This window comes from Eriocheir sinensis, chromosome 45, assembly GCF_024679095.1.
Source record: "Eriocheir sinensis breed Jianghai 21 chromosome 45, ASM2467909v1, whole genome shotgun sequence".
NCBI lineage: Eukaryota > Metazoa > Arthropoda > Malacostraca > Decapoda > Varunidae > Eriocheir > Eriocheir sinensis.
This window is the reverse complement of record NC_066553.1, coordinates 10,532,841-10,648,412: the sequence shown is the minus strand read 5'-3', so window position 1 is coordinate 10,648,412 and position 115,572 is coordinate 10,532,841. Positions and strand designations below refer to the sequence as shown.

Here is a 115,572-nt window from a genome sequence, read left to right as displayed (position 1 = left end):
TGATATTAGGAGACTTTAACCTTCCCCATATCGACTGGGCGACACTCAGGTACAGAAGGCGAGTCACATAGAATGATCGAATTTCTAGAAGAAAATTATCTAAGCCAAATGGTTTCTGAGCCAACTCGACAAAATAATATACTCGACCTTGTTATAACGACCCAAGATAACCTAGTCAGTAATGTCACGGTAGGAGAACACCTCGGTTCTTGCGATCATAAATTAGTGCGCGTCGACATTAGAGCTCAATCATCAGTGACTGAAAATAAAGTAAAGGTGCCCAATTTCAGAAGAGCTAACTTCGTAGAAACCGACAAAACTAACAGAAATACAACTATCAGATGACGGCAACGTAGATGAAGCCTGGCTGCTTTAAAATCACTTACTCACTCAGCAGAACACATTCGTCCCTTGTGCGTAGAAGCTTAATTAACACTAATAAAAGCCCACCGTGGTTTAATAGCGAAATTAAACAGTCAGTCAATGAGAGAAAATTGTTTTACAGGTTAAAAAAAGAACAAAGCACGCCCGAAAACATTAGACTTTATAGTGATGCCAGGCGACGAGTAAAAAGACTATTAGGTCAGGCAAAGCGTAGATATGGTGAAAATATTGCAGCCAACTGTAAAAATAATCCGAAATCTTTCTTCAGTTACATAAACAACAGAAAGGCGATCAAAAGTGATATTGGACCTTTAACAAACAGCGACGGTGCACTAGTGACTGACAGCCAACACACTGCAAACCTCTTAAACAATTACTTTTCCTCGGTGTTTAATACTAACAGTCTTCCTCTCGCTACCACCAACACCAGTACTACTATAAATCTCGAGCATGCATTGCCTTATTTTGAAATAACAACCGACGAAGTCCTTAAAGCTCTCCATTCACTTAAAACAAATAAAAGTCCCGGACCCGACAAAGTATATCCTATACTGCTTAAAAAGAAACAAAGTGCGAAATACTCTCCTCCCTCACTACCGTATTCAATATGTCCTTGCGACAAGGCATCGTCCCTTCGGATTGGAAAAAGGTTAACGTGACACCGATTTTTAAGAAAGGAGACAAAAAAATACCAGGTAACTACCGACCCATTAGTCTAACTTCAATTGTAGGTAAGCTACTCGAGAGCATAATCAGAGACAAAATTGTGAGTTACCTCAAAGCCACTCATTAATTGAGATTCACAACATGGCTTCCGTAATAAAAGATCCTGCCTATCAAACCTACTGACCTTTATAACGATCTCTTCTCAATTTATGACGAAACCAAATCAGTGGACGTAGTCTATCTTGATTTCAGAAAGCGTTTGATAAAGTCCCACATCATAAATTACTTTATAAATTAAAGCAAATAGGCATTGACGGTCATAAACCAATGGATCGCGAATTGGTTGAGCAACAGACAACAAAGAGTTGTGATTGACGGATTTAACTCAGAGTGGGCGTCACTAGTGGCGCCCCTCAGGGCTCGGTTCTTGGCCCAGTGCTCTTCATTATTTACATCAACGACGTGATTTTGGACTCAATAATCGCATTAGTAAATTTGCAGATGACACAAAGATTGGTAACTCGGTTCTCACTGATTTAAGACAGGCAAAGCCTCCAAGAGGATTTGCACAAAATTTCAGCTTTGGTCGGATAAATGGGAGATGCCCTTTAAAGTAGACAAGTGCCAGGTCCTTCAAGTTGGAACAAAAATAAGAAGTTCGATTACGAAATCGGCGTTAAACTCACAAGCGCTCAATGCGTTAAGGACCTGGGGATTAAAATCGCACAAACCTCAAATTCTCACATCAATGCATCGATGCAGCAAATAAAGCTTAACAGAATGTTGGGCTTCATTAAAAGAAACTTTATTCAAGAATAAAGATGTAATACTTCCACTTACAATAGCTTAGTCAGACCCCACTTGGATATGCGGTACAGTTTTGGTCTCCCCACCATGCAAAGGACATTGCTAAACTAGAAGGTGTTCAGCGTCGAGCAACAAAATGATCCCTTCCTTGCGCAACAAATCCTACGAAGAAAGGCTTTCCACCCTTAACATGTTCTCTTGAGAAACGCCGCCCGAGGAAAACTGATCGAATGTTTTAAAATACTTAATGGTTTGACTAATGTAGACAGAACAAAACTGTTTATGATCGATGACACTTTGCTAACTAGGAACAATGGCACAAAACTCAAATGTAGACAAGTAAATTCAGACTGCACCAAATTTTTTCTTCACCAACGCTAGAAAAGTAGAATGGAATAAGCTCCCACCATCAGTGGTCCAGTGTAACACGATTGACTCCTTTAAAACAAGCTCGACTCGCTACTCTTCAACTTATATTAACTAGAGTAGAAAAGCAACGTTTTGGAGCCATCTGATTAATGTAAATCACTTAGGTTTAAGGACAGACTCCCCTTCCTCACTCACTACCTCGTCAAATTACTGACATTGATGACACAGATGAATAACGAAGACAAAAACAACGAGAGAAAGTATACACAAAGAAAAAAATATACTACTAATACATTATGCTGATTAACGATGCAAGCCATTTTTTTCTTAACATTTTCTCTTATTTTAATTTATCTTTTTTTTCTGCGATTAATTGATTACGTGAAATTACCGAATCAACTCTTGATTATCCGATCGCTTGTTTGATGCAGATCTTGAGGCGATGATCTGATTGGCTGAGCCGGGGGGGGGGGGGGAGAGAAAGGGAGGGGGAAAAAGGGGAAGGGAGAGGAGGTGGTAGTAGGAAGAGCAACAGGGAGGAGGGAAGAAGGAAGGGATAGAGAGGAAGAGGGGAGGGAGGAGGTGAAAGGGAGAGGATGGGAAGGAGGAAGGAAAAGGGAGACGAAAAGGGGAGGAGGCCGTAACGTCAGAAGAGAAGGGGGAGAAATGAAGCAAGAGAGACCAGGGTAAGGGAGGGGAAAGAAGAAAAAGGACAAAGCGGACAGACAACAGTATGGGAAGAGTTGAAAGGAAAAGAAGACAGGAATTGATGGTGAGAGGAGGAAGAGGGGAAGGGAGAGCAGCTGGAGAGAGAGAAATGGGGAGGGGAGTGTGATAGAGAAGGGCGTGGGAAGGGGAGGAAAGGGAGAGGAAAGGGACGGTGTGTGTGTGTGTGTGTGTGTGTGTGTGTGTGTGTGTGTGTGTGTGTGTGTGTGTGTGTGTGTGTGTGTGTGTGTGTGTGTGTGTGTGTGTGTGTAAATCTGATCTCCCATGAAATCAATAACAGCAAAAAAATCGCACCGCTTGAAACATTTTCAGGTTCACTTAAATTAATGAAAACTTTATAATTTTGCAAAAAATAAAATGCTCGCCTTGAATTTCAGATGGAGAAGAATAGACATGTGGGGGGCTGGGTGGGTGGGAGAGAGGGAGAGGGAGGAAGGGAGGAAGGAAAAGAGGCAGGGAGAAAGGGAGAAGGGTAGAGTCTGTTGTTTTGGATAGTTAGGGCGAGAGGGATTGGAGGGAGAGGAGGGAGACTTAGTGTGTATTTTGTTTCTGAATTTGGGTTTGGAGGAGGAAGAGGAGGAGGAGGAAAAGGAGGAGGAACAGAAGCCGTAGCATGAGGAGGAGGAGAAAGAGGTAGAGAAGAGGGATAAGAAGAGGAGGAAGATATATATAGTAGCAGTAGTAGTAGCTGAAATCTCCATCTTGGGAGATTTATAATGTTCACCACCAGCTTTGGCTTTCATCCTCTTCACTGACCATCCTATATATGTTTACATCTTTGCTCTCCTCAACGACCTAGAGCAGTTGGTTCAGCACCTGACACGTATTCCTGACTGTCTTGGAGACAGGCCCAGCATTCTAGATCTCTTCCTTACCTCTAATCCTTCTGCTTACTCTGTCAAACTGTTCTCTCCGTTGGGCTCCTCCGATCATAACCTTATTTTTGTATCCTGTCCTATCGCTCCCTGTACATCCTCTGGACCCACCGAAGAGGCGATGCTTCTGGCATTTTGCTTCAGCTCGGTGGACGACCTGAGGATGTATTTCTTCTGATTTCCGTGGAATGATTACTCTTCCAGGATAGAGACCTCTGTGTGTGCCCAGCGCATCACAGAGGTGATTGTCTCCGAAATGGAGGCACACTTTCCACGTTCTTTCTCTACTCTTTTCATGCTAAAAAGCCTTGGTTTAATCATGCGTGTTCTCGTGCCATCAAAGATAGAGAGGCAGCTCACAAAAGGTTCCAGAGCCTTCGAACTCCTGCTAACTATGACCTTTACATTTCAGCCCGAATCGTGCCAAATCTATTCTCCGACTTACTAAAACTTTTTATATCAATAGAAAATGTCAACACCTATTGCTCTTTCAAATGATATGGCACTAAATTCAATGACTTCTGGCATCTAGCCAAAAACATCTCCTCCAACTTCACTTCTTCATCTTTCCCTCCACTCCTCAGTCCTGACGGCAACACTGCCGTCTCATCTATCTCTAAGGCTGAACTCTTCTCTCAAACTTTTCTAAAACTCCACTCTGACGATTCTGGGCATATTCCTCCCACCATCCCCTCTGACTCCTTTATGCCTGTTATAAAGATTCTTCAAATGATGTTCTCTATGCGCTCTGGCCTCAATCCTCAGAAGGCTTATGGACCTGATGGAGTGCCTCCTATTGTCCTTAAAAACTGTACCGTGCTGTCACCCTGCCTGGTCAAACTCTTTTCGCCTCTGTCTGTCAACATCTACCTTCCTTCTTGCTGGAAGTATGCCTTCATACAGCCTGTACCTAAGAAGGGTGACTGCCCAATCCTCAAACTACCGTCCTATTGCTTTACTTTCTTGTTTATTCAAAGCTTTTGAATCAATCCCAACTGGAAGATTCAAAAGCACCTTCCACTTCTGACCTTCTATCTGATCGCCAGGGTTCCGCAAGGCGTTCTACTGGTGATCTCCTAGCCTTCTTAACTGACTCTTGGTCATCCTCTTATACGTTTCGGTGAACTTTTGCTATTGGCGCTGACATATCAAAAGCTTTTGATAGGGTCTGCACAAATCTTGTTTTCTAAACTACCCTCCCATTGGTTTCTATCCTTCTCTGTACCTTTATCTCCAGTTTCCTTTCTGACCGTTCTATTTCTGCCGTGGTAGATGGTCAATTCTTCCCCTAAATCTATTAACAGTGGTGTCCCACAGGGTTCTGTCCTATCTCCTACTCTTTTTCTGTTGTTCATTGATGATCTTCTTTCCAAAACGAACTGTCCTATCCATTCCTACGCCGATGATTCCACTCTGCATTATTCAACTTCTTTTAATAGAAGACCCACCCTTCAGGAACTTAACGACTCAAGGCTGGAGGCTGCAGAACGCTTAGCCTCAGACCTTACTATTATTTCCGATTGGGGCAAGAAGAACCTGGTGTCCTTCAACGCCTCAAAAACACAGTTTCTCCACCTATCCACAATCTTCCAAACAACTATCCCCTATTCTTTGACAACACCCAGCTATCACCTTCCTCAACACTAAACATCCTCGGTCTATCCTTAACTCAAAATCTCAACTGGAAACTTCATATCTCATCTCTTACTATATCAGCTTCTTCGAGGCTGGGCGTTCTGTACCGTCTCCGCCAGTTCTTCTCCCCTGCACAGTTGCTGTCCATATACAGGGGCCTTGTCCGCCCTCGTATGGAGTATGCATCTCATGTGGGGGGCTCCACCACAGCTCTTCTGGACAGAGGAGGCTAAGACTCTTCGTCTCACCAACTTTCGTCCTCTTACTGACAGTCTTCTATCTCTTAAATTCCGCCGCAATGTTGCATCGTTGTATATCTTTTTTCGATATTTTCATGCTAGCTGCTTTAATGAACTTGCTAACTTCATGCCTCCCCACCCCTCCCCCAGTCCCGCGGCCCTGCTGCACACGACTTTATACTCTAGCTAATCCTTACACTGTCCGAATCCCTTATGCAAGAGTTAACCAGCATCCTCACTCTATCATCCCTCACGCTGGTAAACTCTGGAACAATCTTCCTTCATCTGTATTTCCTCCTGCCTACGACTTGAACTCTTTCAAGAGGAGGGTATCAGGACACCTCTCCTCCCGAAATTAACCTCTGATTTTGGACACTCCTTTAACCTCTGTTCGGGAGCAGTGAGTAGCGGGCCTTTTTTTTCTTTTTTTTTTCTTTGCGCCCTTGAGCTGTCTCCTTAGCTGTAAAAAAAAAAAAAAAATAGCGTTTATAATTTAGGATGTGAAGTAGCTGAAAGCAGAGAATCCACTTACGAAGATATTAGCTGGGGATTTTTTTCCAGTCTTCTGTGTTGTGCCACTCGTAACTGTTTGACTGGCATTAGCTTGCTGCGCGCTACCCTTTACTGAGTGAGAAAGGTGTGTGTGTGTGTGTGTGTGTGTGTGTGTGTGTGTGTGTGTGTGTGTGTAATAATAATAATAATAATAATAATAATAATAATAATAATAATAATAATAATAATAATAATAATAATAATAATAATAATAGCAATAAAAATAATAATATTAATAATAATAAATGGTTTATTCATTTGTAGGCAACCATAAGGCTGAAAATACACAAAAAATACAATACAATGAGTTTCATGTGATGAGTAGTGGGGGAAGTGGGGAAGGGTGATGTGTGTGTGTGTGTGTGTGTGTGTGTGTGTGTGTGTGTGTGTGTGTGTGTGTGTGTGTAGTTACCTAGTTGTATTTACCTGCTTGTGATATTCAGTAAGTGGGCTACGCTTGTGTGGTCCCGTCTCTGAGTCTCAATTGGTCAAACTTTGTTTTTAACTTGTTTATGTTTCTGGATTGAACAACATTTTTGTCTAGGCTGTTACACTGGCCGATGCATCTATTAGGGAAGCTGCTTTTCTTTACATATTTCGAGCATCTTTTCTTTCTCAGCTTCCTTCCATGTCCTCTGGTTGCTCTTCCATCCCATATAGACAGATCCTCTCTATCAAATATATCTATTCTCTTCATCAACCTGATAACTGCAATCATATCACCTCTCTCTTCTTTCTTTTAGGGATGGTAGCCCCATCTTTTCCAATCTTTCTTGGTACGTTAAGTCCGCCCACCAAAGGACCATCTTGGTGGCTGCTTTCTGGATTCTTTCAATCTTGTGTATGTGCTTCTTTTTGTGTGGGGACCAGATTACTGCTGCATACTCCAGTCTTGGACAAATCATAGTTACTATCAGTTTCTTCACCATCTCTTCATCCATGAAATGAAATGTTATTTTTATATTCGTCAACAACGTATATGTTTCTCCAGCGAACTTGTTAATATAATTTTCTCGTGACAGATTTTCCTGGATCAATACTCCCAGGTCTTTTTCTCCTTTTGCCATTTGGACATTTTCCTTTCCCATCGAGTAGTCCCATGTCGGCCTTTTAGTACTGGTGTCCATTTCAAATACCCTGCATTTCTTTGCATTGAATTTCATTTCCCACTCCTGGCTCCATTCATAAATTCTGTCGAGATCTTCCTGCACCAATCTCTTGTCCTTCTACAATAAAGTATTTTAGGCGGTAGACAGAGATGAAAATTATGATGTAATCTATCTTGATTTTGGTAAAGCGTTTGATAAAGTTCCTCACCAACGACTGTTGCTTAAATTACAGGCTCACGAAGTAGAGGATAAAGTTTTGAACTGGGTCAAGGCGTGGGTTAGCAATAGGAAGCAAAGAGTGCAAATCAATGGTAAAAGATCTGACTGGGGATAAGTTACGAGTGGGGTCCCACAAGGTTCGGTATTAGGTCCACTTTATTTTATTATTTATATCAGTGACTTAGATACAGGAATTAGTAGTGATGTCAGTAAGTTTGCAGATGATACCAAGATCGGTAGAGTAATTGAGTCGGATCAGAACGCTAGTATTCTCCAGGATGAACTAAGCAGATTGTATGACTGGGCGGATAAATGGCAAATGGAGTTCAATGTAGGGAAGTGCAGTATTCTGAGTGTAGGTAGGAACAACCCCTCTCATAACTATTGTTTAAATGACACTCCCATAAGCAGGTCTGGGTGCGAGAGGGATTTAGGGGTCTTAGTGAGCTCTGATCTCCGTCCAAGGGCACAATGCATTCAAGCTAGAAATCGAGCTAATAGGGTACTGGGATTTATTTCAAGGAGCGTAGGCAACAGAAGCGCCGAAGTCTTCCTCAAACTATATTTAGCATAGGTTAGACCTCATCTTGACTATGCGGTTCAGTTCCGGTCACCTTACTATAGAATGGATATCAAAATGTTAGAATCAGTGCAGAGGAGGATGACTAAGATGATTCAGGGGTTGAGAAACTTGCCATACGAGGAAAGACTCAAACAGTTAAACTTGCATTCTCTAGAAAGGCGAAGGGTGCGTGGAGAGGCGTGGATCGTGGTTTATAAATGGATGAAGGGCTTTAATAAGGGAGATATTCACAAGGTTTTGTTGGTAAGAGAACCGGGCAGGACACGAAGTAATGGGTTTAAACTGGATAAATTCAGATTCAACAGGGACATAGGCAAAAATTGGTTTACTAACAGGGTTGTGGATGAGTGGAATAGGCTTAGCAGTCACGTGGTGAGTACCAAAACAATTGTCACATTCAAAAATAGATTAGATAAATTCATGGACAGCGATATTAGGTGGGGTTAGATACACGGGAGCTTAGGCTCAAAGGTTCGTACAGGCCTACCGGCCTCTTGCAGACTCCTACGTTCTTATGTTCTTATGTCCTTATGTTTGTGATCCCCCTCTGTTTTTATTTCTTTCATGATTTTTGCATCATCAGCAAATAGGATGGCATAACTGTTTGTCCCTTCCACCATGTCGTTGATGTAAATCAGAAGCATTACTGGTGCCTGTACTGAGCCTTGTGGAACTCCACTTGTTACTGATCTCCACGCTGACATGCTGTTTTATTATTGTCCTCATCTGTTGGTCTTTTAGGAAGTCTCTCGCTCACTCCAGGGGGCTCCTACGTGCTCTAACTTCCATAACAGCCGCTTATGAGATACCTTGTCGAAGGATTTTTCTAGATCTAGGTATATACACAGCCTGCCCAGCTGTCTCTTTCTTGTGTCACATCAATTGCCATTGAGTAGAAGCTCAACAACTTAGTGACACATGACTTTCCACTTCTGAATCCAAAGTGGCTATCACTCAGAGTACCTACCGTTTCCAGATATTGTGTCCTTCTGTCTTTCAGTATTATCTCGCACAGTTTAGCGATGACACTCGTCAGTAACACTGATCTATAGTTGAGGGATTCTTCCTTCTTCCGTCCTTTGAATATAGGTACCACGTTGGCCCTCTTCAACTCCCGTGGCACTTTCCCTTCTCTCAACGAACCTACTATTATACATTGGATCATCTCTGCCAGTTGATTTCTGCATTCCTTTAATATCCAATTAGATATACTGTCTGGTCCTGGGGCCTTTCTTGCATCTAGGGCAAGGGGGGGGGGAGGGGGGGGCAACCGCCGGCCCATGAAGGCTAGCGTCCGGCTCGCAACCCTGCTAGGTATAAACATTGCAATCCGGCCCGCGAAACCCCAGAAGAAATGCCAAACAGCATATGCTGGCAAATACAATTTGGCAAGCTTGCGCTCCTCACTTCATTGTGAGAGCTGCAAAGTCTGTCCTTCTAAAGACAATCTGTTCTTTTTTTGAGAGCTGGTTAAACAAAAAGTGACAGACTGAAACTTGACACTGTCTTGTCGTAGGGCCATGCTGTCCCGTGTGTGCGACCCGCAGCAGGAGATCGCCACTTTCCTCCGTCAGAGGAATCTTCCCCACGTTGATCAGTTTGACCCGCACTGGCTCGCTCGCCTGGCCCTACTCATGGACATCACTGCACATCTGAACGCCCTCATTGTGCAGTTGCAAGGCAAAGACATTCTTCTGACAGACAGACATGCACGCACATATCAACGCCTTCAAGGTTAAGGTTTAGATGTGCTCACTTGTCTGTTGTTAAGTTTGCGTATATTTCTTGCCTTGCTGCATGTACTGTTGTGAGCTGCTCTTCTCCAAAATGAAGGACACGAAGTCTCAACTTTGCTCCCAACTCTCGGACCTCCACCTCGTGACATTATTCAATTGTCTACCTCATCGACCAAGTCGGACACATAAACACTTCTTCATGGCAAGCAGCATCAATTGTCTCACTGATCTGTTATGTTTTCACTTTTCACTTTTTTTTTTTACTTTGGGGTTCTCGTTTCTCACTCTGGCCTGCGGCCTGCTCCCGAAAGTCTCATCTGTCCCTTCCTTCGAAAAGATTGCCTGCCCCTGATCTAGGGGTTCTAGTAGGTTCAGCATCTCTTGCACTTCTGCTTCTATGTCCTCCAGCACAGAGTTTCTGTATACTCCCTCTTGTTCAGTGAAGTCACTTTCTGTTGTGAAGACCGATTGGAATCGTTCGTTCATTATTTCAGTCTGCATTGCGACAACCTCACGGACCCTTCCCTCCACTTTTAGTTTGTTGAGTCCCTCCTTGCTTGTCAGTTTGCCATTGAAGTACCTATAGAACAGTTTAGGTTCCTCCTTTCATTTGTCTACTATTCCTTTTTCAAAATATTGTTCTTCCTCTCGGCGGATCCTGACATATCATATTTCTTTTGTTTTGTTCTTTTGTTCTGCTGTTCCTTCTCTTTCTTCATTTGGTCCAAGCTGTGTCGTGTTCTTTTTTTACCATCTCGCACCTTCTGTTATAAATGTCCTTTCTACAGTTCTGTTTATTTCCTACTTTTGGCACATGGTTATCTACTCCCGAACTGCGTTTAAAAAGATTTCCCACGTCTTCTGTGTGTCGGTAGTTTCTTCGAATTTTCCCCAATTTGCTTCCTCAAAATATTTTTTCAATCCTGGAAAATCTGCTTTTCTGTATTTCTGCCTTGACTGTAGGACTCGGCAACAATTTCCCCTCCGTCGTTTGAAATTCTAACAACACATGATCTTTTTCCCTATTGGACACATATATTTTAAAGATTCGATTACATCCGGTTCTTTAGTTAGTATCAGATCTAGCCTTGTTGGGGAGTCTTCCTCTATGTATCGTGTCTCCTCTTTGACCCACTGTTCATTGCTATGTTCATTAGTTTGTTGCCCCAGGAGTCTTCATTTCGCCCTTCGTCCCATTCTTCCCACTGCACCTCTTTAAAATTAAAGTCCCATACTAGTATTATGTTGTCCCTTTTGTCGATCACCATTTGTAGGTATTCGGCTATATCAGTCAGCATGACGCGGTGTTCGTCTTGCTTCCATGCCCTCGTCTTTGGGGGGACATACGCCACTGTGATATCTCTCGTGCTTCATCCTTTGTCTGTATTTTCATGGTTATTGCCTCTGCCCTCCCCTACCCTAACTCTAAATTCTCCACACTAATTACTGTTGTTTCTTACTGCCATCATTACTCCTCCTTGTTTGTCCTGTCTCTCTCTTCTCCACAGTCTATATATTCTTGGACATTGATGTCCTCACTTAACTTAGTCTCCACCGTGCACATCAAGTCTGGCTCTTTTTCTCTTAGGTATAGTCATTAATTTTATCTCCAGCCTTTTCGAGATTAGACCGTCTACATTGGCATATGTCACTTTCAGACATTTGGCGCTGTTATTTAGTGCCGCCTTCTCACTTCCTCTCTCCCTAGGTGTGTGTGTGTGTGTGTGTGTGTGTGTGTGTGTGTGTGTGTGTGTGTGTGTGTAATAATAATAATAATAATAATAATAATAATAATAATAATAATAATAATAATAATAATAATAATAATAATAATCGGTTTATTAAGAGATAGCAGCTATTAATCTGAAAATATACACGTTACAAATATAATATTGAAGTACAATATGAAAGAGGTATCGGGGGTCTGTGGTAAACACTGGGAAAGTTGTGATGAAAATGTTTAGGGCGGGGTGGAGGGGAGGGGAGGAGGAGGTGCGGTGGTGGAATGCAGTGCATTTGTGCGGTAGTCTTCCGGGTGGCGGGTCAGGTGTTAAGCCCCAGGTCAAACCCCGGTCAGAAAGGGTCAGGTAGCAGCTGATGGGGGGCAGGGTGCAAGTAGAGGCGGTTTCGACCGTCACTCAGTTTATGGGCTTAGCGTAGATCTTCTAATGTGAATCCAGCCGGCGAGACAAGAAGGGAAGAGGATGACAAGCGAGAGAGTAGGCGTGGGAACGTCTGTCGTCATGCACCTGGTCTGCACAGCCTTTTATGTTGAGGGGAGTCCTGATTGCCTCACCCATGCCTCCACCTGAGTGACGGGCCTCAACACTGCACTGCATCTGAACCGACTTAACCCAGCCGGATGATGGTCGGGCTGGTGTAACTGGGAGGACCTGGGGAGTCGGCCGGATGGTAAGGCCGTGGCGGCGTCACACTGGTCATTACCTCTTCAGTGTCTTAACGGCACCACAAATGCACTGCACTCACTGTCTGTCAACGCGATGAAGCTTGATGGCACAAAAGTTTCTTACGGAGTTGGGATTTTGATGAAATGGGAGAGGGGGACGTAAGGGATGGGGGAGGGGGGGCCAACAGGCTGGCCCCTGGCTGCTCCTTTCGGAGCGCCGCGGCCCACGTCTGACCTCGGTCAGATCTGGGCCAAGTGTGTGTGTGTGTGTGTGTGTGTGTGTGTGTGTGTGTGTGTGTGTGTGTGTGTGTGTGTAATACCTAGTTGTATTTACCTAGTTGTAGTTTTACAGGGCCTGGGCTTACGCTCGTGTGGTCCCGTCTCCATACTTGTATCTGTCCAGCTTTTCCCTTTAAAGTTGTGCACACTCTTCACCGATACTACATCCTCACTTAGTCTGTTCCAAACCTCTATGTTTCTTTGCGGGAAGCTATATTTTTTATGTCTCTCAAGCATCTTCCTTTTCTCAGTTTTTTACTGTGTCCTCGTGTGTTTCTGGTGTTTGCTCCTTCTCTTAGTAGTAACTCCTCATTATCTACTTCTTCCATTTTATTCCACAAAATTATGAATTTGTATTAGGTCTCCCCTTACTCTTCTTTGTTCCAGTGTTGGCAGGTCCATTTCCTTTAATCTTTCTTCATACGACAATCCCTCCAGCTCTGGAACCATTTTCGTTGCCATCCTTTGTATTCTTTCTAGTTTTTTTAGGTGTTTCTTCTTATGGGGAGACCACACAGTTTCCGCATATTCCAATTTTGGTCTAATCATAGTGGTTATCATCTTTTTCAGTCTTTATCCGTGTAATGGTATGTCATTCCTATACTTCTCACCATTTTACACGTATCTCCGAATATTCTATTTACATGACTCTGACTTTTGATTATCTTGTATTATCACTCCCAGATCTCTCTCTTCTTGAGCTTTTAATATTTCTCCATCTCCAATTATATTTGTCCATTTTGGTCTTCCTTCACTGTTTCTCATTTCCATTACATGGCATTTCTTCACATTAAACTCCATCTCCTATTTCTTACTCCAATCCCAAATCTTATTTAGGTCCTCTTGCAGAATTTCATAGTCTTTGCTATTTCTTATATGTCTCAGCAATTTCGCATCGTCTGCAAACAGGCTCATGTAATTGCTGACTTTCTCCACCCTATCATTTATATATACTATATATACTATATATATATATATATATATATATATATATATATATATATATATATATATATATATATATATATATATATATATATATATATATATATATATATATATATATATATATATATATATATATATATATATATATATATATATATATATATATATATATATATATATATATATATATATATATATATATATATATATATATATATATATATATATATATATATATATATATATATATATATATATATATATATATATATATATATATATATATATATATATATATATATATATATATATATACTATATTGTTAATACCGATCCTTGAGGCACTCCACTATCTACAATTCTCCATTCCGATTTCATGTCTTTTACCACTGTTTTCATCTCTCTTCCCCTTAATAACTTTCCATCCAGTTCTTCATTTGCCCTTTCAGTCCTCCTCTATTTTCCAGCTTCCATAGTAGTCTTGCATGTGGAACTTTGTCGAAAGCCTTCTTCAGGTTCAAATACACGCAATTTAAATCCATCCCTCTCCTGTGTTATGTCGGTCACTCTTGAGTAAAAGCTTAGTAAGTTTGTTACACATGAGCGACCTCTTTCAAAGCCAAACTGTTTTTCTGCAATAATATTGTGTGCTTCCAGAAATTTTGTCCATTATTTCTTTATCACTTTTTCGCATATTTTACAAACTATACTGGTCAGTGATACTGGTTTGTAGTTCAGAGGGTCTTCCTTTTTCCCGCTTTTATATATTTGGACCACCTCAGCCCTCCGCCATTCCTTTGGTACTTTGCCAGTTGATATTGAGCATTTTATGATATCATATACCGGTCAGGCTCTGAGGTCTGGTCTGTTGATGCACAACTAAAAAACAACTGACTGAATTCTCAACCATCTGCCTGCCTACTGAAGTCGCTCCTTGTTCATAATATAATTTTGGTATGGGAGGGACTGAAATTGTTCGCAAATGACCCCCGGGTGTTCTCTGCAGCAGAAGAATACATATCTTTGCAAACACTCTCCCCGCCACACCTGAGGGTTTATTTACACCTAGTTGTGGCGGTGTGGCGTCCCTGTGGTTCCTCCGTCCCTACAGGTCTCATGTCATCACGGCGCGTGTGCGGCCAACCCACCAGTCTAGACTCCGCCCACATAAGCATGTGGATCGACTAACACACACACACACACACACACACACACACACACACACACACACACACACACACACACACACACACAATTACACAGACACACAGGCACGCATGGTCTTGAACACTGCTCTTCTTTCCATTAGGTATGTTTGATAAGTGTGAATAACTCACCAAATAATTTTATACAGATTCTAGGAAATGGTGAAATCGTTTCTGTTTGACAGAACCATCTGTCATGGGAACCTGGCGTGTGCGTGCATGTGTGTGTTTGTTGTTAGTCGATCAACGTGCTTATGTGGGCGGAATCTAGACTGGTAGGTTAGCCGCTCACCCCCTGTATTGACATGAGAACTGTAGGGACAGAGGAACCACAGGGACGCCACAGCGGTATGTGCATTGGTGCCACACTTCCAGTTTTCAACAAAATATATTTATTGCCAAACGAAATAGATGTACATAATGCAAATGTATCAATATTATTATTATATTGAAATGTATGTATATGCTATTTTGTATATAAGCACTACCATTTCATATTTTCATGATATGTAGAATATTCAAAATCACTGGACGGACCACCACTGCCGCCGACCCGGACCCAAATGTTAAATTGGATTCATCTCTGGATGGGCCAACGATGCTCCGGGCGCGGGGACCGGTTCCCACTGTCGTCGCCGTAGATGACATCATTGACGGTCGACGGGACCGTCAAAACGGAATAGTGGGAGCCCGGCCTTATTCAACTTCTTTCAGCAAAATATCCTCTCAACAGGAATTACATGACTCCAGACTGAAGGCTGCAGAACGCCCCTCTTCTTTTTCCTCCTCCCACTCATCATCACCCCCTCCATCTCCTCCTCCTCCTCCCCTGTTGCCGCCCCTCCCTTTTCTTCTGTAGCAGCTCCCCTTCCTTCAACTGGCGCCGTTTCTAAGAGGAAAGTCCTGGTGGTGGGAGACAGTCAAGTCAGGCTCATTGACAGGTGCTTTTGTTCAAGGGATAAGGAGAATAGCCTTAGAGTGTGCTTTCCCGGGGCAGGCATACAGCACGTATCTGACAGGATGGAGGAAATTTTAGCAGGGGAGCGGTAGAGTGGGAAGGGAAGAGATATTTAGGCGCTTTAGGGAGTTGTTTTGGAAAGTGAGAGATTTCGGTGGACTTCCGGTCGTGTGTGGTGTTTTGCCGCGGAGGGGGGTAGGTGAAGGATGGATTTCCAGAGCCCTAGCAGTGAAGAGTAGGCTGGCGGCTCATAGATAACTGGAATCTCTTCTACGATGGGGCACCTTGTATGCCAAGGATGGAGTACACCTGTCACTCCAGGGGGTTGAGATTCTCGCAGACTCCCTCGAGCGATCACTTAGCACTCTGCAGGATTTTCTGGGATAGGCGAGGGTGGGGGGGGCCATCGTCCGTGGATGTGCTTCGCAGACGGCGGCTAGGAAGCTTAAGATAAATCAAAAGGCTGCAACAAAGGGTGGTCTAACGGCTTATTATACCAACAATCGGAGTCTCAGGAACAAGATAGATCTTCTGAGGGTGTAAGCATGTGTCGAGAAATTAGACATCATAGCAATCACGGAAATATGGTCGGATATTGCAAACAAAATCTTCATGTCGGAATAGAAAATAGATGGTTATCAGATGTTTCACAAGGATAGAAAGGGAAAAAGGGGAGGGGGGTGGCTCTCTATGTTAAGGACACACTTAAATGAAAGGGGACACTGTTTAAGGGGAGAGGAAGAGGAAAGTTTTGAGGGAGATGTATGGTATGGCCGAAAGGCTCTTTGCCTCATCAACTCCTCTCCTCTTACTGACAGTCTTCTATCTCTTAAATTCCGCCGCAGTGTTGCATCTCTTTCTATTTTCTACCGATATTTTCATGTTGACTGCTCTTCTGAACTTGTTAACTGCATGCCTCACCCTCTCCCGCGGCCCCGCTGCACTCGACTTTTTATTCTTGCTCAACCTTTTATTGTCTAAATCCCTTATTCAAGAGTTAACCAGCACTTTCATTCCTTTATCCCTTCTGGTGGTAAAAACTCTGGACAGTCTTCCTTTGTCTGTATTTCCTACTGACTATGACTTGACCTCTTTCAAGAGAAGAGTGTCAAGACACCTCTGCTTCAGAAAGGGACTTCTGTTTCTGCTTCTTATTCTGTTTCTATTGTTGTAGCAGCGCTTAGCGGGCTTTTTTGCTGAATTTTTGTTTTGCGCCCTTGAGCAGTCTCCCTTGCTTTAAAAAATGTAGGCAGGAGGACATACAGACGAAGGATAGTTGCTCAAGAATTTACCAGTGGAATAGATGCAAGAATGAAGATGCTGTTTTCCCTAACATAAGGTATTTCAATGCAAAAGGTACGAACTTTAGTATAAAGTCGTGTAGCTAGCAGCGGAAGGGGAAGAGATATGCAGTTTTCAAGTTCAAAAGAGCAGTCAGCATAGAAATATCGATAAAAGATAGAAAGAACACGAAATATTGCGACGGAATTTTAGAAACAGAAAAGAGTCAATAAGAGGTGAGGAGGGAATGAGACGAAAAATCGGTAGTCGCTCGAAAAGGGCTGTGTGTGTGAAACCCTTCTACATATGAGAGATGTCTACTCCATGCACTGGTTTACAAGGCCTTTGTATATGGATAGCATCTGTGAGGTATTAAAAGAGACCTTACGGAGACGATAAAATATAATAACGCCTTATCTTGATTTACATAGATTTACATAGAATATCAGACCACACAGACCCCATGGTCCAGACTTGGTGGTCTGTCCTTAAACCTAAGTGATTTTACATCAATCAGAAGACTCCAAAACGTTGCATTTCTACTCTAGTTGATATTAAGTTGAAGGAAGTGACGGTCGAGCTTATTTTTGAAGGAGTCAATCGTGTTACACTGGACCACTGATGATGGGAGCTTATTCCATTCTCGCACTACAACGTTGGTGAAGAAAAATTTGTCTGAATTTACTTGTCTACATCTGAGTTTTACGCCATTGTTCCTCGTGCGCAAAGTGTCATCGATCATAAACAATGTTGATCTGTCTACATTCGTGAAACCATTAAGTATTTTAAAACATTCGATCAGTTTTCCTCGGAGGCGACGTTTCTCAAGAGAGAACATGTTAAGGGTAGAAAGCCTTTCTTCGTAGGATTTGTTGCGCAAGGAAGGGATCATTTTCGTTGCCCGACGCTGAACACCTTCTAATTTAGCAATATCCTTTGCATGGTGGGGAGACCAAAACTGTACCGCATATTCCAAGACTAAACTGTTGTAGAGCGGGAGTATTACATCTTTATTCTTAAATAAAAAGTTTATTTTAATGAAGCCCAACATTCTGTTCGCTTTATTTGCTGCATCGATGCATTGCTGTGAGAATTTGAGGTTTGACGCGATTTTGACCCCCAAGTCCTTGACGCATTGAACGCTTTTGAGTTTAACGCCGCGCATTTCGTAATCAAACTTCTTATTCCTCGTTCCAACTTGAAGGACCTGGCACTTGTCTACGTTAAAGGGCATCTCCCATCTATCCGACCAAGCTGAAATTTTGTGCAAATCCTCTTGGAGGCTTTGCCTGTCTTCGTCAGTGAGAACCGAGTTACCAATCTTTGTGTCGTCTGCAAATTTACTAATGCGGTTATTGAGTCCAACATCCACGTCGTTGATGTAAATAATGAAGAGCACTGGGCCAAGAACTGAGCCCTGAGGGACGCCACTAGTGACCGGCGCCCACTCTGAGTTAAATCCGTCAATCACTACTCTTTGTTGTCTGTTGCTCAACCAATTCGCGATCCATTGGTTTACCTGACCGTCAATACCTATTTGCTTTAATTTGTAAAGTAATTTATGATGCGGGACTTTATCAAACGCTTTCTGGAAATCAAGATAGACTACGTCCAGTGATTTGGTTACGTCATAAACAGTGAAGAGGTCGTTATAAAAGGTTAATAGATTTGATAGGCAGGATCTTTTGTTTCGGAAGCCATGTTGTGAGTCCCCAATTAATGAGTGGCTTTCAAGGTAACTCACAATTTTGTCTCTAATTATGCCCTCGAGTAGCTTACCTACAACCGAAGTTAGACTAATGGGCCTGTAATTACCTGGTACTTTTTTTGTCTCCTTTCTTAAAAATCGGTGTCACGTTAGCCTTTTTCCAATCTGAAGGGACAATGCCTTGTCGCAAGGACATATTGAATACGGTTGTGAGGGAGGAGAGTATTTCGCTCTTTGTTTCTTTCAGCAGAGTTGGATATACTTTATCAGGTCCAGGACTTTTATTTGTTTTAAGTGATTTGAGGGCTTTAAGGACTTCATCGGGTTTTATTTCAAAGTTAGACAATGCATGCTCGGGATTTACATTAGTACTGGTGTTGGTGGTGGTGGCGGGAGGACTGTTATTATTAAACACCGAGGAAAAGTAATTATTTAATAGGTTTGCAACGTGTTGGCTGTTAGTCACTAGTGCACCGTCGCTGTTTGTTAAAGGTCCAATTCCACTTCTGATCGCCTTTCTGTTGTTTATGTAACTGAAGAAGGATTTTGGATTATTTTTACAGTTGGCTGCAATATTTTCTTCATATCTACGCTGTGCCTGACGCACTAATCTGTTTACTCGTCGCCTTGCATCATTGTAAAGTCTAATGTTTTCGGGCGTGCTTTGGTCTTTCTTTAACCTGTAAGACAATCTTCTCTCCTTGACTGAGTGTTTAATTTCGCTATTAAACCAAGGTGGACTTTTATTAGTGTTAATTCGCTTCTCGCACAAGGGGACAAATGTGTCCTGCTGAGTGAGTACCTAAGTGATTTTTAAAGTTTAGCCAGGCGTCCTCTACATTGCCGTCATCTGATAGTTGCATATCTATTAGTTTTCGTCGGATTTCTACGAAGTTGGCTCTTTTGAAATTGGGCACCTTTACTTTATTTTCAGTCACCGATGTTTGAGCTCTAATGTCAACGCGCACTAGTTTATGATCGCAGGAACCGAGGTGTTCTCCTACCGTGACATTACTGACTAGGTTATCTTGGGTCGCTATAACAAGGTCAAGTATGTTATTTTGTCGAGTTGGTTCAGAAACCATTTGGCTTAGATAATTTTCCTCTAGAAATTCGATCATTCTATGGGACTCACCTTCTGTACCCGACAGTGTCGCCCAGTCGATATGGGGGAGGTTAAAGTCTCCTAGTATCAGTGAGTCGCTGTTATTAAGTGACTGCCTTAAGACGCTGTACATTTCAAGATCGCCATCAAGTGATTGCCCCGGAGGCCTGTAAGTGACAGATATATTTAAATTGACTTTTGCAATGTTTACTCGCACGCACAAATGTTCAACGTTACTGTTTCTTGGTGTTTTGTCAGTAGGTTGCAAATAGCTTTTAACAAAAAGGGCGACACCACCCCCTCTACGGTTTACACGATCATTGTTGAAGAATCTGTAGCCATCTATGTTGTATTCGGAACTTAAATCAATATTAGTGGTGTCGATAAATGTTTCGGTTATAGCAATTACGTCAAAGTTTTCTGTCAGAGCAAGACATCGCAGTTCATCAAATTTGTTTCTTAGGCTACGCGCATTGAAACTAAGGACTCTTAGGTTATCTTGAAGCTTGGTAATAGAGGTACTGGAGGGTTCAATGTTACGAGTCTGTTGCGGTGTATGGTGTCTATTTACACGGGCGGGATGGAAGGACGTGGCTGAGAGTCGTTTTTTGTTGTTCGGGCGTTACGTACGGCGTTGTTGAGGAGCCTTCCGAATCTGGCTGCCCCGATGGGGACAGGTATGCCGTCCCTTTGGAAAAGTTTACTCTGGCCGTAGAAATGGTTCCAGGCGTTAAAGAACTCGACGTCAAGCTCTCCGCAGAGAGTCTGTAGGCGGTTGTTGAGGCTGAAGGCCTTACTGTAGAAGTCGCCCTCGTCCCATGTCCGTGGTAGAATTCCTGAAATCAAAATATTAGGGGATTTAGACTTATACTGCTGGATGAGCCTACGGTACTTGTCCAGCAGTTCCTCAGACCGGGTCGTGGTGATGTCGTTTGTACCTGTGTGGAGAACAAAGAGTGAGTCATTAGAGGCCACAGCGGAGACCTCGTCCAGTGCAGCTGTGATGTCGTCAACACCAGCTCCAGGATAACAGTAGTTACGCCTACTAATTTAGCACGAGATGAGATGAGATGTTTCAAATTGAGAAGACTTCACAATGTCATCGAAGAATAACTTCTGACCAAGCTTTCGAACCCTGAAGAAGCTCCACTCCAAGTCTTCCTTTCAGGTTACCCTTATCCGATCAGATGATGGATGTCTCGTGTCAAACATGAATGGCCAGAGAGCTCGTTAATCTACTTTGAACGATTGTAAATGGCTGACCCTAAGAGAGGACATCTATCAACTGTTGAGTTACAAATGGTTGATTCTAATCCACGCATTGATCTTCCCTTCATATGATCAGAGATACTGTGACAAGGTTGGGGGTGAAAAAAAAGTTTGACTTTGTAGCCTCAGTGTTGGGAGGCTTAAAATTGTAGGGCAGGCCATGTTCGACAGGTTCCATATGGTCGTGTCTGCAGTAATGCATCCTACCTGGGAGATGGGGCTAGTCGTGACCAGTCAAGGTGCTTCCCATTGCTGCTTACGTGGAGTGATAGCAAGCTGCTGAAGCTGCAGAGAGCTGATCAGTCCGGTTTAAGCCTCTGAAGTTCACAACTGAACGTATCCAATCAATTGCTATCAAAGATAGAGATGCGGCTCACAAGGTACCATAGCCTTCGCACTTCTTTTAATTATGATCTTTACATTTCTGCCAGGAATCGTTCCAAGTCTATTTGTCAACTTACCAAAAACTTTTTAATCCATAGTAAATGTGAAAACTTTGCATTATTATAATTCTTCCAGACACTTTTAGCTCCTAGCCAAAAATGTATCCTCCATTTTCACGTCTTCATCTTTCCCACCTCTCCTTAACCCTGACGGCAGCACCGTCGTCATATATGTCTCTAAGGCTGAACTCTTCTCTCAGACTTTCCCTAAAAACTCCACTCTGGACGATTCTGGGCATATTCCTCCTACTCATCCCCTGTCTGACTCCTTTATGCCTGTTACTAAGATTCTTATGAATAATGTTTCTTTGCCCTCTCTGGACTCAATCCTTAGAAGGCTTATGGACTTGATGGAGTGCCTCCTATTGTCTTAAAAAGTGTGCTTCCGTTCTGACACCCTGCCTGGCCAAAAACTCTTTCGTCCCTGCCTTTCAACTTCTACCTTTCTTTTCTGCTGGAAGTACACCTACAAACAGCCTGTGCCTAAGAAGGGTGACCGTTCCAATCCCTCAAACTACCGTCCTTTAGCTTTACTTTCCTGTCTTTCTAAAGCTTTTAACTCAATCCGAAACCAAAAACTTGGATAGGGGCAGGTTCTTCTGGATGAGGAATGCAGCGTCCTCAACCTCCCAGAGTTGTCTTTCCCTCTCTCTCTCTCTCTCTCTCTCTCTCTCTCTCTCTCTCTCTCTCTCTCTCTCTCTCTCTCTCTCTCTCTCTCTCTCTCTCTCTCTCTCTCTCTCTCTCTCTCTCTCTCTCTCTCTCTCTCTCTCTCTCTCTCTCTCTCTCTCTCTTTATTTATTTGTTTTTTTATAATCAAGGGTATAGTACGAAGAGGAAGTGGGTGCGTGGTGAAGGTGCAGGTGGGGAATAGGAAAGACAGTAGGAGTGTACAGTTGTATGGTGTAGGTTCGTTATAGTTGTTCTGGTGTAGTTATTGTTTATCGGGCACCTTATTTGTATACCCCCGGCGTGCGGGGTGTATGTGTGTGTTTGAATTGTTTGTGTGTAGAGAGCTAAGCTAAGCTATGGCGTCACTTGTGTGAAGTGGTGTGTGGGCGGTTGTTCTCGTAGTGACTTCAAGCTGCGCGGAAACCAGGGGTGGACCAAGTTCGTGCTGCCGTCAAACTCCTTGACGTGGGTGTAGTTCACGTCGTCTTGCTGGTCTAGTTTCTCCCATATCTTTCCGGCGGTCTCCCGTAGCCTTGTGCTGACTAGTTGTACTCCGAGTCTGCGGTGTTGCGCTGCTGTGTTTTCCGTGTACGGGTATTTCTGTCCCATGGCAAATCTCAGCGCTTTGTTCTGCAGCCTCTGAAGCTGTAACATCTTGGTGTGGGAAGCCATGTGTATCGGGGTGGGTGAGTAGTCTAGTATATGGAGTATCTTAGTCTTTATCAGATACAGTTTGAGCCGCTCTGTGAAGTGCCAGAATCTATTTAGAGATGTGAGGGCTGTTTTAACTTTCATGGTTTTGTCGTTGACATGTTTAACGATCAGGCCGGTGGATGTCACTGTGTGGCCTAATATCTGGCATTGTTTTTGGTGGGAGATGGTGTTGCCCTGTATTTGTATGTCATTTATTTTTTTCCTGCCGAGTGCGACCACAGCGAGCTTGTCTATATTTGTTTTGATCTTCCACTTTTTTTCGAATGTGTTGAGTCTGTTCGCCTCCCGCACGACCAGGGCGTCATGGTGGTCTAGGTACCGTTGGAGTTCACTATTTGTGTCGCGTCGTCAGCATAATATATATCCATACAGCTTCTATTAGCAGGCCGGGGCATGTCAGAGGTGTAGGTGATGAAGAGCGTTGGTGATAACACGCTGCCCTGTGGCACGCCGCTGTGCAGGGGGAACGGGGAGGATATTGCTGACTTGACTCGAATGGAAGCTGAGCGCTGGTCAAGGAAGCTACATAACAGTTTTTCCGTTAGCTCTGGCAGTCCGAGTTGAAGAATTTTGTATTGCAGGCCCTGTAGCCAGACTTTATCAAACGCTTTGCTGATGTCGCGTTGGATAATAGTGCAGTTTATTCCTTGTCCTTTAGTGAGAGCTACTTTTTCGCTGGCGATGGAGATAGCTGACGTAGTGCTCCTCCCTGCCCTGAAGCCATACTGGGACGGGTTTTAAAGGTTATTTTCCTCCAGGTGACACCTGAGTCGAAGGTTGATTATTCTTTCGAAGATTTTTCCAGGGACTTCTAGGAGTGAGATTGGTCTGTAGTTCTTGGGATCCGTGGATGGCTTGCCTGGTTTAGGTATCATGGTGAGAGTGCATGCCCTAGCTGGCTCGCCCAACTCAGCATATGTGGGTACAGGAAGCTTTTTTGTAGCGATATGCTTAATTCAACTCAGCATGGCTTGATCAACATAGCTTTATATGGCCTTTTCTGAGCTCAGCATACTACTACTACTATTACTAGGGGTTTAATTATGAACAAGTCAGCAATGTTGATTAAGATTCTCACTCAGGATGGCCTAGCTGTTTCTAAATGCTGATCCTATTTTGAACTCAGCATGCATTAAAGAGTTACTGATTTCAGTCTGTATAGCCACTCAGCATGACCGATTTGTATGATATGCTGACCATTTATTCTGAGCTCAGCATGGTGGTCTATATATGACAGCATGACCGTTTTCTTGATATGCTGACTTCAGAGTTCAACATGGATTTAAGTTAAGATTAGCATATGAGTCAGCATGGCCATAAGTTTAAATCAGCTTGCATAAGATCGAGTCAGCATGGCTATCTCTTTTAATGCTGACTTTCTATAGGCTCAGCATAGGAGTTACAAGTGAACACTGCCGTCATTGAACTCAACTTCCTGCATATCGTGACCTTTATTTCAAGTCAGCATGCATCATGAAGTCAGCATGTGGCCGTAAATTCAAATCAGCTTGATAGCATAAGATATAGCATTTCAGCATATGCCCGGGAAAGGTTGGAACAATTAGTTTTGAGGTACAGCAATGAGTTTTCCTGTTCCAAAGTCAATCTTCCCTTATTAAACATTTCAAAGCCATTATTTACACGGTTTTAGGTTTAATTAAAGAGAAAAAGCGATATAATTACCAGTTTATACAGAAAGAAACGTTGCAACCTATGGCTTTAAGATCTAGTTAATACGTGATTCATTCCCCTTCCTCCCTCCCTCCCTCTATCTCTCTCTCCCTCCCTCCATGCTTCACTTAAGGGAGACTACTAAGTGTATTAAGAACTCCCTGAAGCCATTATTCCCACATATAAGCGCATTATATCTTATTGTAAACCCGTCCTGAAGGGTGATAGAATTTTACACTTTCTGCAGTTTCGTTCGCAATATGTGTCAAGACCCAGACCCAGATAGGTAGGTGAACTATAGGCCAATCTCTCTGGTAAACTCAATAGGAAAAATCTTTAGTGCTGTGTTGAATGAAAGGTTGTGTAAATGGATTGAGAGTGCCAGGGTGCTAGGTGAGGAGCAGAACGGGTTCCGAGTGGACAGGCGAGCGGAAGTTAATATGTTTGTTGTAAATGAGCTGATTGAAAGGAAAAAGAGAGAGGGAGAGAAACTGTACTTAGGCTTCCTAGATATAGAGAAAGCTTATGACAGGGTGAATAGAGATGTGTTGTGTAGAGTGCTTGAAAAAGTTGGGCTGAGTGATAAGATTGTTAACATAATTAGAAGTATGTATGTAGGTACAATAGCAAAGTATAGACTAGGTGATCTAGAGACAGGTTGGGTGAAGAGTGAAAGAGGAGTGAGACAAGGCTGTATATTATCACCAACCTTATTTAGTCTTTTCACAGAGGAGTTAGCAGTCAGAATGAGGAGAATGAATGCAGGAGTGAGAATTGGAGAGGATAAAGTATGTGTGTTGTTGTATGCGGATGATGTGGTGGTTATGAGTGAGTCTGCTGAAGAACTACAGAGTCTCCTAGATGTGGTAGGGGGTTATGGAAGGGATTTTGGGGTTAGGTTCAGTAGTGAGAAGAGCAAAGTAATGATAGTAAATAGGTCAGAGGATGAGAGAGAAACAACTTGGAGTCTGGAAGGGGATGAGTTGGAACAGACGGAAGAATACAAGTATCTAGGGGTGTGGATGGAGGTAAATGGATGCGGCAGGGCCAAGAATGTAAAGATAAGTATGGCAAACCAGTGGGTAGGCCGTTTAGGGAGTGCAGCGAGGATGAGAGCGAGCAAGTATGATGTCATCCGTGAGGTTTGGAAGAGTGTGGCTGTCCCGAGCATTATGTATGGAATGGATGTGATGACATGGAACGACAGTGAGATAGAAAAATTGGAAGTGGGGCAGAATAGGGTAGCAAGAATGGCACTGAATGCACCAAGGTTTGCAGCAGTAGAGGCTCTTAGGGGGGACATGGGATGGAGCACGTTTAGGGAAAGATTAGTAAAGGCAACCTTGAGATATAAAGTGAGACTGGAACAAATGGAGGATGCAAGATTAGCAAGGAAAGTATACTTGTGGACTATAAGAGATGGCAAATGGGCGAATAAATGTGGGCGAATGATAGACAGGAATGTTATGCTAAGTAGGTGGGTGTACCGACCCTTTGAAGATAGGCAGAATGTGTTTGAATGGAGAATAACAAACAGAAATGGAGAGGGGTTTGAGTGGGATGTAAGAAAGTGGAAGAATGTGATAGATATGGCAGTTAAAGATGAAGGATTGAGCAAGTGGAAGAATGAGATGGAAAGAAAGGAAACTCTCGACTGGTACAGGGAGAAAGAGGCCCCAAAGTGTGAGGTGTGGTATGAGGGAAGCCTGGGAGGTGATCTTTTCCGTGCTAGAGCGCAGTGTCTGGATGTGAATGCAAGGAACTATAGATGGTCTGAGTCCCGCAGCAAAGTGTGCCAGATGTGTGACAGGGGTGTGGACGAGACTGTGCAGCATGTAGTGCTGGAATGTAAGAAGTATGACAGGGAGAGAACGAAGATGATGCATGTTTCTGAGCGAGATGGGACGTGGAGTAAATGGGAGAACTGGAAGGGAGTGGATGGTGCTGCTGCTGGGGCTCAGTGGAGAGACGAGTGGACGAGTGATTGAAGCAGTGAAAGAGTTCTTGGAAGGCATATGGCGTGCGAGATGTAGGGAATGATATCTTGCCCCGAGAACATAGACTTTCCGCATGTTTTGTTTTCTTTTCACAGGAGCTGCCGATACAAAGGCTTGGCTGGGGAGAAATCCCGAGCCACCTGTGACATCAAGATCAAGACCTACGGTAGAGCAAGAGCAAGAGCAGCAGTGTCGTTTTTCGTGCGAAATAACTCGTTGAAAGATGCTTCACTACACACCAGAAAAAAAACTTATTGCTTTGCCTTATTTTGATGTTATTTGTCCACCTGTGATCTTTATAAGGGTTAATATTGCCTGTAAGGTAATAATACACCAGACACACGAACCATAGATGCAAGAAATGAGGGAAAATAGCGTCTGCCATAATTCTGTCAATAATCAACCATATTCGTTTGTTATTAAGCCTTCCAGTGGTAAAAAATGTTTCTCTGATGTTTGTGCCTTGTATTGAAGACGAAACAGGGTCATAGAACGATAGAAATGACACTGAAATATGGAAAAAAAGGAGAGTTAGACGTGTGAGAGTTATTTCTTAGAGGTTGGCGAAGTTATTCCCTTATTATGACGTCACTCGCCTTCCTATTCCGCCGCGGTGAATTTGCTCCGTCTTGACGCCATTAAGAGTCCTGTCTATTTTATGTGATTTCGTGGGGTTTATCCGCTGTACAGGCACGCCATGCAGATCAAAGAGGTGAGGAATGCCTTGTGGTTGTTTTGACAAGGGTGATAGCGGCGAAAAGTGTGATGAACGTGATCAAAGGGGATTTAAAAGTGTGGGTTGACCGCGGGGCCTTGTGTGAAGATGGCGGCGCGAGTTGGAGTGAGGAAAATATTTGTATATGTATTTTTCTCGTAAACTACAAGGTATACCGAGACGGGGCTTGACGTCATGGTAGATAAGGTCACTATACTTATTGAGGTCAAGCGGTGATGTGGAGAAAAGGCGGAAAATGGCTGATATATGCAAGATAAAGAAACGGCCATCAGCTTAACATGTGAACTTTTATTATCGATACCTAGTAAGCCCTTTGACCTTTACAGAGTGAAGAATTAAGGGGGATTGACCTTATATATTATGAGGTCAGATGAGGCGTGAGTGTCGTAAACAATGAATTAGGTTTAGGGGTGAGCTCTCAAAGGCGACCATGTGACCTTATTTCTGACCTTACCGACACCTATGATATGAAGAATAAGATGCATTGACCTATTACATAAGGTCAAATGAGGCGTGGCTGTCTTAAGTACGTAATAATGGGCATTTAGCGGTCAGGTCCAGCAGGTCAGAAATGGCTCGTCGCTGCTACACGGTAAAGCCACAAATTTTGCCCCTCGGTGCTACTACCGGGTTAAAAAAAAAAAAAGACAACGGGAGGTAATTTTATACAGAAATTTCCAACATCTAACCTATTTTATTGCTATTCCAGAAGTACACCCGATGGCCGGCCCGACCCCATCTCCTTCGGGGGCCAAGTTGTGATTTGCTTGGCAGGAGCCGTGGTGGTGGTGAGTAAACTTCTCTGTTACATTTCCTCAGTGAACATTAAGGTAAATAAAAAAAATAAAAAACTATGGTTGCTAGATTAGGTTAGGGTATTATTCTACTTTCTTCCCAGTCTCACAGCGGTACTTCTCACACTTCCCATTGGTTAGATTACATTATTCTACGCATTTTGAACCCCATTTATGTGCGTCGCAAACTGCTAGAAATGCCGCTAGCGATTTTTGAAAAGTCAGTGGGTATTTGGCGGCCGCCTCGGGGTGTCACGGGGGGGACTGGATTATTATTATTATTATTATTATTATTATTATTATTATTATTATTATTATTATTATTATTATTATTTTTTTTTTTTTTTTTTTTTTTTTTTTTTTTTTTACAACAAAGAACTCACTCTCATTGCACTTGAATCTTTGCCAGGAGCAGGTGACCAGTTGAGGACAAACTTGTGAAACCGAAGCTAATGAAATGTGGTCAGTTTTAGGAACACCGCTCTCCTGTAGTAGCCTGGTGAGGTCTGTCTTCTGGTAGGAAATATACAGTCAAGGGGTTAACAGTCTATCTTTCCTCCAGGGCAACCCGTCGGTACCAACCCCAGCAAGTAGAATTGAAGTGGCAGATGACCTCAAGGCTGACACTCAATGGCTAGGAACTCTCGGCCGATCACAAGCTAGCCAAGGAGGTGGAGGGAGGCTGAATGTCCCACTGTAGCCAATCACAATGCTCGCCATTTTAAGGTTAGTATTCAAGTATCTTATTATTATTTGTATTATTTGTATTATCATTTTCATTATTGTGTTATGTTAGCCAGATTGCAAGGGGCTGTATGTATGTTTATTATCTAAATCACTAGTTCTCAATGTATTGCACTCGTGACCCCTTTACCCAAAAGCTTCAAACTCACTCACGCAAACCATTTCATGTTATATATCAAAGCATTTGTGATCTGTTTATGCAGCATCTATTTTGGGGGGGGTTATATCATGGCAAAAATTTGGCCCGTCGCTGGTACACGGTAAAGCCACAAATTTGCCCCATCACTGGTACACGGTAAAGCCACAAATTTGGCCCGTCGCTGGTACACGATAAAGCCACAAATTTGGCCCCTCGCTGCTCCTGGGTTAAGTTAGGTCTTGTTAGGATAGCCTAGAAAGTTTGAGCAGGTTAGAATAGCTTAGAATTAATTCTTTAAATATATGGTCTTGGCGGAACACTCCTGAGGACATATTCACGATTTTATTGCGTTTTGACGGAGCGCAGGTTTGCCAAACCCCCGGCCACACAGGGAGCGAGCGAGAGCGGCAAGGCGAGATTCTGCGAGCACAGGAAAAGCGAGGCGAGGCGAGAGTTGTCATGGCAGTGTTGATGAGGCTTGAGGCGCTCCACAGGGCGGCCAGCGTTATAACAGTGACATTTGACCCGCAGTCCACAGACAGACCAACAGATGATATTCTGTACGTCATGGCATACACGTGTTAAAATGGCTTTTACAACAGAATAGTATGATGAAGTGCCAAGTGTTCGCATGCATAAGAGGCTCAGTACAACAGTCTGGCAACGTTGGCACTGCCTCAAAGTATAGGCCTGGCTGTATGTATATAGTTATCCACTGAGGAGAGAGAGAGAGAGAGAGAGAGAGAGAGAGAGAGGGTAGAGGAAGAAAAATATGTAAAAAAACAAATATGAGAGAGATTATCTATTAATCATCTTTTATTATACAGCCCTTGATAGAGAGAGAGAGATTTTATAATATTTTACCCCATGCCGTCTTTCCCGGTACAAGACTTTGACAGTGGAAACATAATTGCAAGTTGGTGTTTTTTTTTTCACTGTAAAAACAAAAAGTATGTTGATGTTTACACAGTTAATTGACACCAAACTTGATTTGCAGACACTACCAAACGAAGAAGAGGAGAAGGAGGAGGACTGGGAAGAAGACAAGGAACACAGGAGGAACCCATTGGTGAGTGTTAATTTATTTTTTCTAAAATGGTTAACGAGCAATCAAGCATGTAGGGAATTTTGATAATAAGGAGGGAAAGTGTGCTGCTTTTTTGTTGTTTTGTTAAGTTGTCGAGGGGGAGAAGGCCCCCATTAGATAGCTTACATTATAGCTGGTCTGTTTCGTTAGGGGGGTCCATGGGCACAAGTCCTCTATTAGGGGGTTGAATGGGCGCAGGAGCCCATTAGGTAGCTTACGATATTGTTGGGCTGGTTTAGTTAGGGGGGTCCATGGCTGCAAAGGGGGTTATATACATCCATTTAGACTTTGTGTATCAGATTTAGAGGAAGTAATTCTCTCTCTCTCTCTCTCTCTCTCTCTCTCTCTCTCTCTCTCTCTCTCTCTCTCTCTCTCTCTCTCTCTCTCTCTCTCTCTCTCTCTCTCTCATTGTGTCTGTGTGTGTGTGGGGGGGTTATATACATTTTTTAGACTGTGTATCATTTAGAGAGTAATTCTCTCTCTCTCTCTCTCTCTCTCTCTCTCTCTCTCTCTCTCTCTCTCTCTCTCTCTCTCTCTCTCTCTCTCTCTCTCTCTCTCTCTCTCTCTCTCTCTCTCTCTCGTTGTATGTGTGGGGGGGTGGATATTATATACATTTTTTTAGACTGTGTATTAGATTTAGAGAGGTAATTTCTCTCTCTCTCTCTCTCTCTCTCTCTCTCTCTCTCTCTCTCTCTCTCTCTCTCTCTCTCTCTCTCTCTCTCTCTCTCTCTCTCTCGCTCTCTCTCTCTCTCTCTCTCTCTCTCTCTCTCTCTCTCTCTCTCTCTCTCTCTCTCTCTCTCTCTCTCTCTCTCTCTCTCTCTCTCTCTCTCTCTCTCTCTCTCTCTCTCTATCACATTCTTTTTTTTCTCTGTTTCTCTCTTTCTCCTTCTTTTCCTCTTATTTTTCTTACTTTCTTTTTCTCATTTTATTCTTTTTTTCTCATTGTTTCTTTCTTTCTTTTTCTCTTTCTTTCTTTCTTTCTTTCTTTTATTTTTCTCTTCCTTTTCTTTCTCTTTCTTTTATCATTCTCTTTCTTTCTTTCTCTCTTTCCTTCTTCTGTTTCTTTTTGTGTTTGTCTCTCACTTTCTTTGTGTCTACATATTTTTTTATTCTCTTTTTTTCTCATTATTTCTTTCTCTTTCTCGTTTTCTCTTTCTTTCTATCTTTCCCTCTCTTTCTTTTTCTCTTCCTTTCTCTGTCTCTTTCTGTCTATAATTTTTTCATTTTAATTCTCTCTCTTTCATTTTCTTTCTTTCTCTCTTCTTTCTTTCTTTCTTTCATTATTTCTTTCTTTCATTATTTCTTTCTTTATATGTTTTTTCTTTATCTTTCTTTCTTACTTTGTTTCTCTTTATTTCTTTTGACTGAGCTCAGATTTAGTAATAAATAGTATTAGATGATAAGTTCATTCTTGTATAAAGACATTTAACAGGTACTATACTGATTGTAGAAAGGAAACAAGTGAGGGGCACAAACTATGGGAAAATTATGTTTCTCTAAGAATTGAAACAAACAAACAAATTGGAGGTTACTACTGCTGGCAAATGAGGCGGAGCAGTGAAGGTGTGAACCCTCATTAGGCGGGGATAGGAAGGGGAGGAGGAGGAGGAGGGAACAGATGGAAGGCATGGAAGGAAAGAAAAAAGAGAGAGAGAGAGAGAGAGAGAGAGAGAGAGAGAGAGAGAGAGAGAGAGAGAGAGAGAGAGAGAGAGAGAGAGAGAGAGAGTCACCTGTCCTCAGGGGGTGACCTCACTATCTCATCAGAAGAAATTTTTGTGCTGTTAACACGAGGAGGGGCGGGTAAGGCAGGCAGGTGAGGTGGCTATGGACGATGAATTGGTAAAAATTTGAAAAGATTATAAAAACCCAGAGAGGCCAGCTCAGGTAAAGGCATGTAAAGTGTGTGCAAGGCTTGCAGAAGAAGGTGTGCCTACTCCTGCACCCTCACGTGGAGTCGTCAGACTTGCAGAGAAAAAGAAGAATGAAGTAAAACCACTTCTGAAGGAAGAGAAGGACTTTTGTCTTCTCTTTGATGGCAAATGTCTGTTAAAACAGGAATACCAAGTGCTCTGGGGGCTTCGTGGTGCAGTGGTTAGCACACTCGGCTCAATCGAGAGAGCCTGTGTTCAATTCCCAGATGGAGTGGAAAAATTTGGGCGGCTTTTCCGATACCCTACGTAGCCCCTGTCCACCCAGCAGTGTACCAGGTATTAATCGGGGGTTGTGTCCTGTCTCCTGGGGTCTGTTCCCTTCTCCTATAATTCCTTCCCCTTCTGTCTCTCTCCGGCATATGACCACAGATGTTGTGTCCCGTCTCCTGGGGTCTGTTCCCTTCTCCTATAATTTCTTCCCCTCCTGTCTCTCTCCGGCATATGACCACAGATGTTGTGTCCCGTCTCCTAGGGTCTGTTCCCTTCTCTTTTAATTCCTTCCCCTTCTGTCTCTCTCCAGCATATGACCACAGATGTTGTGTCCCGTCTCCTAGGGTCTGTTCCCTTCTCCTATAATTCCTTCCCCTTCTGTCTCTCTCCGGCATATGATCACAGATGTTGTGTCCCATCTCCTGAGGTCTGTTCCCTTCTCCTTTAATTCCTTCCCCTCCTGTCTCTCTCCGGCATATGATCACAGATGTTGTGTCCTGTCTCCTGGGGTCTGTTCCCTTCTTTAATTCCTTCCCCTCCTGTCTCTCTCCAGCATATGACCACAGATGTTGTGTCCCGTCTCCTAGGGTCTGTTCCCTTCTCCTATAGCTCCTTCCCCTTCTGTCTCTCTCCGGCATATGACCACAGATGTTGTGTCCCGTCTCCTAGGGTCTGTTCCCTTCTCCTATAATTCCTTCCCCTCCTGTCTCTCTCCAGCATATGACCACAGATGTTGTGTCCAGTCTCCTGGGGTCTGTTCCCTTCTCCTTTAATTCCTTCCCCTCCTGTCTCTCTCCAGCATATGACCACAGATGTTGTGTCCCGTCTCCTAGGGTCTGTTCCCTTCTATAATTCCTTCCCCTTCTGTCTCTCTCCGGCATATGATCACAGATGTTGTGTCCCGTCTCCTGGGGTCTGTTCCCTTCTCCTTTAATTCCTTCCCCTCCTGTCTCTCTCCAGCATATGACCACAGATGTTGTGTCCTGTCTCCTAGGGTCTGTTCCCTTCTCCTATAATTCCTTCCCCTTCTGTCTCTCTCCGGCATATGACTACAGATGTTGTGTCCCTTCTCCTATAATTCCTTCCCTTCCTGTCTCTCTCCAGCATATGACCACAGATGTTGTGTCCTGTCTCCTGGGGTCTGTTCCCTTCTCCTTTAATTCCTTTCCCTCCTGTCTCTCTCCAGCATATGACCACAGATGTTGTGTCCCGTCTCCTAGGGTCTGTTCCCTTCTCCTATAATTCCTTCCCCTTCTGTCTCTCTCCGGCATATGATCACAGATGTTGTGTCCCATCTCCTGGGGTCTGTTCCCTTCTCCTTTAATTCCTTCCCCTCCTGTCTCTCTCCAGCATATGACCACAGATGTTTTGTCCCGTCTCCTAGGGTCTGTTCCCTTCTCCTATAATTCCTTCCCCTTCTGTCTCTCTCCGGCATATGACTACAGATGTTGTATCCCATCTCCTAGGGTCTGTTCCCTTCTCCTATAATTCCTTCCCCTCCTGTCTCTCTCCAGCATATGACCACAGATGTTGTGTCCCGTCTCCTGGGGTCTGTTCCCTTCTCCTTTAATTCCTTCCCCTCCTGTCTCTCTCCGGCATATGACCACAGATGTTGCGCTGCCCACTTAACAAAACTTTCCAACCAAGTGCTCTGCCTCAAAAGTGCATCTTGAGAAATTAGACTTGGAGTTGCAAGGTGCAAAAGTGGATCTTCTGAAGATGTATTGTGTCATCATGCACATGAGAAAATTACTGAAGAAGATAATGAATGCCTGGTCAAGATGATAATGTGTGACATGGTTGCCGCAAACACTGGACGATGAGTTGTTGTCGTTGTGAGAATACAGAGAAGGATGGTTGGAAAGGGTTTACAATGGGTGTCAGCATATTGGACAGAATATTGAGGCACAGTCTGGGCTTTTACGATTCTAAGACGACCGACCACTAAACCAAGTCTTAACTACAAGTTCATGAACTGTTGCAAAACTACAAAGAAGAACTACAAACTGAGTAGTACAAGGCAGAGACAGCAATGGAGGGAGGACTTCAAGTGTATGCAAGGCAACATTACAAGAAGCATTCCTGGTTATCAAGTGGAGGAAGCTGCCTTCAGTGCCCCTCCAGTAGGGCTCCCCACTTTTTGCTACCATCATGGCGCACTATTGTGGAGGCTCCAGCATGCCACAACTAGCCTGGGGCACTGAGCAAGGACTGTGACCACCTCCTCCTCAGCATAACCAAGTTGGTTTGCTGACTGGCCTGTATTCTGGGACAGAGAGTGCTGGGGGGGAAGAAGGGATTATGAAAGAGCAGAGAGAGAATGGAGGAAGGGAGAGAGGAGGGAGGAAGAGAAGAAAGGGATTATGAAAGAGGAGAGAGAGAAGGGAAGGGAAAAAGGATAAGCAGAGAAAGGAAAACAGGGAGGAAGGGAAAAAGAAGAAGGGACTGTGAACGAGGGGAGAGGAAAACAGGGAGGAAGGGAGAGAAGGGAGTGAAAAAAAGGGAAAACCAGAGAAAGTAAAAACAGGAGGGAAGAAGAGAGAAAGAAAAGGGAAAAGAAGGCATTGTAAAGGAAGAAAAGGGAAAATGTTTACTACTACTACTACTACTACTACTACCACCACCACTACAACTACTACTACTGCTACTACTACTACCACTTCATTATAATGGTCACTATTGCTATCCACACCATGCCTTGTTCCATTGGTCTGTCTTGCCCCGTACAGAGACTCATATTCTGGGGTTATTAACATGCTGACAGATGTGTGTGTGTGTGTGTGTGTGTGTGTGTGTGTGTATGTGTGACTGGCAGAGCGGTGATTTTTTATTAAAGAAAATTCTCCTGAAGACAGTGATTATCAAGAGGTTAGAAAGGAAAGGAGGGAGGGAGGGAGGCAAACAACTAGACTGATAAAAAGGGAGAGAAAAAATGGAGGAAACACTGAGTAGAGGAAAAGGAAGGAGGGAAAGGAAAGAGAAGGTTAAGGAAGGGAAGAAAAGAAGATGAACGGAAGGGAAAGGAAGAGAAAGAAAGGAGATGAAGGGAAGGGAAGCAAAGGGATTGGAAGGGAAACAAAGGAGATGAAGGGAAGGGAAGGGAAACAAAGGAGATGAAGGGAAGGGAAACAAAGGAGATGAAGGGAAGGGAAGGGAGTGAAGGGAAATAAAGGAAATGAAGGGAAGGGATTGGAAGGGAAACAAAGGAGATGAAGGGAAGGGAAGAGAAGCGAAGAGAAGAAAAAATATATAAGATGAAAAACTGTGAGGTATTAAAGTGTCTGGCCATGAAGGGGAGGAAGTTTTGATACAGAGTTTGCAGCCAGGAACACTTTGTACTGCAAACACACACACACACACACACACACACACACACACACACACACACACACACACACACATCAACTGGAATGTTTTCAAGATGCCCAAATACCACAATGTTGTTTTAAATTTGTAAGTTTGGCCAGGAAAATGTTTAAAAATATGACCCTGTGTCTTGGGAAGCATCTGACCCCGACCCCTGAAGTGACCCTCCGGTGGTAGTGGCTGTGTGGAAGGAAGGAAGGAAGGAAGGAAAGAAGGAGAGTTGAAAGGAATTTATTATTATATGTAAAATGTATCTTAAGGTTTACACAGAGCAGTGACTCCTTACTTGAATTACAGAGAGAACAACAAGAAGAAGAGGAAGAGGAGGAGGAGGAGGAAGAGGAAGAAGAGGAGAACACAGGAATTCCTTGGTACGTGTTAATATATTTTCCTCTATTTCTTTTCCATTTATCAATATTTTCCTTGTGTCTTTGTTTTCCTGTCTTCATTTTCTTTCTGTAATGGACTGTTCTGAGGGAAGGAAGGAGGGAGGGAGGGAGAGGAAAGGAAGGAAGGAAGGAAGGAGCAATGGGAAGGGAAAGAAGGGAGGAAGGGAAAGAATGGAAGGAAGGAGGGAGAGAAAGAAGGAATGAAGGAGGGAGGGAGGAAGAAATGATGGAGGGAAGGAAGGAAGGAAAAGGATAGGAAGGAAAGGGAAGGAGAGAAGGAAGGAACAGAGAGAGAAAAGAACATTGAATAATGGGAAGAGCAGTAATGAATGAATGAAGGAAGGAAGGAAGGAAGCTCAGTAAGAATGTATCAATTTGTAACGTCACTAACATGGCATCATTTTTTTTTTTTACTTAACACAGAAGTAGCAATTAACAGGGGAAGGAGAGGTCACCTTCCTTCCTTCCTTCCTTCCTCTCTTCCTCCAGTATGTATGTATGTAGGAGGGTAAGGGAAGGGAAGGAGGGAAAGAGAAGGGAGAGAGAGGAAGGGAGGAAGGAAGGGAAGGAGAGAGAGAGGTCACCTTCCTTCCTTCCTTCAGTATGTATGTATGTATGTAGGAGGGGAAGGGAAGGGAAGGGAAGGAAAGGGGGAATGGAGGGAGAGGAAGGAAGGAAGGGAAGCAGGGAGGAAAGGATGGAATGAAGGAAGAAAGGAAAGGAAAGGCTTCTTAAAAATGAGTTTCTCAGGTATTTGGTACAGAATTAGGGTCAAACTACAACCAGGGCCATTAAAACTACCCCTGGAAATGCACAAAGCTCTCATGAAAGGCTTCTTAAAAATGTGTTTCTCAAGTATATGATACAGAATTAGGGTCAAACTATCACCAGGGCCATTAAAACTACCCCTGGAAATGCCCACAACTCTCATGTAAGCCTCCTTAAATATGTGTTTCTCAAGGATGTGGTACAGAATTAGGGTCAAACTATCACCAGGGCCATTGAAACTAGCCCTGGAAATGCCCACAACTCTCATGAAAGGCTTCTTAAATATATGTTTCTCAGGTTTGTGGTACAGAATTAAGGTCAAACTATCACCAGGGCCATTAAAACTACCCCTGGAAATGCCCACAACTCTCATGAAAGGCTTCTTAAATATATGTTTCTCAGGTTTGTGGCACAGAATTAGGGTCAAACTACAACCAGGGCCATTAAAACTACCCCTGGAAATGCTCACAGCTCTCATGAAAGCCTTCTTAAATATGTGTTTCTCAAGGATGTGGTACAGAATTAGGGTCGAACTACAACCAGGGCCATTAAAACTACCCCTGGAAATGCTCACAGCTCTCATGAAAGCCTTCTTAAATATGTGTTTCTCAAGGATGTAGTACAGAATTAGGGTCAAACTATCACCAGGGCCATAGCCATAAAACTACCCCTGGAAATGCACAAAGCTCTCATGAAAGCCTTCTTATAAATGTTTTTCTCAGCTATGTGGTACAGAATTAGGGTCAAACTATCACCAGGGCCATAAAGCTAGCCCTGGAAATGCCCACAACTCTCAAGAAAGTCTTCTTAAATATATGTTTCTCAGTTATGTGGTACAGAATTAGGGTCAGCCTATCACCAGGGCCATAAAACTACCCCTGGAAATGCCCACAACTCTCATGAAAGGCTTCTTACATATGCATTTCTCAGGTATATGGTACAGAATTAGGGTCAGACTACCACCAGGGCCATAAAACTACCCCTGGAAATGCACAAAGCTCTCATGAAAGCCTTCTTAAAAATGTTTTTCTCAGCTATGTGGTACAGAATTAGGGTCAAAGTATCACCAGCGCCATAAAGCTAGCCCTGGAAATGCCTATGAGAGCCTTGTCCCCTATGTAAAGTTGTGTGGTGAAGTGTTTAGTAGTATGAGGCAGCAACACTGAGGCAGCCTTGTGTGTGGGCAGGGTTTGGCTCAACACCCACCAGCTCTTGTTCTTATCAGTCCGCCTGTTTGAAAAGCCTCCCGGCCTGGGGGACTGTTTTGTGACCCCAGTGATGGTCACTACAACCATGCCTAAATGTTGTGGTGTTGTAAGTGATGTAATGTTGGGGTAAGGAATTTTATTAGAAGCACGATAATGAGGGACAATTACTGTCCATTACAACTTGTCTAAATCTGAATAACTTATCGCAAGACTTGGCCATAAAGTTCACTGAACATTACAAATTAAAACCAAAATTATATACTTGTATTTAATTACTCACTTATTTTTAAATGATCTTTTGGCATCAAAGAATGTAAAGTTACAAAAGGTCGTTTTAGACTTACAATGGAGGAAGAAATAATAGTGTATGTGTGTGTGATGAATGACCTAAAAGTTCTCTGTACTGACACTTGAAATGGATTAATTTCCTTAAAATGGTCGTCATGAATCTTGGAATTAGTTTAATTATTACATTTTCTTGATTTTCCCTCTCATGGTACTTTTTTCAACACTATTACTGAACTTACTTCAAAGGTTAATCAATTAATTTGCTATAGCCGGAATTAAAAAAGATTAATAATGAGGGAAGGACAGTGTGTGGACAGACTCCTGGGCCATCTCAGCACTCAGGCAGAACACATTGGACAAGGCTTTCCCAGGAGCTGTGGGAGGCATTTCCAGGGGTAGTTTTATGACCCTGTTGGTAGCGTGACCCTTCTGCTGTACCATGAACCTCTATAGAACACACTTGACAAGCCTTTCCCAGGAGCTATGGGAGGCATTTCCAGGAGTAGTTTTATGACCCTGTTGGTAGTGTGACCCTTCTTCTGTACCAGGAACCTCTATAGGACACATTTGACAAGCCTTTCCCAGGAGTTGTGGGCCTTTCCAGGGATAGTTTTTTGACCCTGGTGGTAGTGTGACCCTTCCTCTGTACCTTGAACCTAAGAAACACACATTTGACAAGGCTTTCCTAGGAATTTGGGGCATTTCCAGGGGTAGTTTTGTGACCCTGTGGTAGTGTGACCCTTCCTCTGTACCATGAACCTAAAGAAACACACATTTGACCAGTCTCTCATAGGGGTTGTGAGCGTTTCCATGGCTAGTTTTGTGACCCTGGTGGTAGTGTGACCCTTCTTCTGTATCGTGAACCTGAAGAAACACACATTTGACCAGTCTCTCATAGGAGTTGTGGGCATTTCCAGGGGTAGTTTTGTGACCCTGGTGGTAGTGTGACCCTTCTTCTGTACCATGAACCTAAGAAACACACATTTGACATGGCTTTTGAGGGAGTTGTGGGAGGCATTTCCTGTGCAATTTTCTGTATTCTGGTGTTGTCAGCGTAAGGCAGCGGGGCTAGTCAGGCAGAGAGAGCAGTGTGAGGTGGTAGTGTGCTGGTTGGCTGTGTTCTGTGGATGGTAGCGTATGGTACAATGATGACTGGTGCCTGAGAAACTGAGCAGATGTAGCCACAGGTCGGATTCAAACTGGGCTGCCCACAACTCCTATGGAAGCCTTGGCAAATGTGTGTTTCTCCAGGTTCACGGTACAGGGGAATGGTCACACTACCACCAGGGTCATAAAACTACCCCTGGAAATGCCCTAAACTCCCTTGAAAGCCTTCTCAAATGTGTGTTTCTTTAGGTTCATAGTACAGAGGAAGGGTCACACTACCACCAGGATCATAAAACTACCCCTGGAAATACCCAAAACTCCCTTGAAAGCCTTGTCAAATGTGTGTTTCTTTAGGTTCACGGTACAGAGGAATGGTCACACTACCACCAGTGCCATAAAACTACCCCTGGAAATGCCCAAAACTCCTATGAAAGCTTTGCCAAATGTGTGTTTCTCTAGGTTCATAGTACAGAGGAAGGGTCAAACTACCACCAGGGCCATAAAACTACCCCTGGAAATACCCAAAACTCCCTTGAAAGCTTTGCCAAATGTGTGTTTCTTTAGGTTAATGGTACAGAGGAAGGGTCACACTACCACAAGTGTCTTATAACTACCCCAGGACATACCCTACACACACTCGCCGCTCCATTCACTCACCAAGAGGGTACTTTCACGAGTCCAAAGTACCTTGATCCACTTCCCATTGTCCAACACTTTATAGTTCTTATCAAAAGTCACCCTGTTCTCACGCCAAGCATCTGCTAGTTAAGTCTTTCTCTTCGGGTGCACCTCCTGAAAGCCCCGGTCCAAGCTCAGACGTTTCCGTACAGTGCCACTATTCATATCAAAAGTTGCCCTGTTCTCACGCCAAGCATCTTTCTTTCTCCTTAAACATCATGTCATTGTACCGTGTGGGGACCCAGCCTCCTGGTACTGAAGGGAAGTGTGCTGTATAGGTTACGTATGTGCGGTTATGGGTATGTGGTACGTAACACAGGGACCTGTTTGGGTGAGCTACGAGTGCGGATCTTTGCTCTCTATCTCCAGAGTCTGTGTAGTCCACTGTAAGTCAGATTATACTGCTTACTGTACCAGGAATTACCTTCTGAATAAAGCCTTGAACGTAATGACGCCGCAGTTTGCTTGTTTGAAAAGCTGTTATGAATGTTTCCCAAGGCCACAGAGAAGGCTAACCGGGTTTTCATGGGTGGTTTAACCGTTCATGGTGCAGAGGGAGTGTAAAACTATCACCAGGGTCACAAAACAGTCCATGAAACCACTAGGATCTATGACGAGAGGCTTTCCAGCTCCTATTATGACTTTTGCAGGGCCGTAGAGAAGATAAATAGGGATTTCATGGGTAATTTTCCCATTCATGGTGCAGAGGGAGTGTATAGCTATCACCAGGGTCACAACACAGTCTATTGAAAGCCCAGGAACTACTTACTATGAGAGGCTTTTTAGCACTCATTAATGACTATTCCCAAGGCCTCAGAGAAGATAATCTGGGTATTTATTGGTAATTTTCCCATTCATAGTACAGAGGGAATGTAAAACTATCACCAGGGTCACAAAACAGTCCATGAAACCACTGTAGGATCTATGACGAGAGGCTTTCCAGCTCCTATTATGACTTTTGCAGGGCCGTAGAGAAGATTAACCAGGTTTTCATGGGTAATTTTCCAGTTGAAGATGCGAGACCATGTTAAACTATCACCAGGGTCACAAAACAGTCCATTGAAAGCCCTGTAACTCCTACCATGAGAGAATTTTCAAGGCGGTGAACTGAGGCGGTTATGTTTAAAAATACTACCAGCTTAATCCCTAAAGGGCGGGAACGTACCATGCAATCGGTTGTCCCTGTACGGAAATGTTGTGACGTCTTCCTGAAAATTGCTCACTTAACATTATCAGTATCACGGCTCTCTCTAACCCAGAAGCTTTGAATATACGAGCATTTGTTTATCCATCCTTCCTCTTCAATCTGCCGCAAACTTGGTGTCTCTACGTCATGTGGTGTGTGTGTTATGACGTTACTGTGACGTTAGGCTGTCAGTAGGTCGTTCTGAGTGCTTAGCTTGGTGTGGCTAATGTCTCTCCCTCTCCATCCACTCTATTTGGTAATTTTTTGTCAAATTTGATCATTTTTTGCAAACCACAAAATTACGTAGGAAATGGGCAGACTGAAAAATGTCACCCGCCCAAGCGAACACATTTGACAGGGCTTTCATAGGAGTTGTGGGCATTTCCAGGGGTAGTTTGATGACCCTGGTGGTAGTTTAACCCTTCTACAGGGGACTTTGTGGTGCAGTGGTTAGCACACTCGGCTCACAACCGAGAGAGCTTGGGTTCGATTCCTGGGCGGAGTTGAAAAATTTGGGCAGCTTTTCCGATACCCTACATAGCCCCTGTCCACCCAGCAGTGTACCAGGCATTAATCGGGGGTTGTGTCCTGTCCCCTGGGGTCTGTTCCCTTCTATAATTCCTTCCCCTCCTGTCTCTCTCTGGCATATGACCACAGATGTTGCGCTGACTGAACAAAACTTTTTAACTTAAATCTTCTACTGTACCAAGAACCTAAAAAAACTCATTCAAACATTGTATTGGTTGTATTAGTGTCATATTCTTAACCCATTTAAGCCGGGAATTAATGATAAACATTTTGTTCCCTGAGTGTGGTTAACTGACATGGCTTTCATAGGAGTTGTGGGCATTTCCAGGGGTAATTTTATGACCCTGGTAGTAGTCCAACCCTTCCTCTGTATCATGAACCTACAAAACACCACAGTTAGAACCTGATTGATCTCCACTTTGTCCTTTGGAAGGAGTTGAAAAGAGAGTCGGAAGCATCTAACGGTCACATTTAAAAAAAATATTGTCCACAGATTTCATAGGAGTTGTGAGCATTTCCAGGGGTAGTTTGATGACCCAGGTGCTAGTTTTAACTTTCTCTTTACCATGAATCTTAAAAAAAGACTCGTGAGAACTTGATTTTTCTCCTTATTGACCTTAGCAAGTAGCTGACATGAGGGGCGGAAGGGTCTGCCTCATAGATCTCAGGAAAGGAAGTTTGAGACGTACCTTGAATCAGCTCCTTGACGACAGTAGACTCCGTGGCTGGCGTTCCTTCCTCCTTGTCTTCCTCAAATTCCAGACTTTCCTCCTCTGTGATGTACCTTTCTCTCTCTCTCAGTTCTAATCATTCCTTTTTTATTTAGTTGTTTTATTTATATATATCCTCATCGTCTGTTTTACTTCCCTTTACTTACCTGAATCTCTCTCTTCTCCGCCTCCTCCTCACTTTCCTCCTCTCATACGTACATCCTTCACGGTAAATCCTTTTCACTGTATAGTATATATAGTTCCATTATTTTCTTGTTTCCTTTCCTCCTCATCAGAGAAATCCTAAGGCACGGTGACCTATTGTTACGTATACTAGAGTACGGTAACACACTGAGAACAGATTACGAGACTTCCAGCCCTCCACTCATCCTATGCAAGGTCTATTTTCCCTTGCTAGTAACTATATCTTGTTCTTCCTTTTCCCCATTGCTAACTAGAACATAATTATTGCTATATTGCTGTTGTCGTGATGACGTACGTTATGAGGGAAAGTGACCCTCCGTCTGCCCCATAAAAGTTTCGTTTCCATTTTGATTCATCCCTTGTTCATCCTTGGAGGAGTAGTCTGTCTTTCCCAGTGCAAATTAGAGTTAAATTGCTATGTTATGATACTAATTGCAAGAGACCCTTCGTACAATTCACACAAGGGTCGCCGTTCCTAATGTCACCTCACTTCTCTGCCGTACGCCTCAAATGTTAGTCTGTGATATGTTATCTGCTTTCTCTTTGTCTAAGGTATTTATGTCCTAGTAATAATCTCATGTCTGTCTTATTTTCTTCTTGGTTGTATATCTAAGGTCTCGTCTTCCTTCGTCTTTGAGTTCTCATTTTTTAGACTACTTGTTGTCACGTCTTTTATTTCATATGTTATTATTGTCTCTTAATTTCCATTGCTTTTTCAATGACTTTTGAGCTCTATATGTATGCAATCTCTCTTCATTTTCTCCTCTTGTAAGTTCCCTTCATCTCTCGTATCTTATATCTCATGTTTATTGCCTTGTTTCCAATCTATATATAATTCTTTTTATATTGTAAGTTGTTTTTTCTGTATGAAAATTAGATTCTCCCTTTAATATATATAGAATTAGCTTTTAAAAAAGATCAAAGCAACTAGATACATCAGCTTACATGGAAACATGGAAACATGGACTAGCAGGCAGCAGAAAGCCTGTTGGCTCATTACTAGGCTGCCTGCGTTCAGTGATTTAATAAATCCGTTTGCCATAGGAGTGGCTTGCAGGGAAGGATTAAAGCACTTGTGTACCTACTCTTGGGGACGTTCAGTTCACACCCGTTGCAGCAAAGTGGCGATCAATGCGTTTCTTGAAGGAGGTGATGGTCTCTGCGCTAACCACTTCTGCAGGAAGGCTGTTCCAGTGGCGAACAATTCTATTCGAGAAATAACTCCTGCCGATGTCGGTATTGCATCGCTTTGCTTGAATTGTTTTTCCGTTGTTTCTTGTTCTCAGGTTAGTTTGTAGCGTGAAGAGTTTGGAGTGATCAACGTTGCTGAGCTTGTTCAGGTACTTAAAGACTTATATCATGTCTCCCCGCAGTCGTCTCTTTTCCAACGTGAAGAGGTTGAGTCGCTCCAGTCGTTCTTCATAGGGTTTCGTCCTCAGTGATGGTATCATCTTCGTGGCGCGGCGCTGTACTCTCTCAAGTAATTCAATGTCTTTCCTGTAATTAGGAGACCAGAATTGCACGGCGTATTCCAGGTGGGGCCTTACCAGCGAATTATACAAGGATAATATAACTCCCGGCGTCTTGTATTCGAAGTTCCTCGATATGAGCCCAAGCATTGTATTGGCTTTCTTACAGGCGGACTTGCAGTGTTTTGTTTGTTTCAAGTCACTGCTGATGGTGACCCCGAGGTCTCTTTCCTCTTGCACAACATGTAGTGGTTCGCCACCCATGTGGTATATGTGGTTGCTGTTTCTGGATCCGATATGCATTACTTTACATTTGGTAGTGTTGAAGGACATCTGCCATTTTTCTGACCAACAAGTGATCTGGTCCAGGTCTCTCTGGATAATTTCGCAGTCTGCCGTCGTGAGGGCCTTCCCACCCACCTTTGTGTCGTCGGCAAATTTTGAAAGATTGGATTTTAACCCTAGTTCTAGGTCGTTGATATATATGATGAAAAGTATGGGTCCCAGCACTGACCCCTGTGGCACTCCACTTGTGACCGGGAGCCACTCGGAGGCCTGTCCGTTGAGTACAACTCGTTGTTTTCTTTCAGTGAGCCAGTCTTTGATCCACGCTGTCAGATCGTCGCCTAATCCCGCCGACTTAAGTTTCTTGAGGAGTCTTTCATGTGGCACTTTGTCAAAGGCTTTCTGAAAGTCTAGATATATAACATCACTGGGGATATGATTATCCCAGTTTTCATAGATACCTTGGTAGAAGTCCAATAAATTGGTTAAGCATGAGCGCTTGTTCCTGAAACCGCGCTGAGCATCGGAAATTATGTTGTTGTCTTCAAGGAACCTAACGAGTTTGTCTCTGATGATCTTCTCGAGGATTTTTCCCGCCACTGAGGTCAAGCTGATTGGTCTGTAGTTAAGGGCCACACTTTTGTCTCCCTTTTTGTAGATCGGTGTTACATTCGCTTGTTTCCAGTCTTTCGGGACTTTGTTTTGTTGTAGTGACAGATTGTAGATGGCGGTGAGTGGCTTGAGGATTTGCTGCTTGAGTTCCTTGAGCAGCCTGGGTGACAAGTCGTCGGGTCCGGTAGACTTGTTTGTCTAGGTACTTTTTCACATCCCGTTCGTCGATTGTATCAATTTCTAGGGGAGTGATTCCCATCGGTGGGGAAGGGCTCTCGGGTACGAACTGGGCATTCTCGACCGTGAACACAGACGCGAAGTTCCTGTTTAGGATTTCGACCATTTGTCTACTGTCCTGTGTTAGTACGTCCCTTTCATCTTTTAGGGGACCGATATTGTTTTTTGTCTTCTTTTTGGTTCTTATATATGTGAAGAACTTTTTCGGGTTGGACTTGGCTTCGCGTGCAATTTGCTTTTCATAGTCGCGTTTACTCTGGCGAATGAGTGTTCTGCAAGCTCTGAGGCTTTGATGGTACTGTTCGCGTGCCTCGTCAGTGCTGTTTTCCTTTAGCAAGTTGTATTTTCTCTTCTTCAAATTAATCGCCTATCGAACTTGGGTACTCATCCATGGTGTGCTTGTGGCATTATTTGTTCTCCTTGTCTTCATGGGAACAGTCGTTCTCTCTACCTCCAGGAGTTTGTTCTTAAAGCCGTTCCACGCGCCGTCCACCGGAGTGAGGTTCATGGGTTCCCAAGTTGTCTGGGTTAGCAGCTCACGAGCGAAGTTAAAATTGGCTTTTTTGTAGTCTGGAATCTTGGACGTGTTTTCGGTGAGTTCATGGTCTGTTCTGATTTTTAGGCGAATTAGGTGATGGTCGCAACTAGGGTTTCCTGTTTTCGGGATTTTATGGCATCCCGGGATTCCGGGAAAAATCCAGACTTTTCCCGGGATCCCGGGATTTCCCGTAGCAGATAATGTGCTCTATTATAATTCGTAAGTGAACCTCAGTTGGACTTTTTTTTTTTTTTTAACGAGCGACTCTTAGAGTATAAAAAACATTTAAGTTTTTCAAAATATTTCCAAGCATAAGACTCAGTACTGGTTGTTGCTTCTGCCTCGTCTGCCATTTTAATGGTTATGTAGAGTCAGATACGTAATTCAGTAAATCACCTGAAGAAGAAAAAAAAAAAACATTCTCTATAATCACTATAAGGATGATGTTCATGTCACATAATCATATCCATGATACAGACCCCATATTTGTAGTCTGTAACACGAAAACTCAATAAAGAACTCACATTCAAAGACACAGATATGACGAATAGGCGACTTATTTTTTGTTTTGTTTTGTTTTTACACTATTATTTATTTACTGGCTCAGCCACCGAAGTAGAATTATGGTTAGAACAAAGAAATTATTATGATAGCAATTAGCATGAAGCAGGCCACACCAACTCCTTTCACATTACAAAATTAACACACGTTACACAGTACACACCTTTACACAGGGATGGAACAGAATAGACTAAGCTCACTCACTGCCAGAAGTGTACGAGAACAGTACGTGTCGGGCCGACAGTCCGACACGTACTGTTCTCGTACAGCTGATTTAGCCCATCGCTGTCTCGCTCCCAAGTCCTAACCCAGGCATCTCTCTCTCTCTCTCTCTCTCTCTCTCTCTCTCTCTCTCTCTCTCTCTCTCTCTCTCTCTCTCTCTCTCTCTCTCTCTCTCTCTCTCTCTCATACATTTTCGTATTTTGTAGCCGACATAAGAGAAAAAAAAGTATCCGGATTTCCAGGATTTTCGTAAATTCAGGAAGGAAAAAAGCCCATTTATGGCCGGGATCCCGGGAAGGAAACCCTAGTCGCAACCATCCAGTTTTTCGCCGACTTGACATTCACGTGTGAGATCTGAATCACTCACGAGTACTAGGTCTAATAAGTTATTTTCCCTCGTCGGTTGGGTAACAATCTGAGTAAGAAAAGTGTCCTCTAACATTTCGAGCAATCTGTTACCCTCCCGATCTCCAATCATCGTGGTACAGTCAATGTTGGAACAGTTAAAGTCCCTGATAATGACTGACTATTTGTTTTGTGTTATGGTGTGAATTTCCTCGTACAGCGCTTCGTCGTCCGCTGCTTGTTGCTTTGGAGGTCTGTAAACGGTTCCAATCGTTATTTTATTGTGCTTGCTTGTCTCCAGTTCAACATATACAGTGTCATATTTCTCTGAGTCTTCTTTGGTTATTTCCACGGCAGGGTATTTGTTCTTGACGTAACAGATAACACCTCCTCCTTTCTTGTGAAGTCTGTTTTTGTAGAAGCTCTCGTATCCGGGAACTGAGAATTCGGTCACTAGGTGGTCAGAGGTGGCCCACGTTTCGGTGATGGCAATCACGTCCGGACTTTCTACGTCAACATAGGCAAGTAACTCATCCCGTTTGGGTATTAAGCTCCGCGCGTTCGTGTATAGGACAGAAATGTCCTTCTTGACTTCAACGCTTCGAGGCACAGTAGTCTGTTGTCTGCTTGTGTTCTCTGTTGGGTGCCTTGGTGTGTAATGAGCGGTCCCTACTGGTTGGTTGTTTACGATACTTTGGTGTCCCTCCCGCGCTCGGAGTTTTTTTAGTACAAAAGTACCTCCTCGTTCAGCAACCTACCAAGCCGTGCTGAGCCAATCGCATTGAGGTGAAGACCGTCAGGACGGAAAAGGTCGGGGATATCATAGAAATGATCCCACTGACTTGCGAACGAATATTATATCTCATGTTTATTGCCTTGTTTCCAATCCATATATAATTCTTTTTATATTGTAAGTTGTTTTTTCTGTATGAAAATTAGATTCTCCCTTTAATATATATAGAATTAGCTTTTAAAAAAGATCAAAGCAACAAGATACATCAGCTTACGGCTGAAAAATATCTTGAAAACGATAAAAAAAAAAATGCTGTAATCTGCATTAAAAGTAGCCTGAAAATGTACCGATAAAAAAATGCTGTAATCTGCATTAAAAGTAGCCTGAAAATGTACCTGCTGTAATTTGCATTAAAAGTAGCCTGAAATTGTACCGTAGCCTGAAAATGCAGTAATCTGCATTAAAAGTAGCCTGAAAATGTACCAAAATGCTGTAATCTGCATTAAAAGTATCCCAAAAAATGTACCTAAGTCAATTACACCTAAAAAAGTGTCCGGAGATTAGCTAAATGGTTTTGGGGCAAGATAAAGTCATAGGTGTGGCCCTTAACTTTATTTATAAGACTTCATAGTACAGATACAGTTCACATCTGTGATTGGCTTACAGAGCAGTCCCTAGCAGAGACCATAGAGAGAAGTACAGGTCATCAGAGTTGACTAACATGACTTCTTTCCCTCGGCAGAATTGAATGGCTGAACGGACATCTCTGGCGTCTTGTCTTGGTCAAGCGGCACACCGCACACTCTGGAAGAAGAACAAGATGTCAAATTCCTGCAGAATCAGCCTCTTAGTGAAGGAAATGTTCTCTATTTATTTAATAAATAACTGACCACAAAAAATAATTTCGTGTTTATTTTAGAAAAAACATATGGCTCACTTTTTGCATATATACAGATATTGCGATATTATGCAATAAGTATATATATATATATATATATATATATATATATATATATATATATATATATATATATATATATATATATATATATATATATATATATATATATATATATATATATATATATATATATATATATATATATATATATATATATATATATATATATATATATATATATATATATATATATATATATATATATATATATATATATATATATATATATATATATATATATATATATATATATATATATATATATATATATATATATATATATATAATATATATATATATATATATATATATATATATATATATATATATATATATATATATATATATATATATATATATATATTTTTTTTTTTTTTTTTTTTACAGCAAAGGAGACAGCTCAAGGGCACAAAAAATTAAAAATTAATAAAAAAAAAAAGCCCGCTACTCGCTGCTCCTAAAAAGAATCCAAAGAGGTGGCCGAAAGATAAGTCAGTTTCGGGAGGAGAGGTGTCCCGATACCCTCCTCTTGAAAGAGTTCAAGTCGTAGGCAGGAGGAAATACAGATGAAGGAAGATTGTTCCAGAGTTTACCAGCGTGAGGGATGAAAGAGTGAAGATGCTGGTTAACTCTTGCATAAGGGGTTTGGACAGTATAGGGATGAGCATGAGTAGAAAGTCGAGTGCAGCGGGGCCGCGGGAGGGGGGGAGGCATGCAGTTAGCAAGTTCAGAAGAGCAGTCAGCGTGGAAATATCGATAGAAGATAGAAAGAGAGGCAACATTGCGGCGGAATTTAAGAGGTAGAAGACTATCAGTATGAGGAGGAGAGCTGATGAGACGAAGAGCCTTTGCCTCCACTCTGTCCAGAAGAGCTGTGTGAGTGGAGCCCCCCCACACATGAGATGCATACTCCATACGAGGGCGGACAAGGCTCCTGTATATGGACAGCAACTGTGCAGGGGAGAAGAACTGGCGGAGACGGTACAGAACGCCCAGCCTCGAGGAAGCTGATTTAGTAAGAGATGAGATATGAAGTTTCCAGTTGAGATTTTGAGTTAAGGATAGACCGAGGATGTTTAGTGTTGAGGAAGGTGATAGCTGGGTGTTGTATATACAATAACCTATCAATATAATAGTAAGTAAAATGTTTAAAGTTCTTAACAAAAGCTATTAGAAGAGGAATGTAAAGAGAAGTGGATAGTAAATGATGAGTCATAATGAAGAATTGAGATGATGAGTAAAAAATATAAAAAGGGAGAGTAAAAGATGAGTCAAAATGAAGGAGAAAATGAGTTAAAAGAAGGAAAAGTTGAGAGGAGGAGAAGAAGAGCTTGGAGAGAGAGCATAAGAGAGGAGTGGTAATGAGAGCGTAGACGTATAACAGAGGTCTAAATAATTACCAAAACACAAATGAAATAAAATAAATATATCAACAAGAGAAGCCTGAACAACACACAGAGAGATTTACATAGAAAATCAGACCACACAGACCCCATGGTCCAGACTAGGTGGTCTGTCCTTAAACCTGAGTGATTTTACATTAATCAGATGGCTCCAAAACGTTGCTTTTCTACTCTAGTTAATATTAAGTTCAAGGAAGTGACGGTCGAGCTTGTTTTTAAGGGAGTCAATCGTGTTACACTGGACCACTGATGGTGGGAGCTTATTCCATTCTCGCACTACAACGTTGGTGAAGAAAAATTTGGGGCAGTCTGAATTTACTTGTCTACATTTGAGTTTTGTGCCATTGTTCCTCGTTCGCAAAGTGTCATCGATCATAAGCAATTTTGTTTTGTCTACATTCGTGAAACCATTAAGTATTTTAAAACATTCGGTCAGTTTTCCTCGGAGGCGACGTTTCTCAAGAGAGAACACGTTAAGGGTGGAAAGCCTTTCTTCGTAGGATTTGTTGCGCAAGGAAGGGATCATTTTTGTTGCTCGACGCTGAACACCTTCTAGTTTAGCAATGTCCTTTGCATGGTGGGGAGACCAAAACTGTACCGCATATTCCAAGTGGGGTCTGACTAAACTATTGTAGAGCGGAAGTATTACATCTTTATTCTTGAATAAAAAGTTTCTTTTAATGAAGCCCAACATTCTGTTCGCTTTATTTGCTGCATCGATGCATTGATGTGAGAATTTGAGGTTTGACGCGATTTTAATCCCCACATCCTTCAGAGAAAAGTTTTTAAACTGTGAAAACGCTGCCAACACTGCTAACATGCCCTACAACTGCGCCTACAGAATTAGCATGTTCCTGACAGTACTTGCTCACACTTTTTCACACACCCTCTCATACTGTGGTGTATGTCAGTTAACCTCTGCTCAGGTAATTGACGGTTCGCCTGTGAGTGAAAAACCTCATCATTTACGTTACTACACAAACAAGAGGGAAAACTCCATAGCGAGGCGCCAGTACCTTTTAGAGCGGGCTTGGCGAACTTCGCCACATTTATTCACAATATGTAAGTGGTGTTATGTAGGTATACATAGTGTAGGTGGGACAGATGTGGAGAAGCGGTAGGTAGGTGTAAACATGATGTAACTTATTGTATAAATTCCTGGCTAACTGCCTAATTTTTCTTACATTATCACACCATGCACCATACCATGCAACTTAAATTTTAAGCATGCCGCAAAACTCTCCCACATCTACGGTCTAAGGCTGAGAATAGTGAGTTTGGCTGATCGCACCATGGGGGGTGGCGACGCCTGAACCCATCTAATCTGTTCACTTTCATCATCTTAATCTGCTACCAGACGCTCTAGCAACGATACTAATTGTTCCCTCTCCTCTGGGGTTAACTTTCCTCCCAGCGTCACGTCATGCACTGACTCAGTCTGTCTAGAGAAGATCGTGAGAGGAGTCTCGCCGTCCTCATCATCTTGTATTACTACTACCGCTCCCACATCTACGGTCTGAGGTTGAGAATAGTGAGCTTTAACTAACTCTAGACACCTCACCTTCTCATCATACTCACTTTCTCGCAAGCAACCTGCGGCTGCATCTGGCCGGTAGTATTGTTTCAACATGTTGACAGGTATTTTTGCTCCAAGGATAAGAACAGGACGAGGGTGTGTTTCCCAGGGGCAGGGGTGGGCCATATATCAGACAGGATTGAGGCGTGTATGGCAAGCGAGGGATCGAACCCCATTGTCTTTCTCAGCTGTGGCGGAAACGACGTTTCTCGTGTTCCAAGCGAGGACCTTCTCAGGCGTTTTAGAGAATTGTTAGGCAGGATACGTGACGCTGGTGGGTCGCCAGTAGTGTGTGGCGTCCTGCCAAGGAGGGGCGTTGGCGATGGATGGCTGTCCAGGGCAATAGCAGTGAACAGCAGACTTGCTGAGCACTGCGGGCGCAATGGGTGGCTGTTCGTCGACAATTGGAACCTCTTCTTTGGCAACGACGCCCTCTACGCCCGTGACGGGATACACTTGACATTCAAGGGTGTTGAGGCTCTCTCAGACTCCCTTGAGCGAGCACTTGGTACCCTGAGGGATTTTTTAGTACAGGCGAGGGGGGGAAGGAGTAATGGGAGCAATGGGAGGGGACATCTAGCTCATAATATAACCAGGCAGCTTAGAAGTAATTCTAGAGGAGTAACAGAGGACGGGCTAAGAATCTTCTATACTAACAGCAGGAGCCTCAGAAACAAGACAGACTTACTAAGGGGTGAAGCTTGTTCAGAAAATTTTGACATAATAGCGATCACTGAGACATGGATAGACACTGCTAATAGAAATTTTAGATCAGAATTTGAAATAACGGGTTATCAGATGTTTCACAAAGACAGAAGGGGCAGAAAGGGAGGTGGAGTTGCGCTATATGTTAAAGACTCACTTAAATGTTTAGTTAACAATTCAGTCGAAACTAACATGGATTCAGAATCAGTTTGGGTGGACGTTTACAAAGGGAAAGAAAAACTAACTCTAGGAGTTCTGTACAGGCCACCCAACCTTAACAGGCAGGACACGAGTATATTACTACAGGAGATTGGCAGGGCGAGTATGAGTAGAAATGTCTGCGTAATGGGGGACTTTAATAATAGGAATATAGACTGGGAAGACCTAGTGGGTGACCTGGAAGCCGAGGACTTTCTTGAAGTTATACAAGATAATTTCCTTAAGCAGGTAGTTACTGAGCCTACCAGAGGAGATAACATATTAGACTTAGTCCTAACCAATCATGGGAACTTGCTACGTGAGTTGGAGGTGGGCGGAGAGTTAGGAAATAGTGACCACAGAACGGTTCGTTTTAGCTTAGACTGGGTGGTAACCTGCGAACCAAACCCAGTGTTAGTGCCAGATTTCAGAATAGCAGATTACGAGGGGCATCGAAGACATCTTGAAGGGGTAAACTGGGATAATTTAGGGATTCATGAGGGCCAGAACTGCGGATTGGAGAGCCAGGAGAACCAGGTAGAAATGTCTTACAATAACTTAGTTAGAGTAATAGTAGAGGGGCAAGGACAGCATATACTACAGCGAACACTTAGAAAAGAAAACAATGATCCTAAGTGGATGACTCGTGGACTAAAACACAAGATTGGGTTAAAGAAGGGAATTTATCAGAAAATAAAGAATGGTGAAACACATCTCAGGGGCCGGTACGTCAAACTATCTAGATTAGTTAAGAAAAACACCAGGATAGCAAAAAGGAACTATGAGATCAAAGTAGCAAATGAGGCGAAAAATAATCCTAAGGGCTTCTTTCAGATGTAAAGAACAAAAACACGGGAGAAAATTGGACCGCTGAAAACAAACGCAGGGGAGCTAGTAGAAAATCACGAAAATATGAGCACATTGTTGAACGACTATTTCCTTTCAGTATTCACACAGGAGGATCGAACGACTATACCGGAAAGAGTTCAGGTGTATAAGGGCGGGGATGGCGACAAATTGAGGGATATAATCATTACCAGGCAAGTAGTTCAGGATGAGATAGATAAGCTTAAGAAGAACAAGTCACCAGGTCGTGACAGGATATTTCCGAGGGTATTAAAGGAATTAGGTGATGTACTCAGTGACCCACTAACCGACATCTTTAAGATGTCGGTTCATACTGGCTATGTGCCAAGCCTAAGGAAAGTAGCTAATGTGACGCCGATTTTTAAAAAGGGGGACAGGTCAGCTGCTTCAAACTATCGCCCAGTTAGCTTAACATCGGTTATAGGCAAGATGCTGCTTGTCCATAATAGCCAGGAACATTCGGGAGCATTTAGAGAAACATAGCTTAATTCACGACTCGCAGCATGGGTTCACAAAAGGTAGGTCATGCCTCACCAATCTCTTGTCCTTCTACAATAAAGTATTTGAGGCGGTTGACAGAGATGAAAATTATGATGTAATCTATCTTGATTTTAGTAAAGCGTTTGACAAAGTTCCTCACCAACAACTGTTGCTTAAATTACAGGCTCATGGAGTAGAGGGTAAAGTTTTGAACTGGGTCAAGGCGTGGCTTAGCACTAGGAAGCAAAGAGTGCAAATCAATGGTAAAAGATCTGACTGGGGATGTGTTACGAGTGGGGTCCCACAAGGTTCGGTATTAGGTCCACTTTTGTTTATTATTTATATCAATGACTTAGATACAGGAATTAGTAGTGATGTTAGTAAATTTGCAGATGATACCAAGATCGGTAGAGTAAATGAGTCGGATCGGGACGCTAGTATTCTCCAAGGTGAACTCAACAGATTGTATGACCGGGGAGATAAATGGCAGATGGAGTTCAATGTATGGAAGTGCAGTATTCTGAGTGTAGGTAGGAACAACCCCTCACATAACTATTGCTTAAATGACACTCTCATAAGCAGGTCTGGGTGCGAGAGGGATTTAGGGGTCTTAGTGAGCTCTTGTCTACGTTAAAGGGCATCTATCCGACCAAGCTGAAATTTTGTGCAAATCCTCTTGGAGGCTTTGCCTGTCTTCGTCAGTGAGAACCGAGTTACCAATCTTTGTGTCGTCTGCAAATTTACTAATGCGATTATTGAGTCCAACATCCACGTCGTTGATGTAAATAATGAAGAGCACTGGGCCAAGAACCGAGCCCTGAAGGACGCCACTAGTGACCGCGCCACTCTGAGTTAAATCCGTCAATCACAACTCTTTGTTGTCTGTTGCTCAACCAACTCGCGATCCATTGGTTTACTTGACCGTCAATGCCTATTTGCCTTAATTTATAAAGTAATTTATGATGTGGGACTTTATCAAACGCTTTCTGGAAATCAAGATAGACTACGTCCACTGATTTGGTTACATCATAAATTGAGAAGAGATCGTTATAAAAGGTCAGTAGGTTTGACAGGCAGGATCTTTTGTTACGGAAGCCATGTTGTGAATCCCCAATTAATGAGTGGTTTTCGAGGTAACTCACAATTTTGTCTCTAATTATGCTCTCGAGTAGCTTACCTACAATTGAAGTTAGACTAATGGGTCGGTAGTTACCTGGTATTTTTTTGTCTCCTTTCTTAAAAATCAGTGTCACGTTAGCCTTTTTCCAATCCGAAGGGACGATGCCTTGTCGCAAGGACATATTGAATACGGTAGTGAGGGAGGAGAGTATTTCGCTCTTTGTTTCTTTAAGCAGTATAGGATATACTTTGTCGGGTCCGGGACTTTTATTTGTTTTAAGTGAATGGAGAGCTTTAAGGACTTCATCGGTTGTTATTTCAAAACTAGGCAATGCATGTTTGAGATTTACAATAGTACTGGTGTTGGTGTTAGCGAGAGGAAGACTTAGTATTAAACAACGAGGAAAAGTAATTGTTTAAGAGGTTTGCAATGTGTTGGCTGTCAGTCACTAGTGCACCGTCGCTGTTTGCTAAAGGTCCAATACCACTTTTGATCGCCTTTCTGTTGTTTATGTAACTGAAGAAAGATTTCGGATTATTTTTACAGTTGGCTGCAATATTTTCTTCATACCTACGCTTTGCCTGACCTACTAGTCTTTTTACTCGTCGCCTGGTATCATTATAAAGTCTAATGTTTTCGGGCGTGCTTTGTTCTTTCTTTACCCCGTAAAACAATTTTATCTCATTGACTGATTGTTTAATTTCGCTATTAAACCACGGTGGGCTTTTTTTAGTGTTAATTCGCTTCTCACACAAGGGGACGAATGTGTTCTGCTGAGCGAGTAAGTGATTTTTAAAGCTTAGCCAGGCTTCCTCTACATTGCCGTCATCTGATAGTTGTATTTCTGTTAGTTTTTGTCGGATTTCTACGAAGTTAGCTCTTTTGAAATTGGGCACCTTTACTTTATTTTCAGTCACTGATGATTAAGCTCTAATGTCGACGCGCACTAATTTATGATCGCAAGAACCGAGGTGTTCTCCTACCGTGACACTACTGACTAGGTTATCTTGGGTCGTTATAACAAGGTCGAGTATATTATTTTGTCGAGTTGGCTCAGAAACCATTTGGTTTAGATAATTTTCTTCTAGAAATTCGATCATTCTATGGGACTCGCCTTCTGTACCTGACAGTGTCGCCCAGTCGATATGGGGGAGGTTAAAGTCTCCTAATATCAGTGAGTCGTTGTTATTAAGTGACTGCCTTAAGACGCTGTACATTTCAAGGTTGTCGTTGAGTGATTGCCCGGGAGGTCTGTAAGTGACAGATATATTTAAATTGACTTTTGCAGTGTTTATTCGCACGCACAAATGTTCAACGTTACTGTTTCTTGGCGTTTTGTCAGTGGGTTGCAAATAGCTTTTGACATAAAGGGCGACGCCACCGCCTCTACGGTTTACACGATATTTGTTGAAGAGTCTGTAGCCATCTATGTTGTATTCGGAACTTAAATCAATATTTGTGGTGTCGATAAATGTTTCGGTTATAGCAATTATGTCAAAATTTTCTGTTAGAGCAAGACATCTCAGTTCATCAAATTTGTTTCTTAGGCTACGCGCATTGAAACTAAGGATTTTTAAGTTATCTAGAGGCTTGGTAATAGAGGTGGTGGTACTTGCGGGATCACGGTTACGGGTTTGTTGCGATGCACGGCATCTATTTACACGGGCGGGGTGGAGGGAGTCTTTAGTCACTCCTTTAGAAAAACACACACACACACACACACACACACACACACACTTACTTGGCCAGACTTGAAGGCAGGGGGAGGAGGTCTGTCAAAGTTCCATGCTGTAGAGTCACTCCCATGCTCCTTCTTGCCTCCTGGAACACTTGCCGATGGGTGGGTCTAGCGGCTGTAATGAAGTGTTGTGTATCTTATAACAGCATAAAGAACTTTAGTAAGGGGGATATTAATAAGATTGTGATGGTTAGAGAGCTGGGCAGGACATGTAGTAATGGGTTTAAACTGGATATATTCAGATTCAACAAGGACACAGGCAAGAATTGGTTTACTAACAGAGTGGTGGATGAGTGGAACAGGCCTGGCAGTCATGTGGTGAGTGAGTGCCAATACAAACAGACTGGTGGATGAGTGGAACAGGCCTGGCAGTCATGTGGTGAGTGAGTGCCAATACTAACAGACTGGTGGGTGAGTGGAACAGGCCTGGCAGTCATGTGGTGAGTGAGTGCCAATACAAACAGACTGGTGGATGAGTGGAACAGGCCTGGCAGTCATGTGGTGAGTGAGTGCCAATACTAACAGACTGGTGGGTGAGTGGAACAGGCCTGGCAGTCATGTGGTGAGTGAGTGCCAATACTAACAGAGTGGTGGGTGAGTGGAACAGGCCCGGCAGTCATGTGGTGAGTGAGTGCCAATACTAACAGATTAGCTGTCTGACTATAAAGCAAGATACTGTAATAATAACAACAGGATGTAGTCACTCTGAAACACACCCACACATTAAAATAAAACACACACACACCTTGTCTCAGTGAGGGGGGCAGCAAAACATCGGATCATTCCCTGGTCCTCTCTCCCCTTCTCTCTCGTGGCCTTCACTTGCATTATCCTGGAAACACACAGTGACATTGAAAGACCATGGGCGGATAAATGGCAGATGGAGTTCAATGTAGGGAAGTGCAGTATTCTGAGTGTAGGTAGGAACAACCCCTCACATAACTATTGCTTAAATGACACTCTCATAAGTAGGTCTGGGTGCGAGAGGGATTTAGGGGTCTTAGTGAGCTCTGATCTTCGTCCAAGGGCACAATGCATTCAAGCTAGAAATCGAGCTAATAGGGTACTGGGATTTATTTCAAGGAGCGTAAGCAACAGAAGCCCCGAAGTCTTCCTCAAACTATATTTAGCATTAGTTAGACCTCATCTTGACTATGCGGTTCAGTTCTGGTCACCCTACTATAGAATGGATATCAAAATGTTAGAATCGGTGCAGAGGAGGATGACTAAGATGATTCAGGGGTTGAGAAACTTGCCATACGAGGAAAGACTCAAACAGTTAAAACTGCATTCTCTAGAAAGGCGAAGGGTGCGTGGAAACATGATCGAGGTTTATAAATGGATGAAGGGCTTTAATAAGGGAGACATTCATAAGGTTTTGTTGGTAAGTGAACCGGGTAGGACACGAAGTAACGGGTTTAAACTGGATAAATTCAGATTCAACAGGGACATAGGCAAAAATTGGTTTACTAACAGGGTGGTGGATGAGTGGAATAGGCTTAGCAGTCATGAGGTGAGTGCCAATACAATTGTCACATTCAAAAATAGACTAGATAAATTCATGGACAGCGATATTAGGTGGGGTTAGATACACGGGAGCTTAGGGTCAAAGGAGCTGCCTCGTACAGGCCTACCGGCCTCTTGCAGACTCCTGCGTTCTTATGTTCTTATGTTCTAAAGTTTCAGTTACAGCAATAACCGCAAAGATTTATTCCCTCGCTGGCTCTGATAAAAAGGCACCTTGGTCTGCTTCATTGATTCAGGGGACAGACCTTTGGAGATTGCCTAACAGTTCTTTGTGGTAGGATTTGGTGTGTTTTGTAATGATGGGTTGTTATTGCAGGTCGTTAGTTTCCCAGACTGAATAGATGGGGGTAAAAGAAAAAAGGCCCTGTTTTGCTACACACTGAAATCTGTGAGGACGAAACTATTTTGTTCCGGTAGATTTTGGATATTTGTGATGCTATATAAGAAAAGATCTTGATATTTTAGGGCGAGCCGAGATATGACAATGTGACTATGAAAATGTCAAGGTTATTGAGATGACACACACACACACACACACATACACACACATACACACCAGTGACCTTCAGGAAAGTAATCAAAGCTCACTCATTCACTACCACATTATCAACAACTGCATCCCTTGAGCAATCTCCTTTGTTGTAAAAAAAAAAAAAAAAAAATCATTATTATTATTATTTGTTTTTTGTTTTTGTTTTTTTGGCTGACATCATATATTGTTGATGGGCCTGAAACCTCATCAACAGTAAATGGAAATGATAATTCCAGAAAAAAATATTATATACATGTCAAGTGACCCAAAACTTGAGTGATTATTATCAGATTTAAATTATCATAACTCACTAATAAACAAGATGCTGGCAGACAGTTTCCTTGACAGTGTTAATATGCGCTGAAAACATGTAGTGGACCAAAAGGGTTACCAGTGTGAACAGCAACCCTTACCAGTCTGTTGTGGCGTTGTCCTCCCCATGACTCAGAGGACTGCTTCCACAATGTTTGCCGTCCACCACCACCTGTAACAAGGGAAACACTAAGCTCCACACAACACACAGCCCGGCACAACACACACCCAGAAAGACATTTGAAACTTTTGTAGAACACTGTGTTATAGCAATCAAGAGGAGGGTATCATGACACCTCTCCTCTTGAAATTGACCTATCTTTCAGCCTCTTGACTCTTTTGTGGGAGCAGTGTGTAGCAGGCTTTTTTTTTATTATTGTTTCCTTTTTGTTGCCCTTGAACTGTTTCCTCTACTGTAAAAAAAAATACAAAAGAGGACATGGAGGAACTGTGATCAAACTTAAAATTGTATGTGGCGTGCATGAGAGTAACTGCTCACACTTAGCAATGGGGTTACTCTCTTTACGGCAAGCTCTGGAGGACCAATGAGCCTCACCGTTAATACCCAAAGACACATTTTTTGCCCAACTGCCATCCTTCTGTGTCATGCTGGGGTGCGGAAATTACTGTGACAAGTTCCCCGATAAGTCACCCTCAGGCTACCAGCTGTGGACAGGGTACATCGGCTGAAAGGACTGAAAATATCACCAAAGCGCTGAGGGCAGTAAAAACTGAGTAGTGGGATAACCCAGCACCATTATGACAGCAAGGGGTGGCCGGTCAGGTTGGGTCAGGTTACATTAGTTCATTTTTATTTTCAGCCATTGTGTTATATTTCTGTTCTATATATTACATTTTATTTCTACCTCCTATTTTACTGTGTGTTTGGTTGGGGTCTCATTACAACCTTGCTGCACTGGACTGTAGGACTGGCCCAGCGTTTCCACAAAGCATGAGCTGCACACTTTGATTTATGGGGAGTTTTCATTTATTTGATGTTAATCGGATTTCTTCTTTCTTCTTTTTTTGGCGGCAATCACTAATTTTTTTAAGAGTAAGAGGCCGAGGGGATGCCCACAGAGTTCATGGCTTGAGCATGTCAACAGATCCTGCCGTGAGGTGCTGGGGATGGGGAGGAAGGGGGCCTGCATGGGGGACTTGCCTGGAGGGACCCCTGGGGTGAGCGTCATGGGGTGGGTGAGGCAACGCACCCCCAGTGTATGCCCCCCATTGATTGAAAGGGGAGGGGGAAGCGGGACAAAAAATATTGATTTGCGAGAAAAACAAACGTCCGATGAACTTGCCGAAATATTTCTCACAGTAATTTAAAAAACATCAAGAGATAACAAAAAAATAAATAGTACGTAAAACCCCGATTATCCGAAAGCGGATTATCCGAAAAACCGGATTATCCGAAATTGATCTGGATAATGCAATTAAAAAAAATGTTCTATACTAAAACGTTATAAAACATCAAAAATAAATAAAAGTAACTACATATGTACTATATTAACACATTTAAAATTGATAAGAACAGTTAAAATGAATATGCTTTCTAATACGTATTGCCGAAATAGCTTGTAACGAATAGATCAATGTATTAGACAAAAAACATTAAACAAACTCTCAACAACACCACGTCCGCACCTTCGCCCCAGCAAGGACGTAGGTGCACGACTACTCTCACACCGTACTCTCAAGACAACGACACAAACACGACTCCCCTCTCCACTCCATGCCACATTCCCCTTCCAACATACGAGTTGCGCGATAATATGAGTCATCATACTGTGTCTCCACCTGCACGATGCATCAAGGTCACACTTGCAAGCTTGCACAACCATTCACAATCGCACTCTGCAACATTCACAATTCAGATCTGCAACGCTCACAAGTATCAACATACACTGGTCCAGACAAGGAGACACACAGACAAACATACAATAAAACATTTACATCACATGTTTTAAGCGTACTACTTTGTTTAGCGTAGCGTGTGTTTGTTTGGTTTCAAAATCAAAATGGCGGCGATCAAAATGGCGGCCATAAATCCGGGTTATCCGAAAAATCGGCTTATCCGAAAGAGGCTTCCCCCCTTCCATTTCGGATAATCGGGGTTTTACTGTAATTAAAAAACTGTTTTGTCACCAGAATTGGAGGAAAGAGATGGAAAGAAAGGGAGGGAGAGAACATTGGAGGAAAGAAATAGGGAGAGAAAGTTGGGGATAAATTTTAAAAGCATCAAAAGCTAACATAAAACAAGGGAATTATTAACAAGAGGGTCGCCTACCAATGTCAAGGCAGTGACTGATTATTTTTGGACTAAATATAATGTTGTTTATTATGGAGACACTATTTTGTTCTGAAAATCACTAAATGATCAACTTCCGCTTCATCCCGTCCCACGCTGCATATTTCCGCTGCCCCAAACTGCGTGCTGAATAAATTTACACTAACCTGACATAACCTATCTAACGGGGAGGCTTCGTTCCCCTCAACCCCCCTTGTTACTGCACTGCACTCAGGGACCTAAAAATAATTAATATTGTAGGTATTAACATATCTGGCTGCCCTCGCTTCAATATTATAAAAAAAAAAGAATAAATAAAAATCATGGGCCGGGGCCAGCCGAAAATTTAGCAGGCAGAGTACGGGGCCATCCAGTCCCCATTAAAGCTAACGATACGTTAATGGTAAAAATCAGCATATATATACATTGTGAGTTATCACCTTCATATTACAGGTAAAACTCCAGAAATACACCCACCAACTACCAGTGACAACGGAACAGCCTGCCCCATTTTTACCAAGGCAACCTGACCAAATCTAACCTAACCATTGAGTAAACAGAACGTCTAATGGTAAAAAGGTGAATAAAAAAGACCAATTAATCTTACCTAACCAAATCTGATTTCTGGAATAACACCCAAATAGTTAGGAATAAATGTCAAAATAATTAGGCTACCCTTTCTTCAATAATCCCTTAATGATAACAGAAATACTCTAACCTATCACCGTCACTGTTGTTGTCAATGGAGGTGGAATTGGTGGAGTGGACATGGCGGCTGACCCCAATCACTGCTGAGGGTCTACCACCATCATCACCACCACCACCATCAACACTGCCATCACCATCACCACCACCACCACTCACCACCACCATCATCACTGCCATCACCACCATCAACACTCACCACCACCGCCGTCATCACCACAAACACCTGTCACCACCGCCGTCATCACCACAAACACCTGTCACCACCGCCGTCATCACCACAAACACCTGTCACCACCGCCGTCATCACCACCAACACCTGTCACCACCGCCGTCATCACCACCAACACCTGTCACCACCGCCGTCATCACCACCAACACCTGTCACCACTGCCGTCATCACCACCAACACCTGTCACCACCGCCGTCATCACCACCAACACCTGTCACCACTGCCGTCATCACCACAAACACCTGTCACCACCGCCGTCATCACCACAAACACCTGTCACCACCGCCGTCATCACCACCAACACCTGTCACCACCGCCGTCATCACCACCAACACCTGTCACCACTGCCGTCATCACCACAAACACCTGTCACCACCGCCGTCATCACCACAAACACCAGTCACCACCGCCGTCATCACCACAAACACCTGTCACCACCGCCGTCATCACCACAAACACCTGTCACCACCGCCGTCATCACCACAAACACCTGTCACCACCGCCGTCATCACCACAAACACCAGTCACCACCGCCGTCATCACCACAAACACCTGTCACCACCGCCGTCATCACCACCAACACCTGTCACCACCGCCGTCATCACCACAAACACCTGTCACCACCGCCGTCATCACCACAAACACCTGTCACCACCGCCGTCATCACCACAAACACCTGTCACCACCGCCGTCATCACCACAAACACCTGTCACCACCGCCGTCATCACCACAAACACCTGTCACCACCGCCGTCATCACCACCACCACCTGTCACCACCGCCGTCATCACCACAAACACCTGTCACCACCACCGCCGTCATCACCACAAACACCTGTCACCACCGCCGTCATCACCACAAACACCAGTCACCACCGCCGTCATCACCACAAACACCTGTCACCACCGCCGTCATCACCACAAACACCTGTCACCACCGCCGTCATCACCACAAACACCTGTCACCACCGCCGTCATCACCACAAACACCAGTCACCACCGCCGTCATTACCACAAACACCTGTCACCACCGCCGTCATCACCACCAACACCTGTCACCACCGCCGTCATCACCACAAACACCTGTCACCACCGCCGTCATCACCACAAACACCTGTCACCACCGCCGTCATCACCACAAACACCTGTCACCACCGCCGTCATCACCACCACCACCTGTCACCACCGCCGTCATCACCACAAACACCTGTCACCACCACCGCTGTCATCACCACAAACACCTGTCACCACCGCCGTCATCACCACAAACACCTGTCACCACCACCGCCGTCATCACCACCAACACCTGTCACCACCGCCGTCATCACCACAAACACCTGTCACCACCGCCGTCATCACCACAAACACCTGTCACCACCGCCGTCATCACCACCAACACCTGTCACCACCGCCGTCATCACCACAAACACCTGTCACCACCGCCGTCATCACCACCACCACCTGTCACCACCGCCGTCATCACCACAAACACCTGTCACCACTGCCGTCATCACCACCAACACCTGTCACCACCGCCGTCATCACCACCACCACCTGTTACCACCGCCGTCATCACCACAAACACCTGTCACCACCACCGCCGTCATCACCACAAACACCTGTCACCACCGCCGTCATCACCACCAACACCTGTCACCACCGCCGTCATCACCACCAACACCTGTCACCACCACCGCCGTCATCACCACAAACACCTGTCACCACCGCCGTCATCACCACCAACACCTGTCACCACCACCGCCGTCATCACCACCAACACCTGTCACCACCGCCGTCATCACCACAAACACCTGTCACCACCGCCGTCATCACCACAAACACCTGTCACCACCGCCGTCATCACCACAAACACCTGTCACCACCGCCGTCATCACCACCAACACCTGTCACCACCGCCGTCATCACCACAAACACCTGTCACCACCGCCGTCATCACCACAAACACCTGTCACCACCGCCGTCATCACCACCAACACCTGTCACCACCGCCGTCATCACCACAAACACCTGTCACCACCGCCGTCATCACCACAAACACCTGTCACCACCACCGCCGTCATCACCACCAACACCTGTCACCACCACCACCATCACCACCGCCGTTATCCCCACCACCACCATCACCACCATTGTCACCACTGCCATCACCATCAACACTCACCACCACCACCACCATCACCACCAATGTCACCACTCCCATCACCATCACCATCACATGAAACGGATTTTCCAATTTTCACCTCTTTCCACGCCCCGATTTCCTGTCCCTGCACACCAAAATAAGGACAAAGAATCCACCTACCTTCCCACAGCATGGCGATTCCTGGCACTGTATAATAACCTAAAAAACAAGGAAAATAGAGCGGTGTATCGGCGGCCATGGGCAGATGGAGGAGGAGGAGGAGGAGGAAGCAGTGACGTCATCATAGTGTTGGAACTTTAATAAACTACTAGCTTAGAACTTAACGACGGATAAATAGAGCAAGTTCACTGGTAAAAACACGCTCAAAATAACGGATAAGGGGAGACAAATAAGATCAGGGTTATGCTATTAAGTATTAACGAAAGACAAAGAAGATACACGAGGGGGGAAAGTTTGGATCAGTTAAGTCTTCAGAACACTTGAACTCGGGGCATAATAACGTGTCTAAGTGTGCAGGGTGATGTGGATAAGTGTGAAGAAGTGTACAAAAGTGTGCAGAAGGACATGCGAAGCGAGACAAAGCGGGGAAGGGCAAAATATTAATATTTTTTTGTTCTCTCTCTCTCTCTCTCTCTCTCTCTCTCTCTCTCTCTCTCTCTCTCTCTCTCTCTCTCTCTCTCTCTCTCTCTCTCTCTCTTGTCTATTTCTAGTGTATTTACCCGTCTGTCTGTCTATCTATCTATCTATCTATCCGTTTATCTGTTTATCTGTCTCTATCTCTCTGCCTATCTATCTATCTATCTATCCATCTATCCCTGTGCAATAACCTCAGTATCTATCGGTTTATTAATATCTGTTATCATGCACTAGCCTGTGTCTATCTATCCGTCTATCTAGCTATTTATCTATCCACTTCATTCTGGCCTCTCCTCCTCTCGTCTTTCTTAATTCTCTTTCTCTTTTCAATTTCACTCTTCTTTTCCTCCTCCTCCTCCTCCTCCTCCTCCTCCAAGCGCATATATACTTGTCTTTTGTTCAATATATATAATTTCTCCTTCTATGTGGGTATATGTTAGTTGTACTACTACTACTACTACTATATTACTACTACCCCCCCCCCCCCCACACACACACACTATCTCCGTTCATCCTCCTATTCTATATATAATAGCAACAAATGACCTTCCCTCATCTCATAAGTGATTGTTCTCTCAACACATACAAATATGATTTCTTTTATTAATTTTCATCACCATTCCTTCCTTGAAGTCACTGTTCATTAATTAAGCGTGGTTCTCCATAACAATTATCATGCACATTCTCTCTCTCTCTCTCTTTCTCGCAGTAGTAGTAGTAGTAGTACCTTGTAGTAGTAGTAGTAGACTGCACCAGTTTTTTCTTCATCAACGTTGTAGTGCGAGGATGGACTAAGCTTAATTAAGGCATCTTCCATTTGACACAAAACCCGGAACCAGGTTCGGTTTTAAACCCAGACCCAGGTCCGGGTTTTCGCGCCGTAAATGGAACGCATTTAGGCGGATATGTAAACTAACATTCTTTTATTTCTTCTTTTGACTTGTATCGCTCCTTAGGTCCTCCTCCTCTCGGGCGTCTCTTCTGTTTATTCACACACTTTTCCTTTCAATTATGCTGTGTAGCTTATTTTTTCTTCACTGCAATACACTATCACACTTTACTTTTCAGTTTGTTGCTGGAATAACTTACTGACATTGCTTATCCGTGCACTTATTCAAGCATCTGTGCCTTTTCTCCCAGTACTGTATCTCCATACAGCCCGAACACGTACCGTGCGATTGCCCCGTTATCCTCCTCCAGCCTCTTAGCCCACTCCTCCCTGGTGCTACTAATAACTCCCCTCTCTGCCTCTCATAATTGCTGCATTCTTCTTTTAGGTGTTCCACTGATTCTTTCTCCCCTGTCCTACAGCTACAGTTCTGGTTTCCCCCATTCCTGTTCCTGCCATTTAGCTGCGGGTTTCTCGTTCTTGCTTTAAACAACAGCAATTGCTCCCCCAGTCTCCTACATGCCAGTCTACTCCCTCTAGCTTCTGTGTCTTGCTGTACCATCTTAATGTCGACTCTTTTACTTTAAAATTCATAGGCCCAGCCTAGGCAGATGGCACACCACCTGTTCATCTTCCCTATCAGGCTGATGGATAAATGGGTTTTCCGGGAAAGCAAACTCTTTTAGCTTATATAGACATTAGATACTTGCCCGTGTCCCAGGGTAATAGGTTCTCACTTGATGCAGGCTTAAGGGCCAGAGACAAATAAGCGCTGATGAACAACACACTTGTGAGACCAACACTAGCATGCTGTTCCACGGTGTGGGATCCTTACACACACACACACACACACACACACACACACACACACACACACACACACACACAAACATTTATAAGTCAGCACTAATCAACACCAACGTGGCTCGGTTCATTATAAACAATGAACTTGAACACCAGGCATCATAACACAGATCAAACAACAGATTAATATGTAACCTCTTCACATGTGCAGACAAGCACACACTTAAAATTCTGTACAAGATCACATACACTTACATTGACATTGACCCACACACATACTTACAGGACGCAAACAGTCAGCGTACTTGTAACACACTCAGCCAAAAATACCAAACATATCACACTAACACTGACGCATGTACAGACTCATACTTTCCACGCACCACACATGACTGGAACAGCCTCCCCCTACAGACTTTAGACTGTGGTACAATAGAGTCATTCAGAAAACAAATACACGCTCACTTGTCACAACACACCAAGACTAAGTAGTAGTACACCTATTCACTTCCCTTCCCTACGTACTCGGCACCCCAGTCCCCCTAGCAGCCAACACAAATATCCGTGTTATGCACCTGTACTGGTGCCCTGTGCATTACTTGTCAAGATCAAGACAACACACAGCTTATCAAATGCCTCCAACTTTACCTAATGATAACACTGCTGAACTATAACTCTCTCATTCACTCAGCACAAATAGGGTCATGAAAATCAAGATCAATTTTATCCTCCGGCATATGAAAATAAAGCAAAACAACTGTACAAATGCATTTATTTAACTAATAAAAACATTGAGCACAATTAACAACAGTGTAACGGGCTTGTCGGGGGGCGTTTAAAGGGTGTTGATTAAGACTTCAGCTTCCTTAAGGCGAATTATATTCGTAGCCTTTATGTACAAGAAGCGACGGAGCGAGAGCGACTGTCGTTGTGTGTCAGTCGGACTCTCGTGAAGGAGTGGCGAGTTACAGGTTGGAAAATAATGGTTACAATTGGTCACGTATGTCAAGGTGACCTCCACGCACCATCGGAGTGCTAAGTATACAAAACTGAGACGGTAAACACTGACGGACGACATTCCTATAAGGTGGCGTGATCTATCTGTCGTGGGGTTTTTCCATTGACAATTGTATGCCTAATTCGTGGTGATATTAAATAATAATAATACATTGATATCCTACTATAACACTGCTCGGTCACCTACCAGTGATCGCGACCTCGCGATATATAAAAATCGAAATAGCAGTCTAGGTACCATGAACATACATAGAGGGAGGCTGTCAAGCAGACTGCCTATGATACAATTATATTAAAACACTGGCTATGTAAGAACAGATGTGGAATTATAATATAAATAGGGAGAGGGAAACCACAACGTGTGTGACATGAAACATAAGAAACCTCTCAAAAGATAAATATAAGGACACATGTATAAGAAACTATCAACTGGCATAGTTACAGACAATGAAACGTTGATCTAGCTCCTAAAAAAAAATACAGTAGTGAAACACAGTACAATGTTAAGTATAGGAGCAGCCAGGTTTCTGTCCCCTGACTTGTCTGAGAAAAGGAAAAACTACCTTGCCAGTGGCCTCCCGGCATCCAGTCGCCGTGTCTGCACAACCAAATAATCGTGCAGGACAGAGTTTCTCCTAATAAGGTAGCACATGACGACGAGACTGACGAACATCAGAAACATTGGTACAAAAAATCCAGGGTACAGGTAGGGGAGATGCAAATAATCAGGCAGCGTTTCCTCCAGGGTTTCCGCAAACTCTGTTTTGTTCGCGAAAGACAATGAATTAAGGGAATTAGTCACATACGAGATGCTGGAGAAATGAATGTCATCGAGAGACCGTAGAGGAAACACTCGATGGGAAATATTGGCCGTGAAAACCAGACGAATCCGGGACGGGTACGTTGTTATGTTAGTGGAGCGGATATAGCATGCTTCCGCTATGGCATAGTGACCAGTAACCCGTTGATAAGTGGTACCCTCCGGGCCGATGACCGATACATAGAAGGACTGAGGGAAATAAAAATAATGCAGACCCTGAAAGTTCTTATGGAAAACAGGCGTTGGTGTTAGCTGCTTGTAAGGGCACAGGGAAAGAGCGTCAGACGCGTTCACGCGGGTGAGGGCGATCTCGCATACCCCTCCCCGAACTGGAAGGAAGGCAAAGAGAGACGCAGAGCAATAGAATCGCCCGAAGACCGTCTCCTTGCAATACTGCAAGAGTGAGTAGCTACCCGTTGAATACAGAGCGAAATCCTTCGCGATTAGAACAAGAGACGGGGACGTGTCCAGGGCTAACACACTGTCCCTTGCTGAAAAAGGGAACGGGACAATTTCGTGCGCCTCAAACACGTCCGCCGTCTGAAATGGAACATGAATGATTATGGCATCAGGGGTGAGGCTGGACTCAAGGGGTAAAAATATTGACTCATGTCCGGGGTGAATAAAGGCGTCAGGCTATAATTTTGATACCCGATCTGGACAGTCGTTCTCAAATCGTGTAGAGGGAACAAGGCAGGTGTGACTCTACCGTGCGCTGCGTCAACCACGTTGCTAATAACCAGCTGATTTGCCGTTGCGACGGAGTTAATGACGTTTTCCAATACATGCAAGGCCTGATCTAGGAGGAGAAACTGATTCACCTGGTCGATCTGTTTGACAACTATGTTGATAACCTCTACCATCTTATTTGTCTGCTCTAGCAGTACCGCAATGTTAGTATGCAATTGCGCAAGTTTCCTACAATTGGCGTTGATCACCCTGCGATTTCGAGCAGCAAAGGAAAGTACATGAGCGTAGTGGTCCCGCAAATCGCGAACGTCCCCGTCGGTTGCCGTACCGAAGAGGAACTTTGAGGCGGACCCAACGATGTTGAGCAACCCCCTCTTTACCCGAGAGTGAACTGAGTGAGAACTATAATTTATGTTTACCTCATCAACCTTTCCCCGTAAGAACAGAATCCTATCCTCCAGTAGTTGAAAAAGAGTCAGAGAGTTGGTACTAGAAGGAGCCTTTGATTCCCTAGTCTTGGTAGCCCGGATAGCGTCTGCCATGCCGAGTAGTTTTTCTGAGACTATCCTGATTGTGTCCGTGGTGTTGGTCAAGGAAGTATATGGATATTTTACGAGGAGCACATCTTCTATGAGGAAGACCTCTCCTATGTGTGCCGTGAGGGCACCAGGCTTCAGGTGGATGGGTGTTGTTGCAAGCAGGGAGCCGAGGGACAACAAGATGGTCAGAAAACGCAACATCATGATCTGAAAGTGGTGGGAATGAAGTATTTAAACCCGTGGTCTCAAGTTATAGCTATGGGTGTTGGGATTATCTTGTTGAACATTTGACTCTGAGGGGGAAGTACCAATATCAAGGTCCAAAGGTGAGGGAATTACTTTCAGACGATCACTGTGAACTTCTAGACTGACTCCACTATTCGACTCGAGAACCTCGAACCGATTTCCCCTGACATTCCGAACAACTCGGTAAGGACCCACAAATTTAGCCCCCAGTTTCGAACTCCTTTCCGCTTGCTTAATCATGACTGTGTCACCCTCTTTGAAATTCACCAAGACGGCCTGTTTGTGTTGTTTTGACATCATTTCAACCTTCGTAGCTTTTAACGTACACCTAACTTCTGAGTGTATCTTGGAAAACATATGCATCTGCTGTTGTGCGTATCTATCAATGTTGTAGAGAGGTTGCTGTGGGGTTGTTAGGAAGTCGTACGGAAGACGTTTCTCCACCCCATACAAGATGTAGTAGGGAGACTTCCCCGTAGAGTCGTTTACCGACGTATTTATGGAAGCGGCTATATGCGATAGCCAATCCTCCCAATTATCGTGGAGATCGTTCACGATAGGCCTGAGGACCTGTAAGATTTTCCTATTAGCCCTCTCCGCCAACCCATTAGCAGCTGGGTGGTAAGCTGTGATGAAGGATTGCGTGATGTTAAACTGAGCGCATATTTCGCTCAATACTGAGTTCCTAAACTCGGTGCCATTGTCACTCAGAAGAATTCGAGGAGACGAATGTGGACACAACACGTGAGTCACGAGGGCATGGGCCACGCGTGTGGCTGTCTTGTCCTTGAGAGGCGCTAGAACTAGAAACCTAGAGAACTGGTCGACGCACACCAATAAGTAGCGCGAGCCATGTTGGCTCTGGGGTAGCTGTAGTAAGTCTATATTAACAACATCCCATGGCGCCTCTGGTACTGGGTATTGCAACATAGGTGCTGGCCCTTTGACGGACCCCTTGTGCTTAGCACAAACGACGCAATGTGCGACATGTTTTCTACATCAACCCGTAATGTGGGCCAGTAGAATTTTCGTCTGGTGACAGATAGCGTCTTGTCTCTTCCTGGGTGACCCGCAATGGGTGTGTTATGGACCAGCTTAAGCGTCACGGGGACGTATATGTCTGGGATGACCAGTTGGTCTATAGGTACCGGTTTGGTTGGCCATGACCTACAAAGGAGGTTGTCCTCTGATAGGAAGAATTGTGAAAAGGTAACTGGCAATTCAGGAAGGTTTGATTCGTCTAACGAAACGATGGCATAAATTAACCTCTTCCAAACAGCGTTGTCACGCAGAGCAGTGTGTAGCTCAGGTGAAGTGAAGTTGTGGATGACCTCTGGGTGGTAATCGCGCCTATCGGAACATTCCGAGATAAGGCATCTGCGACCACATTTGTTTTCCCGGTGATGTATTTTATCTCCGGATTGTATGCTTGGATCGTTAAGAACCATCTTGCCAGACGACCGTGTAGGTTTTCCTTGAAAAGATCAGTTATGGCCGCGTGGTCCGTAAACACCACAATTTTGTACCCCATCACAATGTCACGAAAATGCTTCAGAGCCCACACAATGGCAAGAGCCTCTAGGTGGGTAACAGAATAGTTCTTTCCGGAGCTGTAAGTACTCGACTGGCGAACGCTATCACATGCTTTTGCCGGACATATCTGTTTGCATCAGCGCGGCTCCTACTCCACTAGCCGAAGCGTCGGTACAAAGCTGAAAGGGGTCCTTGAAATCCGGAAAGACAAGGACCGGAGCCCGTGTAAGCGCTTTCTTTAAATCCTCAAAACTCGTTTGTTGAGCTGGGAGCCACTGAAATGGTACGTCTTTCTTTAAAAGATGGGTTAGGGGACCCGCGCGAGCTGCGAAGTCCTTAATGAAAGGCCTGTAATAACCTGCGACACCCAAGAAAGACCGTACCTTGTCCGCAGACGTTGGCTGAGGGAACTCGGCAATAGCCTTTATTTTGTCGTCCACTGTATGGATGCCGAATTCGTCCACGACATGCCCCAAGAACTTGATCCGAGGCTTTAAAATTCACATTTTGTTATTTTGAGATTTACTCAGAACTCTTGAAGTCTTTGTAGGACTGCTTTTAGTTTTTACATTTGTGAATTCACGTCTTTACTTGCTATGATGATGTCGTCTAAATACATAGACAGAGTTGCCCAGCAAGTCACCAAAATACTGTTCATTGTCCTTTGGAAAGTCAAGGGAGCTCCTTTGAGCCCGAACGGCATCCTCGTCCACTCATAGTGGCCATGAGGCGTGCTGAAAGCCGTTATTTCACGTGACTCGGGGCCATGGGCAGTTGCCAGTAGCCACTGACCAGATCAAGACTCGTAAAGACTTTATTTCCTCTACCGAGACACATCAGAAGATCTCTAAGAACGGGAAGCGGAAAATGATCATCCACGGTCGCGGTGTTCACACGCCGGAAATCAATCACAGGACGATAAGAGCCGTCTTTCTTTGGAACCAGGAACAAGGGCGAATTCCACGGGGAATTCGATTCTTTGATGACACCTTGTTCTAACATTTCAGAGATAAGTTGTTGCACCACCTCCCTCTGACTGTGGGGGAGCTTGTACGCATTGATATATACAGGATTTGTATTGGGTTGTATTGTGGTGTTCAGCACACTGCGTAACTCCAAGCGGCTCGCCTGGTAGAGCAAGCGCCCCCCGATAATGCTCCAGAAGCTGGACTAAGGTTGGCTTAATTTCGGAATAGTGTGCAACTTTTAGGAATGCCTCTAAATTAGCTGTGTCTTGTTCGGGAGAAGCCTGACACGCCGAGGTTATGCCTGAGACTTGGGCTGAAGGGTATTCAGCTGGTTCCGGGGCGACATTTCTCCCATACACTAGACACTGGCATAATCGAACACCGTGTTTTAAGGATACAGGGGATCCAGACGTGTTTATTACCAATGCCTCTGCAAAACCTCCCTCCTTGACTGATGCAAGAGTTACCTCCACCGTCACGCGGTGTACGTGAGGAACTCCGTCGATACACACATCACTGCCCGCCGGAGGGGCGTTAGGCAAACGGATTTTAACAAGTTTTGCAGCACGATCCGGAACTATATGAGGACCTTCTACGACTGCCGTTACTGTCCGCCACAAGTCTGCAATGGTTTCGTGTGGTTTGACCGTAAGAGGGGACACTTGGGCGGTGGCAGCCCCTGAGTCTGTGGTGGGTTGGTCATTTTCCACCTCTGAGGGTGAGATTACAGTTGACAGAGGCGATGGATTGACCATCCCCTGTATGCGTCGGCCTTGATACACGATCGCGTTGTTTTCAGGGTTTATGGTTATGTGCAGGTCTATCATGGCGTTTAATCCTAAGATCCCATCCACAGGTAAAGCAAACCTGCAAGAGACAGAAAAGAAATCTCGAAAGGGACATACTTTTTCATGTAAGCTGACTGTTAGTGGTACTCGCCCAAGGATTCCCAAAGTGGTGCCCGTCACGCCTACCACATTCAGGTCGTTCTCTTGGAGCGGCCAATTTTCCCCACTCGCTTGTCGTGTCAGTGACCTGTAAGCGGAGTCGGATATGACATTGACTGTGGCACCTGTGTCAACCGCTAAGGTGAGTGAAGTGTTGCCCACCTTGCAAGGGAGGGCAATTATGCTTGTCCGTCCCAAAGCGGCAATGACGGAGTCAAGTTGCTCCCAATTAGTATTTTCCTTAAGGGACACTTGGATGTACGCCTCGGGGCTGTCACGAAGTCATTTCTTTTTAATCTGAGAAGAGGAGTGTGGTTTACTGTCCGCTGAGGACTTGTACTTCTGTTCCTCCTTGGCCTTTTGTATTGCAGAACAACTGTCTGAATCATGAAAACAATTCCCGTGGATATGGCAAAAGGCAGCCTTCCGCTGATGGTTTGGCCTAGGGTTCCTGTGTGATGAATGATGCCCGCCCCTGTAACCTCCTGACCTCCTATCTGAGCCCTGTCATGAATGTGTTGATTCCCTACGTTTCGCGAAGCAAGAATGTTCAGAATGTCCTGATTGTTTGCAAAAACTACAGGTGAGAGAGACCTTACTTTGAGCCTGTAATACTGCGGCTGGTGCGAGGGGATGCTGGTGAGGGTGTCCTTGAACCTTGAGTGGGTTGTAAGTATGCAGACGAACCCGGGGGTGAACGAATTCTGCGGCCTGTAATTGATAAATAATGAGTGCCTGATCAGAAGATTACCTTAGTAAATTCACCGGTTGTGGTATCGTGTTCCAGTCCCTCTTCACTTGAAGGACGAGCCAACTGTTTAAAGGTGTCGCCGAGTTTAGCGAGAGTGTCTTTGGTCATACTATGGTGTAAATCATTTACAAAATAGGAGCATATGTTGATAGCTGTAAATATGAACCAATAAACGGAACGCGTATGAACGAATAGGTTGCGTTGAAACCCTAAAAAGGCAAGAAAGAATGGCTAGCAAGGTGCCTGTTTAGACATAATAGAAGTAAAGGTTATAATGGAATGCCCTAATGATATGGGTATATTGAAAGAATAACTATATAAACAAGTGGTATGTTAAGTGAGTATACCATTGATGCTCACGTTTTCTCTCGAGCGGTGAAAAGAAAACGGAGGCCGGGCACACTGAGGAAGATTAACTTTGATAAGGGAACTCACACTATACTCAATAGACTCGCTAGCAAACAATAAGAAAGAATCAATATCGTATGCGAATGAACGTTACTCTCACAATTATGACTGAAGAACAGTGTTAGGAACACAGAAATAAAAAAAAAAATCGTGCCTCTGCACGGATAATAATGAAAATGAGCCGAGTCGGCAAATTTGGACAAGAATGGAATATCCACAAATACCAAGATTAATCAGCAGATGTAGTGGAGAGGGCGACGGCCTGTGATGCCCTGGGTGACGTGCAGTCGTTGTAGGCGCGTCAGGAAACCTCGGCCGCGGCCACAGCGGCGGTGAGAGGTGAGGGATGGGCTGACATCGGAGGACTCGCAATGGAGGTTGAAAAACTGCTGACCCAGCAAAATGAGCGGCCGCGGTGCGCGGCTGGGAGCTGGTACACTGCCGCCAGACGTATGATGGCCGCGTCGTCCTTGTTATAGTAAGAGATGGGCGGCGGTGGCAGACAAGACGACTTGGGTGTGTAACCTCTTGAGAAGACGCCTTGCAAGAAACGGTAGTGGGAACAGCTTGCAGTCACCGGGAGATGTCCGCGGGTACCCTTGCTGACTGTTTGCCGGAAGAGGTTTGGGCCGATGCTCCCGGCAGCGGCGGTGGTGCCGCCAGCTGTGGAGCGAGGGGCATGCGGGGTGTCCCAAGGTCAGCGGGGCGTGCCTCCTCGTTGCAGGTGTGAATACCTCTGCCGTATCGTGGAGTGGCTTGCAGGGCACGTAGCAGTGCTGGCTTGAAGCGGGGGAGCGGCTTGTAGATTGTGGCCCTCGCTATCGGCTGCGTAGGCCTGTGGGTGTGCTCGGGGCTTGTAGGCTTGACGCCTGTAGAGTTGCTTGAAGCTGGTGTGCTCGAGGCTTGTAGGCTGGACGCCTGTAGAGTTGCTTGTAGCTGATGTGCTCGAGGCTTGTAGGCTGGACGCCTGTAGAGTTGCTTGAAGCTGGTGTGCTCGAGGCTTGTAGACTGGACGCCTGTAGAGTTGCCCGTAGCCTGTAGGCTTGTAGGCTGGACGCCTGTAGAGTTGCTGCTGGTGTGCTCGAGGCTGGGAGGCTGGACGCCTGTAGAGTTGCTTGTAGCCGGCGCCTGGTGAGTTGCACGTAGGTGGCGACTTGTGAGATGCACGTAGCTGGTGCCTTGTGAGATGCTTGTAGATGGCGCCTTGTGAGTTGCACGTAGGTGGCGACTTGTGAGATGCTTGTAGCTGGCGCCTTGTGAGTTGCACGTAGGTGGCGACTTGTGAGATGCTTGTAGCTGGCGCCTTGTGAGTTGCACGTAGGTGGCGACTTGTGAGATGCTTGTAGCTGGCGCCTTGTGAGTTGCACGTAGGTGGCGACTTGTGAGATGCTTGTAGCTGGCGCCTTGTGAGTTGCACGTAGGTGGCGACTTGTGAGATGCTTGTAGCTGGCGCCTTGTGAGTTGCACGTAGGTGGCGACTTGTGAGACGCCGCGGACGGCTGGTGCGTTGCCGCGGACGGCAGGTGCGTTGACTCCTTCTTCCCTTGTACGCCTGTCCCCGGAGTTTGTTGGTGAGTTCTCGTGGCTTGGAGGAGAACGAGGTAGCGAAGGCACAGGCGCGGGGTGACCGCTGCCAACCAAATGTAACGGGCTTGTCGGGGGGCGTTTAAAGGGTGTTGATTAAGACTTCAGCTTCCTTAAGGCGAATTATATTCGTAGCCTTTATGTACAAGAAGCGACGGAGCGAGAGCGACTGTCGTTGTGTGTCAGTCGGACTCTCGTGAAGGAGTGGCGAGTTACAGGTTGGAAAATAATGGTTACAATTGGTCACGTATGTCAAGGTGACCTCCACGCACCATCGGAGTGCTAAGTATACAAAACTGAGACGGTAAACACTGACGGACGACATTCCTATAAGGTGGCGTGATCTATCTGTCGTGGGGTTTTTCCATTGACAATTGTATGCCTAATTCGTGGTGATATTAAATAATAATAATACATTGATATCCTACTATAACAACAGGTACAAATTTTTTTTTTCTTATTACACAAATTAATCAAGAAAGAAACTGAATTTTAAGACATTGCTGGGTTCCCAGGTGTGATTGGGGACACTGATGGAACACGTTGAGACTCGAAATTAAAAAATATATGAAACTATTAATAATGATTATCATAACTGGGTACATGTTAACTTTACAGTTACAGAGTTTGTGACTTGAGCAAGTTGATAAATCCTGCCAGGAGGTACTCAGGATGAAAGGGGGCCCTGCATGGAGACTTGTCCGGAGGGACCCTCGGACTTGGCATTGTAGGGTGGGTAAGGCGACGCGTCCCCCAGCGTATGCCACCTTTGATAGATGACTGTATACTGATAATCCAAATTGGATACTTTCTACAACAATTGGAATACTATTCATGCCTTCAAATTATACCTCAGCAACAAAAATATCTTGAACCCGCGACCAGCGTGACGGGAGAGCCACTCCTTACCGAGTCAGCTAAAGAGGTACCCCACTCGCCAAGTGGGTTATGGGAGGCTCCTTTATCAGGCCTAGTCGCCGCACTAAAATCTAAGGCAACTGAACCTTACTTGATGGATAGCAATCTACTGCTGCTAGATTAGCAATTGATTACCATTTAAATATAATATTGAATTGTTACTGCTTCACTCATTGCTAATCTAACCTAACTGGTATTTTTTTGTGATATCAGTGACCCAAATAACACAAAGTCACTGAAACAAACAATTCATCCTTACATTATGCATAAATGGGGGTTACCAATGATTATGAAAATTAACTAGCAGCCTACCCATGGTTATAGCAATGATGAATAGTAAATCAACATGTATCGGCAATAAACACGTCAGTCACTAAGGTAAAGGTAAAGTTGGGGGCATACGCTATAGCAGCGCGTGGCCTCGGTGCTCATCTCCGTTGCATTGGCCCTTGAGCCTGTGGTGGGAGGGAGCACAGGGCCAGTGTGACATCCGGGTGGGTGCTCTTCTATATAAAACACAGCCGTCGCGTTTCCCTCCCCTCCCTCGCCCGGCCACAAAACCCTTGCCCCGCCATACATATATGGCTCTCCACACATTTATTCATCCAACTGTTATCGTTGAAAGCCACTACAGGCCTCTTGCTGGGCCCGAAATTAAAATTTCAACGCCCCGCCCACTGCACCACTTTTAACTTATTATTCATGGTTTTCGGCGCATATCTATGGCTAAATATGTAACTGGCATACAGTACCTACAATTTCGGATCACCAGGCACCACCTGGATGCAGTGGTTGTAGCAAAAAATACCCAAATATGGGAAATAAGGCATGCAAATGGCGGCGGCGGCGAAAGTCTTGGTCCTGGTCTGGGTCTTGGGTCGAAAGTGATCTGCCCAAATGGGTGCAGGCTGCGGCGTCAGCTGATCGGTTCCGCTAAATGGAACACGCCAGGCGCCGGATGCTCAAAGGTGGTGGTAACTTATCCCCGGAGACGGTTGTAAGTCACGGGTCGCGTCGCAAGTTTGCTCCCCGCTAGGATCCTCCTCCGCAGCGATGCACAGCGCGGTCGCCGCGGCGTGCTAAGGGTCAGCCCTATGGTTCACGAGTGAGGCGGTAGAGGGCGGGCAGCTCACCAGCTGAGGTGGATGCAACCAATGGAAATCAGTGAAACAAAAAAGACAGCCAATCAGGATCAAGGAAGGTGATTGCAAAAAAACGGCGCCAGAGACGAAAACTACTGCGAGTCAGTATTTCCTCAAGTCCGTACAGCCAAGCTAAGATGGGGAAGACTAGTGAGTATTGGCCGGAGAGGAGGTTGCCGTGCAGGAAATAACGACGGTCAAGATTTTAGAAGTGGGGCAGTTGTCAGGCGCGGCAAAGAGGTGTGGGTTAGAGATGAACAACGTATGCTATGTGTGTGGGTACGAGAGGAAGTTAGAGGCTCAGGAATGCATAATACGTGCATTGAGGAGTGAGATGAGGGAGCTAAGGAAGAGGTTTGACAGTGCTCAGGAGAGGCAAGTCCTGGGGGCCGGCCTGGCAAGGGCGATGGACAAGGGAGAGGCAGGTGTGAGCACGGGTGCCTGATGGGGGGAAGAAAAGTGTGACATTCATGTATGGGTGAAAGGGGGGGTGACGATATGATTGAGCACATGCTACTTGAGTGATGTATATAAGAGAGAAAAGGGGATTATGGTAACAGTTGTGACCGAATGGAATAGGATGTTCGAGAGGAATGTAAAAAGGTTAAATACATGCAATATTATTTCAGCTGAGGTAATTTTCAAAGCAGACAATTGTTGTCATTCAGTAGATCATGTCATCCTTCATCATCAGAAATCATTTTCAAGACTCAATTCTGACCTGTCACATTGCGTAGATCTTAATTGTCATTCTTAGTCAGTTGAGGTCATCTTGAAGCCAACAATTCTTGTTTCATAGTTCAATTCTTGTCATTCTTTCTCTTTTTGTTCCTCAGGTATATTTTGCAAATTGATATCATATTTATTTCCATTTATTTAATTTTGGGAGCAGGCATTAAGGCCAGGTTACCTTATATTTAGTTCAATTAGGTCAGATCAGGTTAGGTTAGATTTAATTTGATTAGGGTAGTTAGTTTTAATTGTGTTCAATGAATGTGTAATATGCTTCAGTTATATAATGTGTACTCGCCATTGCCAATGGAGCTTGGGAATAATAACACATGACTTAGTCATTCACTTTTTTTTTTATTGGATTAACCTGCAGCTTGGGTAGATATTACAGCTTGATGTAGAACGTAACAGCTAATACAGCACAACAAATAAGTAATTACTGAGAAATCATATATACAGGAAGGTAGTTGGTGTGGAAGAGAAATGGCTACTAACTCTGCTCTGTGCACGGGGAGTGTTAAGTGGTGCCACAAAGAGATGCTCAGGGCTGAGAAATGTAAATCAAGTAGGGGTGCATTATAGGTGCCCAGTTTGTGAAAGAGGGGACAGGAAACAGAGGAAATAGGTAATTGGAACTGTGTGGCAAAGCAGAAGGGAGGAAAGGACCTGCAGAAGCCACTGCCTCAACAGACATTTTGAAATGGTTTTACTATAGTAAGTCTGCTGGTCAACAGAAAAATATTCTTAATGTCGTGCCTGGCATGGGCACTCCTTAATAATGTTAGTTAATTATACCTCAAAGTAGAATTAATTGTTGATCACTTAAACCAGAGAGTAAAATTAGTAGTTTATTTACCAAGTCTTATAAGGCACCGTTATCGCACACAGGGTTATCATCTGCCAAATAATATGGGTAGCATGACTTTAACAATATTACTTAAGGTAAATATATTTGTTTAAAGATTCTATTGATGAATTAAGGGTCAAGGGACAGGATTCAGCCATACAAGACTAAATTGTCGCTCATAACACTTAGAACTCAGTCTAATTATAAACTAACATGTAAACACAAGAAACAAGTAGCACCAACACACAAACAAAACCTATCAAGTGTTCCCACTAACATGTGGTAAAAAACCTGCTCATTCAGTCTAACACCACTCATCAACTTAATTAAGCCTTGACTACAACTACTGAGTGTTTGCACTCCACCGTGGTTACCCCTGATAAGGACACACACACCATTTGTCCTTTTCCCTCTTTCCTCCTCCCGCACACAACCCCCAGGGCATGCTGGCTTGGGTCCCGACAGCAGTCAGCCAGCCTACCATCAGACAGATTTACTTCGACACCTCTGTATGGGGCGATACCTCGTATAAGAGTCCTTAAATATAATATTATAGCCTAGGTATATTGAACACTTCTATGTATGTGAGGCCGGTTATGCTATACGAACCAACAAGTTGGAGAGGATGACATGGAGCCAAGAGTGCAGAATGCTGAGATACATGGGGCATGTGAGATGGACAAGTAGGGTATCAAACTAGGTGATAAGAATGTGTGGTGTGGAGGTGGTGCCCCTCTTGATCAAAGACGCTGAAGTTAGGGTTGACTGAAGATCTGCTGGGCAGCATGTTGGTAACCCTCCGCCACTTGTCAATGGTTGAAAACTCTCAGCGTCTTGCGGTGGGAGTCGAGTCCTCTGGATCACCACGTACACACGCTGACCACTCGGCCACCGGTGCACCATATGCAATCTGCAGGTGTAAGCTGATATTAATTACATATTAATAATATTCGCCATATAAATTATGATCAAGAATGCCGAACATGTGGCCATTATGATTTCTTGTTTTGTTCTTATGCCTCCGACTGTGAGTTCTGCACATTCACATTTGAAAGTAATCTATTACTAACTGCAAGGTCTACATATATGCCTACCTATACTCAGGAAAAGAAGTTTCTAATAATTTCCTGCCTGACAACTTGACCAGGAATCAGTCTGTTGTTTCTCACAGGCTGAACTGGTACTTCTTCTGCAGCGATCCACTCAGTAGTTGTGCAGGAGCATACAAGAAGTCGCAATCTTCATAGTCTTCTTGGGGTCATACTGCAAACTTCCTCCTGACTTATGTAGGCACCTGCACCTTGACTTGAGGATCCCAAAGGTCCGTTCGACAACGCATCTTGTCCTGTGATGACTTGTTGTAGCGCTCCTCCCCAGGTGTTGTCGGGCGTGCAACTGGGGTCATCAGGAATGGCTCCAGAGGATACGCAGTGTCTCCTGTGAAGTTGAAAATTCATTAATGCATTATTTATCATTATGAAATGCATGAAAACTATCTTAAAAATTCTATTAATATCTATTGCTGTGGTTGACATCTTTATCTCATGACTGGCCTTTTCACAAAGTACCCGAGTTATTTTATCAATGGCCCTTGATTGGTCATTTCCAACACCGTTTCCAATAACACCTTGAAAGCTGCCACTCGCAAAAAACCTTAGTGTAGCCAGAACCTGGGTGTGTGTTGGGAGTGCATGTGCCCTCCTGGTTCTCCTTTCCAGGTGGGGGCGAAACTCATCACAGAGCCTGATGATTTCCTGACGGGGAAATCTATACACCTGCAACAGGTGTTCATCACTGACATGTAGTGGGTCGAGTGGGTCCCGATATCTCCTTTCCCTGCACAGTCTGCGATTGAAAATGTATGCCGCAACAAGCTCCATCTGTGAAACACAGAAATAACTACATTACTAGAGAGGACTAGAACATACGGTAATTATTTAAGACACATAATTGTAACCTAATTAAATGGCCCTTAAAAGGTAAAGAAATATCAATGTTGCTGTTAACTAAAATAAACATTACTAGAGAGGACTAGAACATACAGTAATTATTTAAGACACATAATTGTAAACTAATTAAATGACCCTTGAAAGGAAAAGAAATATCAATGTTGCTGTTATCTAAAATAAACATTACTAGAGAGGACTGGAACATATGGTAATTATTTAAGACACATAATTGTAACCTAATTAAATGGCCCTTAAAAGGAAAAGAAATATCAATGTTGCTGTTATCTAAAATAAACATTACTAGAGAGGACTGGAACATACAGTAATTATTTAAGACACATAATTGTAAGCTAATTAAATGGCCCTTAAAAGGAAAAGAAATATCAATGTTGCTGTTATCTAAAATAAACATTACTAGAGAGGACTGGAACATATGGTAATTATTTAAGACACATAATTGTAACCTAATTAAATGGCCCTTAAAAGGTAAAGAAATATCAATGTTGCGGTAAGCTAATTAAATGGCCCTTAAAGGGAAAAGAAATATCAATGATGCTGTTATCTAAAAATAAATTGTGGACGTAAAGCAAATAACAATAATAATAAAGAAAGAAACATGTTTAAAAAATATGAGTACAGCTCCCCGAGCCAAAGCCTTCTTGGCTACACCTAAATCTCCACAACTAATGCACAAACCATGCATGAGCGACATTTATGTGACCCCTGACACCTTGAAATAAAGCTATACACATGTATGAAGGCTATTACAGGTGCATGGGATAAGAAATATTAATCCAAGCCACCCGAGCCAAAGCCTTATTGGCTACACCTAAATCTCCACAATTAATGCACAAACCATGCATGAGCGACCTTTATGTGACCCCTGACACGTTGAAATAAAGCTATACACATGTATGAGGGCTATTACAGGTGCATGGGATAAGAAATATTAATCCAAGCCACCCGAGCCAAAGCCTTATTGGCTACACCTAAATCTCCACAACTAATGCACACATCATGCGTGAAAGACGTTCCTGTGAACCTTGCCACGTTGAAATAAAGCTGTACACATGTATGGAGGCTATAAGAGCTTCATGAGATTAAAAAATATCGATGTATGCCAACCAAGCCACCGCCTAAATCGGCTACACTTAAATCTCCACAACTAACCCACACATCATGCGTAAAAGGCGTTGTTCCTGTGACTCTTGCCACCTAAATGTAAAGCTATACCTAAGTAGGAGTGCAAACACGTACCTTATATTGTGTATAGAGGTGGAGATGTGGATGAGGCGGAAACACTCCTTTAATGGCGACGGGTTAGGACGGAAACTGGTCGGATCTAGCCCCGCTTCCGAGCAGTCAGGTTGAGGGGCGACCTGACGTCACAAGATGGCGTCTACGACGTTTTTTGAACATCGCACGGGGCAGCACTTGCAACCACAATGGCGGATTTAGGACCAAATGTTGAGATACGACCGTTTGAGCATCCGCCGCCAGATCACGACCCAGAAACGGGTTACACTAAATGGAAGACGCTATTAATTGAAGGTCTTGACAGTATTTGAGTTTTCTTTCGCCACTCAACGATGGTTAAAATTATTCAAATGTTTTTGGTGGGAGTTGAACCAAGGTAATAGGGACCACCACGTCCACTCGTTCACCTTTCGGCCACCACCACACCCAAATTGATTTTAATTGCAATACATACCATTCCCCACATGTACATCGGGTTAATCATAAATTAGATATATGAAAGAGAAAATCTGGAGAACTATCGCCCGAAACTTTAAATTTCGCCTTTAAAAATCATAAAAATCTCAAAATTAATATATTTACTTGAAATAGGGGAAATCTATTGCTGTTGAGGAAGCCTTCCCCAGCAAAGCGAACTCACAGGTAACAGATCTATGGGTTCGGCTGAAACCTCACACCGACAACCATTTGCAAGGCAGAACCCTACTCCAGATTGACACCCATTAATCATTCACTGATGGACGGGGCACGGATTATAGGAATGGCTGAATGGTTAGCGTGCGGGCCCCGCATTCACCGTGTTCTAGACGACGTGGGTTCGAATCCGCAGCTACCACCTGGGATTATCCAGTCACCGCCGAGTGGCCTAAGACTACCCACATGCTGCCTGAAGACCAACCATCAACCCGGACTCTAGAGGAAACCGTCCAAGTGAATCAAGAACGAGCTCCGGGGGCAACATGAGCCAAGAAAAGAGGGCACCACTATAAAACCTGCGTCATGACGGGCTGAGACCGACCACCAACGCCCCTCAAGAAAGCATACCGGCGCATAGGCGGGAAAAAAAAAAAATATATATATATATATATTTATATATATATATATATATATATATATATATATATATATATATATATATATATATATATATATATATATATATATATATATATATATATCCTCTCCCACTTTCTCTACTTTGCCCGGGAATCGTACCCGACACCTACCTCTTCTCTCGGCTGTGGGTCACTAATGTATGAACACTACAAAGATCCGTTTATTTTTTATGCATGTGTGAGCGTGCACTGACAAGAAAGAAATGAAGCCCTGTGCATGCCATATAACTTTACTAACAGTGAAGACGGTCAGTGTGTGAATGGCATTTCAAGGCCTGACCGTGAGTAAAAAGCCTGCCACTTCACCTTCTATCGCTGTTCCACTACTCCCCTCACTTTACTTACTTGTGTGTGTGTGTGTGTGTGTGGGGGGGGGGGGGCCTCGCGTTTTGTGTGTGTGTGTGTGTGTGTGTGTGTGTGTGTGTGTGTGTGTGTGTGTGTGTGTGTGTGTGTGTGTGTGTGTGTGTGTGTAATAATAATGATGATAATAATAATAATAATAATAATAATAATAATAATAATAATAATAATAATAATAATAATAATAATAATAATAATAATAATAATAATAATAATAATAATAATAATAATAATAGTAATAATAATAAAACGGTTTATTTGGGGAAAAATAGAAGTCCTAGGGCTGAAAATATACATGATATGTGGATTAAATACTTATACATGTAGATAAAAGATAATACTACGAAGAATGTTAATAATATAAATAATAATAATAATAATAATAATAATAATAATAATAATAATATAATAGTAATAATAGTAATAGTAATAATAATAATAATAATAATAATAATAATAATAATAATAATAATAATAATAATAATAATAATAATAATAATAATAATGAAAATGTAATGACAGTGAAAATATTTACAAGTATAAAGTGCTGCTCGCGAAAGGAATTTACATTATATTAGATCTACTGACCATCACGGGCACTACACTGTTCTTATAGCGGTCCGTACGTGCTCGTATTGGAGCCAGTTTGTTGGGGTGCTTCACTGACTGCCGGGGACGGAGACTGCAGGCGGGAGAAGGCTGCGGTGTTTGGGATGGTTCAGGGGGCTGGTCGCACAACGTTACAGCAGTGCCGCGTATCGCTCTTGGAGGGTGGTGAAAGTGAGGGAATCGAGGGCGTCTTGATTTTTTTTTTTTTTTTTTTTTTTTTTTTTTTTTTTACATTGCAGCCTATTGCGCCGGTAGGCTTCTTCCGGTGGATCCTGATGGTCGGTCCAAGGCTTCTTTCCGGTAGGTCCTGATGGTCGGCCCAGCCCGTTCTGGCGCAGGCGAGTGTTTATAGTGGCGCCATCTTGCATTGGCTCATGCTGCCCTCCCAGAGCTCATCTTTGATCCTTGAATCTAGAGTCCGGGTTGATAGGTGGTCTTCTGGACAGCATGTGGGTAGTTTTAAGCCACTCGGCGGCGGCTGAAAAATCCCAGCTTGGTGGCACCGGGCGGGGATTGAACTCGCGTCCTCCTGAACACGAGGCTGCGTTGTGTGAGGTTGAGGGAGGAGGACCAAGCTGGAGACGCGTAGGTGAGTTTTGGGAGTATGAATGTGGTGAACACATTCGACAGCTCGCGCTCGGGAGTCCCCAGGGTCTTGAGCCGCCGCAGTAGGTACAGTTTGTCAGTGGTGAATTTGATGAGTAGGGTGCTGTGATCCTTTGTTTGTGTTTGTGTTTGACAGAGTAAGCAGAAGGATTCGAGGTAAGGAAGAGGTCTAGAAGGTTGGGCCTGTCTCCAAGACGGTCGGGATTACGAGTAGGGTGCTGAACCAACTGCTCTAGGTCGTTGAGGAGAGCAAAGTTGTAGGCTTGTTCACCAGGCTGGTCAGTGAAAGAGGATGAAAGCCAAAGCTGGTGGTGAACATTGAAATCTCCCAAGATGCAGATTTCAGCAAAGGGAGAGTGAGTCAAGATGTGCTCCACTTTAGAATTCAAATAGTCAAAGAATTTTACATAGTTAGTAGAGTTAGGCGAGAGATAAACAGCACAGATCTATTTAGTAATAGAATGACTATGAAGTCTTAGCCAGATGGTGGAAAATTCAGAAGTCAAGGTCGTGGGCACGAGAGTAAGTGATGTCGTTGCGCACGTAGTCGCAACATCCAGCTTTAGATTGAAATTTAGGATAGAAATAGTAGGAGGGAACAGAGTAGAGGTTGCTGTCAGTAGCCTCAGAAACCTGTGTTTCGGTGAGGAAGAGAAGATGAGGTTTAGAGGAGGAGAGATGGTGTTCCACAGAATGAAAATTAGAACGGAGACCGCGAATGTTGCAGAAATTGATAAGGAGGAGGTTCGAGGAGTTATCAGGACACCTCTCAAGTCGGCAGCCAGAGGGGGAGTCCTCACTGGGGGAATTTATCAAGGTAAGTATAGAGAAGGTATCGTCATACAGGCGGGAGGAAATCACTCGTTGGCAACTCCTATAGCCTTCACGCTTCGCCCCGCCCCATCCTCGTTGTCTGCGCAAACCGACGACTTCACACACCTCACTCGCACCCTATTTCCTGACCCCAACATTCATTTTTACGAAAAACTGAGACCATCATCATCTTCCTGAGAAAATTCTGCATCACACTAGCATAGAATTGTAACAATAGTGTAAAATTACACATACGAAAATCTGAGTTAAATGAAGTAGGGAATACATATTTTCTTGCACTTATTTCCCTTCAACTCCTTAGTACTCAGCTGGTTTTCGTCGCATCACGTTTTTAAGCACAGATCGTAAATCTGCATGCTTTTCTGCTTCTGATGGTGTAGGGTATGTCCCGAGGTAAAAATATACATAGGGTCAAAATCGCCTCCGAACATAAGCCGAGTCATGACGGCGTTCATTCGCATCGGCTTTTGTTTACTCAAGTCAGGCTCGCCGCTCTTCTCAAGCCTTGGCCTTGCCGATGGGAATGAACGCCGTCACGGCCCGGCTTATGTTCGAAGGCGATTTTGACCCTATGCATATTTTTACCTCGGAACGTACCACATACCATCAGAAGCAGAAAAGCATGCAGATTTAGGATCTGTACTTAAAAAAGTGATTCGACGAAAACCAGCTGAGTACTAAGGAGTTGAAGGGAAATAAGTGCAAGAAAATATGTATTCCCTACTTCATTTAACTCTCATTTTCGTATGTGTAATTTTACATTATTGTTACAGTTTTATGCTAGTGTGAAGCAGAGTATTCTCAGGAAGATGATGGTGGTCTCATTTTTTTGTAAAAATGAATGTTGGGGTCAGGAAACAGGATGGGAGTGAGGTGTGTGAAGTCGTCGGTTTGGGCAGACAACGAGGATGGGGCGGGGCTTAATTAGGCTCGAGGAAGGGGCGGAGCTTATCGAGACGCCAGCCAATCATCGTCCAGAATGAGATGCCGTGAACATTTCTATTTATATTTTTTATTCATCGACAATTGCTTCATAGAGTATATAACAAAAAATCCACATCTTATTTTATTTTATTGTAGTAGTTTATAACGTGTTATGCACCTGTACGGGAGCCCTGCTCATTATTCGTCCAGATCCAGATTTTTGACCAATCACACCCTCATAGGATAAGGAAAGACCAGATGAACCTGCTCTTAAGTTTTTTTAACGCAACAAGGAAAACTTTGCTGGAAATGAGGACTAATTAATTAATTCCATGCACACAACTACCTAGCTAACTATCTTTAAACATCCTGGGCAAGAAACTATACTTAGCTTCAGATGAGTGCGCCTGAAGCTACCTACAGATGCTCACGTGGTCCTTACCGCCCACAAAGAAATCCTGAATCCAGCCACACGCCGCCTCTCGTACTTCCCAGGGTCGTCCTGTAACCTCCCAGGGCTTCCCTTGCCTGCAGTACACAGCTTGTGGATACGGCAGGGCAGGAAAGACCGCCACGAACAAACGTGGTCCGGGAAGAGAGAAGAACGTCTGGGCGGAGCAGAGAAATAGAAAGAGCGGCCGCCGACCCACGGTCACTCCAGCTCGCCCCGGCCCGCGGTCAAGATGCCAACACGCGCCACAACTGACATCTCTTCTCTGCGTAACACTTAAACTAACGTCCTAACGGCTATGGGTTATTATTTATTAATAACCTAACACCATGCACTAAGTAATGGTGGGTCATGCATCCCACGAATATTTCAGCATTGGCAGCAATAGGCGATAATATTATTTGAATAAGCTTCGCCCACTCATGTCTTGCTGTACACTGAGTAAGAATAATGGACTCGTCCACTAGAATGAGGAGTTCCACGGAATTTTCCACTGAGTTCATGACACACACACACACACACACACACACACACACACACACACACACAGGATAAGACACACACACACACACACACACACACACACACAGGATAACACACACACACACACACAGACAGGATAACACACACACACACACACACACACACACACACACACACTCCTACCGAACGGGCGTAAGCTATTCCCGGTGAGGATATATGGGAAGCGAGGAACACCATCTCTTCTCCTATAAACCTCACCGAAACACAGGTTTCTGAGGCTACTGACAGCAATCTCTACTCTGTTCCCTCCTACCATCTCTACCCTCAATTTCAATCCAAAGCTGGATGTTGCGCCTACGTGCGCAACGACATCACTTGCTCTCGTGCCCACGACCTTGTCTCTTCTGAATTTTCCACCATCTGGCTAAGACTTCATAATCATTCTATTACTAAATACATCTGTGCTATTTATTTCTCACCTAACTCTATTAACTTTATAAAATTCTTTGACTACTTGAAATCTAAAGTGGAGCACATCTTGACCCACTCTCCCTTCGCTGAAATCTCCATTTTGGGAGATTTCAATGTTCACCACCAGCTTTGGCTTTCATCCTCTTACACCGACCAGCCTGGTGAACAAGCCTACAACTTTGCTCTCCTCAACGACCTAGATCAGTTGGTTCAGCACCCTACACGTATTCCCGACCGTCGTGGAGACCGGCCCAACATACTAGACCTCTTCCTTACCTCTAACCTTTCTGCTTACTCTATCAAACTGTCCTCTCCGTTGGGCTCCTCCTATCACAACCTTATTTCTGTATCCTGCTCCTGTACATCCTCTGGACCCACCGAAGAGGCGATGTTTCTGGTATTTTGCTTCAGCTCGGTGGGACGACCTGAGGATGTACTTTTCCGATTTCCCGTGGAATGATTACTGCTTCCAGGAGAGAGACCCCTCTGTGTGTGCCCAGCGCATCACAGAGGTGATTGTCTCTGGAATGGAGGCATACATTTCACGTTCTTTCTCTACTCCTCATGCTAAAAAGCCTTGGTTTAATCATGCTTGTTCTCGTGCTATTAAAGATAGAGAGCCAGCTCACAAAAGGTACCAGAGCCTTCACACTCCTGCTAACCATGATCTTTATATTTCTGCCCGGAACCGTGCCAAATCTATTCTTCAACTTACTAAAAGCTCTTTTCTTTTTCTAATTCTTCCCGTGACTTCTGGGACCTAGCCAATAATATCTCCCCCAATTTCACTTCCTCCTCTTTCCCTCCTCTCCTTAACACTAACGGCAGCACCGCCGTCTCATCTATCTCTAAGGCTGAACTCTTCTCTCAAACTTTCTGTAAGAACTCCACCCTGAACGATTCTGGGCATATTCCTCCTACTCATCCCCCCTCTGACTCCTTTATGCCTGTTATTAAGATTCTTCATAATTATGTTTTCTATGCCCTCTCTGGCCTCAACTCTCAGAAGGCTTATGGACCTGATGGAGTGCTTCCTACGTATTGTCCTTAAAAACTGTGCTTCCGTGCTGACACCCCGCCTGGTCAAACTCTTTTCGTCTCTGCCTATCAACATCTACCTTTCCTTCCTGCTGGAAGTACGCCTTCATTCAGCCTGTGCCTAAGAAGGGTGACCGTTCCAATCCCTCAGACTACCGCCCTATAGCTTTACTTTCCTGTCTATCTAAAGCTTTTAATCAATCCTTAACCGGAAGATTCAAAAGCACCTTTCCACCTCTAACCTTCTATCTGATCGCCAGTATGGGTTCCGCAATGGGCGTTCTACTGGCGATCTTCTTGCTCTCTTAAGACTCCTGGTCATCCTCTCTTAGCCGTTTCGGTGAAACTTTCTCTGCTGCGGTAGACATATCGAAAGCCTTCTATAGAGTCTGGCACAAGTCTTTGCTTTCTAGACTGCCCTCTTTCGGATTCTATCCCTCTCTCTGTTCCTTTATCTCCAGTTTCTTTTCCGGCCGTTCTATCTCTGCGGTGGTAGACGGTCACTGTTCTTCCCCTCAACTTATTAACAGTGGTGTACCACAGGGCTCTATCATATCACCCACTCTCTTCCTGTTATTCATCAATGATCTTCCCATAACAAACTGTCCTGTCCACTCATACGCCGACGATTCCACTCTGCATTATTCAACTTCTTTCAATAGAAGACCACCCCAACAGGAAGTACATGACTTCAGACTGGAGGCTGCAAAACGCTTAACCTTGCTATCATTTCCGATTGGGGTAGAAGGAACCTTGTGTCCTTCAATGCCTCAATAACTCAATTTCTCCACCTATCAACTCGACACAATTTTCCAAACACCTATCCCCTATTCTTCGACAAAACTTAGCTGTCACCTTCTTCAACACTAAACATCCTCGGTCTATCCTTAATTCAAAATCTTAACTGGAAACTTCACATCTCCTCTCTCACTAAATCAGCTTCCTCGAGGTTGGGCGTTCTGCATCGTCTCCGCCAGTTCTTCTCCCCCGCACAGTTGCTATCCAAATACAGGGGCCTTGTCCGCCCTCGTATAGAGTATGCATCTCACGTGCGGGGGGGCTCCACTCACACAGCTCTATTGGACGGAGTGGAGTCTAAGGCTCATTGTCTCATCAGCTCTCCTCCTCCTACTGATAGTCTTCTACCTCTTAAATTCCGTCGCGTTGTTGCCTTTCTCTTTATCCTCTATCGATATTCTTATGCTGACTGCTCTACTGAACTTGCTAATTGCATGCCCCCCCCCCCGCGGCCTCGCCTCACATGACTTTCTAATTAAGCTCATCCCTATACTGTCCAAACCCTTTATGCAAGAGTTAACCAGCATCTTCACTCTTTCATCCCTCACGCTGGTAAACTCTGGAACAATCTTCCTTCATCTGTATATCCTTCTGCCTACGACTTGAACCCTTTCAAGAGAAGGGTATCTGGACACCTCTCCTCCCGAAATTGACCTCTCTTTTTTTTGGCCACTCTTCTGTATTCTATTCAGGAGCAGTGAGTAGTGGCCTTTTTATCATTATTGATTTTTTTCACGCCCTTGAACTGTCTCCTTTTCTGTAAACACACACACACACACACACACACACACACACACACACACACACACACACACACACACACACACATAGTTCTTGTTCTTGTTGTTTCCGGCCGCGGCGATCTAATCGCTCACACGAGCCCTGGTGTCGTCCTGTGAGAGCTTCACAGGCGCGTCAGCTGCCCCGTCTTCCTGAGGATGGCGCAGGTGAGGCGGATGACAGATTCTTGGCGTGAGGAATGGACGCCTAGGTCGCCGCCAGCAGCGTGGGCAGGTCAAAGGTGAGTTGGTGTTGGAGCTGCACTCGCTAGGAGTGGAAGCGGGGATAGTCAGCGCCGTCTCGATTATAGAGAAGGCCTAACAGCTCAAATTATGAGTCATCCAAGTATGGTGGAGAGTGTCCCGCGCTCCCCAACTAAAATGTTATTTTTTGTGTATTTTAATGCATATTTTTGTGTTAAATATATTTTTTTCTGTGATAAATAAAGGTTCTCCAACATTAATATCTTATAAACATCATCAAATTAGACATAAAAAAGGAAATAAATAATATATAGTATAAGGCGAGGGAGAAATATTCACATGAAAAATCATATAAATACATTGACAGTCGTAGCTGGGTATTTCTATTAGATTGATTTGTCACCGTTTCTAAACATCTTTTTTTGACATTCATAACGCTGTCGTTATAATTACTATATTCAACAAGCCGATCCTCCATCCCTATATATTAGGCAACTTAGTCACCTGGTATCTGGCAACTACAGCTGCTAGAACCTCGTAATAGTGGAAACTATTAACAAAAGTGCATAGAAAAGCAAAGTCAGGGGAAGAAAAGGACAGAAAAACACCAAGGTTCAGGGTGAAATGTACAAGTGTGCACTGTGAAGTGACTAGTGCATGGTGTGAAGTATAGTAGTGTTGAGGAGGACCTAAGAAGCGCTACAAAACTTTACAGGTCAAAAGAAGAACAAGAAGAAGAGTGCACAAATGCGTGAACAAATGAGTGAATAAGTGAAAATATGTGACTTTATTGCATTTAGGAAAGTTACATAATACTCAAAAGGAAAGTGTGTGAATAAGAAGAAAAGAGGAACGAGAGGAGGAGAACATAAGAAGCGATACAAAAACGTTGCTGGTCAAAAGAATAATAAGAAGAACAAGAAAAAGTTGCCAGATAGTAGATGACTGAGTTGCCTAGTATAGGGATGGAGGATCGACTAGTTGAATACAGTAATTGTAACGACAGTGTTTTGAATGTCAGAGATATTTAGAAACGGTGACAAATCAAAATAATAGGAGTCTACTCTGTTACGACTGTCAATGTATTTTTATGATTTTTTATGTGAATATTTCTCCCTCTCCTTATACTATATCTTATTTATTTCCTCTTTTTTATGTCTAATTTGATGATGTTTATAAGATATTGATGTTGGAAAAACTTTATTTATCACAGAAAAATATATTTAACACAAAAATATCCATTAAAACACACAAAAAATAACATTTTAGTTGGGGAGCGCGGGACACACTCAACCTTACTTGAATGACTCATCGCCAAAGAATCCAGCAAGCTGTCAGGCCTTCTCTAGATCGAGACGGCAATGGGACAGTGCGCAGGAGGTGCTCAATGGTCTCCTCGACGGCCCTGGACCAGGGCAGTGAGGGTCGAGGACCAGGGTCACCAGGCGCAGGCAGTGGAGGTGAGCGCTGAGTCTTGTGTGGCCCAGGCGGCAGCGCGTCAGGGCCACGTCTAGGAAGTGGGACGTTTTTTTTCCTCACCCACGGCTGTGGGGAGGAGTTGGTGCGGTACTGGCCCATGGAGGTGGTGCGAAGGGTGTCAGCGAACGTGTCGTTCCATGAGGCGTGGCAGGTGCGGGACATGAAGCATTTGGCCGTGGAGAGTGGCAGAGAGAGCGGCGTTGTTTACCTCACAGTCATACAAGGTAACACACACACACACACACACACACACACACACACGAGAGGTCACGAGCTCAACACGTGATCCTTCTCAATATTTTGTAGCCCCCCCCATTATTTTCAATTATATATTCAAGGCACCTGGACATAGAATTTACTAATTTATTACAAAAGTTTGTTGATCGAAAACTTTCCCAAATATCTCTGGCTTGATTCACCAAATTTGGTTTATTTCTAATTATGTTTGTGTCCCATCTTTTTGTGATCGTTGCCCCCAAGTTTTCAATTGGATTTAAGTCCGGGGATCTTGCCGGCCAGGGGATTCTGATCACATCCTCATGTTTTTTTAACCACTCCTTTACCACTGCAGAGTTGTGGATAGGAGCGTTGTCCATGGCAATATAAATGGGCTGCTCTGGTGGGATGAGCATGGCCCGGGCTGTTGGGACCATTACATCCACCAGTATTTCATCATACTGGCGGGCTGTAAGACGTTCTTCTATAACTGTCAGCTCTCCTGGACCACTGGTTGCCATCCATCCCCAAAGCCCTGCGGTGATTCTCCCACTCCGCCGAGAAGGCTGAGTGTTCTGGGACTCGTACCTAAAGATAGGATTTATTGTTATTCTATGCATATTCAATGAAATTTACAAGTACTATGTAATAGGCTACCACAAGTAGTTTGATACTCGTGTAAAGTAATGGGATTAGTAAATAAAAATGAAGACATGGCAACTAAACCTGTAACTTAGCAACACACCAGTGCAGGGTGTGTGTAGCCAAGTAGTAGGATGATAGATAGGTTAGTCATTCAAGCAGTGTTGTGCGCACTACTTGCTAAAAGTAGTGTCACTACCGCTACAGCTACTCATTTCAAAATGTATAGTGCACTACCGCTACTACTGCCGCTACCGCTACTTGTGAACAATAAGTACTGAAAAAAACATAATTCTCTTCTATACATATTGTTACGTTCCACGTCCTTGATAGAGTACTGAGTAAGTCACTTTACACTTGCTGTATATGAGGCTAGAAGATTCACTCACATACCTCTGCTCTGCTAGTTGACTCATCCAGTATTTACCAGTTTCCAAGGCTTCTTGAGCCGTGATCAGGAATATCCACGAGTGAGTAATCACTTACTGTCCACAGGTAGGCAGCCAGCCACACCTCCAGTCGCAGATTCACTAGAGCGAGCGTTAGGTGACTGACATGAGTGACGGGCCGCGGCTCAGCCCACTGGACTGTACAAGTTTCATTCGCGTTTTCATCACGTACGTAGTTGGTCTGTAGCAGTCACCGCTCGAATCGCGTGTTCCTTCCCCTCAGTGACACATAAGAAAATGGTGCACTGCAGAGAAAGACTTTAAAATTCTGTGTTGTCATGTTCATCGTCAGTACTTGTCTCTGTCCGCGTCGTGTCTTCAATGTTTAGCTTTCTTGTACTCGTTTACCTTTCACTGTCCGTCTGTGTCCTTCTGTTGTCCACCGTTACACATTGTTATACACATACATCAACACTTAAATGTTAACCTACACAAACAACATTCACACAAACGCATACCCACACAAACACCTTTTCTTTGTGTTGTGTTTGTCTGAATGACTTGTTATATTGTCCTCCAATAAAGTTACCCTGGCGGATATGACTTTCTCTATCCGTGAACCGATTAGCACTTAGAACACTCGCTACCACCAACAGGTCCACCCCGAGTAGCGAGTAGTTACTACCCCTAACTAACAATGTGGCGCCGCTACCTGCCACTCTCTCTAAAAAAGAGTGGCACTACCGCTACAGCTACTATAAAAGTAGCTTTGCAACGTAGCGGCGCTACTAGTAGTGCCGCTACGCCCAACACTGCATTCAAGTGTTATGCCGGACGTATTACTTGGGTTCCGTGTCGCCGTCACAGGACGCCGTGGGAGGGAGATATGTAAACACCTTGCACAGCTTCTGTAGTTTAATATTCTTCCTTAGTAGTACAATTCACTCTTGACTCTTCACTGGCCACTAGCTTACTATGACTGGGACTGACTCCTCTCGCCCTCTTCTCCTATATATATACCGAACAGTACAGTCAAGAACGTTACAGAATATATTCGATTATACAAAAACATGTAGCAAAAATATGTGCGAGTTGGCAACACTTCCCGCCTGGCGCCTGGCAACGGGCCCCGCGGGGCCTGAGCGGGGTCTTGCTCCCCGCCCCCCTGCTCGCTCCTCCCAGAGTCTTCCAGAGGCCCATAGACCCCGGGGGAATCTTCTAGCACAACACTATTCCCCCCTCTTAATTGTGATCGTCCCGATAACACACTTAACTATATACAAACATAAGAAAATTAATCAAAAACATAATAATCGTCGTATCGCCGTGGACGCCTGCGTTGTCTCTGTCTTCTGTTTGCTTCCTCCTGCGTGTCTGTCTCCTGGTGCGCCTCGTCATCGTCCGCTTCTTGGGGTGTTCCTGGAACATCTGCCGATGCCGGGAGGTTATCTCCAGAAGGCCTATTTCGTCGTCGACCTCCTCTCGGTCCTGGACGTCCCTTGCGTTTTCGTCGGCTGCTGGGTGTCTGTAGTTGTTCCAGGTGTAGTTTCCCGAACCGTGGTACCTCCATAGCCGGTTGACGTGGACAACTTTCGGCTTGGTCCTTTCCTTTCTCCGGATTCGGTAAGTCACGTCGGAGAGGCGTTCTAGCACAGTATAAGGGCCTTCCCAGGGTCTCTGTAACTTCGGAGACTGTCCTTTCTTCCTCTGCGGGTTGTAAAGCCAGACTTGGTCTCCTTCCTTGAAGTCAACGTGGCTTTCCCTCATATTGTAACCGCGCTTCATGGCCTCCCCGGAGAACTTCAAGGCACCACGGACTTGATGGTGCACCTCTTCCAGCCGTTCCTCTAGCTGACGGGCAAAACTGGAGGCGTCCCTTGGAAGCTTTCCCCAGGAGGCCTTCCTGTCAGTAGGTCCACCGGCAATCGCAGCTCACGTCCAAACATCAGCTTTGCCGGCGAATACCCCGTAGTCTAGTGGGCGGCAGACCTGTAGGCCATGAGGAGCGCAGGCAGCTTCTGATCCCATGAAGACTGATCATTGTTGCACTGCTTGGCCAACTCCTGGCCCAACGTCCAATTAAACCTCTCCACCATTCCATCTGACTGTGGGTGCAGAGGGGTGGTCCGGGTCTTCTTGATACCCAGAAGCTTGCAGCACTCAGCAAGGACTGTTGACTCAAAATTCCTTCCCTGGTCGGAATGGAGCTCATTAGGCACACCGAAGCGACAGAAGAACTCCTCCACCAATACCTTAGCGATGGTAGTGGCTTCCTGGTCAGGGATGGCGTAGGCTTCCGGCCACTTGGTGAAGTAATCCATTGTGACGCAGATGTACCTATTTCCGTTCGTCGTCAGAGGCAAGGGTCCTGCTATATCCACTGCCACCCGTTCCATGGGGGCTCCAACCTGGTATAGTTGCAATGGGGCACGGTGACGCTTCTTGGGGCCCTTCTTTGCACAGCAGACCTCACACGCGTGACACCATTCTTCCACGTCCTTCCTCATGCCAACCCAGTAGAACCTTTGGCGCAGGCGACTCAGTGTCTTCTTTACCCCAAGGTGTCCGCTGGTGATGCTGTCGTGCATTTCTTTCAAGACGCCTTCCCGGGATTTCATAGGTAGCACCGTGGACCAGTAGTGGTCAAGACCATCATGAGAGACCCAGCGTCGCTGCAACATCCCGTTGTCCTTCCGAAGAGTGTCCCACTGAGTCCAGTAATTCTTGGTGGTTGGGCTTTGTCTCGAGATTACTTCCCACCCAGGTCGCGTTGACGACCGACTCAGCCACTCCATAATTGGTCTCAGATCTCGGTCCTCCCGCTGCAGTTTTCCCAAGTCTTCCTATGGCACCTCCGCTGTCTGTTCCACTGTAGTGCGGCGGCACATATTCTGGACGCTTTCCCTCTGGAGGGAATGTTGACACTCAGGTAGGCATGGGCGCCGGCTCAAGCTGTCCGCGTTACCGTGTGTTAGCCCAGATCGGTGCACAATAGTGTAGTGATGCTGCTCAAGTTTACCTATCCAGCGAGCAAGCTGGCCCTCAGGGTTTTTCAGTGACTTCAGCTACCGCAATGCAGCGTGATCTGTTCGGATGGTGAAAGTTGCACCGTACAGGTAAGCATGGAAAAAGTCAAGGCTCTTGACTACTGCCAGGAGTTCTTTCCGGGTCACGCAATAGTTTTTCTCGGCTTGGGTGAGCTTCTTGCTGAAGTAGGCCACAACCCGTTCCATGTCGGCACATGCCTGGGACAGCACTCCACCGATCCCCTCATCACTGGCATCACAATCCAGTATAAAAGGCTTAGAGGGGTCTGGGTAGGTGAGTATGGGTGATCTGATGAGGGCCTCCTTGGGCTTCTCAAAGGCAACCTGAGTTTCCGCTGTCCACTCAAACTTGCGCCCCTTCTTCGTCAGGAGGTGCAGTGGTGCACCAATCGTAGCGAAGCCTTTCACAAACCTGCGGTAGTATGAGCACAACCCGAGGAAGCTCCGCAGCTCCTCCACGTTGGTGGGTGTCGGCCAGTCCCTTACCGCAGCCACCTTCTCAGGATCAGCGCGTACTCCAGCCTCCCTCACGATGTGTCCCAAGTATTGGACCTCCTTTTGGAATAGGCAGCATTTCTTCATGCTGAGTTTAAGGTGTGCAGCTCTACACCGGGCAAAAACCTCTGATAGCCTTTCCATCTCCTGCTCGAAGGTCTGGCCAAAGACAATCACGTCGTCGAGGTAGATGAGTGCCGTCTTCCAGTGAAGTCCCTCCAGCACCCTCTCCATCAGCCGCTCGAACGTGGCCGGCGCGTTGCACAGGCCAAAGGGCATGACCTTAAACTGCCACAGGCCTTGACCGTAGGAGAAGGCTGTTTTCTCTTTGTCTTGCTCCGATATTTTGACTTGGTGATACCCAGACTTCATATCTAGTGTTGAAAACCACTTGGAGCCCACCAAAGCGTCGAGCGTGTCGTCGATCCGTGGGAGTGGGTATGAATCCTTCATGGTGAGATCGTTGGGGGCTCGGTAGTCCACGCAGCACTTGAGGGAACCGTCCTTTTTCCTGACGAGCACTACAGCAGACGCCCACGGGCTGCTGGACCGCTCGATTAACCCGTGTTGCCGGAGATCATCCATTACCTCATCCATCTCCTTGCGACGGGCTGGTGCCATCCTTCGAGGAGCTTGCTTCACTAGGGTGTGGCTACCTGTGTCGATGTGGTGCTCTACCAGGTCCGTACACCCCAAGTCCAGGTCTCCTGTGGAAAACACATCTGCATTCCTCACGAGAAGCTCCCTGAGCTGTTCCACTTGGGGCTCCTCTAGACACTTGGAGCTCCTGTCAAACAGGTCGCGCAGGTAGTCGGGCAGCTCCTCCTGGGGCTTCGTCAGAGTTTTCCTGCAGACACAGGTTCTCGGTTTCTAGTCGATCTCATGGCACAACCCCACCATGGTCCCTTGTTTTATTTTCTTTGGGCTGAAGGAGACATTGGCCACGACGACAGGCACTTCCGCTGCAGCAGGGTCTACCAAAGTACTGCCTACAATCACCCCGTTTACTACCGGGCATCGACTTCCACTCTCTACCACACACAGACTAGCCGGGGGAACACCCGTAATTTGACAGGGTAACAGCATCTCTGACCTCGGAGGAATAATGGTGGTGCGCTTGACCGTCACTGGCAGGTCTTCCTTGTTCACAGTCGTCAGTGGCACCCTCCTTCCTCCTACAGTCAGCTGCTTAGCGCGGAAGTCCAGCTCGCACCTGTGGGAGACAAGATAATCCATACCTAGGATACAGGGGTCATCTATTTCAGCCACGTAGACAGAGAGGAAATCTTCCTTTCCTTCGAGCTCAAACTTCACGTCCACTGGGCCTCTGAGCTCTGCATAGTGTCCAGTGACTCCACACAGTCGATGCGACGCCTTAGGAAGCCGACGATGACTCACCACGTCAGGCCGCACCAATGTGCGTTCCGAGCCTGTGTCGACGACCACAGGCCACAACACTCCGTCAACCTTGCCCTCCACTTGGCAGTTCGTCATGGTGGTTCTCCTGCACATTGATATCTTCGGGGCATGTACAGGACAGACTGGTCGTTGCCCCCGTGAACCAGTCCTCCTTTGTTTCCCGAGTGGTGCTCCCTCGCCGGGGGCACATTTTTCCGACACTCATTCTTCCAGTGCCCCTTTTCTCCACAGGTCCAGCACTTGGGTCCTTCCCTGGGCTTCTTCCTAGCGCCACCTTCATATTCCTTTTTCCTCTTATAGCATTCGTCCTCCTTGTGCCCAACCTTCTCGCACTACCAGCACGTTCCTTGAAACCTGTCTGTGTCGCTGACAGCGCCCTTTCGTGCCCTAAAGCCAGAAGTCGAGTCGTCCCTGAAGCTTGACAAGCTAGACCTAACAAGGGACTCAAACTCCATGGCACGTGCCAGAGCTTCCTGCATTGATGTTGGCTTAGCTTGCTTCACTTGTATCTTCAGCTGAGGGCTGTCCAGGGCATCGATGAATTGATCACGCAGCAAAACCGTCAGCAGGTTAGGGGTGGCACCTGGGTATGTCTTGTGCGCCATGCTCTCAAGGTCCTGAGCGAGTTCCTGAAGAAACTCGCCGCGCCTCCTGTTGCGGGTTCTGAACCTAACCCTAAAGAGCTCGTTCTGGTGCTTGGTCCCATATCGTTGCTCCAGCGCCTGTGCTAGCCCGCTGTAGCTGCCTTTTGTCGCATTGTCGAGCTGAGCAAGGACCGCCCCTTTCAGGCTAGTGGCCAGCTGAACCGCGCAATCTTGGTCATCCCATCCATTCCGAGCTGCCAACAGCTCAAACTAGGCGCAGTAAGCCTCCCAGGAGACCTTGCCATCAAACTCCTGAGGCTTCTTTCTAACAGGCGACCCCAGCAGACTTATGGGGCTGGCGGAACTTCTTGCGGGGATAAACTCAGGCGAAACAGGGCTCAAACTACCCCGGACTTGCGTAGGAGAAGCATCATGAGTACAAGTAGCCCCTGCGGGCACTGGCTGTCCGTTTCTAGCCAAACAGTCTTCAAGGGCCTTCACTCTGTCACTTACGTCACAAACTGCCTGTTCTGTACGGTTCACCTTTCCCTGCACTTCTAATATTTCTTTGTGTGTCGTCTCCCGTACCACCTCCATCTCTTGTTGAAGATTTGTGTGTTCTTTCTCCACTTCTATCAGGCGTTGTCCCAAGTTCGTGGTCAGTCATTTCTCTTCGCACTGACTCACTTCCATCTTGTACTGCTTGTAGCTCTTGCTGTAATCCCAAGAGTTCAGTCAACAAGTCGTCCCTCTGGGCAGCTTGGGAACGAGTCTCCATGGCGAAAAAACAAATGGCTACACTCCTGACACCAATGTTATGCCGGACGTATTACTTGGGTTCCGTGTCGCCGTCACAAGACTCCGAGGGAGGGAGATATGTAAACACCTTGCACAGCTTCTGTAGTTTAATATTCTTCCTTAGTAGTACAATCCACTCTTGACTTTTCACTGGCCACTAGTTTACTATGACTGGGAGTGACTCCTCTCGCCCTCTTCTCCTATATATATATATATATATATGTATATATATATATATATATATATATATATATATATATATATATATATATATATATATATATATATACCGAACAGTACAGTCTAGAACGTTACAGAATATATTCGATTATACAAGAACATGTAGCAAAAATATGTGCGAGTTGGCAACACTTCCCGCCTGGCGCCTGGCCGCGGGGCCCGAGCGGGGCCCGAGCGGGGCCTTGCTCCCCGCCCCCCTGCTCGCTCCTCCCAGAGTCTTCCAGAGGCCCATAGACCCCGGGGGAAGCTTCCAGCACAATACAAGTAACTGTTACTAAAGTCAGTGCAATCTTTAATGGTGTTGAGAGTACACGCACTGTTTCAGTTCCTTCGTAACCTAAACTATGTGACTAGAGACCGTGCGTTGATTATGTAGCATCCACATTTCCTACAGACCCTGACTGGAAATACAAGTCTTACTGATCAACATATTTCTACAATAGTGTCTGTGAGTATTAAAGAAATACTACATGTTACTAAAGTTACCATAGCCCAGTAAGAGAAAACTATAGTGTCTTGGCTGAGGCCAGGTGAAGGACTAAAATTTCTAAAAACACAGGAAATGCCACAGGAAAATGACATACTACATGTGTGTGTGTGTGTGTGTGTGTGTGTGTAATTCACCACTGCCTGATCACGAGTTGGACTCCCTTTTGCCAGCAGGTGTGTGTGTGTGTGTGTGTGTGTGTGTGTGTGTGTGTGTGTGTGTGTGTAAATCACCACGGCCTGATCACGAGTTGGACTCGCTTTCGCCAGCATGTGTGTGTGTGTGTGTGTGTGTGTGTGTGTGTGTGTGTGTGTGTGTGTGTGTGTGTGTGTGCTCATTAATATTATATCTCCCGAGTACCAGTGAACACCGTGATGAGATGGTTAGTGAGGGTGCTTACACTGCTACGTTACCAACTACCGTAAGAAACTTAATTAGGATTTTACATAATATACACTGGGATTAATGAGATATTGGTAGAGTTCCAATTTCGAGATAATGACTATTTCTGGGAACATATGTTGCTTTATCAATTTAGTGACACTTTAATTCTGCGGAAACAGCCAAGTGACTTTATTTTGTAATAAAAAAAGAAGGAATCTATATATTTTCTTACCTGGTGTTATTTGGCCGCCAGTAGTGGAGTTGCCCGTGCTCATCTGTTGCGAAGGTCTTTTCGTCGCAGAATATTACACTGTCCCAGAAAGACTGGTCAACAGTATAGTGCTGCAGAGCGAATCCAACTCTCTCTTCTTTATTTGCTTGAATCATGAAGCGCTTCGATGCTGGAGTTCTGTGGTGCAGCCTAGCTTCGTGCAGCCTTTTTCTCACTGGCTGCACGCCAATCGGAACATCAGCCCTCCTCTTTACCTCCACAGCTGTTGTGAGGAGATGTTCCTTCGCTGTTGCGATGATTCGCCGTTCCTCCTCCCGTGTTGTGTGGCGCGGTGCTCCTTTTCTTGCTTTTCAAGTTTCTTGTCAGCTGACCTCTCAATTTCCATTGGTAAACCGTGCTCCGGCTGACGTTAAGTATGCGGGATATCTCTGACAGCGGAACATTGGCTGAGGCCACGTTGACGATGAAATGCCGCTGACCAAACGTCGTCTCTCCATGGCGGTCCATCGCGTCGTCTGTCGTTTGGCTCGTGCAACTTTGAATTATATGTCTGGCCCCTTGTCGATACTTCTCTTTGGACTTTACCGTTAATTAGAAATATAGACAATTGATATTGTGTGTATATATCTTTTTAAGAATCTCGCTGATTTCACACACACAATATTTATATAGACATGCATGAATGTCGCTCCAGATGACGCCATCATCAAATGCGAGTTCATTTTATGTAGTATTTATTTCGCATTTCATCTAATGAAATGCAGCTAATTATTTTTTCCTATTAATTTATAATATAGGGTTTGTCACTACATTGAAAGAAAGAGCAATATATTTGTTGAGTTATATATATATACAGTAAAACCCCGATTATCCGAAAGCGGATTATCCGAAAAACCGGATTATCCGAAATTGATCTGGATAATGCAATTAAAATTTTTTTCTATACTAAAACGTTATAAAACATCAAAAATAAATAAAAGTAACTACATATGTACTATATTAACACATTTAAAATTGATAAGAACAGTTAAAATGAATATGCTTTCAAATACGTATTGCCGAAATAGCTTGTAACGAATAGATCAATGTATTAGACAAAAAACATTAAACAAACTCTCAACAACACCACGTCCGCACCTTCGCCCCAGCAAGGACGTAGGTGCGGCGAACGAACAAACTACTGCACGACTACTCTCACACCGTACTCTCAAGACATCGACACAAACACGACTCCCCTCTCCACTCCATGCCACATTCCCCTTCCAACATACGAGTTGCGCGATAATATGAGTCATCATACTGTGTCTCCACCTGCACGATGCATCAAGGTCACACTTGCAAGCTTGCACAACCATTCACAATCGCACTCTGCAACATTCACAATTCAGATCTGCAACGCTCACAAGTATCAACATACACTGGTCCAGACAAGGAGACACACAGACAAACATACAATAAAACATTTACATCACATGTTTTAAGCGTACTACTTTGTTTAGCGTAGCGTGTGTTTGTTTGGTTTCATTGTTTACATCGTCAGTCGGCGGCAGTCGCGTCACACACTTCACACTGGGCAGTCGCATCGCGTTCTACCTGTGCTTCGACCTCACTTCTTTCTACATCACCATGCCGAAAGAAACCGGGAAAAGGAAGAAAGTCGTCCTTACCATACAGCAGAACACAATGCCGACGATCAAACTGGCGGCGATCAAAATGGCGGCCATAAATCCGGATTATCCGAAAAATCGGCTTATCCGAAAGAGGCTTCCCCCCTTCCATTTCGGATAATCGGGGTTTTACTGTATATATATATATATATATATATATATATATATATATATATATATATATATATATATATATATATATATATATATATATATATATATATATATATACTAAGTCTTAACATAGAACTTATTTGACTCTTTTAATGTATTGAACGACAACTGTATCAAAATGTTTCGGCAGAGCTGCTGAATATATCGTTATAAGGTAATAACTTCCACTAGAATTTATTTCCTTTCTCAATATCATATTTTGTGTATCTAACAAAATAACTCCTAAACATCCCTTCCCTTAGAGCAATATTATGTATTATATGAACGACAGTCATTGCAAACTGTGTCAACACTTCGTAGCACGACGTGTACCGCGCGCAAGCCACATAACTTGACATAAGTGTCCGTGGCTCTCTTGCGGGCCCCTCTGAACATCAGCCTGTAGTCCTCCGGCCTGAGTTCATAAGCCTTTATGATGGCCGTCTTGAACTCGGCATAATCCTCTAGCCCTGGGCCGGATTCATCAAGCCATTTACCGCACCTGTGGCTGGTAAGTTTCGCGGTATCTCTGCCCACTCGGTAAATTCGCATTCATCAACCACTTACCGCACCAAAGGCCAAAAGTTACCACGGCTCCGAGCACCCGTAAGTGAGTTGCCGCAGGCGTGGTAGGATGGGTAAACACTGCCACCTCAGGTTAATTTTGCCGTCAATTGCTTGTATTGGTGGTTCCTGAACATGACAATGCAACTGCGATTATATCGGTAGTTGGAGGCGTATGAAAACGTATAATAGTGACGGAAATAAGTGGAGAGAGACGTGAAAAAGATGAGGTGAGTGACACGTAGCCGCAGCGGCGATGAGTTATCCTCAAATTTCACTCCCTACTTAGTGTCCCATAGTTTTATACACAAATATCCGACTGACAAGCTTATAAGTGAATGGAAGTGACAAACACGAGTGAGTACAGCCGTGTAAATACCGCTGAATAAATCAAAATGAACGGCACATTAGCGGGTCAGCTGGCAGCCCTGGGCACGAATCAAAAGTGATGTTTTTTTGACTGGAGCTACCATAATTTTGATGTGTAACATTAAAGGCTCAAAGCAAGTTAGCATACGAAAAGAAATGCAGTGCAGCCTCCACAGCTCGGCAGCCGGCCGGGGTTGGCCCCTCATTGTTTTGTCAGCTGATGAAAAGTACATATATATATTTTTCTGCCACTAGGATTTGATTGAGCATTTGGTAGCCTCAACAGTGTTTGTAATTGTTGAATCCTTCACAGTAATAATACCCAAAATATTTTCTTTCCACTCCCTGCATCACAAAAAGTCATATTTCTTTGAAGAAACATAACTTTTAATGAGCTCTATTTAGTTTATGAGTCTTATGGGAAGGGTGCACCTGGAACTCTGTTGATGTAGAGTATATTTATCAATCAAATCATGGGATTACATCATTACCTGTTGTTGTTTAGCAGTATGTCTCACAGTCATATTCATTGATTATTGTAATTATTGTTTTTGGAAATATTTAGATGACCTGATAACAATTAGTGGTACAGGAGATACAATGATCATGAAGGCAGTTCTTCCAACTATAATCAGCCCCTCAAGCCTCACATTTCCTAAACTAACCTATTATCGGCCATCCTTGGACATTCCTCCGGGGAAACTTCTCCCACCTCACACTCTGACTTTGGTTGTATTTCAGATGTTAGTCGTCACAGCTTTACATAGAGTACATACTTACATAAGAACTGTTTTTAATAATTGTGTGAGAACCATCCAGTTCATTTACATAATATCCAATACTTAAGACATATGAATAAAATATTGGTGAAAGCATATATGCGTGTTTTATTTCTATTTTTATTTTTCGGGGGGCTGTTCTGTGTCCCTCTAACAAGTGTTATTAATATGCTGGTAAAATGATGTTTAGTAAAGTGATACTGGAGAGAGAATTTGGAATGCAGGGGCCAAGGGGTAAAAATTAATAATGCTGATGATAATTATATATTCAGCTGTGGGTTTGTTATATCAGGTAATATTAAGTTAGTTTGGGTCTTCAGGACTCTCAACCAAAGAAAAATATAATGCACTGTGTCTTTATCACCTATGGACTATGTAAATTTTACCAAGTGGGAAGGAGTGATGTGAAACATTTGACCAGAATGTCAGTAGGAAGTAGGGAGCAAAGAACCTGTTGCTTGACAACCTTCCGTGACATTTCATCCGAAAAAATGGAGACACCACTTTAGATACCTTAATGAAATGTTTGATAATTAGTTTTTTTTATGATACAGAACGAAGAAATGATGATGAACAGATTAGGGAGTTGAAATTTGACACATAATCATGCTATGCATACTTTTGCTATCTTGTACATCCACACACACACACAAAAAAAAAAAAAAAAAACTTGTAATTGGTAATAGGTACATCACATTCTAAAACATGACCTATGAATGAAAATTCTACAATCATTCATTGCTGAGATTTTAACAAAAAGAAATTACCCCGGTGAATAGGGTAAATAATAACTGCTTTCGGGATAAAAACAAATATGGCCAAAAAACGCAAACTATTGGAAAATAATCTTCCAAAAACTCATGAAGTTTTCTTAGTTATGTTTAGAACACACTACCACAACCTATAATTAGATAAAAAAAAAAAAAAGTATACACTCTGAAAAAAAAAATGCCCGTCAATATGTGACATCTTAGCAAACTTCACCTGTTTGTACTGAAATCAATCAATCGAATCAATGGGGGCATACGCCGGGGGGCGCGTCGCCTCACCCGCCCTACGACGCCAAGCCCAGGGGTCCCTCCGGGCGAGTCTCCATGCAGGCCCCCATCCCAACCCGAGTACCTCCCGGCAGGATCTATTGTTGGTGGTAGTGAGTGTTCTGAGTGCTAATCGGTTCACGGATAGAGAAAGTCAATATCCGTCAGGGTTGTTTATTGACATAAAAATTGTACAGGTCATTAAGACAAGCACAGCACATAGAATAGGTGTTTGTTTGTGTATGCGTTTGTGTAGATGTAGTGTAGTTTAGATAACATTTATGTGTCGGTGTATATGTGGAACAATGTGTATGAGGAGTGTATGACAGGACGTGGACAAACAGTAGAAGATAAACGAGCAACAAGAGAGACAAACATTGAAGACGCACAAGACACAGGGAGACAAGGACAGCGACAATGAAAATACAATAATTGAGTCTGTGCTGCCACACTCGATTTTCTTAAAGAGTCACTGGTAACTATTTTAGCGGGGACTCCCCCGCTACACTATCGACTTGCTCCATCCACGAGCTCCGTGGACATCCCCTTGGCCTCCTCCACTCAGGATTGTCTCTTACAGAGATAACCCGATGAGCAGGATCAGCTTTCGGAAAACGTGCCAGGTGCCCGTATAGCCGGAGTTGGCGTTGACGGACTATGCAGGTAATATATGTCGAATCAGTCTCACGGAGTAGTCGCCGGTTTGACACAAAGTCATTCCAGTGATATCCCATGATTCTGCGTAGACACTTATTACCAAAGGCATCAGTCCGCCTCTCCAAGTCCCCATTTAGTGTCCATGTCTCACAACCATAGAGTAAGACAGGGAGCACAAGGGACTTGAAGATCCGGATTTTTGTCCTTCTGCACAGGTACCGACACCGCCATATACTCGTGTTGAGCGAGTCCATAACACCGTGGGCCAGACCAACCTGCCGTAAGACTTCCTGGCCAGACTCACTGTTGTTATGAACTACGCTACCAAGATACGTGAAACTTTCTGAGATCTCAACGTCCTCGCCACACGCATGAACAGACTGTACTGTGTCATCCAGCAAGCCTCCAAACACCTGTACCTTGGTCTTGGCCCAGGAGACCTGGAGTCCCAAGGGCTTCGCCTCCTCGTGCAGTGCCTCGAGAGCCATCAGCAAAACCTCCAACGACTCCGCCAGTGTTACTGCATCATCAGCATAAACAAGGTCAGTGACCCTGGTATTGCCAATGGATGCTCCGCAATGACTCTGGCCCACAACTCTGCCCAGTACCCAGTCCATACAAGTGTTGAAAAGCGATGGGGCAAGGACACAGCCCTGCCTCACTCCCGCATTCACGGGAAAGAAGCTGGACAAGCCCCCCCCCCCCCCCCTCCCCCCCACACACACTTCACAGCACTCTCTGTCCCAGAATACAGGCCAGCCAGCAGCCCATTAGTCCTCACAGGAATCCCACGGAGTCGCAGAAGATCCCAGAGTGCCTCACGATGCACTGAATCAAACGCCTTCTTGAGATCGACATAGGCTGCAAGCATCCCGTGTCGAAACTCGCGTCGGCGCTCCATCAGCACACGAAGCGCTAGGATACGGTCAGTTGTTGACTTGCCAGGCGTGAAGCCAGACTGTTCAGGTCTCTGCAGCTTCAGCACGCATCAGCAATAGGTGGGCAAGCACCTTGCCTGGCACACTGAGCAGCGTAATACCACGGTAGTTGTTGCAGTCCTGGCGGTCCCCTTTCCCTTTCCAGATAGGGACGACCAACCCCCTCTTCCAGTCAGGAAGAAAAGTACCGAACTACCATACGGCAGTTAAGACCGCATGCAACCCGTGGATCATGGCCTCACCTCCAAATTTGAGCAGCTCCGCACTGATGTTACAGGTGCCAGGCGCCTTTCCACCCCTCAACTTGGCCACGGCCTCTCTGACCTCAACCAGAGAGGGTGGGCTTTCGTCAATGGATAGGTCAACATCCGCCACCTGCAACCCAGCAACTGAAAGCTGCCCACGTGAAGGGTCCGCCATGTACAGCTGCTCAAAGTACTCAGCCCAACGAGCCCTCTGCCCATCCATGTCCGACACGAGGGAGCCGTCAGCTGTTCGGATAGCGCTCACCTGAGAGGGAAACTTAGAGCGGAGCTTCTTCAGGGCTCGGTAAGCAGGTCGAAGGCCATTCGCATTTAAATGGCCTTTGACTTCCTCAGCGAGACCCCTGGCATACCTCTCCTTGTCTCTCCTCAGGAGAGCTCTAGTCCTACATGACAGAGCCCTATATTGGTCCCGGTTCCCAGCAAGTCTGGCAGCGCGACTCTTCTCAATATTCTCCAGCGTCTCCACCTAGGCAAAACAACTCCTAGATTTCGGGCGCTCTCCAATGCACTTCTTGGCAACTTGCAGAGTCTCACGTTTGAAGGTATCTGTAGGTTAGCAGATAGCTAGGTTTCAGTTTAACCCTGCAACGTTGCCTCTTGATTTGGCAACGCCGCCAGCGAGCGGTATGTTTCCCGCCAAGGTAGTCAGTATTCCCTCAGTCAGTCTAGAGTAGACACTTACCGCTCGTCCGCTAACTTTGTACACCACTGTATTTCCTTCAATAGACTTCTAAAGGACCTTTGGGGTTTTCTTGTACCAACCCTTCCTGCACGTAAAGCCAGCCCAGGCAGGTACATAGATGGCGCAGTGAGTTTTAGCGTAATTCAGTGGACCGGAGGATACTCATCCCGACGTTCTGCAGTGCTTTCTAGTGCCCTTACAGTGTACTACGTGGTGTGTGTGCCTTGTGCAGTGTGTGTTTAGCGCTGTGTCGCCCTCATGGTTCTAGTGCATCCAGCCGACAGTCCCAGTACTCTCGCCACCCCGCAGAGCGGAGCGTGACATACACTCCCCTCGACTGTTGAGAGGGCACTGAGCTGCACATTAGGGGTGGGCAGGTACTGGTACCAGTACCGGTACTAACGGTACCAGCTAAACGGTACGGTACCGGTACCAGATTGCTCGGATTTATTTATTGGATTTATTGATAATTCTTCATGTCCGATTTTTTTTTTTTTTTTTTTTTTAAGGTTGCTAATAAATATTGTTATTGTTATTAGACTATGATCGAGTACATCCATAATAACTATATATGCTATTTTTTTTTCGAAAAAATAAATATCCACTTCATTCAGAGAGAGAGAGAGAGAGAGAGAGAGAGAGAGAGAGAGAGAGAGAGAGAGAGAGAGAGAGAGAGAGAGATTTACATAGATTTACATAGAAAATCAGACCACACAGACCCCATGGTCCAGACTTGGTTGTCTGTCCTTAAACCTAAGTGATTTTACATTAATCAGAAGACTCCAAAACGTTGCATTTCTAGAGAGAGATCACCACTCAGGGAGTAGATATCTCGGTGATATGGGTACTCGATCATAGTCTAATAACAATAACAATATTTATTAGCAATCTAAAAAAAGAAAAAGAATCGGACATCAAGAATTATCTGGTAACTCCAATAAATCAATAAAATAATAAAATAATGGAAATGGGAGCTGTGATGGAAACGGAAAGCAGGACAAAATGGTGGGAACTTGGGGAGACGGTCAGCGAGGCAGTGACTCAGCGTCTCCATACAGGGCCCATACCGTGTGATACCACATGGAGGCGGGAGAGCGCCGGTACCGGGTGCCGCGAAGAATCGATTCTTCGCGGCACCCGGTACCGGTACCTGGTGCCGCGAAGCCTCATGATCACTCGGGTGCCGGGAAGCCTCATGATCGCTCGGCACTGAGCATTGCCGCTAGTACCGGTACCGTTTGGATCTTAGTGACGCTCGGCCGAGCGATATCCACGGTATGGGCCCTGTTGAGACGCTGAGTCACTGCCTCGCTGACCGTCTCCCCAAGTTCCCACCATTTTGTCCTGCTCTTCGTTTCCATCACAGCTCCCGTTTCCATTATTTTATTATTTTATTTATTTATTGCAGTTACTGGATAATTCTTGATGTCCGATTCTTTTTCTTTTTTAGGTTGCTAATGAATATTGTTATTGTTATTAGACTATGATCGAGTACATCCATAATAACTATACATGCTATTTTTTTATCGAAAAAATAAATATTCACTTCATTCAGAGAGAGAGAGAGAGAGAGAGAGAGAGAGAGAGAGAGAGAGAGAGAGAGAGAGAGAGAGTTTTCTTTACAGGAAATTTATTTGGGAATTTCATCAGAAGTCATTAAGATAAAAAATACTCCTTCGGGTACCGGTACCGGTACTAACGGTACCTGAGTTTTCGGTACCGGTACTACCGGTACTCAAATTAACGGTACTTGCCCATCCCTACTGCACATCGGCGCTGCCCGCAGGCGCCAGGCGGCCCGGCCCTGCTTAGCGTGCACAACACTGCCACCCACCAGTACCAACTGCTCGCACACACACAACTACACAGGCGAACGTCGCGACTTCGCAATGCTCTTGATCGTGGCGCTATAGACTCCGAGGGGTTGACTCGGTCTAAAGGCCCGATCTATGTCACCACCTGTTCTTCGAAGCCACACTCAGTCCCAAGAACAGCCGTCTGCAGCCATGAATTCATAACCGTCAGACCTGATGGCCATGCTGCAGTACATGGAAAACAGAGATCAACAGAGGCGTCAGGAGGAGCAGCTTATGCGCAAGGAGGAGGCAGCCGCCAGACAACAGGAATTTACGGCACTCATCGTAGATTTGTCACAGCAAACGTCAGCCCTTACCGTCAACCCCGATGGATCGGAAGAGTTGCGGCCGCCCCCTCAGTCTTCGCTAACTCCTTTCCCTCCCCACACCCAGATCAAGGCCGTAATCTCACCGCCCCCTCCCTTACAGCCTGACGCAACTTACCAGGCGTTTCGGGAATGGCGCCGTCGTTGGCAAGATTACGCGGTCATTACAGATCTGGCAATGTTATCTCTGGATAAATGTCACATACAACTACGGACTTGCCTCAGTCCAGAAGTGCTCCATACCCTCCTCTATCGCCTTCAAGTTCCCCAGGACGACACCACACCCATAGAGGACGTGCTGAAAACGCTGGACAAACACTTCAAGGCCCAAACCAACGAGGCGTTACGTAGACGTGAGCTGTTCAGGTGCCGTCAGGAAGTCGGGGAGCGTTTTAACGAGTTCTTTGTCCGGGTCAAGAACCTCGCGGAGGCAGTGGATGTGTGTAAAGGAGGTGATAATGACTGTGAAGAAGCGCAGATCAAACAGGTGATCTTGATGGGCGTGAGTGACCAAGAGTTGATCCAGGAACTCATCAGTATCATTCCCACACAGTCACTTGACGAGGTAGTGCAACACTGTTACGCCTACGAGGCTGCAAAACACACTGCCACCGCCAGGTACAAGAAGGACAAAAAAGTCAAACAGCGCTCGCAACGGTCATCGACACCTCCAAAGGGTGCTTGCAACAGCTGTCGTGGTTCGCACGACAAGGGACATTGCCCAGCCGCTAACACCACATGTGGCAACTGCGGCAGAAAAGGACACCTACCAAGGACTCAACATTGTCCCGCACACAATGCCACATACAGCAACTGTGGGAAATTGGGTCACTACGCCCGATGCTGCCGCTCAAACAAGGACGCCGGGGGTGCGTCAGCAAAGGGAGGACAAGCACGGTCCAGTGGGTCAGCTATCCGCAACTCCAACGGCAGCGGCGTACGACGCGTCATCGCCACCGCCAGAGCCCCCTCCGAGACATTCCCGCCTGTCGTCAGCGTCACCCACGACAAGGGGACAGGTGACCTTAACATGTTGCCTGATACGGGCCCCGACACAACAATCATCGGCCCCGATCACCTTCGCAGGTTTGGCTTGACACCCGACGATCTTCAGCCGCCTCCACAGACGCAGACGTATGTCGCCGATGGCTCCCTCATGCAGCCAGCAATCGGTTCCGTGCAGGTGCAACTGCAAGTCAAGGCCAACAACACACAGGAGTGGATCGACGTTCATCCCGGCACTCCTGTTCCCCTCCTGTCTTATAGGGCGTGCCGAGAACTCGCTCTCATCCCAGAGCGTTTCCCCCACCCTATCGCGTAGGTGACCCTGGCACGTGTTGGGAGTGACCGTGGTGGCCAGGGCTCGACAGTCGACGAGGGCGATGAGGCGCCGAGTGCAGCAGCTGGCAGTGACGTCACGCCCACTGTCCAGTTCAAGGTCGCCCAACCACCCAGCCCCGTCCATCCCGCTCCAACATCTCAACACTCCTCTCCTCACTGCCTTTCACCAGCACCACGACTCCTGCAGAGGCCAGGACATACTTCCTGAAGGAGTATGCTGACGTGCTGGTACGGAAGCAGGATCTGCAGGCGACGCCGCTCCGGCCTATGCAAGGGCCGCCTATGCGGATTCACCTGCGGGAGGGTGCGCAACCATTCGCCATCCACACCCCACGGCAGATCCCTCTGGCATACCAGGACGCAGTGAAGCAGGAGCTGCTCAGCATGGAGGCCCAGGGCATCATCGCACCCGCTGCCGACGAACCTTCGCCCTGGTGCCACCCACTCGTTGCCGTACCCAAGCCTCATGGTGGTTTACGCATTACCACCGACCTGTCTAAATTGAACAGTCAGGTGTCGCGCCCCGCCCATCCCTCTCCTACGCCTTTCGCCGCAATCAGAAGCGTCAAGCCAGGCACCAAGTACTTCACAACCGTTGACGCACTGCACGGCTACTGGCAGCTGAAGCTGGCGGAAGCAGACCAACATTTATGTACGTTCATCACGCCCTACGGCCGCTATAAGTACTTGCGCGGCCCCATGGGCTTCGCAGCGACCGGTGACGCCTTCTGTCGCAGAGGGGAAGCAGCACTTCAGGGCATCAGCAACTGTGTTATGGTCGTGGACGATGTCCTTATCTACGACGAGGAACTTTTGCCGCACTACCAACGTGTCAACACTGTTCTTGCCCGATGTCGTGCCAGCGGCATCACCCTCAACGCTGACAAGTTTGCACTCGCAACACCTGCCGTCCAATTCTGCGGATTCGTGCTCTCGGCTGACGGGACCACAGCAGACCCCGAGAAAGTGCGGGCCATTGCAGACTTCGCTACGCCAGCAAACATCAGACTTACGGTCATTCATGGGCCTGGTCAACCAACTGACGGAGTTCTCCCCCGACATCGCAGCCGCAGCCAAGCCAGTCCGCCCCCTCATGAGCCTACGGCGTACGTTCACGTGGACGGTCGACCATGACACAGCCTTCCAGTGTGTCAAGACGGCGCTAGCCAGCCCACCAGTCCTGTCCACGTTCAGTCCGCAGTTACCCACCATCCTCCAGACTGACGCCTCCAGACTAAACGGCCTCGGGTACGCCCTTCTGCAGGACCATGGAGGAGGCCACTTCCGGCTCGTGCAGTGCGGCTCTCGTTTCCTCACGGACGCGGAAACACGCTACGCAACGATCGAGTTGGAGATGCTCGCTACAGTCTGGGCGATGCACAAGTGTGGATACTACCTCATAGGACTGCTAACGTTTGACCACGTAACCGACCACCGCCCGCTCATCCCCATTCTAAACAACTACACCCTCGATGCAGTTGAAAACCCAAGACTACAGTTTCTCAAAGAAAAGCTGTCGCCATTCATCTTCACCACTCGATGGCGCGCGGGCAAACAGTTTTGCATTCCTGATGCATTGTTCAGCCATCCTGTCAGCAACCCCACAGATGAAGACGACATGCTCGCCGACGTCTCTGTGCAGGATGCCGTCGCAGCGCGAGCCGTTCGTTCCCTCGCCAAGGCCAACGCACCGCCCACGACCACAGACACCCAGCTGGAGGAACTTCAGGGAGCAGCACGTACCGACGAGACCTACGTGAAGCTGCTGGAGTGTGTACGCCATGGATTTCCAAGACACCGCCACGACCTCCACAGCACCCTCCTCGACTACTGAAAGATCCGCGATGAGCTGTACTGCGACGGTGACCTCGTGCTCTACGGTCCACGCGTCGTTGTACCTGCAGCGTCACGCAAGACAGTGCTGCGGCGTCTGCATGATAGCCATCGTGGAGCCGAGGCAACCAAGCACTGTGCAAAGCAGACAGTGTTCTGGCCGGGCATAAACGCCGACATTATCAACGTCGTGCGCGCTTGTGATGCCTGTCAGGCGTTGCTCCCCAGCCAGCAACAAGAGGAGTACCGGAACGACGACCACCCGACACGGCCTTTCGAGTCGATCTCGGCTGACTACGTCTCCGTGGCGGGGAAATTGTTCCTTGTCATCGTTGACCGTATGTCGGGGTGGCCAGCCGTCTGCCCATGCGGCAATGACACGACCGCCGCAGCCACAATTAACCAGTTTACCCGTTACTTTGGGGACAAAGGTGCACCCGTCCGACTGCGCACTGATGGAGGGCCTCAGTTCACCTCCAAGGAGTTTCAAGACTTCTTGCGGCGCTGGAACGTTAGGCACGTCATCACCTCACCACATCATCCGCAGTCCAACGGACACGCCGAGGCGGCCGTCAAGTCGATGAAGCACCTCATCCTTAAGGTGGCCCCTACAGGCAACATACACGGTGAGGACTTTCACCGCGGACTGCTGGAGTTGAGGAACACGCCTAACCACACAGGTCGTTCCCCAGCACAGATTTTGTACGGCCACCCCCTCCGCACCTGCGTCCCTGCCCACCCCGTTTCGTTCCAGCCGGACCAAGGCCAAGAGAATACAAGGTCCCTTCAACCTCGTACCAGAATTCTTCTCTTCTGCGCAGTGACGTCACGGGAAGTCACCCCACCCCACCAGTCTTCGCCTGACCATTGGTGGGGATGCATCTCGTTTGCTCCATTTTCTTTTA

The 115,572-nt window shown here is 44.9% G+C and overlaps 4 long non-coding RNA genes across 9 annotated transcripts; 2 read left to right on the top strand and 2 right to left on the bottom strand.

The window, feature by feature from the left end:
• Positions 1-28,651: 28,651 nt before the first annotated feature.
• On the top strand, positions 28,652-35,924 carry LOC126980736 (uncharacterized). Its single transcript, XR_007733483.1, has 3 exons — positions 28,652-28,810; positions 29,965-30,036; positions 35,859-35,924. It is a non-coding gene; the product is annotated as an uncharacterized LOC126980736 (long non-coding RNA).
• A 12,302-nt stretch (positions 35,925-48,226) lies between these two features.
• On the bottom strand, positions 48,227-64,714 carry LOC126980732 (uncharacterized). 5 transcript variants are annotated; one of them, XR_007733475.1, is made up of 5 exons: positions 64,598-64,714; positions 59,150-59,220; positions 57,423-57,509; positions 56,681-56,792; positions 48,227-48,433 (listed from the first exon to the last, which is right to left on the bottom strand). It is a non-coding gene; the product is annotated as an uncharacterized LOC126980732 (long non-coding RNA). The 5 variants fall into 5 exon arrangements; XR_007733479.1 differs by lacking the exon at positions 64,598-64,714 and adding an exon at positions 62,057-62,095; XR_007733476.1 differs by lacking the exon at positions 64,598-64,714 and adding an exon at positions 60,696-61,128.
• A 15,628-nt stretch (positions 64,715-80,342) lies between these two features.
• LOC126980733 (uncharacterized) lies at positions 80,343-84,100 on the bottom strand. 2 transcript variants are annotated; one of them, XR_007733481.1, is made up of 4 exons: positions 83,116-84,100; positions 81,580-81,789; positions 81,004-81,346; positions 80,344-80,819 (listed from the first exon to the last, which is right to left on the bottom strand). It is a non-coding gene; the product is annotated as an uncharacterized LOC126980733 (long non-coding RNA). The 2 variants fall into 2 exon arrangements; XR_007733480.1 differs by having other exon boundaries at positions 80,343-81,346; positions 83,116-83,468.
• A 7,586-nt stretch (positions 84,101-91,686) lies between these two features.
• LOC126980735 (uncharacterized) lies at positions 91,687-95,109 on the top strand. Its single transcript, XR_007733482.1, has 2 exons — positions 91,687-91,825; positions 93,838-95,109. It is a non-coding gene; the product is annotated as an uncharacterized LOC126980735 (long non-coding RNA).
• Positions 95,110-115,572: the final 20,463 nt, after the last annotated feature.